Source organism: Triturus cristatus, chromosome 6 (genome assembly GCF_964204655.1).
Source record: "Triturus cristatus chromosome 6, aTriCri1.1, whole genome shotgun sequence".
Classification (NCBI taxonomy): domain Eukaryota; kingdom Metazoa; phylum Chordata; class Amphibia; order Caudata; family Salamandridae; genus Triturus; species Triturus cristatus.
Genome location: NC_140589.1, coordinates 549,093,546 through 549,237,724, shown reverse-complemented (window position 1 = coordinate 549,237,724; position 144,179 = coordinate 549,093,546). Strand labels below are relative to the sequence as shown.

General features: G+C 44.2%; 1 protein-coding gene across 1 annotated transcript; it reads right to left on the bottom strand.

Annotated features, from left to right (window-relative positions):
• Positions 1-28,708: 28,708 nt before the first annotated feature.
• On the bottom strand, positions 28,709-93,758 carry LOC146817387 (uncharacterized). The gene is made up of 4 exons (XM_085609631.1): positions 93,404-93,758; positions 71,695-72,117; positions 59,532-59,630; positions 28,709-29,267 (listed from the first exon to the last, which is right to left on the bottom strand). Exons 1-4 carry the CDS (start codon positions 93,756-93,758, stop codon positions 29,158-29,160), a joined length of 987 nt encoding a protein of 328 aa, XP_085465757.1. The 3' UTR covers positions 28,709-29,157.
• Positions 93,759-144,179: the final 50,421 nt, after the last annotated feature.

Below are 144,179 nucleotides of genomic sequence, written 5' to 3'. Positions count from 1 at the left end.
CACTACACCGCCTCACACTTAAACAAGAGGTGTATAGGATCAAAGCAAGGGAACATATGATGGCTAAGCACCTTAACACGCAGCACAGACTGTATGAACTGGGCAATAGGGCCGTTAAGACATTGGCCTGGCTAGAACGGAGAGAGCAAGGAGAGAGATGGGTGCCAAGCTTGACTATGTCAGATGGTAGGACTATAGCACATCCCAAGGATATAGCGGAGGCTTTCGCGGATCATCTAGAGCAGATATATTCCACTAAATACACTGCAGAGGATTCCCGCCAACTCCTTTCTGATAGCAGCATACCAACTCTCTCTGAGACGGATAAAGTGGTCCTAGAGGGTGACTTGACGGACAAAGAGATCCAAAAGGCCATAAGCCAAATCCATTCTGGGAAGGCGATGGGGCCCAACGGGACCCCCATCGAATTCTTAAAAGTGACTGTCTCTCAAGTAGCCCCGCATCTGCGGGCCATGTACAATGAAAGCTGTGAGCGGGGGACACTGCCCAGTGACCAACGTATAGCATCCATAGTTGTGGTTCATAAACCATGGAAGCTCATTGATAATTGCGGCTCATACAGGCCGATTTCATTAATTAACGTAGAAGCTAAGATCCTATCGAAAGTTCTCGCCACCAGGCTGATCGCAGTTATTTCATCCTTGGTTCACCCGGACAAATATGGCTTTATGCCATGGAGGAATACGGCACTCAACATCTGCCGTCTCAACAATGTGCTTGCACGTACGGAATACATGGAAGAAGACGCAGTAGTGCTGTCTCTATATGCCTCCATGGCGGTTGACTCTATAGAGTGGCCGTATCTATTTGAAGTTCTGGCAAAGATGGGATTCGGTCCAAAATTCTTGGGGTGGGTGAAAGTACTGTACACCGATATGCCGGGTCAAGTGAGAGTCAATAACTACCCATCACAGGCATTCACAGTGCGGAGGGGAACTCGTCAGGGCTGTCCTCTGTCCCCATTGATATTTTCCCTTATGTTAGAACCGTTGGCCGCCTGGATACATCGGGATGTTATGGTGAGGGGCTTGAAATGGGCGGTAGGGTCAGAAAGATCGAATATCCCTGTATGTGGGCGATATTTTACTATTCCTTGCCTCCCAATATAAGTCCATATACGGCGTCCTGAACATCTTTACGAACTTTGGGAAATACTCTAGATATGAAATAAACTGGAGTAATTCGGTGTTGTTTGTCCTTCGGGCCCGGTTCCTCATCTCCCATTAAACTGCACGGTTGAGGTGGCAGTGGAGGGCTTCAGATATCTGGGAATATATGCAGCATCCGACCCAACCCTTTTTTATGACCGCAACTTAGCCCCCCAATGGCACGGCTAAGAGCAGACGTTAAACATTGGAGGTCCCTACCTCTATCCCTAGTAGGTTGCGCCGCCCTATTTAAGATGCTGGCTCTTCCCCGCTTCTTATACATTCTCCAGAACTGCCCACACCAAGTCCCAGACACGTACTTCTCATCGGTGGAAAGCGAAGTCCGCACACTGCTCTAGAATGGCAAGGCCCCCCGCATTGCTAAAAAAAATTGGCGAAAGGGTGGTATGATGGGGAATAGTCCTCCCAGATCTTAGACTCTACTACTGGGCCACGCAATTGGTGCTGGTGAACCATTGGATTTACCGCTCCCCTAATGATCCCCCCTATTTATTAGATAGAAATCAGACGGGGCGATCTGGTTACTTAGGAGCACTATACTCGAAAGTCAGAAAAGGCCGATATTTTAGGCCCTTCTCTCACACTGTAGTGATCTGGCACCAGGTGAATTCACATTTGGGTTGGTCCAATGTCCTCACAAAAGCGACACCGCTGTGGTATGCCCAGAGGTTGGGTTCTCTCTGCTATCAACCCGGCTTCAACAAGTGGGATAATATTGGGATTTCAGTAGTCAGAGATCTGATTAAAAAAGGGTTGACCCTTAGATTTTAAGAGCTCCGGGTACAATATCCGATGGCACAAGGGGAACTGTTTAGATACTTGCAAATTCGACACACCCTCACCACAGCCTTTCCAGACCTCACGGAGATACCAGAGTCGTCACCACTAGAAGATCGACTGCTCGATGGGCCGTTACACTCAAAAGCCATATCATTGACCTACAAAAAATTATGTAACAACCTACCCGATACATTCCACAAAGTCAGGAAACAGTGGCAGGGAGATTTGGGACCACTTGATGCTGAGGACTGGCAGACAGCCCTAATGTCCCCCAAAGATGCGGCTATCACCCTTCGCTTCCGACTGATACAATTTAGGATCCTCCATAGGTCATGCATAACAGGAATGACATTGGTTAAAATAGGTGCCAGATCCGACGCACTTTGAATCAAGGGATGCAACCAAACAGCTACCTTTTATCATATGATATGGGAGTGCCCAGAGCTCTCGCGACTATGGGAGGGGGCCACGACTCGTATCCAGACTGCATTGGGGAAAGCAATAACTCTCACACCAGGGCTGGGCCTACTCAATATCTGGATGGCCACGGACCTCACAGACGTAGAACAGCAGCTGGCCACACTGGGCTATACCCTTGTCAAATGAGAAATAGCCTGGGGATAGGGGGCAGCGAACTTACCGTCTAGCCAGACATGGGAAAAAGAACTTGACAAATGTATGATTGCCGAAAGGAAGTATTTACAACACGTGAATGCCCTAAGAAGTGGGATAAGAAGTGGGGCAAGGGGAATGTTTACCGTGGGACTATCTGTATCTCCCCATCGGTGGAACTCAAACTGAGACAAAGTGGTGATCGAGATGTAGTCATTATGTAAATGCTACTTTTCTCCCCCTCGATACTGTAATGACGTAATGTGTGATTGTCGGTAACACTGATTGGTATTGTATGCATAACTACTGATGAACCTAATTAAAAGAAATAAAAAAAAAAAAAGAACTTCCGGCCCATCTCCCTGCTCCTGTTCCCGGAGAAAGTCATCAAGAAGATTGTCCACAGGCAACTGACCCACTTCCTCGAGGAGAACAGCACCCAGGACTCGTCCCAATCCAGATTCCGCAGCAACCTCAGCACCGAAACCACACTCATTGCCACCACCGACGACGTCAGGACCCTGCTAGGCAAAGGCAAAACCGTGGCCCTCATCCTCCTAGACCTCTCGGCCACCTTCGACACCATCTGCCACCACACCCTACGCACATGCCTCCACGACGCAGGGATCCGCAAAAAAGCCCTGAACTGGATCACCTCCTTCTTCACCGGCAGAACCCAGAGAGTCCGCCTCCCCCATTCCGATCCGAAGCCACCAAGATCACCTGTGGCGTACCCCAAGGATCATCCCTCAGCCTGACCCTTTTTAATTTATACATGGCACCGCTCACAAACATCGTCCGATCACACGACGTCAACATCGTCTCATATGCTGACGACACCCAGCTGATCCTCTCCCTCACCAAGCACCCTGCCACCGCCAAAACCAACCTCCATGAAGGAATGAAGGCCGTTGCCGAATGGATGAAGAACAGTCGCCTGAAAATGAACTCAGACAAGACAGAGGTCCTCATCCTCGGCTCCACCCATCTGCCTGGGACGACTCCTGGTGGCTGGTCACGCTGGGAGCTGCACCGACAGCCACTGACCATGCACGCAACCTGGGGTTCATCCTGGACTCATCACTATAAATGACCCAGCAATTCAACACCGTCTCTTCCTCCTGCTTCAACACTCTCTGCATGCTTCGCAATATCTACAGATGGATCCCCACTGGAACCAGAAGGACGGTCACCCAGGCCCTTGTCAGAAGCATGCTGGACTACGGCAATGCCCTCTAAATGGGAACCACGGCCAAACTCCAGAAAAGACTTCAACTCATACAGAACGCCTCCGCACACCTCATCCTCAACATCCCCCGCCACAGCCACATCACTGCCCACCTGAGAGACCTGCACTGGCTCCCCGTCAACAAGAGGATCACCTTCAAGATCCTCACTCACGCTCACAAAGCACTCCACAACGCTGGACCAGCATACCTCAACAAACAACTGACCTTTTACACCCCGAGCCACCAGCTTGGCTCTGCCGACCTCATCCTCGCCACCGTTCCAGGCATCCACTGAACTACCACCAGTGGCAGATCATTCTCCCACCGCGCCGCCAAGAAATGGAACACCCTCCCCATCCACCTGCGACAAACCCAGGACCTGCTGACCTCCAAAAAGACCTCTGGCTGTTCGACCAGTAGCAGCACTCCCCCCTCCCTTGCGCCTTGAGACCCTCACGGGTGAGTAGTGCGCTCTACAAATTCATTGATTGATTGAAAAAATTGGACAATTTCGAGTTTCCTAGAATCCATGGCAAACTGCAGAGATCGGAGAGAGCACAGGAACTGTCAAATACAAGAAGATTTTTCAACCTCGGGAGCCCCATCAAAGCAGAATAAAACCAATCTACAATCTGCCAAACCTATCTTTCAAGCATTAGAGAGAGCCTTAAATAAAGAAACCACCAATTGATGGGAAGCAGCTAGCCTTAAGAAATACCTGGAGGCAGATAGAATACCAAGGTGTCTTTGAATCCTGTTAGAATCCGGGTTCTCTGGTTGGCACAGGTAGGTACTTGTGACAAGCAGGGAACCTTTCCTCTAGTTAGCGTAAGGGGGTACACTCCTAAAATAACCCCTGCTCACTCTCTAGGTAGCTTGGCGCGAGCAGACAAGGCTTATCTCAGAGCGTTATAGGTTAAGCATTTGTGAACACATACAGTAACCAAGTGACAACACTACAAATGGACACCACACAGGTTTTATATTAAAAATAAGGATTCTTTATATAGACCATTAAACGACAAAAATACACAATACTGTTACTTTAGATGGTAGAATTTTGCTTAGTTCTCTTAAGTTCTTAAATGCGACACTTTAAGTCAATGTACCTTTTAAATGCGAAACGCAGGGCAACGAAAGTGTTGCAACGATGTTGATGCGATGAAGTTTTTGGTGCAAAGAAATAAAGACGTGAAAATCTTCCAGATGCGGCACGCTTCTCTGATGTTGCGAGAAGACTCGACTCGATGCGTCAGGTGCAGCGGTGACACCCTTTACGCGATGCGACGACAGCAGCCTTGGCAGCGACACTCTTCTCCGACGTTTGCGAGACGCTTCTGCTCGATGCGATGCTGCAGCGGCGACACCCCTTTACGCGATGCGACGACAACAGCTTCGACGGCTGCACGCTTCTCCGTGGATGCGAGGCGCGTTTCTTGATGCGGTGCAATGCGACAACTACGATGGCTGCGATGGCGACACGCTTCTTCCTCGATGCGAGACTCTTCTCTTGATGCGGTGCAATGCATCAGCTACGATGGCTGCGATGGCGACGCGCTTCTCCGGCGTTGCGAGACACTTCTTGGATGATGCGAGACGCTTCCACTCGATGCGATGCTGCAGCAGCGACACACTTTACGTGATGCGAGGACAACAGCTCAGACGGCGGCACGCTTCTCCTCCTTGAGTCACGCTTCCAGCTCCTTGCGACACGCAGTCCCTCAGAAGGCCCAACAACAGCAGCAGGCACTTCCAAAGAACTTTGGGGAGCTGGGGGGTAAAGTCTGTTGTTTGTGAGACTTCAGCCGGAGGCAAGCTCTATTCCAAGCCCTTGGAGATCTTTTTAAGCACAGGTTGAAATAAAGTCTTTGTAGTCTTTCTCCTCTCCTTCAGCAGCAAGGCAACCACTGCAGGCCAATCCCCCTGGTCAGGGACAGTACTCCTCCTTACAGCTTTCCCAGTTCCTTCTCCTCAGGCAGAGGTTCTTCTTGTCAAGCAGGATCTAATTTCTTGGGAGCAGGGTCCCAATACTTATACCCCTAATTCCTTTGTTCCTCTGGGGTAGAGGGGCCTTTGCCCAGTCCAAACCAGTTCCTGAGCACTTTGTTGACATGACTCTGACTTTCTGTTCAGGGTGCAGGGCAGAGAAATCAGCCGCTCCACAGGAGGTGGAGCCAGCATTGTGGTGGCAGAGCACAGCCCTATTCAGAGTCCAGGTGCACTCCTCCCACCCATCTGGATGTCAATCTCTCTATTCACCACCAGGCTACCTAGCCCTGCCCCTCTGGGCTTCCCCAGCCCTGTCACTCACACAAACCAGACAGACAGATACACATCATAGCAGAGGCGGGCTGCAATGGTTAGGCAAGCAAATACCAACTTTCTAAAAGTGGTATTTGAAAACACAGAATATTAAAATAAACTTTACTAAAAGATGTAGTTTATTATTCTGAGTTCAGGCATACTAAACTCTATTTTCTACCATGTTCCCTGGGTCTGTTAGGATCATAGGATGTAACAATTCTAACAGCCCATTCTGGCCTATTGGAACAGGTAGCCTTGCAATAGTGAAAAACGAAATTGGCTGTAATTTACCATTAGGACATGCCACACACATCAGGGCTTGTCCTACCTTATGCTTACAATGCTCCCTGCCCTTGGGCCTACCATAGGGGTGACTAATATGAAGTTAAGGGAAGGTTTAGGGACTGGGAAGTGGGTGCACTTGCCCAGTCAGCATGACAGTACCAGACTGCACGCAGGTTCTGCAATGGGAGACCTTAGACACATTTTACTAGGCCGCTTCTGTGGGTGGCACAACCAGTGCTGCAAGCCCACCAGCAGCATTTGCATTTACAAGCCCTGGGCACTCCTGGTGCACTTTACTGGGGTCTGACAGTAAACCAAATAAGCCCATCATGGAATCCAACCAACATATACATTTTAAATAGGGAGCACTTGCACTGTGGCACTGGTTAGCAGTGGCACAGTGCTCTGAGCAGCTAACACCAGCAAAACACATGAGGCGCAGTGACAAAAAGTGGAAGGGAGACTCACGCCAAGGTGCCAGGTCTAACAAATCCTAGTATTTCCCCTGGTGGAAACGACAAAACCTGGACAAATCTCAAAATGGGAGGAGAACTTGAGAGTCATCCAACAATATGATTTGACAGTTAATAGATATTTCTAGAAGAATAACACATTGAATATAAAACCGAAGTGGATGATTTGATGAAGAAAATTGAAGATTCAAATTGGGGGGAACATAACCGCAAAAAACGATGAGATTCTAAACAGTTATTGATGAGTATAAAGAAGACCTAATACAACCAAAAAAATTGAAAATTCCGAAAGGACCAGTTGGACTACCAACTAGGGAGAGCATACACATGTGCAAAACGATATGACAAAGGAATAACAACATCGCCAGTACGACAGCAACAGGATTCAATTACAAGCTCAGAAGCAGAATCTCCTCGTAATGAAATAACAGCTTCAACAATCAGGGTTGGTGTAAATTTTTTAGAAGAAGTCTTAAGACACCGCTTGTGTTTCAGAAATTAACCCATACAAGATACCAGAGTGTCAACAGAAAACATGCCACATACCTCAACATCAACCCCAAAAGGAGGAGTAATAACATGGGCAAGGGGGAGACAAGAAACCAACCCGAAAGACCAAACAACCTAATGATTAACATCTCTGGACAAGAACACTTACCATCACAGGTAATGGTTATAAATCGGGGACTGTCCTTTTGTCCTACAGCCTTTAGGGACCTAACAAATACAACAATAGATCTTTTTAAATTCACCTGTAAATTCAAATTAACGTTGTTCTTTTACAATAAGTCACCTGCCCTCAAAGATACAAGATTCCCCATTACTAGCCCACTGACAGTACAGGATTTGGACATCATCCATCTGATTACAAAATTGGCAGATGACCAAGAAGATCAATCTCCATCCCCACTCACTGTGGCTGAAGAGTTTGGAATTGATGTCACTTACACTGTGGAGGATAACATTAACTCTAAATCAACTTTCTGCCCCCATCTACTGAAGGAAATGACCCGCTTGGGATGACCCCGGTCACTGATGACCACCTCTCACTTCCATACCAAATGAAGAGTCGGTCAGACAGTGGAGAATATGAACCAATAACTGTTTATTCGTATACACTCAGAGTGGAGCCTCATCTGTACAGTCTATGAGAGTGCTACAGAGGGAACAAAAGAACAGTGGACATAGAGATACAGGATTTACATTTTTTGCTGGGCAAGCAACGCCCACAGTGGAATATTCTACGCAGATGCAGTTGGACAGAGAAATACAGAAAAGGTTTTCGGTTCTCATATCTTACGCAACCTAATACAATACAAGGTTGTTTCACCCTGGGCCCGCCAACAGACAAGTGGAAGAGGGCCTCTATGTAGTGAGAAAGGTATGCGTTAACATGAACAGTCTATTTATTACCGAAACAAAAGCTAACATTTCATAAACGAAACTTAGCAAAGACCATTTCTCAGAAATAGACAAGATCAGTTTGAACAGCCTAAAATGGCGCCTGCAAAGAAAATGGCGTAGCGAATGCCAACTAAGATGCGACATTACAAAAGCATTTGCCGGCCTAATTCTAACAAACCCTCCTTTTAGCATGAGCCAAAGACATTTGCTAAGAAGTAAAAAGAAATGAAAATCATATACTGTAGCAACATCAACATGTCAGAAACATTAAAAGCAAAAATGGAAATGGGATATAATTATGGGCAGTCTTCACAATCATCAATAGAAAGGGGTACAGCAAGGAGGGAGGAATCCTCAAATATTCCTTCAGCAATGTGCATTAAATCATCAATATCATTCTGCAACATCATAGCGACATTTGTAACATGAGCTGATATTTTCTGTTTAGGCATAAAAACAGAAGAGCAATAGGAACAACAAAAAGAAAGACACTGAATAAAGATGCAGCAAAACACCAACACCGCAACACCACTATAAGATAAATCAGTTCCTTAAAACTCCAACCCCAACTACCAAACAGGGACCAACCCCAATTTCCATGGCCTTGACATTCTCCATAATGTCCAGAATGTGTTGTGTTATGTTTTTCTTCAAAATTTCTATCCCCATAACACATGGATTTCCAATTAAAGCACGAACACCACCAGACATGGCTAATAGAAAATCTTCTTCAAATCTAGTCTGCTCCGAATACACTCGCATACTTTCCAAATGGGTAGTAATTTCTCTCAGAGCTGCCACTGTGGTATTGGACTGAATTTTCAATTTACATCCAAAGTATTCTCTGGATTTTACTTCCCTGGCCATAGCCGTACCACCCAACCTAAATATAGAAGACAGGATATGCCCAAATGTGATACCATTGCTATAACTATTCACCTCTAAATCTGTAACTCCTTCGCAAAACTCTTTTGTCAATGTTCTTTACACTCACCTCTTTTTCGGTTCTGCATGTGTACATGGGACACCTAGAGGCAATACCACTCCAAGTGCCACATCGTCATTCCAATTATAAACATTGGAATAAGTTTCCTTGGACAAAAAAAACCAGGATGTGCATATATCGGCCCCTCATAATTCATTGCTGAATACCTGGAATTCATTGAAAGCATATCTGGATAAGATGTATGCTACAGGGAAAATGTTGGCTTGTACAATATTGTTCCTGAACAATTTATATACAAAGAAGTTTCCATAGAATTCACTATGGGACAAAAAGCAGCATACTATCCAGCTTTTTGAAGCACTGTTATCTCTTTATAATGCCAACTCACAAGTGTTATATTCTGTTCTTCCATTTCAAAATTATCACAATACGTGTTGTCATCACACCCGGGATAACCCTTGCCCTGTGGTTTTCTGAGATATAAACATGGCCCGGGATAACCAAGTCCAAACATACCCGTGACTTCTACGAAATCTGACGGCCGAGTGTTCGTGTAATTAACAAGTGACAAGGGATATGCTGTCCAGAGGACAACAAGCAGTCCCATTCTCAAAAAATCTCTTATATGCTGCCACAAACACATTATTCATTGTAGCCCTCTTGTCTCTCCCCAGGGACATGAGGCCAGGTCAAAAACCCACTGAAACATTATTATGACCAGACAGGGCCACCACGGGGACCATATGCCAGGAAACAGAACTCTTTGTCACACCTGTATCCACCAAAAAAACCTTATTTGAACCTTGCAAATCTGTTTTGACATAAGGACCCCGCTGATCTATAGGTATCTAAACTGGTCCCTCACCTTGTCCTACGCTGTCCTAGTTATAGGACATACCTGTCACATCATCAAAATCATAAACATCAATATAATACTGTCCATCTCTTGGGTCATCAAAATAATAAGTGTGGGTGCATCATATACATCCTCCAAAAACCACAACACCCCCACACTGTTATCACCATCAGTACTAGAGCAAAAACACATACGATTTTACTTTGAGTGTACCAAATTACACAACGTTGACTTGGAATTATAGACTGCTCCTTCTCGTAGACTGGTCTACCAAAAGGATGCATGATTAAATAAAACAAAGAACACACAAAGTGATAAAGAACGTAAAGCTCCCAGTGTTCATCAGAGCCTCACTGCTACAGGCTCCTATCGTCTATCAATCGGTTGGTGCTCTTGAGCACCGGTGGTGGAGCTTGCTCTGTCCTAAGCTCATCCTGCTCTATCCCACATCAACAGAAATGAAGTCCTCTCAAAGTATACCATCTTCCCTAACTAATGTTCGGACAAAAAGCAGTCAAATGCCAAATATTAGAACCTCTCGTCTGTACTGCTAAGCATTACTGGCCTACCTTGTTCAGTTCATCCCTAATCTTTTTTCTCTTTTGACTCGGTGGTCCTCGTCCAAGGACATAGATTATACCTGACAGCCCCAGGCACCATATGATCTGAGAACAGAGGCTCTGGGATAGCTCGCATTTCAGGTGGAACAGCCTCTTTCAGAACATCATAATTTTCCTCATCTGTTCTGCTCCATATCAGTTGGGCTTCGCTAAAAAGAACAAACCTTGCCACTTGCTCACATTTGACATCCCCAATCTTTCCTTGATCCACTAGTCATAAGGTAGCGGCAAAGGTACCTTCTTGCACCCAGTTCTTTCTACCTGCAACCTTCACACCAGTTGATCCTGCTCAGGACCTTTCCATCTTGGTTCCAGACTTTTCTTCCTCCGAAAAGTTTTGAGCAATACAAAATCTCCAGGCTGTATGTCGTGACCAGGACCCTCAGGTTCCGAAGTTAGGGAGTTGTGAACCGGTTGGTAAATAGAACCCAGACTTTCTGTTAACTGGCCAAGATAATCAGGCAACAATTTCTGAAAAGCGTTTTGGGCGGGAAACACCCCAGACATTCACTGGGGGACCAAAAACTACCTCAAACAGGGACAAACCAGTCCTAGAGTGTGCTGAGGTTCTGGTTGACAAAAGAGCTAATTGAAGAGCATCCGGCCATTGCAACCCTGTTGTCTCTTGAATTTTTGCCAATTTCAATTTGAGCATACCATTGTACTTTTCATCAAGGCCCACTGACTGTGGGTGATTGGCAGCATGAAATTTCTGCTTAATAATAATAATAACCTTGAATTTGTAAAGCGTACAGCTACCTCTGAAGTGGTTTCTTGGCGCTGGGGGCGCTCAGGAAGATTAAGCGAGCTATTGCACAGACTCACATGGTGCTGCGCTGTCCTGCCACCGGCGATTGAACCGTGAACCCCGTGGTCTGGAGTCAGGCACCCTGGCCGCTGCGCCACACCTCTTCCACAATGTGCAAGCCTTCACAAATTAATGTAATCATTTTCACATTAAAATGAGACCTATTGTCACTCCAGATAATTCAAGGCATTCCAAATCAAGGAAACTACTCTTTAAGGAGCACATTCGCAGCTGTAATGGCCATTTTGTCTTTAGCGAGCTAAGCCTTCACCCATTTACTGAATGTACATATAACTACTATAACCTACTTGAGATTATTGCATCTCTCCAATTCAATAAAATCCTTTTGGAGAACCTCAAACAGAAAAGTAGATGGTGCAAAATTACCAGGTGTTATAGGGGTACCTTTCCCTGGATTATGCTTGATGCAAATCATGCAATGTTTCACCAAATGTGCAGCTGTTTTAGAAATGTTATCATTGTGCCAGACTGGAGCTAACAATTTACAAATGCCTTTTGCTCTTATATGAGCTGGACCATGCTCCATAGTAACCACAGGAAGTACATATGCATCAGGTAACATCCATTTCTGCTACCCGGATTTATCAATCCAGCATCCTTCCTCCTTTAACTGTGCTGTACTGTCCTGCCACCTCGCTAATTCCTCTATCGTGGCTTCACTCTTTATCTCCTTTACACTCTCAACTTTATCCTCAAACAAAACCATCTCGGGAACCCATCTAGCTGGACCTGCAACAAACATTCTCCTTATTTTACTTCAGGCTGTATCCTTAGCTACCTGATCTGCAAATGCATTCCCTCTACCCACATCATCAGTGATCTTTTTGTTGGTGCTGCACTTGATTATTGCCAATTTCTTAGGAAGTGTTAGTGCGGATAACAATCGCAATATGAGGTGTCCATGCTGTATTCTAGTGCCATGAGAGGTAAGGAACACTCTCTCTACCCACAATCGACCGAAATTATGGGCCATCTCTAATTCATATTGGCTACCTGTATAGACATTAACAAATAACCTTTCACTCATTTCGCAAGCTCAGATGAGAGCAACAAGTTCAGTGGCTTGAGCCGACTGATAGAGGACTTGTGATGTCTCTACCACTCTATGCAATGTAGTAATAGCATAGGCTGCAGTGGTTGTGCCATCTAGTAATTTGAAACAAGAGCCATCAACGTATAGTTCTCCTTGAGGGTCGGATAGCGGAACATCAGTCAAGTCTCCCCTTCCCTTTGTCTTCTCTTCTGTTCTGAAAATACAGTCATGTTTATCAATTGCATCATCCTCAGAAGGGAGGGGTAGTAACGTGGATGGGGACATAGTGGCACATCTTTTGATTGTGATATGTTTAGCAAACAATGTCAATTTATTACCAGTAAGACATGCACTGGTGAGGTGCTGTGTCTTTGTCTTATTCAAAAGTGTCTCCATAGCATGGGGCACCATAACTGTGAGGTCTGTATCAAGTACGAGTCCAGCCGACTGTCTGATTGAAGTGGTCACAGCCGTGTCCATTCTCAGACAACTCAGAAGAGCCCTAGCCACAGGGTCAGCACAACAGAAAAATAAGCACAAGGTCTCTGTCTATCCGCAAATTTCTGGGTCAGGACAGAAATTGCACAGCCAGCCATCTCGTGCACATATAGCACAAACGGTTTCCTGTAGTTAGGTGTGCAAGCACTGGAGCGGAGCAAAGCACAGTTTTTAATTGCTCAAAAGATTGCTGACATTCTGACAGCCAAGGCAAAGGTTCATGCCCTGTTTAACCCCTTCCATGCTCATGACGGAACGGTTCCGTCATGAGCCACGGTTGAGCTGTGCTCATGACGGAACCGTTCCGTCATGAGCCCGCCCGCGCTCGAACCCTTCAGCACCGCGGCGGAATTCGCCCAGCGCTGAAGGGGTTAAATTGGTAATGCAAGCAAAGGTTTGATTAGTAAAGAATAGTTTGGGATCCACTGGCGACAGTAGGAAGTAATACCTATGAAAGCACGTACATCTTTTGGAGTTCGTGGAATGGGCATTTTAATAATAGTACTAATGCCCTCAGGAGTCAACCTCCTACCCTCCTTCCACAGTAGGTGACCTAAATAGGTTACCTACTGTCGACAATACTGAAACTTCGAAAGAGAGACCTTATGGCCATGATGTGCCAAATGCAACAGCAATTTCACTGTACTATCCTTACAACCTCGTTCCATATCAGAAGCAATCAGCAGATCATCAACATACTGCACCAATACATTAGCTTGGGAAAGCGAGAGTGAGTCCAACTGACTCTTTAATGCCTGACTATAAATACTAGGCCTCTCAGTATAGCCCTGAGGAGCGTGACAGAATCGGAAACTCCTGCCGGCCAGCGTAAATCCAAACAAATATCTCCTATCTGGATGTATAGGAATACTAAAGAAAGCCTTCTTGAAGTCAATAACAGAGAAGAACTTAGCAGTAGATGGAATCATTGTCATAAGTGTAGTAATATCAGGAACCATTGGAAATTGCAGAACCACTATTTTATTGACCTCTCGCAGATCAATCACAAAACAATAAATGTCATCAGTAGCATCAGAAGAACCAGAGGGTACCCTTTTATGAACCGGAAGATTAGGACTATTACAAATGTTACCAGATGTTTCCTCAACCGCCCCTTTACGTATCAAATCCTGCATAATCTGGAGAAGAGCCCATTCTCCCGCCTGTGGTATTTTATACTGAGGACACACACTGTCTAGTACTCACATCTGGACCCATAGTAAATTAAACACCATCAGGAGAACAATAGATAGTAGCATGTAATTTTTCAATAAATCCAAACCCATCAGATTCTCACCACAATTTGAAGTTAATAAAAATGGGGACTCCACAGTTAAAGGACCGACAGTAAGTGCAAGGGGTCGTGAAATGGGGCTTACAACCGGTGCTCCTGAAAAACCCACTGAAACATTATTATGGCCAGACAGGGCCGCCCCGGGGACCAGATGTCAGGAAACAGAACTCTTTGTCACACCTGTGTCCACCAAAAAAAACGTATTTGAACCTTGCAAATCTGCTTTGACATAAGGAAACCGCTGAACTATTGGTTTCTAAACTGGTCCCTCACCCTGTCCTATGCTGTCCTAGCTATAGGACATACCTGTCACATCATCAAAATCATAAACATCAATATAATACTGTCCGTCTCTTGGGTCGACAAAATAATTGTTATCAGAACGGGACACAGGAGCCGCAGTATTCTGGGATCTATCAGTCCCACGCCCCCTACCACCAGAACCTCGTCCTCTAGGGGACAAAACCCTCTGCAAAAGTACAGGACACTGGCTACGCCAATGTCCTTCTTCCTTACAATAGGCGCACAGATTCTGTCCTAAAGTTGTAGTTGAAGGCTGTCTAGTACGTGGGTGTTGTCGTAAAGGACCTCCATGTCCTCTGGTATTACCCTGATATGCCTGCTGCAACAACATCTTTGTCTTTAAATCCTTATGCTTTTTATATTTTTTATCTTTTTCCTCCTTATGTCGGTGCTTATAATTTTGAGCCATATTTAAAATAACAGAGGGAGCTGTAGACCAAGTGTTTTCAGACACCTGAAAACGAGACATTATTTCAGGAAGGAGGTTAGTGACAAACTTGTCAACAAACAAACAAACTCCCCCTTCCGTGGACATATCCTGCCCACTGTAATCCAAAAACGTATCTTCAAACCTAGTAAAGAAATCGGACACACTCTCATCCATCTTCTTTCGACAGGCAGTCCATCTATCTCAGCTTACCTTCTCAGGTGGAATAAATGTATGCATGTATGTAATAATACGACCAGGCAAAGCAAGTATCTCAGCACGTGGTTTATCTCCTGGCTTTCTATCTCGATCCCAAACCCAAATCACATCCCAAGTTCTGCCCGGCTCGGCAACATGATCCTGAGTATGTACCTGCCGCCAAATATCAACCAAAACAAGGAGACAAAAGAACATCTCAATGTCAGCAAGAGTCATTACAGTAGAAGAGGCAACCTCTGTCAATTCTTTGTAATAGGCAGTAGGGTTTTTTCGAGGATCGGGCAAAGTAGTCTTAAGGGCTAAAACCTCACTCCTTTTCCATGGAGTAAAAAGCCATTGCTCCTGAAAGCAGGCAGCCACGGCCGGCCTAGTGACCATTCCGTGCTGATCCGTCAATGCAAGTATTTCCCGATTATAAATTGGGTGGGCTTCATGCATTGAGAACTGAGTTATTTGAGTGGGACTCTTTTCATATAACCTGCTTCTATTGGAAAGTATAGTAAAGATATAATCAAACACTTGTTCCGGTGCTAGGTCAGTAACATAAACGCGATCTCTAATATCAAGTAATATTTGAAGAACTTCCGTTTCAATATGCGTCTGCCAAAGATCAATCAACATGGCAGACATGTGCTTAAGGGCAAGTTGCTGTATAAAAGGTTCAAAATCGCGTACGACCTGCCAGATATCCTCCAGACTATAAATTGCACTACAAGCCCATCGCATTGTCTTACTCGCTATTACCTTTTCTCATCCTCCCCGACTTCATATCACACTAACGGACCTGTCTGTTCCCTGAATCTCGTCAAATCCCTGTCTTCCAAACCACACACAGGTATGTTAGTACTCAAAGAAAATGGAGAATAAATAATCAAAACAGGAGTAGTAGGTTGGGCTTTGGTCAGAGACTGTACCGGAGAAGAAGGAATAGAGGACATAGGAACCGGAACAGTAGTTGTAGCAGATGTCATTGTCATCGAAGATGCTGAAGAAGAAGAAAGAGTTGGGGGCACAGTAACCAGAAAGGTGGTTGTAACAGCCATAGAGACAGGGACACTTTAGGCAGGTGGCAGTAACCGAGAGGGAACCACAGGATATATCCTTTGCGGAGCATAAGGGGGCAGAGATCGGGTATCTAACAGAGCCTCCACAAAAGTATCCCCATCCACCTTGGCCACGTAAGACTTATCAATATGCAATCGAAATCTCCTATCTTCACATTCTACTTCTGTCTCCTGTTTTTTTTGTTATATGCTACAGCTTTCTGTGTAAGGAATTTGCATCCTACATTTCCATGCATCTCTCTCCATCTTTAACCGCCTTTGTCTGGCCTCCGTCTGCCTAGTCCGAAGAGAGTCAAACAGAGACTGTCTACTACATCTCTTAAATAACTATTCCTGAAGAAATCCAATCTTCTGTTCGTCAAAAGAGACTGTCAAAGGCCACTGCAACTCAGCATTGTCCCTCGTATATTTGTGCCATAATGTACTAAACATAGCAGGCCAAGACCATATTTCACATACATATCAAAGTTAGGGCTGCCTTCAGGAGGCGCAGGCTGGGATTCTTCCAACGGAGCATCTGCAGAGCAACAACGACAACACAAACTCAAAATTTTACTAAACCCAGGCATTCCAAAAGAAAAATGTAATCATTGTTTACCTGGCTAAGTATTTGCAAACACTTTTCACAAAACAGTCCTGAGACTGAAACAAACTCAAGCAACAATGGTATCATATCCTCATAAAACCTAAAAAGAATCACCTGATGTCCGGCTCGCAGATAGACCAGTTCTCCATTGCCGACTCTTCAGACCAAACAGTCAATTCAAGGGTTTTGCTGTTCAGGACTCCAGTCGGGATGACCACTGGGCAATGCACCCTCCGGTGGGACAAAGGCAGCAGCTGCGAGAAACAGAGATCTTCTTGCAGGGATCCCTGAGCCGTTAGTCTGACCTGATGATTTCCTCGTCCTCCCCTCCGTCCGTGGAAAGGGATGGTTCAATGACCTGAAGGAGTCCCTGTTCGGGCGCCAACTGAAGGAAATGACCCACTGTGGGCCACCCTGGTCCCTGATGGCCAAATCTCAGCCTTCCGTACCAAATGAAGGGTCAGTCAGACAGTGGAGAATATGGACAAATAACTGTTTATTTATATACACTCAGATTGGAGCCCCATCTGTACGGTCCATGAGAGTGATACAGAGGGAAATAAAGAACAGCAACATAGAGATACATTATGTACATTTCATAGCTGGGCAAGCAACGTCCACAGTGGAATTTTCCAGGCAGATGCAGCTGGACTGTAAAATAGAAAAAAAACGGTTTCGGTTCTCAAAATAAAACCTAACATTTGAGAAAAAAACGTACCACAGACCATTTCTCAGAAATAGACGAGATCAGTTTCGAACAGCCTAAAATGGCGCCTGCATAGAAAATGGCATAGCGAATGCTAACTAAGATGCGACATTACAAAAGCATTAGCGGCCTAATTCTAACACTTCCAACAGGAAACACAATTGATCTCTTTCATACAACAGTCAGTATAGATTTGGCACTGGAATACAAAAATATCAGAAGAAGAGATATTCGCTACCAAGAAATCTGGAATCCCATGAAACTAAAACCCTGAAATACTTTAGTAACTATCCAGAAATAGTGATCAAGGAGGCAGACAAAGGAGGTAATGTGTCGTACTACATACCCATGATTCTATTGCAGAAGCACACACACAGCTCAGGGACACAACATGTTACATAGAACTTGATATTAATCCAAAAAACAAGATACTTCCAGATGTAAAGAACAAATTGGACATATGCTACAGACGTAATTTACTTACTTTGGAAGAACGAAATGACCAGTACAAAGAACATCCAATAATGGCAACTCTCTACCTCTTACCTAAGATATATAAAAATTATACCAACCCACCTGGGAGACCAATCATAGCAGGTATCAATTCCATATGCTCCGAAATTGGCGAATACCTGGACTATCAACTCCAACCGTTTATGAAAGACCTGCCCTCATATATACGGGACACAAAGTCTCAGTTACTCAAATTGGATAACATCCTGTGGGATTTTAATTGTATAATTACCACCATTGATGTTGCAAGTCTTTAAACCTGCACATTTTTGGGAATCAATCAAGATGATCCTGAGATGCTACAATTTTGCCATACCAGCAATGTATTCTCTTTTAACATGAAGTACTACCTACAACTCCAGGGGAGTGCTATGGGAGCCAAATTCCCCCCCCCCCCCCCCCCCCCCCCATGTGCATGTTTTTTCATTGGAAAAGTAAAACAATACTGGCTTTGGGATGAGAATTCCTATAAAAAATCAACTTGAATAGATGGAACATCAAAACAACCTCAAACATATCAAAAACTGAAATTGACTTATGTACATCACTATATATGTACAAGATAGAAAACTGCAGACATAGGCTTTTCGCAAACCAACATCGGCCAATTCTATACTTAGAGCAGACAGTTGTGACCCGCCTAAAACATCCCAACATTTTTCAAAGGTGGAATTCAAACGCATGCGTAGGAACTGGATTGACACTAACATCTATAAAGACAAAGCTAAAGACTTGGCGGAGAGATTGGCTCAACGTGGCTATCCCATACCACAACTAGAACAAACAGTGAAGGAATGTGGAAAATTATCACGTGTGGAAGTTCTCAAACCAAAAGACCAAACAAAGGCCATACTGATTTCTATAATAGCAACTACCACTTTCGGAAGATCTTACAGAAACACTGGTACCTCCTAACTAACAGTGTATCCCTGACTGATCAAATTAAAAATATTTCTCCAAATGGGTTTTAGGAGAGCCAAAAACCTCAAGCAGATCTTGTGCAAGTCAGAATTCTTGGACAAACGACAAGGACTGAAAACAAACTTTCTGACCAAACCAAGTGGATTTTACATCTGCCACAATTGTAATGCGTGCAAACTTGGGGTAAACAAGCAACTTGAGTTTTCCCTGACTCAGAGAAAACATTTAAAATCAGAGATTGGATCAGTTGTAACTCAATATACTGGTGATTCACGTAATACTTTGTCCTTGCAACACATTTTATGTGGGAAATACAATAAGACCCATTAATACCAGGATTATGGAACATTACAGAAACATACATAAACTTGAAATCCGACCACCACTGACGGAACATTTCCAAGAGTACCATCCACACACGAAGAATTTCATATTCTTTGGGATGGAACGTGTTAAGCCAAAACCAAGAGGAGGAAACTGGGAATTGCGTATGAGACAGAGAGAGTGAATATATCATACGCAAGAACATCATTATTAATGGTCTGAACAATGATGCGGAAATGCATTATTGGCTCTACTGACTTCATTTAATCAAAACCTACACATGTGAATTTTTAATGTGTACTTATACTAGGAACCCATAAACTAATACCACACATTTCCTCCCAGCATATCACAATGGGTATGGGCTTTCCTGGGTATATATGCATACATTCCTTGATTATCGCTTTAGGACATGCCAGCCGACAAGGTTGACTATCATCAAAACTTGAACAAGTGAGAAATTCTTTTGATTCATACACAACAGGTAACATGAATCTAAGAACATAATTGTCTGTCGCATAGTGTCTATAGTCTACCCCTCGATCATGTCCACTGAATGAAGCTATACATTATTTTACGCTAGAACTGTGCAACTTGCCTCTTGGGTGATCTTTCACTGATATCGTATGTATTTATGTACATCTTTTTTTCTAATCATTTGTTCATGAGTTAGCCTCTTCTGCGACTTTTCCTGTACACTTCGTATACCATCATTCAACCATATCTCATATCATCTGTTCACTAATTTGCCCCCTTGCACCTCTTTATTCCTTCTTTATGGAGTAATGTACATTTAAGCTTCTCACCAGTTGCTCATGTCTTATATATATCGACTGATTCACACCCTAACCCTGGATGAACCTTTGACATATGCTAAATTAGTAAATCTGTGTAGTTCGCTAATTGTCTCTGAATAATATTATGATACGGCCCCTTAAGCAGGGCCTCCAATTCCCTTGCTTTGTCCACCTTATTATCTTCCAGACATAATACAGCCTCTACTATTAATCTCCATTTATACTTTGATTTTATTTGAAAAATGACCACCTATTTTGAATTTGCACCCCATTCGAGGAAAAGTAACTCTTTTATTCCCTTCCTGAAACTGATAACACTCAGGCACGGTTACGCCATTTGACGTCCCAGGTCATTTAACCGGCTCATGATATGCGCGGTCTGACCTTCATTCACTAGGACCGCAGAGACATTGTCGGAGAGAATATTTCCACATAAGTGCTTTTTCCTTCTGATCACTAACATGCCGGATGCCTTAATACTTATGCCGGCTACTTTGGAGATATGGCACCTACTTTGTTACTAACAGCACAAACCCCTTGAGCAAATTATTATTAATTAATTATTATTATATAGGGATAACTGGGGCAGTACAATAATAGTGCGAACACCTACACACCCTTTTCCCCCACTAAATTTATTTTTGCTTCAAATCAAGTGGAGGGTAGCTTACCAGGTCCATGCTAATATGGCGTCTATATGGAGACTGCCTCATTTTAACATTTCACCTAGTGCACAGAACTTCTCGATACTTCATATCTGATTTCTTCTAATTATATTTACGTTGTTTGTTTTATTAGTGCCACATGACCTTTAACAAAGACTTCTTCATGAGTGTTGTGTTTTAAACTTGTCTGGTCTGCATGACTAAGAGAGACCCCACAAGGAGTTACATTGTCCATTTTTCTTTTGATGATTTGATAAATGAATTGTTTTCTCTCTCCGCATAGCAAACATGAGGCCTACATTATATGGAAATTGTGTGAACTTGTAATACATTTGTATTTAAATAAGAATGAGGGAAATTAACGCATTTAATGTGGGAAAATGTGATTAGTGCAATGTCTCATGCACCTTACATCAATAATGTTCAGAACGCATTGAGAGATGTTTTGGAATTTTTTGGTTCGTGTTTCTATACACTAAATTTCAAATTTCATCTTTTTCGTTTTTTCTTTCTTTTTCTCCCTTTCATTTTCTTAACCACCTTGTCTTGTTTAATCTTTTATCACATATGGCATTTGACTCTTTATTTTCTTTCTTCTTGCTTCAATACTTCATTCTTGTTAAATGTTTTAACAATGGCATGCCTGATTATCTTATCACTCATCAATCACGCACGTAAAACCTTGGATATGTCACATCTTGTTTATCACTTGGGCTTCACTGTGTTTCTCTGCCTTGAAAAAGCCCTTGGTCAATTGGCCCTGTGGGCGAAACACCTGTCAGCTGCTTTTGCTTTTTGCATTGACACATTGGATCTACTTCAAATAAATGAATAATAAACCCAAAGAATGTGTGTTGGACTACATCACTATAGGATACTTCAATTACAAGCACAACTTTCTTCCTCTAAAACCCCACTAAGCTGTCTAAATTAGTGGCTCTTGTGTGCAGCCACTTGAAGGGGAAGTGCCAATCATCGACTGGGCCCTGACCCTGTATGTTGCCAGATTTCCAGACAGTATCCACCCATTTACCTATAACTTGATTAATGAGTGAGATAGGGTGAAAGTTTGAAATTATGGTACATTTCTTATCTGGTTTGGGAAGCGCAATAATTGTGGCATCTTTAAATGTACTCTAAATAGAAGCATTGAAAGCAAAATCTTTAAACAAGAATAGGAGGACAGCACCTAATTGAGTTCCAGCAGGACCAGGTGCTCTTTTGGGCTTTAAGGATTTAATGGCAGGGTAAAGTTTTTCAATATTTAAGGGGGATTGAAGAATATTTCTATCTGGAAGGGGTAGTGTTGGTGAATTACAATGAGAAAGGAACTGGATAATTGTATCATCAGCAGCAACATTGGATTTACTGACTAGGTTTGAATAACAATCTTGAAATTCGTGAGCTATTTCAGTGGTGGATAAAAGTAGGCGACCACTTGAGGAATGAATAGCAGGACTCTGTATCTTATCTCTTTTAATATATAGGTAGTTTGCAAAAATGCGACATGCTTTATTAGCATTTCATTGGAAATTAACTTTCTGCTTACACATATAAAGATTTGCTCATTTACCAAGCAGTGTATTGCATTCACATCGAAGGGATTGCAGTTTTACCCTAAATTGTATATCATTCGCAGATATGAACTGTTGTTCCGCTATAGTAATTTGTTTCTCTAGTAATGATAAGTTGGAATTAAATAATTCGTTCTCATTCACCATTATAGAAATGGAAACTCCTCTTACTTTAGCTTTAAAAGCTTCCCCATGATTTATTATGGCTGTATCTTCAATTTTGTTTTTTCGCAAAAAATAATCTGTAATAGCAGCTGCCAATTTGAGTTGATTTTGACCAGAAAATAAAGTGTCAGTATATATTGTCCACCTATATGTATTTTGAGGAATGGCAGCCAAGGGTAACAAAAGAAAATTAGAGCATTATCTGATACAGTGATGAGTTCTATTTTAGAACTGGAAATTATATGAATTAAATGTCTGAGGATAATAGATAGTTATTATGTGAATAAGTAAAATGAGTATTGTAAAGTCTTTGTCATTTGGGTGTGGGAATCGCCACTGATCTAATAATTAAGTAGTAGACAGAAAGGTTTTAAACAATGCATGTTTTTGAAGGATGAAAGTTAGTTTTGGAAATTTTATCTAAAAGTCGATCTAAAAGTCAATCAGAAATTATATTAAAGTCACCTCCCATAATAATAAGTACAGGTCCTATAGCTAGGATTTCTGGTGTAATTGGTTGCCAAAAATGGGGACCCCTTGAGTGGGAGCATAAATATTGACTAAATGGAGAGACGATTAATCAATTTGAACATGAGCATAAATGTAGCATCAATCTAATTCAGCTTTATGATTTAAAAAGGCAAATTGTAATTTGTGAAAGAAAAGGAAAGTAACACAATTTTTGCGATCAGAAGCTGGTGAGGGTAATACAATTCCTACCCATGATTTAGCAATACATGCTAAGATATTATCATCCATATGAGCTTCTTGTAGAAAACAGATGTCAGCTTTGCATTTGTATAAATAATCTAGACCTTTACTCCGTTTGACATGATGTTGTAAACCACTAACCGTAAGTGAGACAATTTTCAACTCACTACTACCACCCATAGCAAAATTAAAAAGGACAGAAAAGCACAATAAAAAGTGGTATATATATATATATATATATATATATAACTCCAAAGACAGCGCTCCTGCTGATTGCTGGGACCCTAGGGAGCTGGCGCACACGCCGGCGGAGCACGCCGGAAATTAAATTTTCCAAATGTCAGATATCGTGCGCTCTCAGGAACCAAGTAGAACGACACAGATAGCGGAGAAACGGGTGTTTATTCACAACGCGTTTCGACTTACAAGCCTTGATCACGTGAATAACAGTGCTATGGTGGCAACGAACTTAAAAGAGTGTAGAGCTGTGAAAACAAACAAAGGACCAAATACATGGTAACAGTATCCCACTGTGGCGGCCATCTTAGAGTGGTCAAATGACAGCATAAGCATGGAAAAAATCGCTCACATGTTGCCCCACTGCTGCATTGAGAACAAATAAGCAACAAAACAAGTAGACACAATTAATGACTTCCAAACTACATAGTGTTCTGGAACCTGGCAAGTGCCTGCGGTGTATTGTTCAGACCACCCCATGTGACTCCAAGTGGAGAGAAAATACAAAGGTAAAAGAAGTGACCTGTGTATTCGGGATGTCAAAACGAGCTAAGCAGTGGACAATACAAAGCGACAGAGGGAGAATAGTATGTGTTCCCCAAGTGGGGCTAACCGTGATGACCAAGAGATGGACCAAAGTCTTTCACACGCCCATGTGTCCAGAACTGGTGATGACCTCGGTGACATGGAGGGGAGAGAGGGTAGGCTGCCCGTGCAGAGTGAGTGTCAGTGTTGGGGCCCCTTCCTCTCCTCCTGAAAATAAAATAAAATGAGAAAATATTGTTAAAAACAGATGCAAATGAGTCTGCATCGTACACAATTCTAGTGCAAGTTCTAAAATAGGAAGAAGGGAAGAAAGTGCACACTAGTTGCAACGACAAGACATAATACAACCATATGTACATCAAGCATAAACATATTGGCAATTAATCCAAATACATCATTCTCTAAGGTGTATGGCCAATTCTTCGTCTTGATTGAGACCACCAGGGTCCTTGCTTTGAAAGTCAACAATGTATTTGGATTCCCTCTGTCTCAACCTCAGTACCCTGTCTCCTCCCCTGGGATTGCTGGGGATTTGTTCCAGAATAAAGTATCTGAGTAGTGTGGAATCAGAGAAATGATGGTCCCTGTAGTGCCGTGCGACAGGATATTTTTCGTCAATGTGTGTTATGGCCCTACTATGTTCCAGTACCCGTTTTTTGGCCTGGAGGGTAGTGCTCCCTATGTACCACTTGTTGCAAGGACATACAATCACATAAATGGCGAATGTGGTGCTGCATGTAAGGAATTGTTCTATCTCTTTATACACTCCATTGTATGTGGTCGTTTTGAGGAATGTACTTTGTTTGCATGCCTTGCAATGTCCACAGGGAAAAAATCCCTGCAGCCCATGCGTGTGTCTGTCAGGGTACAAGGTTACATCGCTGCGTACCAACATGTCCCTGATGTTCTTCCCCTTCCTATATGTGATACTGGGTCTCTTGGGAATATTGTTGCCAATGATGTTGTCAGTGGTGAGAACATACCAATGTTTGGTCAGGATATGCTTGATGTTGTCTGAATTGGTGTTGTATGTCATGATGATGCGCGTGGTATCGTCATCATCCTTGGATGTCGGAGTCTGTTCGTTTGTCAATGTAGAAGTTCTAGAAATCCCGCTGGCCCTGTCTCTGGCTCTGTTGAGTACCCAATTGGGATAGCCTCTATCCCTGAAACGTTCAAACATCGCCTCACTCACTTGCAAATAGGCTTCTTCAGAGTTACAGTTTCTTTTGGCCCTCATGAGCTCGCCAAAAGGGATACTCCATTTTAGTGTCTCAGGGTGACTGCTCAATGCATGCAAGATGCTATTGCCAGCCGTGGCCTTTCTAAAGAGAGTGGTGCGTAGTTGGTTATCCAAGATGTCAATTCTGACATCAAGATATTCTGCCCCTGTACTGCTGACATGTCCTGTGAGAACAATATTGCTAGAGTTTTGATTCAGGCAATTGATAAAAGCCAGTGCTTCGTCCTCGTCACCATCCCAGACAATAAAGAGGTCGTCAATATAGCGCAACCATCTAATGACATGCGCGAAATGATGGGCAAGTTCTTGCTTTGCCCGTATGGTCTCCTCCCAGTAACCCATAAATAAGTTGGCAAAGCTGGGGGCAAAGCAAGATCCCATCGCGGTACCTGTTGTCTGCCTGTAGAGTGTGCCATCAAATAGAAAAATGTTGTTGGAGAGACAGAATTCTATCATCCCCAACAGCATCCTGCTATGTTCCCTGAGTCTGAGAGGTCTTCCGTTGAGGAAATGTTCACAGGCCCTCAAACCTTGTCTGTGATCAATGATCGTGTAGAGGGATTGTACATCAAGTGTGATGAGAAAGAATTTCTCATCCCACTGGATGTCTTGGATCTTGGTAAGGAAATCTTTCGTGTCCCTCACATAGCTGGGAAGTGCCATGACAAACTCCCTAAGGAAATGGTCCACGTATTTGGAGACATGTTCCGTGACACTCCCTCTAGATGATACGATGGGGCGTCCCGGGGGATCTGTGGGGTTTTTGTGTAGCTTGGGCAAAAGGTATAGTACTGGGAGCACAGGATGATCGTTTTTGAGGTATCTGTACTCCTCCCATTCTAAGATCCCTTTATCTTTCCATACAAGAAGTTTGTCCCATAGATCGATGATGCTGAGATTGTATATCTCCATGGAAACAGATGTGTAACTGTGGGAATCATCTAGCTGTCTAAGAGCTTCCGCTACATACTTGTCCCGACTGAGAATGACAACATTGCCGCCCTTATCAGCAGGGCGTACTACCACATTGGAGTCATTGGCAAGCTCAAAAAGAGCCTGCCTCTGATCAAAGGAAAGGTTATTACATTTAATGTTGTTTTTCTTTTTGTTAGTTCTGTATGTACATAGGGCTTTGGCAACACAGTCATGGAAAGTATCAATGTTGTCATGTGGAAGGGAAGGGAGAAACGTGGATTTGGGTTTGAAACCTGATAATGCACTGTCATCCATGACGACCCCACATTCAATGAGGGTCTGTGTATTGGTGGTCGAAACAGAATTAACATCACCATTGGTCACATTGTGGATGTTCACATCAGTGGCACTCGTAGCTTCTCGTTCTAGTTCTATGAGGTTGATCAGGGCATCCATGTCTCCAGTGGAGATCTCATTCTGGCGTCTTGGGATGAATGATTTAGTACCAACAGTGTTGCCCAATCTTTTAAGTGCATGCCATTTTTTCAACTTTAATTTGCGGGTGAATTTAAACAAATCAATCCTGGTTTCAGTGAAGTTAAATGATCTGGAAGGGCAGAAGGACAGACCCAGACAGAGAGTTCTTTTCTCCAAATCACTCATGACCCTGTTGGACAGATTAATGACAGTTTTATTTACCATAGTCATATCCATTATCGCATCCTTCTGGAGCGGGTTCTGTAGCTTCCCATGCCGCCCCTTCCTCTGCCTCTCCTCCCATCGTTGGTGGATTCTCTTTCTTCTGTTCCTTCGTTTCCTCGTCCCCTTCCACGTCCTCGTCCCCTCCATCCTGGTGTTGTCTTCGCCGGAGCCTCCTTTGTCGTCCGTCTGCTCCGGCGCAGGTGACGATACTCTTCTAAAAAATTCACTTGCCGTGTTGTTGTCTCCAGGCTGTTGGTTTCTTCCGTGGAAATGTCAGATTCAATGTCACTAGCTGTGGATGTTGATGGTGTTGGTTCCGTGTCTCTGTCTTCCCTCATGGATGGTGGTTTGTCTTTATGCTCGTACAGATGGTCATACTTGCGGCTGAAAGTGAGTATTCTGCCAGACTCGTAATCATTATAGTCCCTATTCATCTTTCTCTCCTTCCGTGCTTTGATCTCCTCTTCATGCTTTTTCAGCCGTTCTTTCATGCTCTGTAGAGATTTCTCTATGGTCTCTTTATCTATGACGGTTTTCAATTCTTCAGTAATTTCCTGTATTTGTTTCAGAATTGTCTCTCTATCAATCCAAGCGTATTTAACTAAAATCTCAAGCATACGCCTGGAGCTTGTGGCAGAGTTCTCGGACCATTCCTTAAGCATGGCTGGATTGGGTGCTTCATAAGTCGGTGTTGTGAAAATTCTTAGACCCCTGGGCACCATTTCCTGGTCAATATAGTTCTGGAGTGAAATGGCCTCCCACCATTTCGAAATTTCCGATCTTTTGAGTTTCTCAAGTTTACTCATTTTGTCATCTGTAGATACCATCATTGTTGTTCCTGGTTTGTTGACTGTCAGGCTTTTGGGTTTCTTAGCAAATATCGCCAGGGCAGCCGCCCTGCGTTCTTCCTCTTCTTCCATGTGCACTACACCCGAGTGCAATATCCGCTAAATGCGTAGGTACTGTTCCCCTTGTGCTATACAAGTTGCTCCTGCCAGTCCAAGTTTTGACTGATGTGAAGGGTGCCTGGGAAAGCTCCACCTGGATGGAGACAATGCTGCAATGACCCCCTGATTGCTGTAAATGATACTAATGCCACATGGTGTAAAGGTCCTTTTAACGAAGGTTGCCGTGCCAAAATACGGAAGTCTGTACCATGGACGGGGTCTGTGGAGTAAGTACCGCGCTATCGTAGATACTCTGATAGTCGCGTGTGGCTACATATGCATATTGCAGTCAAGTGGTGCTAGGAAGTTGTCCAGGTACCCTGCGTAGAGAGAGTGTGTCTCACCGCCACGAACCCAGAGGACACACGCCTTGGTGGCAGCTACGTGTAATTGTGAGAGATTGAAGCGCGACCCCCCCGCCGCTTCCCCGGGAGAGGAGAGACGAGCGCCACCAGGGACCCCCACCCTCGCCCCCCAAGGGGCGGACAGACAGGGTCAAGCACTTACCCTCAGTACTACGAGCTCCTCGAGGTGTCGGGTTGCCGGGAATCACGGTGTCTCTGTACGTATGAAGGACGGCCGGTCCGGTGCAATCTTCAATAGTAAAACTCCAAAGACAGCGCTCCTGCTGATTGCTGGGACCCTAGGGAGCTGGCGCACACGCCGGCGGAGCACGCCGGAAATTAAATTTTCCAAATGTCAGATATCGTGCGCTCTCAGGAACCAAGTAGAACGACACAGATAGCGGAGAAACGGGTGTTTATTCACAACGCGTTTCGACTTACAAGCCTTGATCACGTGAATAACAGTGCTATGGTGGCAACGAACTTAAAAGAGTGTAGAGCTGTGAAAACAAACAAAGGACCAAATACATGGTAACAGTATCCCACTGTGGCGGCCATCTTAGAGTGGTCAAATGACAGCATAAGCATGGAAAAAATCGCTCACATGTTGCCCCACTGCTGCATTGAGAACAAATAAGCAACAAAACAAGTAGACACAATTAATGACTTCCAAACTACATAGTGTTCTGGAACCTGGCAAGTGCCTGCGGTGTATTGTTCAGACCACCCCATGTGACTCCAAGTGGAGAGAAAATACAAAGGTAAAAGAAGTGACCTGTGTATTCGGGATGTCAAAACGAGCTAAGCAGTGGACAATACAAAGCGACAGAGGGAGAATAGTATGTGTTCCCCAAGTGGGGCTAACCGTGATGACCAAGAGATGGACCAAAGTCTTTCACACGCCCATGTGTCCAGAACTGGTGATGACCTCGGTGACATGGAGGGGAGAGAGGGTAGGCTGCCCGTGCAGAGTGAGTGTCAGTGTTGGGGCCCCTTCCTCTCCTCCTGAAAATAAAATAAAATGAGAAAATATTGTTAAAAACAGATGCAAATGAGTCTGCATCGTACACAATTCTAGTGCAAGTTCTAAAATAGGAAGAAGGGAAGAAAGTGCACACTAGTTGCAACGACAAGACATAATACAACCATATGTACATCAAGCATAAACATATTGGCAATTAATCCAAATACATCATTCTCTAAGGTGTATGGCCAATTCTTCGTCTTGATTGAGACCACCAGGGTCCTTGCTTTGAAAGTCAACAATGTATTTGGATTCCCTCTGTCTCAACCTCAGTACCCTGTCTCCTCCCCTGGGATTGCTGGGGATTTGTTCCAGAATAAAGTATCTGAGTAGTGTGGAATCAGAGAAATGATGGTCCCTGTAGTGCCGTGCGACACATATATATATATATGTGTGATACATGGGATGCCAATGATTAAGGGTCTAAAAGACTTGAAACGCGTCTGGCAGCAAGATTTGATGCCATTTTTTCTTCACCTTGTTTGCAGCCTTCGTGATTAAAATATTGGAATAACAACTACCTGTGGTGGCTCTTCCATTTAGGGTAACCTGTTGCGATTGGATATATATATATATATATATATATATATATATATATTCACTGAAAAAACCATAGGTTTCACACATGTTATAATTAGCTGGACATTTCACTCGTAAAAAACCAATGAAATTCCCCCGTTATAGTTAGTACAGGCAACTATAACTCACGCGACCGCAATCCTCTGCTGATGATGTCAAATATTACATCACTGATGACATATGTGTCTTTATGAAAAATAAATATTTGTAATATATGTATAGCTAAAGATACAGTATTAGCATCAACAGAGGATTGCGGTCGCGTGAGTTATAGTTGCCTGCACTAACTATAACGGGGGAATTTCATTGGTTTTTTACGAGTGAAATGTCCAGCTAACTATAACATGTGTGAAACCTATGGTTTTTTCAGTGAATTTGCAAGGTTTTTTAAATGCTAATTCCTAACTATAACGTGTGTGAAACCTATGGTTTTTTCAGTGAATTTGTACGGTTTTTTAAATGCAAATTTTTTTTTGAGATTTTTGGTAAACCTATGTATAAAATAATATATGTACTATATCCTGCATTATGGAATGGTTAATATTTTTTTTATGCATTTTTTACCGTGCGCGTACGGTAAGCTGACGCTACGCGCTTTGTACGTCATAAGTACGGTGCGCTTACGTGATACGATGCGCGTACGGTAAGCTGACGCTACGCGCTCCGTACGTCATAAGTACAGTACGCTTACGTGATACGTACGTGACGTACGCGTACACGCATGTGCGTTGCGCGGAAGCAACGTCGCGGTTACACAGGGGCGTGTAATGCGCATGCGCGAGTGCGTCTTACGTACGTGCTCCGTAAGCGCTTCGTAAGCGTCATGTTTGCGCATGCGTACTTGTTTACGAGCACGTACCGTAAGCTTACGGAGCGCGCACGGTAGGTCATGTGATCCACAAAAAACACTTTTCATTGGTTGAAACTACTTTCAGTTCCAGAAACTTCCCACACCACACCCATTCCCCTCATTACTGCTTGAGATCCCCTAGGAGAAGGAGCTGAATTGACATTGAGATACAATGGCAGAGCAGCAGACCTCTTCTGACAGTGAGCCTAGCAGCACCATCATCAGAGAGAGAAGGAGGAAACAAAAGGATTCTTTTGTGTGGGAGTATTTTACTTTTCCAGAGGGGCAGAAAAAGGTCAATGCTCCATTGGTCACTTGCACACTTTGTGACCGTGTTTTATCTAGAGGAGATCCAAGGAAGAAGTATTCCTTTGGAAATCATTCTATGATGAGAAAACATTAGGGATAAACATCCCAGGACCTTTGCTCGACATACTGAAGAAAACTCTTCAGTAAGTCACCGGAGCCCAACCTCAGAAGCTCAGCCGAGTACATCATCGGCAGCTCAGTGATGTCATTTGAGATGTCATCAGTGATGTCATGAGTGATGTCACTGACCATGTCATGATTGATGTAATATGTGACGTCATCAGCAGTGCATTGCGGGCGCGCGAGTTATAGTTAGCTGAACTAACTATAACGGGGGAATTTCAATGGTTTTGTACAAGTGAAAAGTCTAGCTAACTATAACACCCCTGAAACCTATGGTTTTTTCAGTGAATTTCTGTTGTTTTTTAAATGCTAATTCCTAACTATAACGTGCCTGAAACCTATGGTTTTTTCTGTGAACATATATATATATATATATATATATATATATATTCAATGAAAAAACCATAGGTTTCACACATGTTATAGTTAGCTGGACATTTTACTCAAAAACCAATGAAATTCCCCCGTTATAGTTAGTGCAGGCAACTATAACTCACGCGACCGCAGTCCTCTGCTGATGCTAATACTGTATTTAGACACTTATTTGCCCATGTCTTCTTCCATTAAATTTTAGCTATACATATATTACAAATATTTTTTTTTCATAAAGACACATATGTCATCAGCAGAGGATTGCGGTCGCGTGAGTTATAGTTGCCTGCACTAACTATAACGGGGGAATTTCATTGGTTTTTTATGAGTAAAATGTCCAGCTAACTATAACATGTGTGAAACCTATGGTTTTTTCATTGAATTTGCAAGGTTTTTTAAATGCTAATTCCTAACTATAACGTGTGTGAAACCTATGGTTTTTTCAGTGAATTTGTACGTTTTTTTAAATGCTAAGTTACTTTACGCCGTTCGTGGCGTGCGCGCCCACTTAACGCAGTTCGTTCCGTGCGCGCACGGTGCGCTTCGCTCACCGTGCGCCCACTTTACGCAGTTAGTGCCGTGCACGCACGGTGGGCATGCGGTGCGCTACGCGCACCGCGTGCCCACGTTACGCTAGAGGGGCCTTGTTCGCACGATGCGCTTCACGCACCGTCCGCACACGGAGGACATATTATGCGCTTCGTTGTGAAATGTTCAATATTAAATGTTCGTCTCCATATATATGCCAAGCACATATGGTGCCCAGCGGGCACCATTTGCACACGGGGTGGGGGAAAATGTGGATAATTTTTTTTTAATAATTAATTTTTACCGTACGCGTACGGTAAGCGTAATCGCCGTTTTTTCGAAAAAATTTAAAATTGAATTTTTTGCCTTTGGGGTTCTTTTGGGACACCTTAATCAAGGCTAGGTGGTTAGGAGCTGTCTAACCAGCCCCTTTAAATGTTTTCCACCTTTGTTTTTCCTCCCCCCCTCAGAGTGCGAGAGAGAAAGTGGTGGCCGCCGCTTCCTGGTTTCGACCGATTCGAATGTTTACTAAGATCTAACAGCCAATCAGAATCGCGCACGCGCACTGCACCGTACGCGTACGGTAAGCTTACCGTAAGCGCACGGTAAGCGCACCGTAAGCTGCCACAGATATATATATTGATTTAAATGCTATTTTCTCAGGAACTACTGAACAGATTTACACCAGACCTACAAAAGGCACTTCCTTGACCTGTAGACTACCTCTCTGCCAAATTTCAAGTAACTCTGTTCAGCCGTTCGGGCTGTAGCTGTGTCTAAAGGTCCTATGGAAAAATGCATGGGAAAAACGCGTTTTGGGACCCCCCTTTTTTCTCAGCCCCCGCTTGACGAATCCCCCCGAGACTTTCAGGGTAGGAGCGGAGCGTAGCGCCCCATTAGTTTTGAAAATTTCGCGAGGATTCGTCGACCAGCGCCAAAGTTATTCCAAATAGAATGTTGCGGTTTTCCTATGGAAACAGGGTCCTAACTATAACTACCTACTGGCGACCGCCAGTAGGTAATATACATATATATATATATATATCTATATATATCAAAGAAAAGTGGGCTGTCTTAGCACTACCTCTCGGCGAACCAAAAACAACACGAGTCCCAAATTTTCAGGCACAAATGTTTTATTCTTCGAGCTGCAAAATCTGACGCGTTTCAGGCGGGTGCCCTTGCTCACACATATATATAGCTGGCAATATCCTCGTGCGGACGTGCACAGATAGGACCACGGACACAGAATATGCTGTTGCCAATAACCAGTGCTTTATTTGAAGGAAAGGTGCAGTCTCAGATGCGTTTCGGACACGGACAGTGTCCTTGATCACTTGGCGACATATTGGAAACCGGGAAATTTAAACGACATAGCACTTCCGGTTCACGTGATCAGCAGAAACTAAACATGAAAGAAATACTTCACATTGTGTTCCGTATTTAGAGGAAACCTCACTGTAAATACAGAGACATGACTCCAATTTAAAATGCGAAAAATGAACGCACATTGCTATTGAAAAGTGTATACTAGACATAATGCAATTTAAAGATCTTAAAAATAAAATCCAGACATTTCCGTTTAGTATCTAACGCACAAATGCAAATATGCCAGATCATTCTATTTTTTTACATGCATCCTTCGCTATGGCATCTACATGAAATGTACAAATACACTAATGTAAACTTCTACAAATCGGAAATTCATTCCTTATGCCGGAGCAACTACATATGACATTTTTATAATGTGCAAATATGCCAATGTAAACTGATACAGGAGGTAATGATGAAAATATAATCTATGTTTGACATGTGCAAATACGCTACAGAACATAACAGATATAAATACAATATAGCTAAAACAACTGGTTCTTAAATAATTTAAAAAGCTTATTGCTAGCATATTAAAATATATGTATAGTTGTAACATTAGCAGTAGTATATCATTATATCACCTGTGTACAGAATAAGATGACTGAAATGTCCTGTCAAATGTGCAAATACGCAATATTAAAATTGATGAGCCAAATAGAAAACATTAAAAATTTCATGCCTACACGCTATCGCTAAAGTACTATTGGTGTGAGGGGTGCAAAATGAATAGTATGTGCAAAACAGTGCTTAAAGATAAAAAAAACAAATCCCACAATGGATTAAGCAGCAAATGTTATTATGAGCTGGAATCTACTGCGATTAATGTAATATCCAATGTTCTAATACAAATAATATAAATAGTTATTCATAATAATGTAGTTCCAGTTTTGCCATGGGTGACCCAAATCATAAATAGATCAAAACAATCTATCTTGGGTTGAAGAAGACAATGCGAGGCACTGTTAATATACGAACTCAGAATATTTAAACTCATAAGGCCTGTCAAGATAAAAAGCAAACAAAAACATCTTGAGGGGAGACTAAGATAATCTAACAGATACTGGTACATGTAACATAGTAGTCACAGACCCTCTTCATAGGAAATTGTGTAAATCTTCCCCTGTGTTCAGTCCAGTCGGGAACTTGGTGTCTAACTCTATAACATATTTAGATTCTAGTTGGCGCAGCTGTTTTACTCGATTCCCACCTCTCTTGTTGAAGGGTACTGCATCTATTACAAAATATTGTAAATATTTTAAGTTGTTCTCATGCACAGCTTTAAAATGTCTTGCAACTGGATATGCTGGATCAGAATTTACAATCGCACGGAGGTGCTGCAATATACGCATATATACCTGAAGTTTTGTGCTTCCAACATAGCATAGATCACAACTACATCTAAGTACATATACAGCATGGTCGGTCCTACATGTGTAGTGTTCTCTTAGTGTATACTCAAAATCTGAAAAGGATGTTTTGTATGTAGAGGTATTGATACCAAATGTACAGGCTCTACATGAACTACACCTTACAAAACCTTTCTTCGGGGTGACCCAATTCCTAGACTTAGTGTTCTCTGGACTATTTTTGACTAGATCGTTTCGCATAGAGTAGGCTTTTCGAAATGTCACAGTTGGACTGGGAGGGAGCACCTTTTTAAGGGTCAGATCTGTCATGACTATTGGCCATTCTTTTTTAATTATAGCTGTAATTGCTTTGGTCTGTTTGCTATATGTGGTCACTAGTCTGAGCTCATCTCCCTCACCATGTGTTTTTCTGTCCATATCACTGTTGGCATTAGTGGTCTCTCTATTTGGATCTTGTAGAGTTGTCCTGTCATTCATATTTGCTTATATTAGCTATATCCAGCCTCTTAGGGACATATCCTCTTGCCTCTAACCGTTTCTTTGCTAATTCCCGATGATAATCTCGGGCTTCCTCTGTACTGCAGGCTCTAGGAGTCCGCAAATATTCTCCATACGGAATACTAGCTATTGTATGAGGAGGATGGAAACTCTTAGCATGTAATACCGAGTTTCCGGATGTGGGCTTTCTATAGAGGCTAGTTTCTATTACACCTTGTTTGGCTTGGACAGTAATGTCTAGGAAATTGGCGCTGGTTTTGTCGATATGGGCAGTAAACTGCAGATTCAAATCGTTAATATTGATGGAATCGACAAAGTTCTGGGCCTGATCTTTAGTTCCCCTCCAGATGACAAAAATGTCGTCGCTATATCTCCACCATTTTATAATGTACTTGGACCATTCTTCGGCGTGCCGGACCTTGAGGACATGCTCCTCCCAGCAGCCCACATGCAAGCAAGCGTAGCTCGGGGAGAAGCATGGCCCCATGGCCACACCGTGCAATTGTTGGAATACAGTGTTATTAAACATAAATACATTGTTGAATAAACACCACTTGGTCATGCACAACAGCATTTGATTGCGACAATAAATTTGAATCGGTCCTTTGCCCAAAGAGCATCCCACTGCCTTGAGTACATCCTCATGGGCTATACTCGTGTATAAAGCAGTGATGTCCACAGTCAAAGAACGATGCTCATCTGACCACTCTTTCTTGCTAAGTTGGAATAAAAAATCCGTAGTGTCTTTTATGAAAGTTGGCAACTGTATCACGAAGTATTGAAGGTAAAAATTGATATACTTAGATGTATTTTCAAAAGTACTTTTAATAGATGAAACAACTGGTCTGCCTGTGACAGGCAGTGTCCCTTTATGTACTTTAGGTATAAAGTATATATTGGGCATCACAGGGAAATCATTGTTTAGAAAGGAAAGTTAGTCTTTGGAAATTAATCCTTCCCTTTTCCATTTGCTAAGATCATCTTTATAGTTCTTCTGAATTTTTTACACTCATCAAAGTGCTTTTGCAATAGCAGGCAGCGTCATCCAGATGATTATATGCTTCTTTGATATAGTCTTTTTTGTCCCATATAACTACGTTACCACCCTTATCAGATTTGTTGACCACTATTGCATCGTTGTTTTTCAATTTTTTCATAAGCTCAAAATATTGCTTGGTGTTGTATGTAGGGATAGTTCGTTGTTTTTGCGTGTTCTTAAATAGCTTTTTGAGTTCTTCTATCACTCGCTCATGGTAGATATCAATAGCGTCTCGTGGCATATTAGGGACAAAAGTGGATGTCGGTTTAAAGGGACTGCCTGGTTTTGCAATGTCCACCCCTTCTGTATTGGCTACTTCCTGTGTACTTATCTCTACAGATGGCTGGTCACGTAGTTGGTATAACACATACATTTAAGATATGTCTTTAGCCTGCAATGTTGTCATTTGTGTTACGTCAAGATTTTCCTCTTTTCTATTTGTTATTTTCAAATTTTTCTTGATAGTAAAATACTTCCTCAATTTGATTTTCCTGATGAATTTATACACATCCACGCGAGTGTTGCAATAACCAAAATTACTTTCGGGACAGAATGAGAGTCCTAATGTAAGGAGTTGTTTTTCCGCCTGATCAAGATCTATATTGGCGAGGTTGATAATAGTGTTGTCTTCCATTATTAAGCTTTTTCCCAGCGTTGGTTGTGCTTTTTGCGCCCTCTTATGCCTCAGGCATTTCCTTCTTTGGCGCCTTTGGGCATTTCTCCTTTGCTTGTTGATATATATATAACAATTAGAAAAGATGGAAAAGAATCGAACAAACAAGTAGCTCAAGAACAAGAACTGATTCGCTAACAAGACAACCACCCATTGATAACATTAAAGTGCAGAACATACAATATGAAGTATTGAAACTATGAAGCCATAATCCAGTATTGTGAAAAAGAAAATATTATTAGTTATACAACAACAAATATCAGGTAACAATTGTAGAAGACTGAGATTCCATTGCCACCAGGCATGAATATCAGATATGCAACTAGATGGGATGGAGGTGTGAAGGACTTGGAAATGTCATTTTTTCATATTTGCATCACTGCAGGATCAAACAGGTCATATTTATATTCAGCTTCTCTTAATCTAGGGCGTAGGTCAGAGAATTACTTGCACATGAGAACAGCTTCTTTTGCAAAGTCTTGATGGATATACACTTTATGTCCTTCAAGCATTAGCATTGGGATTTCTCTGACAACCTTCTGAATAAAAACAAGATGATGGTGTAGCAGTACTTTGAAAATCATTTGGCTTGGCTTGAATTTAGTCGGTATGTGATATGAGGGAACATGATGGGCCTCATCGATTTCAAACTTTTCAGAGAATTCTTTTTTCAAATGTGAAGGTATGAGATTCTCCAAAAAAGATCAACAGTTTTGTCCCTTAATATTTTCTGGCAGATTGAAAATATGCAGATTGTATTGACAATTTCTGTTTTCTAGGTAAAAAAAATGTTGCCTTTATATCTGAAGCAAAAGGCAGAGACAGAACCTTTAAGAAACAACAGCAGGCTAAATTAGACCGCCCTCTTTCAGGAAATCTCCCTCAGGTAGACTCTGGGAATGCAGGCTTCTGACTGGAACATTGAAACAGTGGAAGCAGCGTCACCAAGGCCAGATAAATGAGTGAAACCCATAAGGTAGTGCCATGGTTCCGGTGGGGTCCCTGCCCACTGATTGTCTGCTTTGTGTGTGTGCTCCTTCAACCATGCGGAAATTATGATTCCTCACTTTCGAGATACAGGCGGTTAGCGGTCCAGTTCTCTGCTACCGGAAACCGCCGGCTCAGCGCTTTAGATTAACGCCTTTGCCCTCTTCAGATGCCCGAATCTGCGTCGGACGCCACTTCCAGGTATCCCGAGGATGCGCTGGGGCACTGCCTCGTTTCCCTTATGACATTGCTACTGTTTCACTGCTAGCGTGCACTGCCTTGTCAACGCCTTGGTTCCCCCTCCAGTGCTGGCGCGCTGGGCTGTGCATTGACAGTGTTCTTGACCCTGGATTGTTCGCACGTTTTTTGGGGATTTGATTATTTAGTATAGAAACGCGCAGGAGCGCCTGGTCTGTTTCCTGCTGCACCTCGCTGGAGCACTTTTGTCTGTTTCCCTTTGCACCGCGCAGGAGTGCTTGTTATTTTGTACTGTACCGTTCTTGAGCACTTTATTTTTGTTTGTCTGTAAACGCGCAGGAGCGCTTTATTTTGGTCTATGCTTGACCGTGCAGGAGCGCTTTATTTTCATTTATGCTTGACCGCGCAGGAGTGCTACTTCAGGCCCTGTTTATACAGATGACCTCTATATATATATGGTGTTTCTAATTGCAAGGTAATTACTGTTTTTGCATGTGTGTAAGGAATGAACAAGAGGAGGGTTTGTCTGTGCCAGTTTTAACAAGGTCTCCCCTTGTCTTCCCTACCAGCCGGATTCACGGTCATTCCCCGAACAGAGGGAGGTCCTCTACTGGTCTTCTGGACACCATCCCCGTCATCTCTAGCTTCCTTCCCCGATCACATCTCCATCCTGGTTTGTGTACACGTCTCAGCTGGGGTAAGGTGGGTACGGGGGCGATAGCTCATGTCGTCTCTGCGAGATTACTTCGCAAGGAGCAGATAAGACATGCGGGGTACCCGACAGAATCCAAAGCCCAAGTGACTCATCACGCCCGGACGACATGAGCGATCCCTAGATCACCCTGCAGGACATAGCGGCTATGCTTACCAGCATACAGGCAGAAAACCTCAGCTTACGCCATGACATGATTGCCTTACAAAGCCAGGTGGCTGCTGGGGTAATGGGTCTTTGGGGTCCTTCTCCCACTTCTAGGGTTAGGCAGGAGGGGTTACTACAGCCTCCCTTGTTCACCTTAGGGGCACCTCCTCTGCTTCCAATCAGGATAATCCCATACAAGTAATAACTCCCCACCTCGTACAACTAGCTCCATCCAAACGCTTTTATGGCGATAGCACCAAATACAGTGTCTTTCTTCGTCAATGCCATCTACACTTCATGGCCAGAGCAACCGCTTTTCCGGACGACGCATCCAAGGTCGCCTTCATACTCTCTTACATGGGTGGCAATGCCTCCCAGTGGTCCATTTCATTGGTGGAAAACAACGACCCCATGTTGTACAATCTGCCAGTGTTCAAGGAAATGATGCACCGAATGTTCGCCCGTCACACCTTTGTTCAAGTCGCAGATAACGAACTGCTACGTCTGAAGCAAGGCAACACATACTTGCTCCATTACATCACAACATTCAGTGGGCTTGTCATTGAGGCCCATTAGCCGGAGACCAAGAAGGTGTCGTATTCTACAGGGGTTTACGTGACAAACTGATCTAATTTCACAGATGCCTGAACCTCTGGAAGAAATAGGACCATTAATCGATCTGGTGGTCAAAGTGATCCACAGGATACAGGAGCTAAAGACCGAGATAACCAAGGGAGGCGATAACTGATTCTTGACCTTCAAGGACAAAACGAAGGACGAACCAACTCCATCCAGTGATATACCTGAACCGATGCAAATTGGCGGCATCCGTGGACCTCTCACCAACAAGGAAAGAGAGAAAAGAAGGAAACAGAATCAGTGTTTGTAATGTGGCAAAAATTGACACTTCGCCAGGGAATGCCCAGTAAAGCCTACCCGAGCGAGAGGGAGGAGGCCTTTCACATTTCCCATATCCAAAGGAGACAAGTCGGGAAAAAAAAAACCCAGTAGGTAGAGGAGTCCGACTACTGGGTTCTTCGTCCAGCAAGACGGCGATCCCTGCCTTTTTCGGTGGCAGCCATCATCTGGGTGTTGATGTAGCCCTACAAGCAAGGACAGGCCAGGTATGGCAGGTGACCGCCCTTCTCGATTAAGGAGCCACCGGCAATTTCATCGACACCCAGTATATGAAGGACCTGGGTATGGCCACTGTACTTAAGGCTAAACCAGAAACAGTAAAGGTAGTGGACAGAACGGACCTTACCTCCGGCCTCATCCATTTCCAAACAGAGGACATGGTTATGTCATTCCAAAACACAAACATGGAAACCATCGCTTTTGTTGTTATCGATGTTCGAGTGATATTGGGTCTTCCGTGGCTAGTGAGCCGCAATCCACGGATTGATTGGGCATCCAGGATTATAACCTTGGATTCGGCTCATTGTAGTCCTTCCTGTTATACGCAGACCAACTCTTTTGGTGTCCGAGCTGTACAGGTCCACGCTCTACCCTTGAGACGAATGGGGATGATAACACAGGAAAACGTACCAGAGGCATACCTAGACCTAGCTGCAGTGTTTGACAAAAAAGGAGCCAATACCCTTCCTCCTCACTGCTCGTTTGACTGCAGAATAGACCTGATTCCTGGCTCCATGCTTCCTTGTAGTCGGATATATTCCCTCACGGAAAAAGAAATCAAACATCTCCGCTCCTACCTGGATGAGTACTTACGTAATGGGTTCATACGCCATTCCAGGTCTCCGGTGCCCTCTCCTCTTTTCTTTGTGGTCAAGGATTGGGATTTTAGGACTTGTATCGACTTTAGGGCTATGAATTCCATCACCGTAAAGAACAGGTATCCCCTGCCTTTGATATCCAGCCTGTTGGACCAGGTGAAAACGCCTCCATATATACCAAGTTAGACCTGCGGGGGGCTTATCATCTTGTCAGAGTCTGGAAGGGTGACGAATGGAAGACCGCATTCCGGACAAGGTTCGGCCTCTTCGAATACCAGGTCATGCCTTATGGACTCTGTAACGCCCCCCGGCACTCCAATACTTCATCGACGAGGTGTTAAGAGACTGCATCAACATCTTCTGTATAGTGTATATCGATGATATATTGATATATTCACAGACCACTACAGAACACATCCAACACGTACGCACCATCCTCCGGCAACTAGGACAACATGGTTTTTACATCAAACTGGAGAAAAGCGTCTTCCACACCACAGCTGTCGAGTTCCTGGGGCATATCATCACTCCTGCTGGAATCCAAATGCAGAACAAGAAGGTGGAAGCTATCTTGCAATGGCCATCTCCGACCACCATGAAGCACGTACAGAGGGTTTTGGGATTTGCCAATTACTACCCCCACTTCATTACAGGCTTCTCCAGGTTCGTTACTTTCATCACTCGATTACTGCGCAAGGGTGTCCTATACTGTTGGGATTCTGAAGCTGAACAAGCCTTTCAGGAACTGAAAAGGAGGTTCACCATGGCTCCCATTCTGATACACCCGACTCAGAACAGCCATTTATTGTGGAAGCCGATGCCTCGCAAGACGCTCTGGGGGGTGTGTTGTCACAGAGAGATGCTGTAACGGGTCTCTTACACCCCGTGGCATTCTCTTCCAGAAAACTACAACTAGCCGAACCTAACTACACCATCTCAGACGAGAACTCCTGGCCATCAGGACAGCATTCGAAGAAATGGTGCCATTACCTAAAAGACGCCAAACATTCCGTGACTATCTATACGGACCACAGAAACCTACAATTCCTATGCTCAGCCCGTGCCCTTACATCCAGAAAGCTGGGATGGAGTCTGTTTTTCAACGAATACGACTTTCATATCACATAACGACCCAGTAGTGAGAACGCCAAGGCCAACGCGCTATCCTGTCTTGAGGAAACCGACGTAACCGTGTCTACCGCTGAGCCAGTGTCTATCATTCCTGAACACTGTTTCCAAGGTGGGATTCTTTCTTCTGATTTCCTTTCCCAACTACAGGATGCCATAAATCAGGCTGATCCAGCTTCCTTGGTGGGGAACCATGAAGGTGTAACTGCATAGAACGGATTCTTGTATAAAGAAGACAGATATTACCTTCCATTGGTGGCCTGCCAGCAAAAAGCCCTGTACATGTGTCATGATCACATCCTGTCCAATCATCCGGGATATCACAAAACTGTGGATCTGTTGCAGAGATGTTTCTGGTGGCCTACCTTGGAAGTAGACACAGGGGCCTATATAGCTTGTTGTGTGGTTTGTGCCCAAGGAAAGAACATGTCAGGATCCTCAGTGGGGCTGTTACATCCCATTCATGTTCCTCCTCACCCCTGGCACACCATCTCCATGGATTTCGTTGTGGAACTGCCGGCCACCGAATCAGGTTATACCACTGTCCTTACCATCATAGACCACCTCACGAAGTTGGCTCATTTTGTACCCCTGAAAAAGTTGCCTTCGGCAGCCGAGCAGGCAGTGATATTCCTGCAAAACATGGTTCGACTGCACGACATACCGTCTGTGGTGATAACAGACTGGGGTTCGCATTTCGTGTCCAGGTTCTGGAGTGAAGTGTGCACTGCCATGGACATGGACGTATGCTTATCATCTGCATATCACTCCCAGACCGACGGTCAGGTGGAAAGGACAAACCACACCATGGAGCAATACCGCCGCTGCTTGCTGTTGGCGGTGGAAAAGAAATGGGCGGAAGTTCTGTGGATGGTGGAATACGCATACAACAACAACAAACATTCTGCCATTGGTATGTCTCCCTTTTATTGCCTCCAAGGAAGGCATCCACGTACAATACCATGGGAAGAACTACAGTCCCCTACCCACGGTTCAGGTATATCATGCCAGGCTTTGCAACCTCTGGCAACAGGCCCGATTCGAGTTGGCCAATGCCAAAGAAACCTATAAACAGTACGCAGACGACCAGCGGAAGATGGAACCTGCATACAAGAAAGGGGCAGGGTATGGCTCTCTATTCGTAACCTCAACGTGCAAGGCCCCAAGAAGCTTTTGCCCCGCTTTGTGGGACCTTACGTCATTGAAAGAGTTATCAACCGTGTGTCCATGAAACTCTCATTACCCCCTCAGATGAAGATACACCCTGTCTTCCATGTGTCCCTTCTACGTGCCGTTCACCCTGATTGCACTGTCTCTTCTCCTCCTACAGATCTTAGGGATGATCACATTGAGTATGAGGTCAGGGCTATTCTTGGTTCCGGTTGTACGAGGGGGAGGATCTTTTCAATTCAATTCAATTCCATGTCTTTATTCGGATACAAGAATATATCCATAAAAGTGCAGATAAGCAACAACGTGTACATTAAAATGTATCCAACAGCAAAGGGGACATAAAGAAATTCCATTTAAAACAGATGCGCATAAAAGTGATGCTAATACAAAGGGAATATTCATCAAAATACATGTTTGCCAGGGTTAAGAAATAATGGTTAAAAGCAAGATAAAATAGACATACTTCAGGGAGGACACATTGAGTTGCGAGTGCGCACTGCCGCTTTAAAAAAAGAGCCAACCCGAAAGATTAGCTCTTCATCTTCCAAAGCAATAACCTTTCTATATGCTGCCTTGTTGTCGAGCACAGATATAGCCTTAAAATACGGTATCAAAAACCTTTTGATGTGTATTAAATAGTAGCTACAAAAGAATAAAAAGTGCAGCATAGACTGTTTGTGTTGACTGTTACAGGGGCATGGCAAATGATCGAGGTTGGAGTTATACCCTGCAGGAAAACAAAGCATGAATTTCATTGTATCAACCCTCAACCGAAACAATAGACCCCTTTCCCAACGGCCGATAGGCTTTAGAAGATAGCTAGTTGGAGCATAGGAAATGTTCACAATACGCATATATCTAGCGACGGACATTTTCTGAATCTCTTTATTGCATCTGAGATTTCTATGTAATGCATATAAGGCCATTTGGAGGGTTTTCTTACTTACAATACCAAGCTCTGATTCACACTTGTTAAACTTTTGTGAACAGCAGCTAGCCAAGGTATTTCCATCCCTCTATCACATTTTAAGCAACCTGATATAATCACCCTAGTAAGATGTGCCGCTGGGTTCTTCCAGACTCTGAGCCAAAATAGTGCATGGCGAGCCTTAATATAGTCTTCAATGTGTGGCACATTTAATTACCTGTGGCAAGCATACTGTGAGGAGGAAATAGGAGCACCCAGGATTTTGCGACAGAATCTGTTCTCTTCACCCTGGATACTACCACAGTTAGTGAAACCCCAAACTTCTGCGCCATAAGTGGCGGTTGGAATACATTGAAGTTTAAAGCTCTTAACGGTGGCAGATACAACCTCCGTGTTCCTAGGTTTTGGCAAACCAAGTATTGTGTTAGTAGAGTTGGAGAACTTTCTCCTACAGTAAGCTACATGATCGGCCCACAGTCCATTGCTGGCAAATACCAGCCCTAGGTAAGGGAAAGTGCGAGTGCTTCGTAAACTGTCAGAATCTAAAACAATCGATGTGTTAAAATACTTCTTCGACCCACACGGCATTAAAAAAGATTTTTTTTAATTGGGATATAGATCCAAGCTAGCTATAAATTCAACAAAACCCCGCACCAAGATGCGGAGATCTTTTGGGGTACGACCCATTAACACCGCATCATCGGCGTATAACAAGGCAGGGAGTTTGTTGCCATTAATACAGGGAACATCATGGTTGAGTGTCGCCAATGACTTATTCAGGTCATTAATATAAAGAATGAAGAGGAGAGGGGCCAGGACACAACCCTGCCTGACCCCTCTACCGACTTCAATATCTTTGGATACCTCGCCACCCCTACCGATGCTCACCCGGGCGTGTAGGTCTTTATGTAAATAAGCTAAAAAATATACAAGGGACTCATCCAGGCCGTAGTTTAAAAGAATAGTCCAAAGCTGTGACCTGTTGACAAAGTCGAAGGCCGAGGTAAGATCCATAAAAGCTAGGTATATAGGTGTTTTTTGGCTACATTATATTTACCAATAATCAAGTTGAGGTTGAGGCACTGCTGACAAGGATGTAAAATCTGATCTTCCTCGGCCCACGACCTAATCTTATTATACAGGACTCTCCCCAAATTTTTCAACGTATTTTCGATCAGGGAGATCGGCCTGTGGCAGCTTGGGGTGGAACGGTCATCCTTTCAAAAAATCGACACCATAATGCTGGTGGACCATGTATTAGGTGTAGTGAAATTAGTTACATTATTAAAAACATTCAGCAATAAGGGCACCCAAAAGTCTGGTTGACTTTTAATAGGATCAATGGGCAGACCATCAGGGCCTGGTGCTTTACAATCCAGGCTCTGATCAATAGCCTCCTCTACTTCTGATAGGTTAATCAGGACCTCTTTGGTCATAGCATGCTGTTAGAAATGGGATTTCTGGTTGGCTAAGGCGTGCGCCAAAGCCAGGCAGAAACCACCACTCTAGTCAGGGCAAGGGAGTTACACGCCAAAGATAACCCCTGCTCACCCCCTTGGTAGCTTGGCACGAGCAGTCAGGCTTATCCCGGTGGCACTGTGTAAAGCATTTGCGCACGCACACAGCAACAACATCCCAGGCACACCACAAAAGGAATTCCACACAAGGTTATATAAAAAATAGCCTTTGTATTCTCATAACACATTAGAATAGTAATCACACAATATACACTGTGCCAACTGGCACTGGGCAATATTTACAAGGGATTATGTACACATGACAGGGCCACATGGACCACTGTCAGAACCATCACAAATCAAACTTAGTAAAACAGATCATAAACGTACAACCAGTAACCACTGGTAATCACTGTACTTAGCATAGGCCTGTAACATACACTACATTATGCACAGCATCACATCTGGCGCAAATTATATTCTGCGCCAACCTCACCAGCATAAAAACATTATGCAATCCTCTCACAAGTCTAAACACATTAGACCCTGACCTCCTAAGTGCAACTCACATTAGGGGCATAAATCACACAGAGAGACATAATCTCACTAGCATAAACCATGAAATGCAAAATGACCTTATAATCATAAAAGACCACATTTAGAGGTATAACACAGGGTGCGTAAATCATACTAAATGAATAACATTTCCTAGCACCCCACTCACATTAGGGCCTGGTGCCCTACAATCCTCACAACCCCCCTGGCCAACTGGCCATCTCAAAAAGGGGCTCAAATACCCTGTGTCCACAGAGTCAGGGCACGCTGACAATGCAGCGAAAGTCAAGGGTGCGCCAATGCGCAAGCCTAAACGTTGCAGCTGCCCACTACTTGCTGGGCAGCTGTGCATAGCAAATGTAGGCCTGGGCTCTCACTTGGGCCCTAGGGTCCCCACTGGGACTACGTAGGGGAAGGAATGCAGCAAAACAGTGTAGCTACCTGCTCTGGTGCGGCGCAGCTGAGGATCAACAAAATAAAGTAAAGGGCCTTGGCACATCTGTGCCTCTTCAGCCTCTCTGGGCCCTTCTAAATTATCTGTCCCCATCGTTGCAGTTGCCCACTGTCTAGCGGGGCAACTGTGCCCATCGCGGCAAAGGAGGGCTTTTAAATAACTTTGGCCCCATGTTGGAGCACACGGGCTCTCAAAATAAACATGTCCGCCTCGTTGGAGCCCCATGGGCTCGAAAACACACATGCCCAGCGTTGGAGCGGCCCGCAATGGCGGGTCTGCTCAGACGCCCATAAGCATCGGTCCTGTGCCTCAATCGGTACCGATCCACCATGGACAACGGAGGAGCCCCACTCACCCGATCTGCTGGGGACTCCTCCTCTAGTGCTCCTCTTCCTTTGGCGTCAGCAGGATGTCGGGTGGAGGAACCCACGAGGCTCCCCCCTCACTCCAGCTTCACCCGGTCTCCTGTGGCTGCCTGCGGGACTCCCTCTTCACTACGGAAGTCCTGCCTGGGGTCGCGGCATCACGGTATTTCACCCGGGCCCCCTCCTGGGACCCGGGGCTAGTCCTCAGTACTCGGGGAGGCGGGGTAGGCTCCCGTCTGCCCCCTTGGCACACCGGGGCTCCCATAGACTCACGGGAGCCCCGCATCGACACGGGCACAACTTCCTGTCCTGCCGCCGTCCCCGCCCAGAAGCAGGCAAACTTTGCCTGGCTCCCGGGTCAGCTGCCATTACTCACTCGGGCTGCGGCGGTGATTTTCTAGGTAACCGTGGGGTGGGCACCCGCAATAAAAACAAAGGGATAAGCGGGGTGGGCACCCGCAACTCAAATAATCATGGCATCCAATGCGGGGGGGCTCCCGTAATTTAAATATGCAAAAGCGGGGTGGGCACCCGCGTTTCTGAATAATCCATAAGCGGGGTGGGCTCCCGCCTCAGCCGCATCACAGGGGAATCCCTCACGCTGGGATTCCCTCTATCTCCATGTGCAGCACCGCGCTGCAACAGCCCACACTCTCCTCTCCCTTCAAAATCAAGCGCTCACAAAACGCTAGAAGCAGGCAAAGGTCCTGCAGCACAAATAATCAATCCTTAGAGATGAAAAGGGCAATGCAGGGCACAAGGAGGCAAGCCCTCATAGTAGTACCCCCCTGGGCCCCAGCAGCAGCACGCCCTGGCAGGAACAGAACTGAACACTGAGCAATTTTATGCGGACACAGCCCCTATATTTATACAACATTTTCCCTTTGTGACACAGCACAAGGCTGGGGGAAAAACCAGATGCAACTGGTTCAGGGGAGCTTAGGAGCACTTTGTTGTGCTCAGCTCCTCTCTCCTTTGTCAGGTGGGGCTAGGTGCTCAGAAGCACCACAGGGGGCGGAGCCGGCATTGTGGAGGGAAGGCACAGCCCTATTCAGGTCCCAGGTGCAACTCCTCCCTCCCATCTACATGCAGATCTCTCAATTCACCACCGGGCAGACTCACCCTGGCTCCTGGAATTCCCCAGCCCTCTCAGCTCCTGTCAATCACAAGCCAGACATGCACTCCACATCAGGCAGGCAGACACACAGTCCACAGAAATGCCAGCTTCTAGAAGTGGCACTTCTCCACCAGTCACCATAAATATGCGCACACCATTGCGCAGCGTTTATTCTCACGAGTTTGCACATACCAAACTCGACCCTGCACTCCTCTCATGCCAGGAACTGCCAGGGACATGCATATCCCCCATGCATTCCTATGGGAGGGCAGGCCCATCTCCCCACACATACACAAAGAGCACATGCACTTTACACTGGACCCCAGTGCTAAAGTGCTCAGAGGCCTAAAATCACCAACACCCGGTTACAGAAAAAGGCTAGGAGAACGAAAAAAAATTCGGAGTGAACCTGCCAAAAGGGCCAAGTCCAACACATGCTCATTAGTGGCTATAGTTGGAGCTGAATAATTTTTTGTAAAATGCGCTTCCCATGCCTCACTAGATATATTACAACTAATTGTGGTCATGGGGTGTCCCGAGGACCTCATGACTTTGACGACTAACCAAAAGTCCTTCCCATTTTTTAACATGACTGCCCGGGTGAGATTATCCCAGTGCTCCCTGATTTTTTCCTCCTTTCTAATTGAAATGGCTGCTTTATAGCGTTGTCTGAGTGATTTAATAAGAGAGCTGTCTCTGGGTTTCTTAAGAAGCGCCCTTCGAAGAGCTCTATTCGCTGCGGAACAATCAGCGTTAAACCAGCCAAGGCTGGAATGAGTTTCCTTGATGGGCCAGGACAGCAAGGTTTTGATGCCCGCACATAGCTGCGTAAAAGCAGCAACTAAAGCAAAATTATGTTCCTTAAAAGACAAACAGATATCGATTAATTCTGGATATATTCTTGCCATCCTACCAAATAAAACTCTATTGTCTATATCACGCCAAATCAATCTGAGATTATCGGTGGAAGGGGACAAGTCCCTAGCACCAAACTCTTTGTCATGGATCGGCCTGGGGGCGAGACTCAGGGTTAGGTTGATGGGGTTGTGCACATCTCTCTAGTGGAGGTGTAATAAAAATGAAATCGATGGTGGACGCCGAGAACCTGCCTCTATAAGTAGGTTCTATGTGTTTGCCCCTTGTGGGGAATGCAGCAAGCTCCATCACATCTAAAAAGTTATTGGTACTTATAAGATTTAGTAGTTGAGTCCCCCTATTGCATAGTGGTGCCTTGTTGGTGGGGTGAATAGCAGAATTAATACCGCTCGGTAGCTTGACATTAAAATCACCACCTAGACAAATTCCTACGGGACTGGCAACACATTTGGACTTCTGTAAGTTAGATATAAATTTAAACAAATGAATAAAATTCATGTTTGGGACACTCTTGAAATCATTATTATAGAAATTAATTAAACAGATCGAGGTCCCTCATTTATAGATTGTTGCCTGAAATGTATCGTTATTAGAAGCATGAGCCCTTGCACAACCGCCCGCCATGACATTGATCCAAGTTGAGAGGCCTCCTGCCGGCCGACCGGAATTTGGGATTGGGGCTGTAATATTAAAGCATTCGAATCCCTCCAGGAATAGCTCCTGTGTGGCCCAAGTTTCCTGGAACATTAAAATGTCCTGTTTCTGGACTAGCTCCAACCAATCAGGTAGGTCCATTTTGGATGCTAGGCCCGCCACGTTTCAACTTAATATTTTTAATGTAGGGTCTACGTCAGGTACGATTGGGGTGACAAGTTCACTGTGTGGGGACACAATTGGTAAGGAGACTGGCTCAGGTAATGCTGATGATGTCAGTGGGGAAGAGAGTCAGTCCTGGCTGTCCAGGCCCAATAATGGCAGAAATCTGTTGTGTAGTGAGAGTTGGGGGGTAGTAGGTGGAACATCGGGAAATGTAGCCCCCAGAAAGGGTTTATAAAAATAGTCCAGGGGTAAGGCCCATATACTGGTGGTAATGTTTGGACCGGCCTCCTGTTCCATTATTATTGATTTGGCCTCTGACGGATTACGAAAGTTGGTGAGTATGCAGTCTCCCTTGATGCTCTTTGGAGACTGCCCCACCCATCCAACTCTACGTACCATAATGATATTGTTGATGAATGATGCCCTGAACCCTTTATGTTTAGATAACCAGTCTACACTTTTGTAACAATGTTGATCCCACGATTCAACTTGATTTGTCCTAAGGGGGGGTACACCCGCCAATACCACTAGGTGGGGGCAGGCTGCCGGAGGCAGATTTAGCACCTCCCTACTGCTAATGGAACTTAACAAGCGTGTGGTATCAATGCCGCCCTCTCGTGACCCACCACCTACTGAGAAAGTGTTAATCTGCGCCACAGTAGGTATACTAGCAGGAGTAATAAGTCGGGGCATATTATTTACAGATAGACTTTCTACGCTGCCATTGTTGGAGGTACTATGTTCTGCGCCATTGCCCTCAAGCGCAAAACACTCCTTAATTTTATTATACACACCACATGAATTAAACGAAGGGGTTGGTTTGGACAAACAGGACAAAGTATTAGGTTTAGAGTTAAGCACATTATTAGATGGTACAAATGAGTCTGTCCTTCCTGGTATGATAGGCACTGTGGGACTATCCTGGGTAATTACATTTGTTCCAGATGGCTTGTGTTGAAGCAAAGGCATTTGTTGCCTCAAAGTGGCAAAATGACTGTCGAGTACGTTTTTTACACGTTCAAAGACAGTGTCCGCGATAAGGCTGATAATGGCTTCACCATGACTGTAGCTCTCAAAGGGGGGCAGCGCGGTTTCGGTCGGGGTACTGATGGAGCGGCAGGATTCGATAGTTGAGGTGTGCACATGAGCGACAACAGTCTTAGGGTTTGGGGAAGCACGTATCCATGAACTTAGGGCAGTACAGGACGTGCTGGGGCCGGTGGGTGGCTTCCTCTTAACGCTTGTAATTTTGGCGGGCTTTCTTTTGCGTTTCACCCCAATAGTTGCCTCAGGGGCCGTAGGAATGTCCAGAGGGGTTGCAACTGGCAAGGGAGTATCAGTTATAGTACCATCAGGGGAAACTGCACAATTAGAGTTAAAGCCATTAGAAGCGCTGGCATTTAAATTAATGCCCAACAAGTTGGAGGAATGAGGGAGTGCTCAAATACCGAGGGAAAGGCGCGGTCAGTTTGATCTCGTTGGATACAATGCTGACAGCCCTTTCCAACATGCTGTCGATACTTGTGGTGACAGGCCTTGATGGTAGCTGCTCCCCTCGCTTTTCCATGATTATGTTGGGGTAATGAAACAAAGTAGGCACTCTCACCTCAGTAGGTTCTGCGAGACTCCGATGAAAGAGGGGTGGGCCAGCCCGGTCTCCTCTGGTTTTTGACGGGTGGAGATGGCCCGCATTTGGCCAGGGCTTTGCCCGTGCTCGGCCCGGGCACGCCCGCGCGCTCGTCCCGTGCTGTGGGAGCCCGTGCAGGCTGAGTGTTGTGGTCCTCCCTGGACCGTTGACAGCAAGGAGCAGAAGTAGAATGCAAAGCGGGACCCGCGCTGCGGGAGCCCGCGTCTGTTTTTAAGTGCCTCCTGGCGCTGACGATGTTGGCAGGGTGCGAAGCAAAGCACCGTGAGGGGAGGTGCAGGCTGGGTGTTGCGGTGCTCCCTGGACCGGTGACAGCCAGGAGCAGATGCAGAATGCAAAGCGGGACCCGCGCTGCGGGAGCCCTCGTCTGTTTTTAAGCGCCTCCTGGTGCTGACACTGTTGGCAGGGCGCGAAGCAGAGCACGTGAGGGGAGGTGCAGGCTGGGTGTTGCAGTCCTCCCTGGACCGGTGACTGCAAGGAGCAGACGCAGAATGCAAAGCGGCACCCAAGCTGCGGGAGCCCGTGTCTGTTTTTAAGCGCCTCCTGGAAGCAGAATGCAAAGTGGGACCCTTTACCTAGTGAACTGGAAAGGGTACGGTCTGGAGGAGCGGTCCTGTGAGCCCCAGTCTCACGTACGTCACGCCCCCCGACTGGTTCGTGCCTTCCATGTCTGTCACCCACTTAGTCCTCGCCCTGCCACCCCTGTTTGAGACTGCATCATTGGGTGGGGGTTCTGTTTTGGGAGGGGGTTATGTCATGGTTCCGGTGGGGTCACTGCCCCCCGATTGTCTGCTCTCTGCGTCTGTGCTCCTTCAACCATACGGAAATTAGTATTCCTCACTTCCGAGATACAGGCAGTTAGCGGTCCTGTTCTCTGCTACTGGAAACTGCTGCTACGTCATTCAACGCTTCCGGGGTAAACCGCCTAACCGCAGCCGTTCCCGCTGGCTCAGCGCTTCGGATTAACACATTTGCCCTCCTCAGATGCCTGAATCTGCATCGGACGCCACTTCCTAGTATACCGAGGCCGTGCTGGAGCGCTGCCTCGTTTCCCTTACGTCATTGCTACTGTTTCCCTGCTAGCGCGCACTGCCTTGTCAAAGCCTTGGTTCCCCATCCAGTGCTGGCGCGCTGGGCTGTGCATTGACAGTGTTATTGACCCTGGATTGTTCGCACGTTCTTTTGGCATCTGGTTATTTAGTATAGAAATGCGCAGGAGCGCCTGGTCTGTTTCCTGCTGCACCGCGCTGGAGCGCTTTTGTCTGTTTCCCTTTGCACCGCGCAGGAGCGCTTGTTATTTTGTACTGTGCAATGCTGAAGCGCTTTATTTTCATTTGTCTGTAAACGCGCAGGAGCGCTTGTTACTTTGTACTGTACCGCACTGGAGCGCTTTTTTTTTGCTTATGCTTGACCGTGCAGGAGCGCTACTTCAGGCCCTGTTTAAACAGTTGACCTCTATATATATGGTGTTTCTAATTGCAAGGTAATTAATGTTTCCGCATGTGTGTAAGGAATGAACAAGAAGAGGGTTTGTCTGTGCCCGTTGTAACAAGGTTTCCCCTTGTCTTCCCTACCAGCCAAATTCATGGTCATGCCCCGAACAGATGGAGGTCCTCTACTGGTCTTCTGGACACCAGCCCAGTCATCTTTAGCTTCCTTCCCCGATCCCATCTCCATCCTGGTTTGTGTACACGTCTCAACTGGCGTAGGGTGGGTACGTGGGCGATAGCACATGTCGTCTCTGCGAGATTACTTCGCAAGCAGCAGGTAAGACTTGCGGGGTCCCTGACAGATAGGCATTAGGGCATGTGAAATCTCCGTTCTTATGCAGTTACAGGCATAAAACTGCAATTTGTCTGCAAAATATCGGCAAAAAATTGCAGGCTATGACAGGGCTTACAACGCATCCGCCATCTTGGAACGCATGCGCTCCCGCAGTCCATTCTTTCCGGTTTTGTCATATGTGGCAGGGCTTTCATTGTAGTACATACATGTTACATACAAGCAAGACTGCATTGCATGACAACATGAAGAGGCTAATTCCTTATAGTGCATGTGTGGGACCTAGAAAGCTAACTGACTGTTTGAAAGAAATGCTAACAAATGTGCCCTTGATTGTTATATTTTAGTCAGTGCTGCATTTTGACATTAATCACATTAAAAGAACAGTGAGCAGAAAACGGTCTTCTTTCTGAAAGCTGCAGAACATCCTGTAATGATTACAGTCACAAGGCCATTCTGTAGATTTTACAAATCTAACGTGTAAGGAAGCAGACATAGGTACATTTGTTTGTCTTTCATGCACTTCTGCAAAAGGGACATTGTCAGTGTTCTATTTTAATGTGAGGGTACCATTCTAAAAATCTGTCTGCTCTGCCCACTACAGATGATATGAGTAACACTGTTTAGCTGCACCACTGAAACTATTGATGCACACATGCCATTTGCAAACAATTGCTCTTTTCCATTACCCATGTACTTAGTTACATAATTCTCTGACAACCAATGGGAAAGGGAACTCCATTTGCTTACAAGTTTGCTATCATGACCACATCATCCTTCTTAGTCTAGGGGTCTTATTATGAGCTTGGTGGTCTGATGAACAGCGAAATATATGGCGGTGACAAGTTGGGCAGTCGGATCGCCATGGGACAGCTGCAATCGCCAGGGATCTGTGATCCCTGTGTTGTGTGTCGATTTAGATACCGTATATAGATTTATGTCCTTATATAGGCACAATTTGCATTGCCCATATTTAGGCTTAGAAATTCTACCCTTATTTAGACATTATCCATGCTAACCGAATACAGGCATGGCCACCTACATCCGTTCATCTATGTCACAACGAGTTCTTGGAAAACCAGACTCTTAAGCCTTTAGGACTTCCCCTTGCTTGAATATTGATTTCTCCAAAAACTCATTTATTATGCATGAACATCTATTCCTTATGGGTTCATTCATGATGTTCTTCTGCCCGACTTTTACGTCAATACTGGCATTCCTAAACACCTTCAAGGTATAAATATACCTTCACTTACTATGGCAAACCACGGTTCGGCTGCCTACTTGCACGCCACGGCAAGTTTGGAAGGAAGTCAAGTCCCCGCCTGACGCACTGACCAGACGCTGTCATCCTCCTTGCACAGAATCCAGCTCCAGTGTTTCTGACTCCCCTTGCGGGGTGTTAGAGATCGAGACTCGGAAAGAGATTCCAATCTCACTCATTCTAAGGTATGGAGCGGACTAGAACCTAGAGAGACTTTTGGAAAATCTTGGCAACTATAGCTAAAACTAGACTATTGACAAACAGCACCTACTTCTTACCTCGTACTACACTTAGGTTAGGTACACTGGGGTAGAACTAGCTAGAAGCATCAGATGAGTATTAACATTTTAGCCTGTGTTATTTATGTATGTTTTTTATTAATATCTGTCATAGCTACAAACCATGCTATTGCAGTATTGTTTTATCTTACTGCTAACGCTGTACATATTATACTTCGCATTCTGTCTTACGATTGTAGCAGTTCATATCTCTTGCACGAGAAATAAGACTGTTCATTAAACCGTTTTTATTGAAACGTCCGTCTATCTATTTCTGTGTAACTGTAGAAACGAAGCATGCACGATTGACTGAGTGAAACTGTTATCTATTGTTTCCACGATTCTGAGATTGTTCTGATTCTAAGGGAAACAAAGTTGTCATGTTTATGCGGTTGTCAGAAACTAATCCCTTCTTGTTTATTCGAGAAGTTTTCCAGTGACCTCTGAGTTAGCTGGCACACAGTAATTACGTTTAATGTACTCGATAGAGACATACTGACCTCAGTCCTATGTCAAAACTATAGTGTATATTATTCCAATGCGCAGAGCCTATGAGGGATATAGGAACTACACTACACCTGGTTTTCTTGCAGTGGTCTGAGGCCCCTAATGTGCTGGTGGTGATGCTGCAGCACTGCCAAGCACATTAGGAGTTTCCTCCCCGCCACAGTTTATGCAGCCCCCCAGGGAATGCATGCGGGGGGCACATGGTGTGCCCCCCTGTATACATGCAACCCCAGTTCCTGTAAGGCATAGACTTGACAGCGCATGCCCTGCAGTAAAATACAATGGTGTTCCCATTGGGGTGCCTGGCTAAGGCTCACATATGAGCCTTAGCACTGCACTGCGCGGGACAGCTGCAGCAGGACCGCCCGGCCTGGATTCCATTCAGAATCCAGCAGGCAGTCTCAAAATGGCATGAGCGGTATGGCAGTGGGTGCTGGTGTGGCTGCCCGCTGCCACACCGCCTAAGTCATAATAAGGCCCTAGGACCGGATTAACTAATAAATACAGCTTACTGTCTGCAGAGACGTGGCATTCAGGTGGAGGAGGTGTAACATATACCAAGGATAATCTATAGCCTGGAAGAGGGAAAACTTTCCCGGAGCTACTCTGGTCAGGACCTGGATGAGCTTTGAAAGCTGAAGCAGACTAAGATTTGAAACCTGGTCAGAAACGAGGTAATTGTATAAATAAAACAATCAATGAAAAGGGGGAACGAAAACAGGAAACTATGATGCAGAGTAACAATAGGCTAACTATGACCAACAATAGTTTGGATGACCTGCGGGAAATAATGTTTCATTGAAATCTACATCTACAAACGAAATGAGATGGTTACAGGGGAGAATCTCGTCCCTTAGCAGGGAATAAAATGCTGAGTGGCAGCAGGAGAGATGGGCTGCATATAACAAATGTATCTGTAACTAAAAATGGATGAAAAATAAGTCACAGGTTTTAGGATACACACAACAGCCCTCCTGAAACCATACTGATGAAGTGATTCTTCATACATGAGATACTAGGCAGAAGAAATAACTAGCCAGTGCTTAATTTGAGCCGATGAATGCCAGCGGGTGCCACCAGAATTCATTTTTGGGGACAAAGTGGAAAGACAGAGAAAGAGAAGATAGAAAATCCGTCACAAAGGGAAAAAGCAGGAACTTGCACGAGTGAGATAAAGGGGCGGGGAGTGTCTGGTAGTGGATTAAAGTGGCATGAGGTGGATTTATGACAAAAAAGCCTTGGTATTCAGTGCACCACCATTTAATTGCACCAGTCACAGGCTTCTGAGGGGAGCTTTAGATACCAGCATTCAGAAAGATTTTAGGAAAGAGAGTGCTAAGTAGACCAGAACGCATCAAATTGGTAGGGTTAAAACCAGGTCAAGTCAAAGGCAGAGCAAGATTTGCAGTTTATAATGGAAGGATTTTAGTAATAGGTCACAGTGGAAGACAGAGCAGGTCTGAAATAACGAAAAAAGTAGTAGACAGAATGACTTTGAATGCACTTGTAGAATATACTTTATTTATAGTGAGATTTAGTACAAATATGTTACTAAAATGTTTTTTGATTTCATATTAAATTAAGGCCGTCCTATAACACAAACTTGTGGTAAGTCAGTAGCAAAAAAAGCATCATGGGGACATATTTCTGCTGACCACCTAATTGGTTTTAAGATTGGTATGCAATTTGAGTGTCCAGGAGGCTGTCCTAATTAATCTTTATTAATCATTAGTTCAAGGAAATCAGGCCAAATGTGCCTTAGGTGATGTTCAATCATGCTTGCACTGTGTCTTAATAAAATAATTACTAGCTGTGCCACAAAGAGGTCAATGCATCGGGGAATTTACAAGAACAGAAACCACTAAGAGTACCTGGGACAAAATTGCTCTACTGCATTCTTTTCACAAATGGAATTGCTCTCTCGGGCCGCGCATTGCAAATGGAGATAAGTTTTCTTTCTCTGCATTTTCATTTTTCTTTCTCAGCATCTTGTATTTCAGATAAAGGAAAGAGGAATGGCAAAGAAAGAACAGACTATCTATTTAGAAAATGCCATTTTTCAAAGGCACAGAACAAATCTTATATGTGTCAACATGCATAGGGAAGGAGCTCGACTGCATTCTGACACGGGGGAGTTGAAGGACTTCAGTAGACGGTGATTTATCATTGATTTGTGCCACTACAAGGCCTAGAGGAACTGTACTCATTGTAAATGAGATGCTGCAGTAGTGCACAAGCCTTGGAAAGCCATTTGTCTTGACGAAAACAATTAATGGGCGCGTGTCTCATTTGTGTCTACATCTACAAACGTGCTGGGTTCAGGGGAGCATCTCGTCCCTCAGCAGGGACTACAATGCTGAGTGACGGCAGGAGAGATGGGCCGCGTGTAGCATTTGAACCGCCGAGTCTAATGGCTGTGTATTTCATTCGCCGGGAGCCTCTTTTCACTGAAGCTTTTTCAGCTATGATTTAGCTACTGAACTACAAAGTATGTGAGTAAAAGTAGATACAAAGAGGTAAGAAGATGCGAGATCAAAAACACAGATCCTTTCGACTCAGGCTCCGTGACACCTAATGTGTTAAGTCTGTCTGCTGGGACTCAATATCCTCTCTCTTTCCCATCAAGTTCTATCTAGTGAAAATGAACCTACCCCGAATTGACCCCGTAATTGCAAGCTATTTCCCATATGATCACTTAAAGCATCAAAGGTGGGCTGAGGGCCAGGCAGCTGCTTCAGCGTGCCTACATAGCATAATCAGAAGCAATTAGAAGCGGACATGTTTCCGCCTTCATCTGCGACCACAGACGAGGGGAAATCACTGAGGTGCACAGACCCAACTTACCAAGAGGTTCCCGGTCAAGGAAAGGGTGGACCTAAATTAAATGAATGCCCTGCAGAGAATCCACCTGGTAAACTGAGACCCTACTTATTCAGAACTAAAAAGAACTGTGAGGCAGAAACCTGAAGCAGTCCTCCCTAGAGAAATCCACATGCTAGCAAATTCAATGACAGAGAATGATCTGGAACATCTTTTCTGCAACAAGGAGTCTCGACTGGAAGAGAATCATATCCAAATCATCAGCTTCTTTCCATAATACCTGCTCCTGGGGCTGCACCACATTCTCAATAGGAGAAATATACAAAAGCTATTAAAAGCAGTACCAGGTCTAGAAGAGGCAACTTCACAAGATGTACTTGCAGACAGGTTCCTGGGAAAAAGAGGGGGTGAAATGTGTGAAGCAACACCGAGGTGAGTAATGGAAAAAATGCTAGCCCATTAGTTCATCTCAAGGCTCGAACTAAAAAAAACAACTTCCAATAATCCCAGTACCACCAAACAAGGGGAAATTACAAGTCTCTAACACAAGTATAATAGCTTACAAAGCTTTATCAAGCACAAACTCAAAGGCTATACTTAAGGAACAAATGGCAAAACTCAAAGTATAAGCTCACACAGCAAATGGAAAGAAGGAGGTAAAACAACAACAATAAAGTCTCCGAACATAAAAAATGGTTTTACATCCGACTTAGGGCCTGATTACGAGTTTGGTGGTGCAGAAGCGGACCACCATGCTGGCAGCCTGCTCCTGCACTGCAAAACTGGTGGTTGGGCAGCCCACCATATTATGAGTGTTTCCCATGTCTCTTGGAGTCTTTTTGGCAGTCGCATGGTGGTGCCTCTGAAAATGGGCACCACAATGGGAATGCCAAAAATAAGTCTGCACAGCATGGACTGTAAAGTCCATGCCACACAGTAACTTGAATCCATGCACACAGGGGGGCACATGTTGTGGCCCCCTGCATGCACTACATGGACCGAGGCAACAGGGGATGCTGTAGGGCACCCTTTATTTCCTCTCTGCCACGGTTTTCATGGAGGATGAGCCGCCATGAAAATCGTTGCAGAGAGAAAACTCGTAATATTCTTGGCTGGACTGATGCTGTCCCCCCAAGCATATTGATGCATCAAGACCTCGCCAACCACCCGCCCTGGGGTTGGAATGGAATCGAGAGAGGCCCACAACAAACGTACAGCATCATTAAGGGTCGGAATCTCTGCTGACCACTATGCTGGGGCGAAGGCCTTGCAGCTGAGGCCCACAGTGATCACTCTCAAGCTCAACTACTGGAAGTACTCGAAGATGCTCTTGTAATAGATTTTTAGTACAACTGCAGACTCTATATGCAGGAAAAATTGTCTATGCTCACGAACAAGTAACAACCACAGAGAATGTGTAAGTGCACTCACATGGTGGCATCCATTATGTAGTTTGCACTAAGAATTTCTGTTGCTTGAAAATGGCCTTCTTTGTATTTTTGTATTTAGATCATGTGGAACGAGCTATATGTATAAGCATTCAGCAGAATCAATATATCAGTGGAATTGTATTCCTTATGCTCACCTCTGGAAGAGTTTGTGTACCCATCAATAGTCGATGCAGTAGTAAAACTAAAATGCAAGTCCAAATGCTCATGGCTGAGCAGTGAGACACCATGCTTAACTAAAAAAAAAACCAATAAAGAATGGTGTTAAAGATTTGTTTAGGAGCTCAACACCATTGCTGCCTCATGCTGAGCTTAATGCATACCAATACTAGCTAGTTTTGATTCCACATAATGCCTCTTTCTTCTTCCACCACACACTTCTTATTTGGTAAAGGTTTTCCTGTCTTTCTCTTCCACCTTTTTACCTTTTCTGTCTTTCTTTCTCTTACACTGTGGTCAAAGTCTACTTAAAATAGGTCCTGGACTCCAAAAATGATTGCCAGTGACCACTACCTGCATAAATCAAGCATTAACAAGAAACGAAAATTAGGTAAAAATGTTCACTACACCAATTTAGGAATAATTAGACTGCAGTTTTTTTCTGAGTCCTTTTATGCTGATTGTCAAAATAATCATTCAAAATTTTACATAACAAATTTTGGAAATATGGAGTTCAAAACAAACAAGCAAATTAAAACAATTCCTCTGTCCTGCTATTTAACACAGGCCAGCCTCCAATCCGACCCAGCTTCCTGGGCAAATGGCCATATAACAAAGACCCAGAACTAGTGATCAATTCCAGGAGCTAAAACATTCAGATCACTTGAGAACGATTCTGGTATCTAGGGCTGAGATGATGCCACTTTTGTTTATTGTGCTGATTCTCGATTCTATGAGAGAGTTGGAAAGAGTGAGTAATAGCATTTCTCAACAAAGTCTTAAAATTCCGATAGCTGCCGATTAGCTATAACAGGAAGCAAAACCCATTTCAATGTTACAGAATATTTAATGTCATTTTCTACAGAGCATACATTTACTGAAAAACAAAATGTCTCACTATTTTTGGATGGCAAACTTGAAAGTGTAGCTAAAAAATTGACTTTGTTGAACAGACTTTTTAAAAAACCATGTGCTGTCTTTTAAAAATGTTGCATTTTGAGTGCATGAGGACCTTGATACTTAATCACAAAGATAATTAACAGTTTGCCAGATGCAAACGCAAACAATGTTCGACTAAAGATGTTCTACAATTAAGGATTACAAATACAAGTAGGAAACACAAATAAAACAAGGAATTGCAATGCAATAGGTCTTGTATTGATAAAAGTTTAAGCTTTTGCCGTTACATTATCATTTGCAATTGCAATAGCTCAAACTTTCAGTAATGAGAGACCAATTGCATTGCAAATGCTTTTTGAACTACACTACTGTATAGATCACCAGCAAGATACCTACTTGACTAATATGGGCTCCGAAGGACATCATGTCCATTAACCATGTACTCTTCACAAACCTATGCATATCATTCCAATTAGACTCCTTCCAATTGTTGTATTGGTTGCAAATGAAACACTGGTAGATTAAGACATTCAGTAATAGTTTTCCACTCGGATGAAATCTACTCTGCACCCTTACCAAGAGCATTTAGGAAGCTACAAAAAACACATTTCAGGTTTCTATGAGAGGCAAATTAAGGAAATGCTCTCCAACACCACAGCTGTAGAGCTTAGAAATAAATGGCAGTTATACATTCAGCAACAACAAAACAAGCGTTCCCTGAGAGAAAAAGCATATATGCAAAACAAGGCTTCTGCTTCGCCTACTATTCCGTTAATGCTATTTTTTCAAGAACGATCACTATATCGTGTGGGGATACTAAAATAGAGACTTTTGTAATTATAACACAGTACAGCATGCAGTTTCAAAAGAACATATTATTCAATACAATCGCAGTTAAAAACGAATTTTTATTAAAAACATTTTGTATAGTTAATCACGTACTACATGTGATTTTCCTCCCATGAAGGTTACAATCTAACATTAAAAATGAAAACAGACAGTCGACGCAGCGTTTCGGTGTTCAATTCTATGGTTTCACCTTCTTCAGGACCAAGAATTTTCGTAAAATCTATACATAAAAATACATATAAAAACAATCAAATAACCTTACATGTACTGTGTATACTAAAGCCTAATACATTTGCTTCTACCCCGAATTTATTTGTACTATTCATTATTCATTATTCATATGATTGAAAAATTATCATCACACAATTTTAAAACCGAAATATTGCTATATTAAACGCATCCTTTACACTACATTGATGCAACCACACTACAATTTTTATATATGGACAAAACAGATTTTCTCATACCTTAATTTTATAAGGGATTAAGTTTTCTTAGTTACATAATCCTGTTGGGCACCTTTTCATCGACTTTATGGTCTTGATATAGGTCATTTCTAAACAATAAGAAAAAAAGGGGTCTGCGACATCGAAAGCATCACAACAAAGAGAAACCACTCTAAGAAATGAAATTAGTTTCCATTCGGCTCTTATAATTGGTGAGCTTATATCTATAGTGAATTGTGTCTGAGTCCTATTTCTTTGTAATAATTTGTATCTTCATATACATATATGTTTTCTATTGAACTCCATAGATAAAAGAGTTTGGACTGATATCATCTTTACTTTTAAACCATAAAAACGGTGGCGTCAACGGATTTCGAAAAAAACAACTATTTATCTATAGGTAAAACGACCTGCATAAAAACGAGCTCATTAAGCATTAATAATAAACTCTGTTGACAAGTCATACAGACCCCTTTTTTTCTTATTGTTTAGAAATGACCTATATCAAGACCATAAAGTCGATGATAAGGTGCCCAACAGGATTATGTAACTAAGAAAACTTAATCCCTTATAAAATTAAGGTATGAGAAAATCTGTTTTGTCCATATATAAAAATTGTAGTGTGGTTGCATCAATGTAGTGTAAAGGATGCGTTTAATATAGCAATATTTCGGTTTTAAAATTGTGTGATGATAATTTTTCAATCATATGAATAATGAATAGTACAAATAAATTCGGGGTAGAAGCAAATGTATTAGGCTTTAGTATACACAGTACATGTAAGGTTATTTGATTGTTTTTATATGTATTTTTATGTATAGATTTTACGAAAATTCTTGGTCCTGAAGAAGGTGAAACCATAGAATTGAACACCGAAACGCTGCGTCGACTGTCTGTTTTCATTTTTAATGTTAGATTGTAACCTTCATGGGAGGAAAATCACATGTAGTACGTGATTAACTATACAAAATGTTTTTAATAAAAATTCGTTTTTAACTGCGATTGTATTGAATAATATGTTCTTTTGAAACTGCATGCTGTACTGTGTTATAATTACAAAAGTCTCTATTTTAGTAACCCCACACGATATAGTGATCGTTCTTGAAAAAATAGCATTAACGGAATAGTAGGCGAAGCAGAAGCCTTGTTTTGCATATATGCTTTTTCTCTCAGGGAACGCTTGTTTTGTTGTGGCATTTTACGTACCTCGTCCCTAAAAAACTTTAAGGGGTACCTCCCTTTCTTGGTTGGATCTTAAGTTATACATTCAGAACACTTGCAATAAGCTGAGTTGTCTGAACTCTTAGCTGCTCATGACAAAATCCTACATTAAGCCAATTCAAATTTAAATGTTTAAAATCATTCATGATCGGCATTGGTCGCCTCACCGGCTACACAGAGCCAAGTCCCGACCTAATTCAAACTGTTGGAGATTCCGCCACAGACCAGGAACTGTGGCACATATTCTATGGCCTTGCCCAGCCTTGCAGGTGTACTGGTCTGTCTGGCTCAAACTGAAAAAGGCCAGTGAAATAGCTATGGCACCATTGTTGAAATAAGCTCTACCTCATGGCAGCCAAGATATAGTTTGTTGGATTTGGCTCTTGCAGTGGCTACTATCTGCATTATGAGACACTAGAAATCAAATGTACCCCAGAGGATTGGTAATAGGCAGAGGCAATGATGCCAGGGGCATATCATGAGCAAGTGATTTATAGGCTAAATGACCAATTGAAACTATTTGAACACATCTTGAGTTCATATATTTATGGTTTTTATGATAATATTTAGGGAGGAACTTCAGGTCAGTTTGTAGCATGATCTCATGTCACTGTTCTTTTTCTTAAATAACAAACATAATATATAGGTATGTAACATCCAGGATGAAGGAACAAGGAAGGCACAAGGTGAAGGAAGCCTGGAGTATATTTATTTTCAGTTTTTACTCCAAACCTCGTACATACATAGGGGCAGATTTACAAGCCCCTTGCGCCTCTTTCACGCCTCCGTTGCGTCACTTTTGTGACGCAGCGGCAGCGCAAAGCCAGCGTCATGGTGTGGGGTACTTACAACATGGCGCATCTGGGAGATGCGTCATGTTGTAAAGCCCTGCGCCACATGTAGGCGTTCCGGCGCAGGGGGGGCGTTCCGGCGCAGGAATGCCTCCGAAAAGTGGCTAACTCAGCCACTTTTAAGGCCATGCTGCATCAAAACCCTGCGCCTGCTTGAAGCAGGCGTAAGGATTGACGCAGCATTTTAAAGATAGGGCACCCCCAAGCCTTGCTGGAGCTGCGTCGCGCTTGCGACAAAACTCCAGCAATGCGCCACCTTTACGGCAGCAGATGCGTCACGCATCTGTCCATTTTTGCCCCATGGTGCGCCGCATTGTAAATGCGGTGCAACCATGGTGGCGGAGTTGTGACGCACAATAACTGGCGCATCCCTGATGATATGCAGGGATGCGCCAGTTATTGTAAATCTGCCCCATAATGCCCAACGTTCGTTTCTAACTGTAAAACCCCTGAACGCCCAACCATGAACACTCTGAGCATGAGTCCCTTGAGCAATGGGCAGTGGCGGATGGTGAACTCTGAAAGTTATGAGGCGTAAATTTCCTCCTAAAACTGGAAAAAGAGCACTAGTGGAACAAGCAAACCTAAAGACCTTGAAGAACGTTTGGGGGGTGGGCGCGGTATCGCCCTATGAATTTTGAAAACAAAGTGGGGGGTAATGGAGCATTTATAACACAATCTACATATAATTAGATAGAAACCCAGAAGTTCTGAAGGGGCAGCTTTGTGTTGCGCCAAGCAAACTTTACCTTTATTGCTGGATCTTGAAGCTCCCCATGAAAACATGACAAAATGGATGCAAAACTGTGGACCTTGTAATGTAATTTTCATTAAACATTGGTTACAGCAATGCGGCTTCCAGGCAGTAAAGAAAATCCAGGTAAGCAAAGTCACCTCGGCCTATCGATTTTCAAAAGCATCTTTCTTCACTTCATCATCCCATCCAGTCCCTTTAAAAGAGGTTCTCGGTCATATGTTCTGGTTAAGGTTCTACATGGAAGGGATAATGTGAACAAGTCACAAGTTACACAAATCTCACAATCACACAGTGCAGATACGAAAGCTTGACAATCTTACAGGCTAACACAGCCGTTAGCGCTCATTTGCAATGAAATCCCGTGATTGCAAAGCAGACAGATGACTTTATTTTTTTTGCATCTTTAATATAGCGCGAACTCGACCCGAAGGTATTGGAGCGCTTTACATGAGCACCGTATTTACATTACATATTCAGGCACAGGGAGATTAAGGGGCATATTATCAAGAAAGGGCGTTAATGGGCTTGATAATATGCCCTTGAGAATTCCCATAGAAGCCCATGTCCTGGTGTCAACATGAGCTTCTGTTGGAATTCTCTGGTGCATATTATCAAGCCCATTATCGCCGCTTTAGCGGCAGTTTTCTGCCGCTAAAGCGGCGATAATGTTAACGCCCTGCTTGATAATATGCCCCCAAGTGGTTTGCCCAGAATTACAGGATGTGGCTCGAGCCCTGGTTTCCAGCACCAAAGTCTAGCCGACGGACCACATCCTCCCCCCACATTAATCGTACGTGCTCTCTGGTCAGACAGTACTGTTGATAACATTACACAACGTTTACCAATAAAGACAGTAAAATGCCTCCACCCAAAAATGTCACTCACGCGTAGCCCTCAAAGGTGAGCTTACTTACCAGAGATCAAACAAATACATACAAGTGCACATTCAGTCACACCTATGCAGTGGCAAACCGAGATTCACACCCATCTGACTTTGAGCAGCAAAATGAAAATTATACGGCTAATAAACAAAATACCTTGGGTCATAGACTGAACAGAGGTCGGCTTACTTTACCCACTGGTAGGCAGTCATCTCATAAAAAGTAAAACGTTGAGTACCGTCTGGTGGGATTCCAAGCTATGTACTGCACATATTTGTCTGGAGCAAATACTCTATTCCACTGAGCTACCTCATTCTTACCTGGTCCACAGATTAATTGCACTAATTCCTTCTTTCTTTTACTTTGCACCCTCCAGAACTGTTATAAGTTAAAATACCACCCACAAACTGAAGCAGCTACCCATCAAATCGACTATAATTCAGAAAGAATCTGCAATCCGCCAGAGCTCATTCACACAGAGATGCGGATCTGAGGTCTGGAATGCAACTGTTAAGAAAGGTCATCGTACATTCACACCAAGAGCTATGTGCGCCGCACTTTGCGCTCTCACCCTTCAACATTTTGCCGAGAGGCGCACGTTATGAAGAGTAGTGAATGTACACAGATTGAAACACTGCCATGAGTCTGAAAATGCCATCGTTAATTCCAAGAAAGTCTAGTTGCAGCACAGTCTGCATAGTCTTCTCAAATGCAGGGGAAGACCTTGCAGGCAATTGGGCCGTATAGACGCGGGTCGCAATAAAATGAGGACGTTTTGGGCTTGTACAAGGCAGCGCTTAGAGAGGGGCAACCTCTTCTCAGAGCACTTTAACTAAGTTTGAAACAAACTAGAAATAGACACGTCTGAGTACAGACTTCCTTTAATAAAACTGCTGTTTTGTTCATGATGTCTTGAGGACTGGCTGGAAAGGCGCTGTTTAATAACGGAATATTGCTCAGAGGACACTGAGGTAGCTCCGGCTGCCACCTTTCCAAGAGAAAACAAGCATTGGCATAGCCAATAGGTCTCGCCTTTGGTACATTATAAGGGGCAGATTTATGTTTCCTGGCGCATCCCTGCAAATCAGCAGGGATGCGCCAGGAAAGAAGCGTCACGCAAGTTTACCCTTGTGCCACCACAGATGCGCTGCATTTACAATGCAGCGCATCGTGGCGCAAGGATAAACAGATGCGTGACGCATCTGATGGCGTAAGGGCGGCGCATTGCTGGAGTCGTGTCGCAAGCACAACGCAACTCCAGCAATGTTTAGGGGCTGCCCATACCTAACACGCTGCGTCATGCCTTACGCCTGCTTCAAGCAGGCGCAAGGTTTTGACGCAGCAGCGTCGGAAAAGTGACTGAGTGAAATCACTTTTCCCAGGCTTTTTCCGATGGAACGCCCACCCTGCATACATTAAACCTGACGCAGGTTTAATGTGGCGAAGGGCTTTACACCGTGACGCATCTCCATAGATGCGTCACGATGTAAATGGGGCGCAACGTGGCGCAGGGGTTACGCCGCCGCTGCGTCACAAAAGTGACGCAACGGCGGCGTAAAAGTGGCGCAAGTCTAACATAAATCTGCCCCTAAGTGTTTAGCCATGCAACAGTTGATGTTGCACCAAGGATATTGTGCTGCATAATTAAATACAATCAATCAATCAATCAGTGACACTTATAAAGCGCGCTACATACCCGTAGGGTCTCAAGGCGCTGGGGGGGGGGGGGGGGGTGCCGCTACTGCTCGAACAGCCAGGTCTTCAGCTTCTTCCTGAAGGAGAGGTGGTCTTGGGTCAGGCGCAGGTCGGGAGGGAGGGAGTTCCAGGTCTTGGCGGCCAGGTAGGAGAAGGACCTTCCTCCTGTAGTCGCTCTTCGGATGCGGGGGACGGCGGCGAGGGCGTGGTTGGCTGATCGGAGGTGGCGTTTGGGAGCGTAGAAGTTGACTCGGCTGTTGAGGTAGCTCGGGCCTTGGTCGTGTAGGGCTTTGTGTGCGTGGGTGAGGAGGCGGAAGGTGATTCTTTTGTTGACGGGGAGCCAGTGAAGGTCTCTCAGATGTCCGGAGATGTGGCTGGTTCGTGGGATGTCGAGGATGAGTCTGGCTGAGGCGTTCTGGATCCGCTGGAGTCTCTTCTGGAGCTTGGCGGTGGAACCGGCGTAGAGGGCGTTGCCGTAGTCCAGTCGGCTGGTGACGAGGGCCTGGGTGACGGTCTTCCTGGTCTCGGTGGGGATGCACCAGAAGATCTTCCGTAGCATGCGTAGGATGTTGAAGCACGCCGAGGAGACGTTGTTGGCTTGCCTGGTCATGGAGAGGGAGGAGTCCAGGATGAAGCCCAGGTTTCGTGCATGGTCTGTCGGTTTGGGTGCGGTGCCCAGGGCGGGAGGCCACCAGGAGTCGTCCCAGGCGGAGGGTGAGGAGCCCAGGATGAGGACCTCCGTCTTGTCCGAGTTCAGTTTCAGGCGGCTGGTCGTCATCCACTCGGCTACCTCTTTCATCCCTTCGTGCAGGTTGGCTCTGGCGGCGGCGGGGTCGTTGGTCAGGGAGAGGATCAGCTGGGTGTCGTCGGCGTAGGAGATTATGCTGAGGTTGTGTTTGCGTACGATGGCCGCGAGGGGGCTCATGTAGACGTTGAAGAGGGTGGGGCTCAGAGATGATCCTTGGGGGACGCCGCAGATGACTTCGGAGGCCTCTGACTTGTACGGTGGTAGGCGGACTCTCTGTGTTCTTCCGTCGAGGAAGGAGATGATCCATTCCAGCGCCTTGTCCTGGATTCCGATGTTGCTGAGGCGCCGTACTAGGGTGCGGTGGCAGACCGTGTCGAATGCCGCGGAGAGGTCTAGGAGGATGAGGGCCGCTGTTTCTCCATTGTCCATCAGGGCTCGGATGTCATCGGTGGCGGCGATGAGGGCGGTCTCGGTGCTGTGGTTGGCTCGGAAGCCGGACTGTGAGGGGTCGAGGGATCCGTTCGTCTCGAGGAAGGCGGCCATCTGCTTGTTGACGGTCTTCTCGATGACTTTGGCTGGAAACGGGAGGAGCGAGATGGGGCGGTAGTTCTTGAGTTCGGTGGGGTCCGCTGTGGGTTTCTTGAGTAGAGCGCTGAGTTCGGCGTGCTTCCAGCTCTCAGGGAAGGTGGCGGTGTCGAAGGATGTGTTGATGATGTCTCGCAGGTGGGGTGCGATGACCGCGTCGGCCTTGTTGAAGACGTGGTGAGGGCAGGGGTCGGTCGGTGATCCGGAGTGGATGGAGTTCATCGTGCGGATGGTGTCTTCGGTGCTGATCGGGGTCCAGGCGTGGAGGGTGGTGGTGGGGGGTGGTTGTTCGGTCATGGTGTGCGTTGGTTGGTTGTTGAAGCTGTTGTGTATGTCCGCGATCTTGTTGTGGAAGTATGAAGCGAGGGAGTTGCAGAGGTCTTGCGATGGGGTGATGTCGTTGTTACCTGCGCTGGGGTTAGAGAGCTCTTTCACGATGTTGAAGAGTTCCTTGCAGTTGTGTGCGTTGTTGTCCAACCGGTCCTTGAATGCTGTTTTCTTGGCGGCGCGGATCAGCTGGTGCTGTTTCCGGGTGGCAAGTTTGAAGGAGGTCCAGTTGTCCGGTGTCGGTTCCCTTCTCCAGACTTTCTCGAGGGCTCGGCAGTTCTTCTTGGAGCTCTTGAGTTCATCGGTGAACCATGGGGCCTTCTTGCTGCCGGGTCTGCTAGGCGGGGTCCTCAGTGGGGCGAGTTCGTCCGCGCAGTTGCTGATCCATTTCGTGAGGTTGTCGGCGGCCTGGCTGGGGTTCGCTGAGCTGGCAGGAGGGTGCTGGCTCAGGGAGGTGGCGAGCTGGTATGCTGTGATCTTGTTCCAGCTTCTGCGGGCGGCCTGTTGCTGGTGGTGGTGGGTCGTCGTTCTCTTGAAGGTGAAGTGGACGCAGCTGTGGTCCGTCCATTGAAGCTCAGTGGCGTGGCTGAAGTCGATGTCTGTGCTGGAAGAGAAGACTGCGTCGAGTGTGTGTCCGGCGAGGTGGGTGGGGGTGGACACCAGTTGCTTGAGTCCCAGGTTGGCGAGGTTGTCGAGCAGGGTGCTGGTGTTGCGGTCGTTGTTGTTCTCTAGATGGAAGTTGAGGTCTCCCAGGAGGATGTAGTCAGCGGAGGGGAGGGCATGCGGGCTGACGAAGTCGGCGATGTCCTCGCTGAATTGTGTGCGTGGTCCAGGGGGTCGGTAGATCAGGGTGCCTCTGAGGGTGGTGTTCGGGTTGGTGTGGATCTGGAAATGCAGGTGTTCGGCGCTGGTCAGGGTGTTGTCGGTGCTGGTCGTGAGACGGATGGTGCTCCTGTGGACGATGGCGATGCCTCCTCCCATCTGGTTGGCGTTTCGGTCCCTCCGGACGATCTTATAAGGTCCCAAATGCGAGACCTATTGGCTATGCCAATGCTTGTTTTCAAGGTCAGTGGCTTCTTGTCGTAAACACACCTTTTCTTCCTTACTGGTTCCTCCGATCCTTCCTCCTACTAGTAAATTGCGTAGGATGGATAATGGTGTGAAATCACTTTCAAGAGCATACCGGTCCAACTGCACAACAGAGTGAGCAGTGCACCACTGCACTGCTGACGACCTTCCAGCTTTCGTTCCGCCACGTCTACCCGCCGACTCTCCAAGTCAAGAGGGGGGCCTGTTGAGGTGGGAGCGTTTGCTCTCTTTCCTGCTGTAATCACAATTATTGAGTCTGCTACAGTGTTTCCCTTTATATAAGGGGGAGGGGCGTCTCTAGCACAGTACCTGTATTATTTCTCTACTCTGGGTGTGATTGCTCTGTAGTTTGCAGGTTCTTTGAACGACTCCCGACCCTGGTTCAAGACTCTGGCCAACATGGGCAGGAGCTGATTTCTCTAATGATCAGGTAATATTGTGTCTAGTAGTAAACATGATTCAACTGATCTTTAAGCTGTATACCCAAGGGTGCCTGCTGGCCTCTTCATCAGTGGTGATGGTCCGGACAGGTTTGAATCGGTCCCTTCCTCTGGCGAATCTGCATATAGGTCTTGTCATGCCTCTGCAATCTCTCCTACCTGGGAGGGATCCTTCACAACAAGTCCTTCCGTTTCCTCATACTAGAAGAATTCTTCCTTGACCAACTCCTGTGGTTTGGGTTTAAGTGGTCCTCTTGTTCTGTGCCTTTTTCTTGTGGAATCTTTAAATTGATTTAAGAGAGTTGTCAAACTGTTGCTTCCATCTCATCAAGGCCTCCATTTTATTGCGTTTTTCTCACGACATTGAGAGCGTTTTGGGCGACATGGACTGTTTCTGTTCTTTTCTTCAGCATCAGTGTTGAAGTCTCCTTGGCAGGAGGTTCCTTGTGCCTTCAATGTTCTCGATCACCTTTCGACATCGAAGCGGATTCTGAGTGTCAGACTCCGATGGTATTGTTTTATTTGTACCTGTTGGACTCTTTCAACTTCGCCTTGCCAACAGGTATTGAAGGTTTCAGCGTCAAAACTGTCCTAGTGTCCTTCAACTTTGATGCTTTCAGCGCAGTATCTGGGAACCGTTGGGGAGTTACCTGATGTTTCTTTTTTTTGTACCTCTTGACACCCTCTAGGGTGCTCTCTCGCTGTGTGCCTCGATGAATTCTTAAATGTCAGGACCTTCTCCTTGGGATATGGTGGTGTCTTATGTGTTTCTTTGTCACCACACAATCTGAAGTCCTGGAGGGACTTCTGCTCAGGAGAGAGAGCAGCACAGAGGAGAAAACATGCCCACACTACAGCCATTACTGTCCCTGAGGTCACATCAGGGACACACCTTTCCTAAAAGATGCAATAACCACTGTAATCCCTGGTGGAAATTCTATTTCACCGGTTTCAAATGGTTTAAACTAGATCGAGCTGTTGCAAATTGGTTAATTTATGGAGAAAAATACAGTTGGAACTCGAAAATGGTTCCTTATGCGAGATTCGTTTTTGCTCCAATAGCCTCCACTTGTCTCAGCTGGTATATTTGTATTAGCAGAAAAATTGTAATTATGTTTTTTACTGGTCAGTTAAAGTCCAAAGTAAAGAATAAAGTAGCTCCTGTCAAAGAACCCATCAAAAAGACATTTGTAAGTGGTCAACTGGGATTTCCATTACAGAAGGGTGATGTTGGTCTTTATTCTACTCAAGGTACTCCTGAGACCAAAGCAATGTGCTGTAAGATGGATATCAGTGGTGTTCAGCAATGACACATATTAGCACAGGCAGCCACACCACGACACGGCACATACCTTCAGACGGCCAGAAGATGTTTACATGCTTAGAAGTTTCCTCCTTGCTATTGGTCCAGCTAGCGTCTCCCTCTCTACTCCATGCAGCGACAACACAGTAATAACTCCCCTGATCAGAATCCATGGTCCACCGTATCCGTAATGTGCAGCTGAAGACATCATGCTTGAAGAAAACAAAGTCCCCGTTCTGGGCGCGGTCACGGTACTTGTTCTCCACCCGCAGCACGGCGTCCTGGTCCATGGTGGCCACCAGCTCTGAGGCCGCAACGGCATCACTGCGCTGCCCGGGCGCGTAATACCAGGCTACGGAGAAGCGCACACTGCTGGACGAATCGGCAGAAGATACTATACAGACCAGTTCTGTGGGGTCTTCTGGGTGCCTGGGAATGGTGGGGGCTTCCAATGACACCTCGTACTTAGGAGCTAGAGATACCGGGAACAAAAAAAAGGAGAGTACGGTGAGGCTCACAAAAGACAAAAAAATGCAACACAATGGAAGAACAAGAGAGCATTGGCAGGCAACTGCGTGTAACAAAACACCAACCAAGACAAAGAAAGGGGTTGAAGTCACTGTGAATAAAGGAGACAAAAGAGAAAGACAGCACTAAAAAATAGGTGGACAGAAGGCAAAGAGGTGCAGGAAAGAGCTAAAAAGTAGGAACAAAAGAAGCCTAGTAAATAGGTGAGAAGGGAAATAAAGGGAAAAAATTAATATTTCAAATTAAGAAATTAACAAATAAAGAAAGGAGGTAAGACAGGAGTGATTTCTTAAGTTAAAAGAAAATTCTGAAAAGTGAAAGTGAATATGAAGTTGTGAAATTAAGGAGAACAAAAGGGGCCTGCAACGAAAAGGTACTGTGTTTTTTAAAGAAAGGAAGCAAAAGCAACGCATGTTTATAGAAAGAATGGAAAATATGAAGGGGAAGGCAAGTGAAGAGGGAAAACCTGAAACAAGTAAATGGGAAACATGGTAAAATAATATGACCGAATGCAATTATAAAGTAGGAGGGACTGTAAGAGGAGTAGAAGTAGAAGAAGTGGACTAAATAGGAAGAAAGCAAGGCAAAAGCAGAAGAAAAAAAACAGTGGAAAAAAGTTGAGAGACAGCGATAAGAATAGAGTAAAAATATATAACTAAGGGAGGTAGTTAATTGAGTAAGAAGAAAACAAGAATTGGCACCCCCAAAAGGCCTGGGAAGGATGTTGTGAATATGTTGTTTTCATTTTTACTTTCAACCATATGGAACAAAAAAAGAAGCATTTGCAAAGACAATAGATCTTGATTTTGGAAACTATTGGCTTTGCTAATAGTATTTAGTGATGCTGTACACACCATGGGTACTCCCAAACAGTTTTAGAAAAGCCAAAAGGTATCGGTCTACCGTGCGGCTGAGGGATGCACTGATGCCAGCAGAGGTGGACCGGTGGATGTAAGGTACCTTCAGTAGAGTGACAGACGTACATGGAATGGACCATGAGTTGTGGAGTTATGTTGAGGGTTTCATTCCATACTGCCCTCGAAATTACACCTCTAGCCTCTAGAAGAGATACAGATTTGACAATACTGTGGTATGCCGTATCGGAGTTCCTGTCCTCTACCGCACCCTGGGATAAGCCTTCTCTGCTTGCCATCGTTACCTTTAGCAAGTCAAGCATGCACAGGAAGTAACTTGGTTAATGAATTTGGATGAAACAGAGTCTAAGGCCTCACAGTGTTCTTGTTCCTTTAGTCTCTCATCTGTGAACCCTAGGAATGCTTAGAAGACGCTCAGTTAAGGTAGCGAGTGCTATAAAAAACCCTGCTTTGTCGAGGCTTTCCTTATAAGTGTTGCTGATAAAACGAGCATATTGGGGGTTCTTCTAATAGTTATTTGTAGTGTCCACACACACACTTCCTTCATTACCTTTGATGATATCACTGTGTAGTTGTATATTCTTGAGGAGTCCCCTGAAAGTGTGTCTGCACTGTTTTCAGTGGATTCTAATAAAATCTGCTATTCTGTTTTGTTGAGATGTGAATTACAAAACAAATACAGAAATCTGTACATACACTATATTGATGGTGGCTAGTCATTTTCAGCACTTGTGGGTGAACATTCAATACTGAAGTGTTAAGTGCATTCCAGATATTGGAGCAAATGCTATTTCAATTACCGTACTCGCATTCCTTCAAGACCTGCGTAGAAACAGGATAGTTGAAAAGATGTGCACCAGGAGGGCTCATGCATCAACTGACATTTCACTATTGGATGCACAAGTGGTGTTCGAACAATTTTCAGAGTGGGGCTGCTGCCATTAATATTACATCACTGATGTATAAGGGATTGTGAAAAATCCATGTGTCACAAAAAACAAGTGCAACAAACATTCAGCAGCAAAGTGGTAGGAATGAAGTATGCCACAATAAACAAGTGCAGCAAACATTCAGCAGCAGAGTGGTGGGGATGAAGTATGTCACAATAAACAAGTGCAGCAAACATTCAGCAGCAGAGTGGTGGGGATGAAGTATGTCACGATAAACAAGTGCAGCAAACATTCAGCAGCAGAGTGGCGGGGATGAAGTATGTCACGATAAACAAGTGCAGCAAACATTCAGCAGCAGAGTGGCGGGGATGAAGTATGTCACAATAAACAAGTGCAGCAAACATTCAGCAGCAGAGTGGCGGGGATGGAGTATGTCACGATAAATAAGTGCAGCAAACATTCAGCAGCAGAGTGGCGGGGATGAAGTATGTCACGATAAACAAGTGCAGCAAACATTCAGCAGCAGAGTGGCGGGGATGAAGTATGTCACGATAAACAAGTGCACCAAACATTCAGCAGCAGAGTGGCGGGGATGAAGAATATCACGATAAACAAGTGCAGCAAACATTCAGCAGCAGAGTGGCGGGGATGAAGTATGTCACGATAAACAAGTGCAGCAAGCATTCAGCAGCAGAGTGGCGGGGATGAAGTATGTCACAATAAACAAATGCAGCAAACATTCAGCAGCAGAGTGGCGGGGATGAAGTATGTCACAATAAACAAGTGCAGCAAACATTCAGCAGCAGAGTGGCGGGGATGAAGTATGTCACAATAAACAAGTGCAGCAAACATTCAGCAGCAGAGTTGCGGGGATGAAGTATGTCACAATAAACAAGTGCAGCAAACATTCAGCAGCAGAGTGGCGGGGATGAAGTATGTCACAATAAACAAGTGCAGCAAACATTCAGCAGCAGAGTGGCGGGGATGAAGTATGTCACGATAAACAAGTGCAGAAAACATTCAGCAGCAGAGTGGCGGGGATGAAGTATGTCACGATAAACAAGTGCAGCAAACATTCAGCAGCAGAGTGGCGGGGATGAAGTATGTCGCAGGAGGTACATTTTGAAGCACACTGTCACAATCGCATTACTAAAGCCTGGTGTGCTAGTGCACTGCCATTTGCCAACACATTCTTCATGAAAATGCCTTCTACATTTGCAAAGATATACAGTACTACTGATTAAACTATACAGCGCGCACACGATAATATGTGGAAATTGGCATCGCCAAGTGTAGTGATTTGGGTTGCTAGAATTAAAACCTTTGTTTCTACCACAAATTCGAATGACTAAAATTTGCTTTATTTGAACTTTTTTAATCGCGAATATATTCTAAATTATTTGTATGGTTCATTTACAGGCATTTAAATTTTGCAGTGTGCTAGAAAACATCCTACAGCTTTTCCCTTTTCACTCCCAGTACCCAGCAAAATCGTCACAAAAATCCTTTAACTTTGTGGTCAGAAAAAAGGTAAAAACCAAGATCCCTTTAGAAAGAATAAGCAGCAATTTCTCAGAAGAGGGAGCCCGATATTAGACCTGTCTTTTAAAACACAACAAATGTGACACAATAAAAACAAAATGTAAATGCCTCTCTAGTGCTTATCAATTCTGAACTCCATTATTATTTTGGGGGTGATTCAACTCCCAAAATAAACAAGCCGGAACATTGTTTTTCACAAGCATGCATGATTGGTGGACTGCTAGTGCCAGAGATAAGTAGAATCGGTGATGCAGAAAGATAGGAAACAAGATACCTTTTCAAAGACATACAGCACATGTACTGCTTTCTGAACTAGCACACAGGAGAGACAGCTGAAAATGCACTCTCATGGAGTGCCTCGTGAAAAAGAAAAAGTATATGCAAGGCCAATAGCTTGCACCTATGTGAGAGCATTTGGCTTAGCCAATGTCTCGTAGCCCTGTTATACAGCTGCATGGCTGTGCAACAGGGCTAAAAGTAAAGTTATAATAAAAGCAATATGAAACTGGCAGTGCTGGCTGCGTCTTAGTGCTTCTTTTACCTTTGGGGGTGGAAAACAGACAACAGGTGCCACCATCGTCAGACAGCATAGACTCAGCATAGTATCCTACGCCAACACCCAGCTCATCCTCTCCCTCACCAAGGACCCCATCACCACCAAACTCAACATCCAGGAAGGAATGAAGGATGTTGCATCCTGTATAAGCAGCAGCTGCCTCAAGCTCAACTCGAAGAAGACAGAGATCCTAGTCCTCGGACCTACCCCTTCTGCGTGGGACAACACCTGGTGGTCGGCAGCCCTCCCACCCCCACTGACCACACCCAAAACCTCAGCATCATACTCGACTCCTCCCTCTCCATGACCCGACAGGTCAACGCCGTCACCTCCACCTGCTTCAACACTCTCCGCATCCTCCGAAAGACCTTCAAATGGATCCCCCCCCCCCCGAATCGAGGAAAACCATCACCCATGGACTCTTAACCATCAGACTGGACTACGGAAATGCCCTTTACGCCGGGATCAACAATTCTTTACTCCACAAACTCCAGACCATACAGAACACCACAGCCAGACTCGTCCTCTGTATCCCTCAACACAAACATCACCCAACACCTGCGGAACCTCCACTGGCTCCCTGTTGAGAGGAGAGTAACGTTCAAGATACTCACCCACGCCTACAAATGACTCCACAACACCAGACCCCAATATCTCAACAATAGGATCTCCTACCATGGTCCCAAGAGAAACCTCCGATCCGCCTAGCTCGCCCTTGCCGAACCCCTGGGCATCCGCAGAGCACAAACGGGAGGAAGAACCTTCTCATACATCGCAGCCAAGACCTGGAATAAGCTCTTAATCAGCATTAGACGCACACCCACCCTGAATATCTTCAGGAAGACCCTCAAGACCTGGCTCTTCGACTGACCGGAGCTGCGTAACCTCCCCCCTCCCCCCCCCCCCCAGTGCCTTGAGACCCTTACGGGTGAGTAGAGCACTCAACAAACCCCTGATTGATTGAAGGAACAGGATGGTAAAAAAAAGTGATCTGACGCATTCAGCGCTGACCACATCATAGTCATTTATTTCTTTTGTTATAGCGGGTGGTGGGGAAGGCAACAGGAAGATGCAGGTGGAAAGGATGAAGCAACATGGACACCGGGGGCAGGAGGGGTGGCGGTTAAAAGGAAAGAAACAACAGCAGCACAGGGGTGGGAGGGGAAGAAGCAACACTGAGCAAGGGGGTGGGAGGGAATTATGCAACATGGGGCACAGGGTGGGAGGGAACAAACTAACATGGAGGACAGGGTGGGAGGGAAAGAAGAAACATGAAGCATAGGGTAGGAGGGGAAGAAGCAACAAAACCAAAGAGGGTGGGAGGGAGGAGAAGAAGCAACATGGAAACAGGGGGTGGGAGTGAAAGAAGCAACACAAGAGCACTGGGTTTAAGGGGTGTAAAGGAAAGAAGCAACATGGAGCACGGGTGGGAGGTAAAGAAGCAACACAGAGCACAGGGGTGGGAGGAAAAGAAGCAACACGGATCTTGGGGTGGGAGAGAAAGAAGCAATATGGAGAACAGAGGGTGGGAGGGAAAGAAGTAACACGGAGCTTGGGGTGGGAGAAAAAGAAGCAACACGGAGCACGGGGTGGGAGGTAAAGATGCAACACGGAGCACGGTGTGGGAGGTAAAGACACAACGCAGGGGTGGAGGTAAAGAAGCAACAGGAGCACAGGGGTGGGAGGAAAAGAAGCAACACGGAGCATGGGGTGGGAGGAAAAGAAGCAACACGGAGCACGGGGTGGGAGGTAAAGACGCAACACGGAGCACGGGGTGGGAGGTAAAGATGCAACACAGGGGTGGGAGGTAAAGAAGCAACAGGAGCACAGGGGTGGGAGGAAAAGAAGCAACACGGAGCATGGGGTGGAAGGGAAAGAAGCAACATGGAGCACCAGGTGAGCATGAAAGAAGCAAAATGGAGCATGGGGTGTAAGGGGTGAGAGTGAAAGAAGCAACACGGAGCACGGGGTGGGAGGGAAAGAAGCAAACGAGAGCTTGGGGTGGGAGGGAAAGAAGCAAAACGGAGCACGGGGTGGGAGGGAAAGACGCAACATAGGGGTGGGGGTTAAGAAGCAACAGGAGCACGGGGGTTGGAGGAAAAGAAGCAACATGGAGCACGGGGTGGGAGGGAAAGAAGAAACATGGAGCAGAGGGGTGGGAGGGAAAGATGAAACATGGAGCACAGGGGTGGGAGGGAAAGAAGAAACATGGAGCACAGGGGTGGGAGGGGAAGAAACAATACAGAGCACAAGGGTGGGAGGAAAAGATGAAACATGGAGCACAAGGGAGGGAAAGAAGCAACACAGAGCATGGGGTGTAAGGGGTGAGAGTGAAAGAAGCAACATGGAGCACAAGGATGGGAGAGAAGAAGCAACGCGGATAACGGGTTGAAGGTCAGTCAAATATAGAAAATAGTAGCTAAATCACAACGCGAACAGTGTGTGGGCAGCTGAAGGACTCTAAGCTAAATCAACCAATAGTTGGTCCATGCTCTACAGAAAAGAAGAGGAAGTGAAGTTGGCATGCTCTGGTCAATTAGGAGGCAGCAAAGAAGAGCAAAAATGAAGCCAACAAATGGAAAGCAATGGACAAGCTCCAAGGCGTCAAAAAAAGAGTTCTGAGAAAGCAAGTACTCGTTGAAGAATACACGGAGCCAGTCAGAGAAGTGATGAACATGCTATGCTGCACAGGAGGGACAAAGACATGCTGGACGGCCTAAGACAAATAAAGCCAGTGAACAGAAAGCAAGGCAATGTGAGTTACAAAACAAAGCCAATGGTAAGCAATGGCTGGAATGCATTTCTAGGTAAGCTTTCAGCACGTCCCCAAGACGTCTTTGCAATAGGACAGATGTGCTGTCTGGTGGGCTTCAAACTAAGAAGGAAAAGAAAAAGAAATCATGCAAACTCTTAAAAGTGACTCCCCTATGCTCGCAATAAAAAAGATTACATTTTAAAAATAGCCCCCGCATAGACCAGCGCAGGGGATTCCTAGCAGCCAGCTGCACTTGGAACTGGTATTTCATGAGCCTGGCAAAACAGCTAAAGCTGTGTCTAGGCGGTCCTAAAAAGTAGACAAACATGTTAACACTGAAGGAAGGGGTGGACAAAGGGAGAAAAAAAAGTATGTGCAGGAAGAAAACCAGGGAGAAACGAAGAAAGGAATATAAGACTAAAATAAACGTGAACAACATGGGGAAAATTGCAAAGAAAAAATAAAGGAAGGGGCAAATAAAGAAAACGTGGCAGAAGGAACATCAAGGAAGGATATAAGAACATTATAAACGAAAGAAGAAAGTAAATAAAGAAAATATATATTCAAGCATTGGCATAGCCAATAGGTCTCGCCTTTGGGACCTTATAAGTGTTTAGCCATGCAACAGTTGCATAACTAAATACTTATAAGGTCCCAAAAGCGAGACCTATTGGCTATGCCAAGCGGCCGTGCGGCCGCAAAAGTGAAAGTGATCGCGGTAAAGCGCGGCGCGTGTGCCCGCGCACCTGCGCTGTAGCTCTAGGCTGGCCTGGTAGCACTTTTTGGAGCCCTCTCAATAAGTCTCGCCAGACCAGCGCATGCGCTGGGTCAGGCGAGACCTAAACACCGGCCAATTGCTGCTGTTGTAAGAGTCTGCAAAGGCTGGAAACCTGTCATAGGGAAGTCAGGTGTCATGGCTCGCAAAACTCGAGGGTGGGGGGGAGAAGAGGGGATGCGGGGGGGGGTCGAGCGAGGTGCATTTAACTTAAAAGAAAAAAAAACCTACCAGACCGGGTCCCGCGCCGTCTCTGCTCCTGGGCCGGGTCCCACATTCCGCGTTTTCCTGAAGTTCAGGAACAGGAACAGGCATGCTCTCACCCCTCCTGTAAGCCAATCACAACGCTGCAATACTTAATTTACCTGTGAATTCTCTTCATCCAATAACCTACTGCCCACTTCACTGGGTACATCCATTAAATCATGTTCCATGCCACTTCTACTTTCCCCAGACATTTTTCCACTTTCATCAAAAGTGCACTTAGACAACCTCTTCATATTCCAACATTTGCCATCCTGCATGATAACACCTCTCTTTTTAGTTTAAATCACTTAGATGGGTTCAGAGAATTTGCTCAAACCTTTACTCTTCCTTCTGCCTCACCTAATTCTCACAAAATCGCCTTCAGAGATGTTACAAGGAGCAACTCTATGCATGTCATATTGTCTCTTTGACACACACTGCTTGTCATTGACCTTCTTTCTGATTGCATGCATGCCATGTTTATTGATAACCTTGTGCTCAGAGTATTTGAGTTTGAACCACCAAGAACAAATAAGTGAAGTGGGTTGTCTACCTCTACAAAGCATGAAAGGAGATACACTTGTGACTGCATGGGCGTGATTCTATACGCCCACAACCTTTCACAACAGAAACTATTAATGGCATATTTCCCACCACAGCCAAATGTATGCTTTCTTTTAAATAATGATTAAATCATTCAACCAAACCATTACATTATGGATCATATAGGGCTGTGCGTACATGCTTTATCTTGTGGGTATGGAGAAACTGAGTCTTGAGTAGTGTGAATTTTATTTTTTCAATTAGTTAAAATTGCTACAAGAGAGACTGGGCGGGAATCTTTCCACCCCATTGCTTTCTTCAATCATGGTTAATACATAATGATTTCATTTGGCAAATCTGTTATTTATATCTAAAACATGGTCATTTCTACTGAGTCATCTCACTAAAAACAAATTGCACACCGTTGTCAGTGACCAGTTTCTCAGGAAAGCCTTCTCTACTAAATACCTCCATGATAAATTCAATCACGCTACTGGTGCTTATGTTTTCCACAAACTTTAACTCTAGCCACTTGGAATGATCATCTATAAGGACTATGGCGAACCTCATTCCACTTGGTAAGCTCATTAGTGGTCCCACAAGGTCTAATCCCACTTTCTGGCATGCATGTTTCGGCCATGGAATAGCTTGCATAGGAGGAACCTGTGTCTTGACATTTTTGTCTGCAACCTTACACACTTCACATTGTCTCACAAAATGATCAGCATCCATATCCATCCCTGGCCTCCAGAAATGTTTCCGCATTTGATTTTTTAATGCGGTCATACCTAAATGCCCTTGGTGGCTCCATTCGGGAAGAGGGTTCCATAAATTCACAGGTGGAATGCATTTGTCATTATTGAACAGAAATTCCATATTTAAAGACAACTTAGGAGCCTCCTGGGCAAAGGAATGAAAGGGACCAACAAAGCTTTTAATACTAAGCCACCATTTAATCACACATTTTTTGACCAGATTGTGTTCTATATTTATGGAATAATTGAAAATCCACATGTTTTCATTGTCAATTTCAGCATTACCTTACATATATCATCCACACTGGCCACAACATCAAAATCCTCTTCCACATTCATTTCCTCTTTTCCATCACATCGGGGTAACCGGGAAAGAAAATCTGCCGCTTGGTTTAATCGGCCATGCACATAACTAATACCAAAATTGTATTCCTGTAACTTGGAGGACAACTTGGCAATGTGGGCAGTGGCATTTCTCCCACATACGGGAGACAGAATAGTTATAAGGGGCTTTGGTCTGACACAATGGCAAAACGATTACGCCGCAGAGAGCGGCATATTTACAAGAACTTAACACCACCATAGCCTCAATGTGTTGATGTTACGGTGGCTTTTTTTATCGCAGTATTTACAAGTTGCCGCTAACTGCAGTTAGCTGCACTTTTCCAGCGCAAACGTTAATTTTAAAGATCGCAACTGCGGTTAGCGGGACTTAACAAAAATTAGATGCAAGGTGGGCGTTCCTGTGAAGAAACTGCCGATAACCCCACTTTGCGATATTTACAACAAAATTCCCGTCCGGGGATAACCCCCCAAAACTGCTGCTAAGTCCAGTTAGCAGCAGGTTTTTAAGACCAGAAAATAGCTGGTCTAAAAAATGATGCAAACACACCTGTACGTAAGGGAGACAATGCCAGAACATCATTAGCATTCTCAAGGACGCCATGGAGGTACTACTCTTGCACCTTGGAGCTCCAAGAAGACCACCACCTCCACCAGCCTCACCAGCACCACCACAGAGGCAGCACCGCAGAAGAGATCAAGTCTACTGCCAACGGATCACCCAGATACACCTCCGGCCAGAAGATGTGATAGCCCACTACAGTCTAAAAAGGACCTCCATCCTACGCCTACTCACTGAGATAGCACCAAGGCTGCAGGCTCCATCCCAGCGCAGCACCAACATCCCTCCCCAGACCAAGCTACTTGCCGTGCTGCAGATGTTGGCCTCAGGAACATTTCGGTCTTCCACTGCCAGAGTGGGAGGAATGTTCCAGGCATCCTTCTCAAGGATACTCCCCACTGCCTTGAATGCCATCATCAGCCTGACTTTGCAGCACCTGCACTTCCCCGACACTGCGCAAGATCAACTTGCCAACAAGCAAGGCTTCTATGCCATTGCTGGTTTCCCGCATGTGTTGGGAGTAATCGACTGCACCCATGTGAAACCTCTGCCTCCTGCCTACACTGCACATATATACAGGAACAGGAAGCACACACACTCAATAAACGTGAAGGCAATTGTGGACCACCTGGGCCTGTTCATCAATGTTGTCATCAAGTTTCAAGGGAGTGTGGTTGACTCCTGCATCTTCATCCAATCGGTCATCAACCAACGCTTCGAGAATGGCACATATGGAAATGGACTACTCGTTATTAAGTACAAAACAAACACACCACACACCTCAAGTCACCAATCATGTAGCTCAACCATGTAGCAAACTGAATCTGACATACATTGTTACAGGGCCAACTACTAAACACAAACACAAAATGGCAAAGAAACACATATTTATGAAAGTTGGCCCAACAAGGGAGTAGTCCAGAAATACTCTCACAAACCACTAAGTCACTCTCAGAATATAGATCTTGCTGAACTCATCAGACAAAAATTAAAAGTAATCAATGCAGCATGTGCTACAATACATTTGCTTGTGCAGTGCTGCAGTCATCCTTAAACAAAGACATGTGCCATATGCACAGCAAGATGACAGATCACCCTGCTATCCCCTTCGCTGGTGCATAATTACCTGACATGCATAAACACAGGCACCCATGCACCAGTCTGCAAGTGTGCCTGCCTCATGGGGAGAAAAAGTATTTCTGCATGAAGGGACACCTAACTGCACACAATCACAAGTGTTGATTTAGCATTAGTTTGGGTCATGTCAGAATGTAGCATGCATAGAAAGAGCATCCAAACAAGAGAAATGTAAATCTCACCACATTTTGCACATCCCTACGCCTCCCCTGGTGAAGTGCATCAATCAGATGCATTCGATGCTGGAAAATTAATAACAGATGCACAAATGTAGCCAAAGAAATGTGTTCTGAGTGGGAACACACACAGCAACATCCATGGGCATGACCCCAACACGCATAAAAGCACATTCAAAGCTAACATATGCACAAGGACAACAATAGACATGTCCGTTTTCTTGACATGTCCCAGTAAGTCAAGTGCACCAGGTAGCTGTGATACTGCGACTCAAACAGTGACCCACCTGGTGGGCAAGGGGGATGTCAATAACCCAGAATTAGTACTACATTTAGCCTCCAAGTATTTCTGGTGCCAGCTACCCTCAGCACAATATTTCACAATGATGTATCTTGCTGATGCACAAACATAGTAATGTCCCAAAAGTCAAGGGGGCAACTTCACAAGCACCGGCATACTGGTTGCGCAATGGGCCTGTAAATACCCAAAGGTGTTCTGAAGTACCCAGACATCCTGACAGTCACAACATGAAGGTAATACACAGCACCTGGCCAATCACATCATGGTGATGTGTAGGCTGTAAGGTACATGCAATTCAATTTCAGTGATGCATGTCAATTGTATGTACCACAACATGACACATTAGAAAGTACAAAGCTGCACAATTGACACACAATAAAAAATCCCTCTCTGCAAACACAGGGGGCTCAAATACTAATGGACACTTCTTTCAATTTTCTGTTTCAGGGAATAAAGGATATGCACTGTCACCATGGCTGATGACCCCCATCAAAGTGACCCACACACAGGCTCAGAGAGACTACGATGTTGCACTGGGAGGCACAAGAGCCATTGTAGAATGGACCTTTGGAGTCTTCAAATCAAGATTCCTGTGCCTTGATATTTCAGGTGGGCGACTCCTGTACAGGCTTGAACTTGTCTGTAAAATCATACTTACTTGTTCCATTTTGTACAACCTCTGTGTACGGGAAACACACCATTGTCAGAGAGGAGGAGGAGCAGAACAATTTGGAGGATGGCCAGGATGAAGACACTGATGTAAGATACACCACAGCTTCTGCTGCAGGAACAGCCAGGAGGGATGCCATCATCCACATTTGTTTTACCTAGTCACCATTAACAGATGTCTGGTCACAAGGATTTCTTCAAACACAAGTACATTGAATCTAATTATTAAAAATTATATTTCACTACAACAATGTCTTGTATGCTTGGTTTGTGACTTCAGAAGGTGATCAATCATGAAAAGTCACAGTAACAAAACAACAGTGTAACACATATCACTCACCTAGCTGGGGATATGACACAAATTAAAGGAAGAGTGTGAACGTGACAATGTATTGGGCATATGAACTAACTACTATGTATGGTTCCTCAGTGAGAATCAGAAACGGTGTGTTGTGTCTACAAAGGAGCACGATAAGGTCTGTTTTTACACAAGAGCGTAGTACAATATACAATGTGTGCCTGATGCATCATTGTAGCTGGTGCTACATAGTTCTAAATCATCTTAAAATAAGAAACACAACATATCTGTGAATTCTGTGCCATATGAAAAAGGTAAATTACAATAGTCATAAAGATACATGACAAATGTGGACTAGATCCACTTGAGGTTGTGGAGGATGAAAATCTAGAGAATAGTACAGCTAGAATAACGGATGTATCAACACTGTGCAGGGAATGCTCTGAACACCAAGAATACCCCTTCATTTAACATTAGCAAGTGACACTACCTCCCTAACTGACCCATGTGTCACTATGATATCAGATAAGCACATTTCTTGCATCATTGACACTGTTCATGAATCATCCGTCAACACTGCACTGGTCTAACAATGCAATAGTCACATAAGCACAAAGAATGACACATAGACCAGCCATGGGACAACTGGCAAGGCATCAGCAATCAACAACGTGTATTTAGGCCTATGGAGATGGCAATGCAATGGTGTGAGAGGCTGGCCTGGTATATGTTGTCCACTAATATAAGTGGGCACCTTGCACCAGTCCAGACAACTCTTATGGTGATTTAAGTGGTATTAGATAACCTTAGAAAGCTCTCTAAGTAGTAGCTGTAGAGAACAGCCGTCAGGCTTAGTACAGGAGTGTAAACCAGCTTGTTTCACCAGAATGCAAACTCATAGTATAGATTAAGTGAAAAGAACCACACCAAGGGCCTTATGTAGGTGGACTGGCATTTACCACTTCATAAATACCGAATCATACCGATTCGGTATTTATGAAGTGGTAAATGCAATGTAGGTAATGAGTCGGTAAATATTACCGAATCGGAAAAATTCGGTAATTACCGAATCGGTATTTACCGATTCGGTAATGAGGCATACCTTCCCATTGATGGGAAGGTATGCCTCATTACCGAATCGGTAAATACCGATTCGGTAATGGGGGAGCACATGCAAGGGTGGCAGGGTGTCACATTGACACCCTGTTGCACCCCTGATTCGGCCATGTGTGCACATGTGGCACACATACATGCCCTAAGGGCATGTATGTCTGCCACATTGCACACTTAAACGTGCACAAAAATGCTTTTTTTCACCTATTCGTCATTTACCACCAACCTTTAGTTGGTGGTAAATAACGAATCCCCACACCCACCACACACTCCCCCTACATCTCATTTCATGATTCGGTATTTACCGAATCGGTAATATTACCGATTCGGTAATATTACCGTTTCGGTAAATACCGAATCATGAAATACTCCCCCTACATCTCAAAAGCCAAAATACCGGTCGGTAACGGTATAATTACCGAAAATCGGCCGTTACCGACCGGTATTTGGCTTCCTACATGAGGCCCCAAGTATTTATAAAAATATGTATTTATTATTTAATACTCTCTAGAATGTTCAAGTATCTCTAACACGGAGATAAACACAATGTACACAATACTTTCACAAAGAAACACAGTAAATAGCACGAAATACACGGTGGCCCCAGGGCGGGATCAAACCACTTAGTAAGAAAGTAGTATAAGAACCGCGACTTGAGTCAGGACAATGTCGAGAGGAGGTAGAATCACTGGGGACCCACAGAACCACCTAAGGTAAGTAGATAGGGAACGCACAGAGAGCATGTGCTGTGTGGGTATACGACTGCCTGCTCCATGCAACTTTATTTGCAAGCCAAGGTTGGATTTTGATTAATGATTGAGGACCCTTCCCAGTGGACCCTGAAGAAACCCTGTGGAAGACAAAAGGTTGGAGAGCCAAACCACCCATGGATACCCTATTACCCATGTTACCTACACGAGAGCAGCAAGGAGCATATGTGTGAAGTGGTATCCGAAACCGCCGTCAAACCCAATGGAGAACTTCAGGAAAGTACCACTGCTGGAAGAGAAGAAAGTGTCCGTGGGAATCCAAACATGGATTCTGGAAGAGGAATACCTAAAAGCAAAAGGGACAGAGTCTATGTCACTATGGAGTGACCAGGAGACTTGGAAGACGAATGTCCTCCGATATCGGGTGCTTCAAGAAAAATGACAGTGACCTTGACTCTGCAGCTGCGAGGACCAGGCGACACTGAGGAAGACCAGGACCCGGATAGGAGCTGTACTGAGAGGTCGGTGGCCGGCGGTAGCACAAACAAGCCTTGGCAAAAGAAACCCACGCAGGAAGTCAAGAAGGTGCACGGTGGGGACCAGCAAGGTCCAGGAGATTCACCAAAAGCAGGGGAGCCAGGGCCAGTCCCAAGCAATCAGAGAAAGCTCAAGGAAAACAAAGGTGGCCCTCAAATGGACCAAATGGCCGGAAGTACAGGAGTCGCAAGAGGACCTCGAGCAGCTCATCAAAAAGAGCAGGCTGCGGTGCCCACGAGGGGACGAGGCTGAAGATCTTGGTGAAAGAAGTTGACGGAGATTGGGGCTACTTGGAGCCCAAGGCACTTGTCACAAAGATGCCAACCAGCGTATGCACTTGAAAAAGTATTGCGTGCACAGGGGCTCAGTTAATGCATCCCCCACAAGGGATTCTGGCCTAAAACTCAGTGAAAGGACAGCTCTGGCCTTAGGAGACATAGATAACCACCACCCGTTTTGTTGAACCCTTCCCAGTCCAAAGGAGCTTGGGATCAGCAGAACAGGCAGCACTGTTGAGGTGCCTGCAAACTCAGGGAAGTGACTCCTTCACTTCAAGGGAGATTCCTTCAACTGTCTTCGATGCTCCACAGGTCCTGCACGGACCCTGTATGGTGCACAGGCACAGACGATGCAGCAGACTGAAAGGGAGACAAAGTCAAGCCCAAAAAAAGTCCAGAGTGCCTAAACAGTAGAAGGGCAGTGATTTCAGTTCTAAATCTTATCCCACAACGAATCTAGGAACCTACACCCAAGTAAGCCCTTACGTACACTAAGGAAAGGGTTGAGAAGATTCAGGGTACCCTCCTAGGGGAGGGTCTGGACAGGGGGAGGTTACTCCATGTCATTTGTCCAGTTTCGCACCAGAGCAGGAGCCAATGGCTCCCACAACTGGTTTGAACTGGATTATGCACAGGGACACCAAATATGTCCCTCATGCAGACTTTCAGGCGCTGGCATTGGCACCCACACGGTCCCAATACACCAAATACTGTCTAGGAGGTGGTTACACCTCCCTGTGACAAGATGCCTATTGTTCTGCCTTCCCTTGCTTGGGCTTGGCTCAGCAGCAGAAAGGCAGAAATGTGCCTCTGGTTGGCAGCAACCATTTTGTGCTGTCTGGGAGTAGAAGATTGGCACCGGGAACACTGATAACCTTACGGAGGGCTCGTCCAGTGCTTGGAATCATACCTCCCACACCATTTACGGTGTGGGGGTATGATTTCAACATGATACCAAACATGATAGGATTTGTTGCAGCCGTTGTTTAGATGGTCATTGTGGAATTACTCTATGCCCCTCTTTATAGTATATGGCTGCTTCACTGACAACCCAGGAGAATGGACTCCGTAGGCTGCAGGGGTGTCCTACTCATGCAGGGGCACTCTCTCACTTAGAACCAAGCACCCTGCCTTCAGGATTCCAAAGGCCTACTATAGGGGTGACTTATAGGTTTTAAGTGCAGTGACCCTTGGATACAGTAAACCTATATCTTTAGTAAGTGGTGCATGCACCATCTTACACAGGCTGCAATGGCAGGCCTGTAGTACCATTTTGAATGGTCTCTCATGGGTGGCATAATACATGCTGCAACCAATGGGAAACCTCTGGGGTACCCATGCACTGGGTACATGGGTACCATATACTAGGGACTGACAAGGGTACTTCAGTATCCAATCTGGGATGTGCCTAAGTACTGAACAAACCAATCAAGTGAGAAATGAGATAGACTGGGGTCCTTATTAGCAGGATCCCAGTCAGACAAGTCAAAAACAGAATCACATCAAGCAAATAGTTGGGGTAATCATAAGAAGTAGATCCTACTTTCTTACACAACCCCCCCACCAAACATAAGGAGATGAGACTAACATTGCCCGGTTGAGTCTTAATTTTATAAGTGGAAATATCTAGAAAGTCCATCTGCATTGGCATGGTTACTCCCAGGTCTATGTTGCACTGTATAGTCCATCCCCTGTAGGGAAATGGACCACATCAAAAGTTTGGGGTTTTCACCTTTCATCTGTTTAAGCCATGAGAAGGGCTTATTTTCTGTCTGAACAATGAAGTGAGTGCCAAACAAGTATGGCCTCAGCTTCGTCAGGGCCCAGACCATAGCAAACGCCTCCCTCTCAATGGCTGACCAATGTTTCTCGATGGGGGTCAACCTTCTGCTGATAAAAGCTACTGGTTAATCATGGCCCTCTGCATTAAGTTGTGACAACACAGTCCCTACCCCCAACTCCGATGTATCTGTTTGGACAATGAATTGCTTAGAGTAGTCAGGACTCTGCAGAATGGGAGCAGTGCACATGGCCTGATTGAGATCATCAAATGCCTTCTGACAGCTTACTGTCCACTGAACTTTCTTGGGCATTTTTGTAAAGGTTAGATCATTCAAAGGCGTCACTATGAACCCATACCCTTTGACAAATCTTCTGTAGAAAGCTTTGACCCGAGTCTGGGTAGTTGGAGCAACCTATTCCATGATGGTCTGTATTTTGCTCTGTAGGGGTTGAACCTGGCTTCCACCCACAATGTGGCCTAGGTACACAACCTTACTCTGCCCTATCTGGCACTGAGTGGCCTTGATAGTGAGACCTGCTTTCTGCAGAGCCTCTAAAACATTCTTCAGGTGGCCCAGGTAATTCTCCCAGGTGGAGCTAAAGACAGCTATTCCATCAAGATATGCTGCAATATAAGCTTCAAGGCCCGTGAGAACTTTGTTCACCAAGCTTTGGAATGTTGCAGGTGCATTTTTCAAGATAAAGGGCATCACAATAAATTGATAATAAGTTGAAAATGCTGTTTTTGGTTTGGCATCCTCAGCCAGTCTGATTTGCCAACAGCCAGCCGTAAGGTCAAATGTGCTTCAGAACGTGGCTGAGGCCAAAGTGTCAATACGTTCATCTGCCTTTCGAATTGGATGAGCATCAGTCCTAGTGACTGCATGAGTCCCCTGTAGTCAACACAAAACCTCATTTTGCTCTTTCCACCCTTGTGTGAGGTTTTGGTACCAAGAGCATTAGACTATCCCAAGTGCTATCTGAGGGCTCAGTTACTCCCAATTCAAGCATCTTTTGGACCTCAGTCCTGATGCAATATCTGACATGGTCAGGCTGCCTGTAAATCTTATTTTACCAGGAAAGCTCTCACCTGTGTCCGCTTCATGGGAACACTAGGTGGTTTGACTGGGTTTTAAAGAAAACATGTATCTGTATTGATTGAGGACCTTCCTGCAATCAATCTGCTGATGATCAGTGAGGCAGCCTGTGAAGGCTACTCTATCAACTGATCCATCATCAGGGTTTTGTGAGATGAAATCAGGGAAAGTGTCACTCTCTTCCTCCTGTCCCTCATCATTTCACCATGAGCAAGCCCATTTCAGCCTTGTCCACAAAATGTATCAGCTTGTTCACATGGAACACCCTATCGGGCCTCCTTGGAGTGCCAAGGTCCACCAGATATGTGACCTCACCCTTTTGTTTAAGCATGGTGTGGGGTCCACTCCATTTGTCCTGGAGAGCTGCTGAGGCCACTTGCTCGAACACCCACACCTTCTGGCCTGGCTGGTAGACAGTTAAGACAGCCTTTTGGTCATGCCATGCTTTTTGGAGTTCTTGGCTTGCCTCAAGGTTTTTACTTGCCTTCTTCATGTATTCAGCCATCCTGGAGCAGAGATCAAGTACGTAGTCCACTATGTCTTGTTTGGGAGGTTTGAGAGGTAACTCCCATCCCTTTTTCACCAGACACAAGGGACCCCTAACTGGATGCCCAAACAGAAGTTGAAAAGGGCTGTAGCCAACCCCCTTCCGAGGGACCTCTCTGTAGGCAAAGAGAGGGCAGGGCAGAAGGAAATTCCATTTTCCCCTAAGCATTTCTGGGAGGCCCATGATCATGCCCTTGATGGTTTTGTTGAATTCTTTCGACTAACCCATTGCATTGATGATGTAGGGTGTGGTGAATTTGTAATTCACACCACATTCCTTACACATTGCATAATATAAATAGACATGAAGTTTGTACCTCTATCGGTTCTACCATCGGTTTAGGTACATCAATACACAAAAACATCCGTAAATAATAAAACATTCTTAAACAAGGAAAAGGAAGAGAAAAGACAGCAACAAAAAAGCAAATCTTGAAAGGTAACAAAAAAATGCGCAATACAGTACCATTATATCTAAGTTACAGAATATACCCATGGTGTCAAAAGAAAAAGGTTCAAGACATAAACAATAAAGAAGGTTACTCCAAAATATTTTAATCCCTGGCTTAAACTTGGGGTGTATTCATTTTGATTTTCCAATCTATTACTGGAGCCCAAATAAGTTTTTCTAATTTCCTAGCCTACCACCCTTTCTTCTCATACAGATCCTTCTCCAAATTGAACATAGCTAAGAGTCATGTTATCCATTGTTGAAATTTAGGGGGTTAGGGTCCACCCATGCAGATGACACACAGATTCTGGCCACAGCCATAGCAAGAAATACAAATTCCCGTTCCCGGTGAGTTACCAGAGGACCATTTCTGGCCACACCTAAAACCATCAACTCGGCAGACAGTTTTGTTTGAATCCTCAGATTCCGCCCCATAAAATCCTCTATAGCTCTCTGAAGAGGTTCCAAAGCAGGGCAAGAGGCAAACACGGGAACAACATCTGCCTCAGCACTTTGGCATCGGAGACAGAGAATACCCTCAGTCCCACCCCATTGAGCAATCTTAGCTGGGGTGTAGTAAAGCGAAATTCTTTTTTAAAATGTTGTGCTTGGAGGCTCGCTACTCTTAGTATGGTGTAGCGAAGCTTAGGCTTCAATGTTCAGCATCCGCTGCCATTTCTAAGTCATCGCCCTGTAGTTGTCTCAGCTCTCCCTAAATCTGGGCGATAGTACACCCATCAGGGTTTTGGACCCCTTCCATAACTGGATCTCTAGAGAAAGCTCTTGCTCCCACCTTCTTCCTTAAGATAGAAGACCGAATCTGGAGGAATTTAAAAAACTCCCTGCGATCTATGTTAAAAAGGGATTGGGCTTTCTTCAAATGAGATTATACCATCTGAGACAAAAAGGTCTTCCATTGTCTTCACCCCTAAAACATCCCACCACTGCATAATTCCATCATGAAAGATCCCAGGTAGAGACGGATTCACAAGTAGAGTAGTGTAGTAGTTCATTCTTCCTAACCCCAGCTTTTTCCTGACACCCGTACAAACCACTGCTGCTGCCCCAAGGGTATAGAATGTTACTTTTTTGTAATAACTGGTATCACTAAACCTCAAAAGCCAGTTAGGGGCTTCTCTTTCTAAGAGTAGTTCATATACATCCGGAGGAGCATCATCCCTCAACTGGTCAATGACCTTACCCCCCAATAACCCTCAGATATATTGTATCACTGTGGCCCAATAGTATGTTTTTAAATCAGGTACCACCCACCCCCTCTCTCTCTAGATAGGTATATATACCTAAGTGCTCTTCTCGTCTTCCCTTGAGCACAAATATCAAAGTCACTCTTGGATTTTTGAATCACGTGGAAAAGGTTCTTTTTGACTAGTTTTCTTAATTCTGATGCTATAATAACCCCAAGACAGGTGGCGGTTACATTCACTCTTGAATGCGAGATAGAGAGCCTGTCATTAACTACGATTTGCGTCTTTCCACAGTTAAGTCGATAACTAGAGACCACCCCAAAGCATTCCGCCTCATGGTCTATTTCTGTTAAAGCCACAGATGGATTTGCAGTGGTTATTGCCAGGTCATCTGCATATCCCAAAACCTTAGTTACAAATCCGTTCAGTCGTATGGGGAGGATACCCTTATATGCCGCAATTTTCCTAATCAAAGGATCAATATAAAAAACAAATAGGAGGGGAGAACAAGGACACCCCTGCCTCGTCCCTCGTGTCATCACAATTGAGTCGCTTTTCCCCCCTATCAACCGAAGTCGAATCTTAGGATTCCGGTATAGTGTCTGTATGGCTTTGATACACCCCTTTCCTACCCCTGAGCTCTCAAGTACAGCCCAAAGATAGCCCCACGAGACCATATATCAAACACTTTCTCTGCGTCCGGCAGGATAAGCGCCATTGGATCTCGCATGACAGACGTACCATCAAACAGAGTACAGACTCTGCAAATATGTTCGGCCGTGCCTCTACCTGGGATAAACCCATGCTGAAGGGGCGAGATCACCTTCCCAATCATGGTGCTAAAGCGATTCGCTAGGTTTTTTTAATAAAGTTTTGCGTCGCTGTTCATTAGGCTAATGGGTCTGTAAGAACCAGGTTCGTCAGGGGGCTTTCCTTTCTTTAAAAAAATAATCATACTAGCTTCTGCCCATGACTCTGGAGGTATTTCCCCACTCTGTGCCTGGCGCATTACAAAGCTTAAATCTGCTCCCAAAGTTGAAAAAAATACCTTATAAAATTCGTGGAAATTGTTGGGGCCTACGGCCTTGCCTGATGGCAATTCCTTTAAGGCTTCCTGAATTTCTTCGTCTGAGAACCTATCTTCCAAAGCCCTTGAATCTTCCGCTGAAAATGTCTCGACAGTGAGTGAAGCTAAATATTCTTTTATATTCTTGGGTTCCCTGTGCGCATTTTCCCTATATAGGTTTTCATAATAGCTATGAAAAACCATACTTATTTCACTGGATATAGTGACTACTTCCCCCTCTGAGTTTTTAATTTCTAAGATGTCTCCCATGGTGACTTTCAGTCTAGTCCTTACAGTAAACATGTGCCCAATTTGCTCGCTAAATTCATAGCAAGATTGCCTCCAGGCCAAGAATTTTCCTGCAGCTCTTGCTGCCATGTTTCACCTGCTGCAGCCTTTGCTACTGCTAATTTCTGGAGGGTCTTGTCTGTATTTGAGCCAGTGCATTAGCCCTAACCAGTTCTTCTTCCAAGTCTATAATTGTTCTATGCATGGTCTTAATCTCTTTTTTTTCTTTTTTATACAGGTTCAGCGAGTACCTCAGGGTTTCCCCCGATAAAAGCCTTGAGAGCATCCCATATCACCCCATATCCAGCACTTCCCCAATAGATCTCTAGGAATTCCTCAAGCCATTTGTTCATATGTTGAACATAGCTCGGGTCCTGTAGCACAGCGCGTTCAAAAGTCCAACTGCTTGCTGATACCCCTCCAGTACAACTTTGAACCTCCAGGACCAAGGGATTATAGTCGGAAATCACCAGAGGGAATTTCTTAATGGTACAAGTGGGGAGGAGAGAAGATGAAACCAAGAAGTAATCTAGCCGCGCTACAGCTCTATGCGGTGCAGAACAGTATGTGCTACCCCCCTCCTGTGGTTACAATTGCGCCCAAGCATCTATGTGTGAGTCCATTATCCTCCATCATCTGAATTAGGGCCCTGTGGCCTTTTTTTTTCTGGCCAGTATATTTACTTGGATTCCCTTTCCACAATCTTTCTATGCCATTTATATTAGGATCTCCACATACAATGATCAGTAAAGGCCACTTAGCCAGTTCCGAGTTGAGAAAATCGAATATTTCGAGGTCATCCCCCTTTGACCCATAGATAGAACATAGCATAAATTTAAATTGCTGTTCTTGGCATTCAAGAATGGCCCATCAACCATACCCATCGGTTAAACTAGATTTAAACACAATCCCCCTCTTCCGAGCCAATATTGCTAGCCCCATGTCCTAGTCCCCTGTGTGGTGTGTGCTATCAATTGAAATCCCAACTGTTCTAGGAGAAACTTTTGCAACCCCTCAATATGCTTCTCCGGCATGTAAACTATATCAGCATGTAATGTCTTAAGCTGTTCCTTCGCTATCCTACATTTTTCAGCATCATTCAACCCACATATATTAATCATTGCTATACGCATAATGTATGTGTGTTACCACCCTGTCCCCCATTTTCCTACTTTTCCTTTTTCTGTCACTTGCTTTCCCACACTACCTTTCTCACATGATGGTGTCTTTTCATTCCCCCTGCCTCCCCAACCCCCATCCCGATAAGCCTCCGCTTATCCCTGCTCTGCCCTCCCTGTCCTGAGGGACCCCCCACCCTCCCCCCCACCTACAATGTGGAACAAGCAGACCTAAGGTCTATGTGATGGAGCCTGAGAGCCAGCCCCCCTTGTTGCCTGCCTACTCAATGTTTTTCTGTTTTTTTCTCCCCCTTTTTAATTCTCCCAAAAATGTGCTTTTACCCCCACTCTCTTTTTTTTTGCGGTATTACCCTACTGCAATCAACCCATCAGTAACACGTACATCCTAGTTTTTCTTTCCACAGAGTGACCCCCCAGAGTACTGGGCTATTCCACGGTTGTGCCCTCTGCCTTACTTCAATCTAACTACCCCCACAAGCATCATTTAAAGCTTTTAGCTTTTCAATATAGTATTTAGCTTGAATCTCTGAGGTAAAGACTCCTGTACTGTTCTTGTGGATAATTTTTAATCATGCTGGGTTCATCAAATACGCTTGTGCTCCCAAGACTTGACAGGGCTGTATCTCTTAATCTCCATCGTCGTTCCACAGTAACGTGGCAAAAATCAGTTTTTGCAAAGAAGGACTGGATCTCATAAGTCCATCTGGCATTCAGGCGGGCCTTAGCATATACTTTCTCTCGGAGCAGAAAGTTCCCAAAATGAATTAGTATTGCCCTTGGCATTGCAGTTCCTTCTCTACCAAGTTGTAAAGGTTTTTTTTAAGGGTCATCGAGAACCTGTATCACGGTTTCTCAATTCCAGTGCTGGAGTTCTGGAAAGGCTCCCCTCATCATTCTCAATATATACAGGCCAGTAATCATCCCGTTCTATTCCTTCCTCAATACCAAGTATCCAGAGGTTATTGCGCCTTTGCCTATTCTCAAAATCTTCCATTTTCCATGGAAGATACGTTAATTGCGTTGCATATGTTTCTGACTGTGCCTGAGTTATAACCAAGCCTTCTTCAAGTGTACTTGTTCTCTCTTCAACGTGCGTCAGTTTTGAATTTATATTGGTGCATGCTTTAGCCATTTTCCTCACTGCGTCCTGAAGTTTCTTTGTTGCCGGTCTATTTTTCTTTCCATCCATTCAAGTTTCTTCCTGTAGTTGCTTTATAGATTCGTACATCATTTTCAAAGTGTCCTCCTCCAGCCCCGAGAGATCTGGATAAACAATCCTAGTATCCGAATAGTCCCATTTTAGGCTAGGGTCTGCATTGATTCTGGTGTTGTCTTCCGCTTCCCTTTCCAATATATGAGAATCTCTTTGTTTCTTCAGGAACCTCTTTTTCCTGACAATTGTTTTTTTCTGCATAATACTGAGACTAGAGCTGGAGAGCTGCACGTTGCTACTATCTTTCAACTCAGAGGAGCTAACTTCGGAACCATCGGTCACAGAATAAAATGTGTCCCCATCGATCCAAAGTATCCTCCTTAAAACCAGTTGCCTCCTCGACTAACAAGCTAGTGTCCAGTTGGTCTACGGTGTCCGCTGGCCCTTTCTGTGCCAGGGAGGAGTAGTCTACACTAGCAGGATTATCCCCTCAAGTTGGGATTGTCTGCCCAGATTCAGAAGACAAAGGAAGTCTATGATTGTTGGCATCCTCAGGGCTTTCCATAGCAATCTCGCCACAGCGCACTTCTGTCAAGATTGTCTCTTTGTCAACTGAATATTTGCTACAAGTTGCACCCCCCATGTGTGAAGATCTCAACTGCCCCCCAGCATTGTCTGTATCAGCTTATTTAATCAATTTTTCCTTGTGGTTGGACAGAGTGTCATTAATATCGGCTTGGGGGTCATGGTGAAAAATCTGTGATGCTGTGTTGTCCCACTTGCCCTTGAAGTGCAAGATGTGGCTGTGAATGTGGATGCAACTGTGGTTGTACATATGCCATGGGATCGATTGGACAGCCTTTCTTTTCCTTAACCCCCGCATTACTTTAATTTAGTTCATGTTGTATTTCAGCCACCTGACTCTCACCTTTCTTTGGGCCGTCCTGGGTCAGTTTCCCCTTCGCTGATATCCTGGTGTTCGAATTCGCAGAGCCAGCCGAAGTGGCTCCCTTGATACGATGTGCCATGATGCTAGCATTTGGCTCTGCACTCGCCTGTGCTTCGGGAGCCTTCAAGAATGTCACCCGGCTGGGATTAGGAGGCATCCTGGCTTCCTCTGCTCCATTGGTGCTTTTTTGCTCAGTAAGCCCCCGACCTCTACGGGCGCTCCTGTCTCTCCACCCCCTCCTCTCCACCAGCCCTCAGCAGCTATCGCTCGGAGCGTTCTCCGTGTCTCCTGGACGGCAGCCAAAACCAGCATCAGAAGTGTCTCAAGGGGCAGAAGGGAGTCAAAGTCGTTCGCCTCCAACCGGTGAGTCATGGAGGGGATTTATTATGATTATCTGGGGCGGTAAAGGTCCTGTGTGGCTTAAAGCACTCTCAGCAACAAGGGGCGACCAGCGCGGCCATGTCAGTCAGGCACCATCTTGTCTCAGCCCGGAGCTGTAGTGGTCCTAAAGGGAATGGCTTCTGGGTACCTAGTGGAATGATCCACCATCACTGGTATGTAACTGTGCCCAGATGCTGTAGGAGGGTTCATGTGACCATTGATATCAATGCCAACCCTCTCAAAGGGAGCCCCCACCACTGGAGTTGGGATCAGGGGGGCCTTTGTAGTGCCACCTGCCTTACCACTGGCTTGGCAAGTGGCACAGGAGTGACAAAACTTTTTTATGTCCTCAGACGTGAGGCCAGTGAAAGTGAGGTACAAGCCTGTCCCAAGACTTACTTTGGCCTAAGTTTCCTGCCTGGGGAATGTCATGTGCTTGGGTTAGTAGAAAGCCCCTGAACATCAGAGGTATAACCAACCTCCTGGTGGCACCAGACTTGGGGTCTCGACCCTCTGAGTAAAGGAGTCCATCATCCCAGTAGATCCTGCGGGATCCACCGATACTCCCAGCAGCCTCAGCAGCAGCTTGCTGTCTGAGGGATTCAAGAGATTTGCAGGTTTGCTGCTCCTAAGTTTTAGTGGCTATTACCATACATCTGCATGACCCCATATTCCTATCTGAGTCTTTATTAGAATGTGGCTGTTTAAAACCTCTTCACAAGGTGCCTCATCACACAGCACATTACATTGAAATGGCCATCAACATTCTTGCTTCCGCTAAAGCCACCTCCTCTAGCAAAAAATCTAAAAAGGTGAAAAATGCCACACCATCACCTATTTAGTCATCACATACCCCTATTTTGGACACTATCCTTGATGAGGCAAGGGGCTTTCAACCCTTTCATGTGACCTACTAATGAGAAACTCCAACAAATTGAGGGTCGCTGGATGTCATGGTGGATAAAAGGGTCATAATAGAGCAACAAGATAAGGTAACTAAAATTCCTTTACCTAAACAAGAGGACCTGAAGCTCAAACTCCACACAGAGGATCTAGAGAACAGAAATCATTGCCTACAATCTCTGCCTGTACAGTCTTCTAGAGGCTGTTGACAGTCCTGATCTGCTTGTCTTCATGGAGACATTTCTCCCAGAGCTACTTGGTCTCCCCACTACACCTCCTTTAAACCTGCAACATGCTCATCGTTTAGTTTGTTTAAATCCTCACTCGTCTGAACCTAGAGGAATCATTTTGCTTTTTCTTGAATTTCTGAAACGTCTGTGGTTTCTGAAGGCTGTCAAGGATAAATGTTGTCTTGTTTGGTCTTGCCCTGATATATTCATCTTTCAAGATCTCTCCAATGTGACCAATGACAGATGTAAAGAGTCCTTTGCTCTGAGACCTCAAATGCAGAAATTAAACATATGATAAGGCATTCTTCATCCCTCCTTATGCAATATTACCCATGAGGGTGTCACAAGATCCTTTAATGAACCTGTTGAATTGAAAACATTTCTTCAGAAAATTACCTCTCATATTATGACACTACTGTTCAAGAATCGCAACAGCCTTGCATGCGCTTTTATCCCAATCTTCTGTATAATGGCTTGTTAAAAATGTATGCTACATGCTCTTTGCTGTTGTTCTTGTTATGATGTTCACACATCTCACACTGCTTACCAGTAATTTTCCTCTCAGATCTGGATTTTTATCCGTGATCTACCATTTTCTCTACTTTCTTATGTATTTCCTATCTTATACTTCCCCTTTCTATATCTATCCATACTCTATGAGTGTTTCTATGGCAATTCATTTTTTTATCACCCTACTCTCATCCCATGATATTTTCATTAAATGGTGTCATTTTGTCTCCTTTCCCTTTTTTGCAACTTGCCACCCATATTCCTGTATCCCTATCCTCTTATGTCTACTATGTATAATGTTAGTCTTGGGCACCCGGTTAAAAGAAAAAAGGCACATTCTCATATATCAAAGTTTAGCTCTCAAATTGCTTTTTTAACCAGAAACTCATTGTAATGATGTTGAATCAGTTACTTAATGGTGGCTGCTGTGCCGCAAAAAGAACAGGTTTTTTGATATTCTTGGTCAGTGTCACTGCTCTCCCCTGCACAGCTTCACTGTAAAGGGTCTGCCCGAGCTCCTTGCCTGGTAGGTGTTCGAGGCCCAACTGCCTTGCTCTTTGTTCTCTGTTCTCTTTTGCCTTGTTTCTCTTTTGACTCTTTTCTCTTTTCCTTTTCCTTTACCTCTTTTCTCTTTTCCTTTGTCCCTTTCCTCTTTTCTTTTGCCTCTTTCTATTTTTGCCTCTGCTTCAGACCCTCTTTGCATGCTTCTCCCGCGGTCCTTCCTCCCCAGTGTGTCGCTCCTGCCTCCCAGCTAATCGCCCTCCCCCTGACCCCTACTTAATGGCGGCCACTGCACGGCAAGAAGAGCAAGACCTCTGGCCTACCTGGCAAGGGTCTGCCCTTGAGCCCGAGCTCCTTGCCAGGTAGGTGTTCGTGGGCCTCCTCCATTCTCAGGCTCCTGCCTGCACCTCATCCCAGGCAGTCTGATGGAACAGCACCCTGCTCTTCTGCTGTTCCGCTCTCTATGTGTCCTCTGTTCTCTTTTGCCTCTTTTCTTGTTTCCTTTGCCTGTTTTCTCATTTCCTTTGCTTCTTTTCTCTTTTCCTTTGACTCTTTTCTTTTGCCTCTTTCTCTTTTCGCATCAGCTCCATGACCTCTTCCTACGCTCCTCACTGCTCCCACGGCCCACCCCCCACCATGCCGCTCCCGCTTCCCAGCTGACCACACTCCCCCAACCCCTACTTAACCTTCCTGGTCAGTGTCACTGCTCTCCCCGTGCAGCTCCACTGTTAAGGGTCTACCCTTGAGCCGGAGATCCTTGCCAGGTACGTGTTCGAGGCCCTCCTCCACCCGCAGGCTTCTGCCTGCGCCTCATCCCTGGTGCTCTAGTGGAAGATCACCCATCTCTTCCGCTCTGTTCTCTTTTGCCTCGTTTCTCTTTTGCCTCTTTTCTCTTTTTCTTTGCCTCTTTTCCTTTGCCTCTTTTCTCTTTCCTCTTTTCCTTTTCCTCTTTCCTATATTATTTTACCTCTTTCTCTTTTTGCCTCTGCTTTGTGCCCTCAGCCCCTGCCCGTGTGTTGTTCCTGCCTCCTCCCAGCTAATCATCCTCCCCCAACCCCTACATAATGGCAGCCGCTGGGCAACCACACAGCTGGCGTGACATTGGTGTGCCAAAGGCAAGTCCACCTCTGCCCATCCATGACTTGACCACGACCAGAGTCAGGAACCCTGGTCCCCCCACCCTCACTCCGTTACGATCCCAGCACCCTCCATGATCTCAACCCTGGAAACAGCAACAACTGCCATCTCTTGATGCCAAGCAACACCAAAAGCTTGTTTTCCTCCCGACACTTCCAGATCCAGACCAAACCCAGAATGACGCTCTGCGGAACCCTAGTCTACAGATCACCTGGCTCTGCGCTCTGTTCACTAACTTCATCGCTTACTTCCTAGCACCCCACGCCCTCGCCTCCACAGACTACATACTACTCGGAGACCTAAACTTCCACCTGGACACACACTCGACCCCGTCTTTGCAGGAGGAAACAGCATCATCTTCAGCCACACCACGAAACTGCTCTGGACTGACCACCACTACAGCCATTTTTCCTTTAGAAAACCCACCGCACACAAGCACGTGCACCGCTTCCCATGCAGAATCTGGAACAAAGTCTAAGAGGAACACCTCACCTCCACCCTCATCTGCACTCCATCCCCAACTATGACAGAAGCCAACACCATGGCAAGCAACCTCCACAAATGGATCGCCAACTGCGCCAACACACTCGCCCCCTCCAGAAGACAACAAAATGACACAACAACAAAAAAACTGATTCACCATGGCACTCCAAAAATCCAAACACTCCTGCCAACAACTGGAGAAGACGTGGAGAAACAGCAACACTCCAGAAACATGCACAGCCTACAAAACAGCCACCACGGCACAACACCAACTCATCAAATCCACAAAGAACTCCCTCCAAGACAGAATACTCTCCAATGCCCAGAACTCCAAGGAACTCTTCTCCATCATATAGGAATTTTTCAAACCTAACAGCGAAACAACAGACATCCCTCTCTGCAACAGACTCAGTGCCTTCTTTCACCTCAAGATCAAGATGATCTATGACAACTTGGAAGACCACGACCTCTGGACCGCCTCAACCCCCAGCGATGGCAACCAACAGACCCTACTTACTTAGATCCTACTCCGACAGAAGACACCCTAAAGACCATGAAGAACATCCAATCCGGAGCACCTTCTGACCCCTGCCCGCCACACATCTTCCACAGGGCCACCACAGCCATCGCACCTGAGCAACGTCGAACCATCAACTGCTCCCTCTAGACTGCCATATTCCCTGACAACTGGAATCATACCAAAGTCAACCCCCTTCTTAAGAAACCCTCAGCAGACCCAATGGACCTCAAGAATTTCAGGCCCATCTTGCTGCTTCATTTCGCAGCCAAGGTCATCGAAAAGGGTGTCAATACTCACTTAGCATACTTCATCGAAGCCAACACAATCCTAGACACCTCCAAACCCAGATTCTACAGCAACCACAGCACCAAAACTGCCCTCCTTGCCACCACAGCTACATTTGCGCCCTTCTTGACCGAGGACAAATGGCATTCCTCATCATCCTGGACCTATCAGCAACCTTCAACATCATCTCCCACTGCACATTAGCCACCAGACTCCAAGAATTCGGAATCCAAGGAAAGGCCCTAGACTGGATATGCTCATTCCTCACGGGCAGAACACAGAGAATAAGACTCCCACCCTTCCTCTCAGAACCGACAGAGACCAGATGTGGAGTGCGCCAAGGATCCTCCCTCAGCCCCACCCTCTTCAATGTCCACATGGCCCTCCCTTGCAACAATAATCAGAAACCATGGGCTCAACATCGTCTCCTACGCCGATGACACCCAACTCTTACTCATCCTCACCAAGGAACACATCACCAGGCACAACTTCCAAGAAGGGATGAAAGCCGTCGCTACCTGGATGAAGAACAGCTGCCTGAAACTCAACTCAGAGAAAACAGAAGTCCTCATCTTCGGCCCCACCCCCTCCTCATGAGATGACACTTGGAGGCCCCCCGCCCTCAGAAAACCACCCACCCGACAGACCATGCACGTAACCTCAGCATCATACTGGACTCATACCTCACTACGAATCACCAGATCAACTCCATCTCCTCCACATGCTTCAACACTCTCCGAATACTGCATAAAATATTCAAATGTATCCTCCCCCCTGACTCCAGGAAAACAGTCACTCATACCCTCATCACCAGCATACAGGACTACGGCAACGCCCTCAACCCGAAATCAATCAAAATCTCCTCTACAAACTCCAGAACGCTGCAGCCAGACTAATCCTCATTATCCCACGGCACAAGCACATCAAACAACACCACCGCGACCTCCACTGGTTCCACATCGAAAGAAGAATAACTTTCAAGCTGCTCACACACGCCTACAAGGCCCTCCACAACATCAGACCTCAATACCTCAATTACCGCCTCAACTTCCACGCCCCCAATAGAAACCTCTGCTCAGCCGACCTCTCACTAGCCACTGTCCCACGCTTCCACAGGAACAGAGCAGAGGGGAAGGTCCTTCTCATACCTCGCAGCCAAGACCTGGAATGATCTCCCGCTTCACAGTTCACTAATTCTGGAAAGACCTCATGACCTGACTCTTCGAATGGCCTCTTGATTGATTGATTGAATCAGTTCAATTGAAAAGGTATCGGGTCGGTCAGGTTTTTTTTCTATCCAGATAAAGGCGTAAATGTTTTGTTGCCAACATTTGACAAAAAACTTTTAAACTACAGGTTATATCTACGGATTGTGATACAGAGGGTCGATGGGTGCTAATTAATGCTCTTATCTGCGAGAAACATATCTCTCTTTTTAATGTCTGTGGCCCAGTTAAATTTGACCCTGATTTTAGGCATAATATTAAGGTAAAATGTGCAAATATTTCTAATTACAATATTATTGTAGCAGGTGACTTTAACCAATGGTTGATTTCCTTTACGGATCGAAACCTAATTGTGAATATACCCCAGAAAAATACCAGAAAGCATTCCAGTTGGCCATATAATCGCATCCATTATTTGATGTTTGGAAATCATTTAACCCTGACAAATTTGATTTTTGTTTTTTTCATACTATGCCCAGATTTGATTATATTTTAGTCACTAAGGGCCTCATGTAGGTAAATAAATTTTACCGTTTCTTAAATACCGAGCCGTACCGAATCGGTAAATTAGAATCGGAAAGTTATATGTAGGTAAAAATTCGGTAACAGTTACCGATTCGGTAACATTCGGTAATCACGAATCGGAATTCACCGAATCGGTAAATACCGAGGTGGTATTTACCGATTCGGTAAATACCGAGGTGGTATTTACCGAATCGGTAAATACCGAGGTGGTATTTACCGAATCGGAAAATACCGAGGATACTACCACCTTCCCTTTACTAAGAAGCTAATATTATTATTATGCTAATAGAAGGTCTCTTAGGCTTGAATAGGGGACCCCATACCTCAAAGATCAGCTTAGTGAAATCACATCACAGGAGCATCAGGAGTCTTCTCGCAGGAAGGCTCGTCTTCGGTCTGAATAATAAACATGATGTCTGTGATATTAAAAGCACCAACTTTCAGGTATTTGCAGCTGCGCGTGTGTCATGGCTAAATAGTGGGTCGATCAACCTAGAGTGGAAAACATGCATTGTGTAATATTCCAGACTGTTTGTCACACCATGTACAGACCAAGGTCGCTGCGCAGAGCTTGGGATGGTAACAACAGATTGCTCTCGTGTGAAGCAAGTCTCGAGTCAGCAGTTTATTTAAGAAATAACATGTAAACGCAGTGTCGTGTGCAAAGACAAAAAGATGGCTGTCTAACATGTAACGTGGTTATGCGAACTTAACAATGAATGTACGTATTCAGGGAGAACTCACTACACGCCCCCTTGATCGAAGCACTATTTAATAGGCAAGAAAAGAGAGAACGCAGAGTTCAGTTTCGTCAGAGCAGAACAAGGCGTAACCAATGCTGCGCCAAAGTCCGAAACTACAAAAAATAGCAGCATAGAATTCTAAAAAAAAATGCAAGTAGATTAAAAAACTCAAAACGACCATCAGGAAGAGAAAAAAGAGAAATAAAAGAAATAAATGTTGCGCCAGGGTGCTGTCCAGTAGCACAGGCGCAATGGACGACAGTCCAGTTAATCCATGAATGTATAGGCAGCATATGTGGCCACTGCTTCCAACAAAAAATCGTTTGCAGGGCCACTGAAAGTCTCAGCCATCCAATTAAGTAAAGAAAAGGAACATACGTGTTCTCCAACCATCGGAGCCTCTAGCACAATCAGAGGGCACCCGGAATGTTCCTCCAAATAGCTCATAGCCAAGAAGTCGTAGGCGACCGCCGAGATGTCCCAATTACCCAGGATACCATGCGCCGCACCACAGGCCATAATCCGGACACCAGAACAGGCCAACTCGTGAGACACTAAGGGCCTCATCAGTCGATCGAAATCCGGCACCGGAGACACCATGTTGGTCAAGCACAAATCCAGAGGCCATTCAAAGGGACAATCCAGGCAGTGAAATACAGGTTGTACGCAGGTGAAGTAGGAATACCTGAAGGATAATCCATAAGCCAGGCTCACAGTCGCCAATGGCAAAGTACCATAAAAGTCAAGCATCCTATCACGAAGAAGATGCAGACGGGACAGGTGCTCGTGTGGCACAGAAGGAGCAGCCATTCCGGAGTATAAAAAGGAAAAGCAGCACACCTGCCACTAGCGCCAGAAGCAGCGGGACACCTCCAAAGATGCTCGAGAAAAGTGAATGAAAAAATGCCGGAATCACACCAAAAATAGTTTGGAAAGAGGTCACGAGACCCGAGCCCACAAGTATAAAAAAATGAGCCAGGCCGGTCGTGGACGAGGCATTGAAAATAGTTTGGATCAAAGAGCCGAAATGCAGGGGGAGGTCAGTATTCAGAAGCGCCTGTACCTCAGTGCGCGTATTAGCAACGTGAAGGACAAATGTTTCACGAGAGGAAGTCAATGGCACCTCTTTTTGGGACAATAGCGCTCTTATTCTGCTCAACTTGTTGAACTCTGCTTTCAAGGTCGGAATCGAAGGCCAGATGGAAACATCCAGCCGCCCATGCGGGGGTGGAAAGAGAACATTATTGCAGCAGACAACCCTCTGCGATACAGTTACTATATATGGGATTCCCACTAACATCCCGCAGCAAGCTTCATTATTCAAAATTAAATAACTACCGTTTGCAAGCAGCGTGAAAGAAGGTGTAATCACAGGCACTGGGATACCTCGTAGGACGCACGCCAAATTCGGGGCTTGTACATTGCATGCGCCGTGTAATTGAATGTGCCTACATACCAAGGAATGGTCTGGTGTAGTGGTACATTCCTCGCCTTTCAAATAAACCTCAGTTCCGTCCCTAGTACATCTATACGTAAAGGGGAGGGACCAAACCTCATGCATGAAAGCGGTGCCCAGCGGTTCATACCTACCCAAAGCATAATGTTTCATACAAGACGTAAACTTAAAAAGCGCGAAAGGGAGAGTTATCAATCCGTGTACTAACCACGTAGCTGAATTGATCTCCGCTACAGAGAAAGGCAACGGTTCTAACTTTTCAATCTGTAACAATGAATATGTAGCATCCTTCATGGACATAAATCGCTGCTTGTCAGTAAGGTTGTAGGGAAGGAATAACGATGTAGTGGTCAGATAGTCCCAAGGGACCCTCCCTGCCTTTAACGTCTGCAACGTCCATGCAAACTGCATAACAGAACGCAACTGGTTTTGACCATGATATAACACAGACATATCATCATGCACAATATCAACAACCGAAGAAACAATATTGTCTAATGTATAAATCCTAGAAGAGAGAGTGCTAATGCTATTATCTATAACGGCTAAAACCTTCTCCATGTTTGCTTGATCAATAGCTCTCAATCTGGAAGCCGCCTCAATCTGCGACAACTTCCAGACTTCGTTGTAAATAGCATACGCCCACCTTTTGGTTCTGCCACCCACAGGACCCTTAACAAAATCATTCACATCGGTATGCACATTGATGGAGTGGGTGGACTTCCTGTTCCTGTAGATGTGCTCTGTGTCAGCTGGTGGACAGATTGGGATGTGTGTACCATCAATACAGCCGATGACATGGGGGAACTGTGCCATGTGATAAAAGTCTGTTTTTGTTTTCTGCAGTGCAGCCTGTGTGTTGGGGAAGCTGATGTAGTGGTGCATTCTCTGCATCATGGCATCCAGGAACTTCCTGAAGAAACGTGACAGGCAACTCTGGGATACACCACCCACCGCAGCTATCACCACCTGAAAACTGCCGGATGCCAGCAGATGTAGGCTGCAGAGCACCTGCACATGTGGGGGTATGGCGTGCGCCCTTCTTATTGGCTGGTCCAGGAGTGGGTGAAGGTCCCTGATTAAGTCCATGATGGTTTCGGGGTGTAGCCTGTACCTCTCATGTATCTCTGCATCAGTCAGCTGGAATAGTGTGATGCGCTGTCTGTAGATGCGTTCCTCCCGTCGCCAAACCCTCAGTCCTGCTGCCTGTAGACGTAGGCGCCTTGCAATGACATACATAGCGGCCATGTTGTCCACGCTGTTGCATTTTGGGATTGCTTATATGCACTGTTGATGGTTACCACCTGCTTTCAATCCGTGTTAATTACCGACTCTTATTTACCGATTTTCTTGGATTTCTTAATTACCGAGTGCTCCTACATGTCATTTTGATTTTTACCACTTCATATTTACCACTTCATATTTACCGATTCGTTAAGTATGTATTCGGTAAATCTGATTCGGTATTTTAGAATTCGGTAAATTTGATTCGGTATTTACCGCCTCATATTTACCGAAAAGTCGTTTTTGGACTCCTACATCTCACTTGTCTGAATACCGGTCGGTAACGGCATATTTACCGAAAATCGGCCGTTACCGACCGGTATTTGGCTACCTACATGAGGCCCTAAATCCTTGCTCCTTACTGTACAAACCTATGTCATTGGTTCTCTTTTTATATCTGATAATGCCTCAGTACTGTCCTCTTTTGATTTTTCACATATTGACTCCAAAACTGGCAGGTGGAGGTTTAATAACTCCCTACTATCTAGCAAATAATTTATAACAAAAGCCACTACATTTATACAAGAATTCTTCCAATTCAACAACACTACTGACACATCCATTGTTAATAATTGGGACGCTTTTAAAGTGCCTTTCGAGCTTTCACCATAGATTACTCTGCCAAGAAGAAAAAAAGTTTAAATGCCAAATATCTTCACCTTCTCCAACACATTAAGACACTTGATTATTAATATTTTACTTTCAAGTCCTCTTTGATGTTACATGATTTGATTAAAGCTAAAACTGACCATAACAAATTTGATACTGTTGATGCCTGTAACATTTTACTTAAGATTAAGTCTAAATTCCTTGAGTCCAAAATAAAGATGGAAACATAATTGCTAACTATTTGAAAATTAAAAAAGAGCATAAAACCCAGGGGCGGCTGGTGTATAGGGGCAAAAGGGGCGTCGCCCCCCCTGCCATCCAGAGCCTAAGGGGAGACGTAAGAAATTAATTTTAAAAACCAAGCAGCCGAAAAGAAATTTGCACTTCCTGGCTGCTCTATTACTTTTAATGGGGCAGCTGTGATAAACTGCAGACGTCCTGCTGCACATGTGCCTGCCAGGGCGAGGTCATCTTTTGACCTGCAGGCACAAGCTACAGCAGTGACATCATCGTGCCGGTGCCCAGTTAGAATGCCATGGATAAGGCTGCTTATCGGGCGTTTACTAAATGGCCCTGGGAGGAGTTGGAAGAACTCTATTCATTTCAATGGCAGGGGGTGGGGCAGGCTGAGAGGGAGAAGGAATAGTGGGTGGCAACAATTACCAGTCATCACGAGAGGGGCCGGGCTGAAGGAGGGGTGCAGCTCATTCCTTTCCTCACGTGTAGTCGAGTGTGCTTTCACTTTTGAAAAGCGTTATGCAGCTGAAGCTAAGCCATGTCTTGTTGTGTTTGTTACAACGTAGGCTCAAAAGAATACAGGCTGGTAGGTGCCTATTTTTACTTTAAGCTGTTAATATACTTCACTTTTTGTGGATTTTTTATGTGCGCGCAGTTAAGCAGCCATGCGGTGTTCACACAGGAGAGTTTGTAGTTAAACACAACTCAACGGTATTGGCGCGCATTAAAGGAGCGCCCGGGATACATTATTATTATTATTATTAGGGAAGTTTATAAAGCGCTTGGTTACGCAGGAAGCGTGTCCCCACGCTACAATTGCAAACTCAGAGCAGAAGTAAGGAGAGGTTCAGTTATCTTGAGAAAAGGTGAGTTTTACATTACTAAAGGTCAGATTTTTTAAGCCTTAGTGATTTGCCCAGAATCACAGGATATACTTGGGCCGAGCACTGAGACTCACACAGCACTTTGTGTGTTTTTTACCTAGAACCCCTGGCTCGCGAGAGCAGCTTTGCTCGTACAGGATGTTTTGTTTGTGCTTAACATGTTCCTTTATTTTAAGGATTCGAGCAATTGAGCTCCGGGGTTTTCTTTCTTGTAGGCGCAAAAATCGCTCCAATGGAACATTTACAAATCAAACACAAAAAGAGCTTTGAAATGTGAGTACAGTATTTGATTGAATGTAATTTTCGGTTGCCAGGACCTCGATATGTATGTGTGCACGTGAATGAAAGGGTCAGACACCAACAGAAATTTAAATGAGCACCTCCGCCCGTGCAGGATGTTTTGTTTGTCCTGAACATGTTAGTTTATTTTGACAATATGAGTCATTGCGCTCCGGGGTCTCCTTTGCTGCAATCAATTATCAAATACAAAAGAGCTTTGGAAAATGAGGCAACAAATAGTACTATATACATGGTGTATTCAGTACACAATGTTATTGTATCACCATTTGATCTGCATATCATTTTCAACACCCGTTCATACTTTTGAAAAATGTTTAAAAATTGCGAGTACAATAGTTGTACGCTTTTTTGGTTGTCAGTATGCACATGTGCCTGTGAACAGCGGTGCCTCAAATGGCAATGGTGACTAAAGGGACAACAGCATATTCCCTTTCACATCTCCAAACTCTTCTACCAGGACGTCAGTGGCAGAAACTGAGCCACACACATTCCTGAAACGCACATGATTTACTCCACATGTTTCCGAAAGGCTAGAGGGACCACTTGCAATCAGAGACCTGTGTGCAAACACCAGGCCCAATTCAAGTTTCGGCAGAGTCACTGAGCCAGTCATAGCTTTTCATCCTTCAGTTGTCGATAAAGAATACTGTTGAATTTGGTAATAATAATGACATATTATCAGTGTTTGAACACAGTGAACTCACCAGGCTGTAATACCTTATATTGAATCTACTAAAAATTATTTTCTCAGATGGTAGAATGAGCCATACACTCTTTGGTCTTGACTGCATTATACGTTTGCATTGTACAATAACATTTAGATAGTGCTTCCCACAACAGGCCAGACGTTGAAGCGCTTGCCCACGTGATGTGTATGATACTCCATGTATAGAGTGTGTGGTGCTTGGAAAGTGTATTTGGAACACCACTGTGTCTAGTAAGGTTACAACAGTGAAATAGACTTTTTTTTTTAAAACACAAGCTTTGTGACAAGCCAGATGAACGTTGTATTATTAGACACGTTTTTGTGAAATGCATGTGAAATATATCATTCAGTGATGTTGCCTTGCCAATTTAAATGCAGATACAGCAGCAATAGTCAATTCCTACACTTATGGCAGCGCTATAAGAATTCACTTTCCAGGCCAAATGGCATTCAGAGTGACACTTTGCGGATCAGCTTTTGTTCGGCAGCGCCATGCGAAAGATGCAAATTTTTTATAATTTGTGTAGCTCGATGCATCTTTGAATGTCCCTGTTCATCAAACCACTGCCATTTAAAGGACGGCATTTAGGATCGCGATCTGTTCGCACGTAACAGGGACCAACACAAACATTTATAAGCAGCACCGCTCGTACAGGATGTTTTGTTTGTGCTGAACAGCTTAATTTGGAAAAGTGACATATAACACCCCTAACTGATACCAATTGCAGCACCAGGTCACACAGCCGTCTCTCTCCATAGGAAGCTTGATAAAACTGTACAAATGCTTGCAGACTCCCATGTAAATAATTCTCGTTTTACTTTTCACAGTGGACTCAGGCTGTCCTGTTCTCGATTTCCTTTGCCAGCAAAACAGTTCCCAGCCCATCTGACTCCTCCTGAGCCCTCAACCCTGCTGTGTGATATCTTTATGGCCTGACAAATGGATTTCATGCAGCCTACATAAACAGGTTTGCTGAAAGTAGGCACTTTCAAATGCAAGCCATTTGTCTGGAAATAAACAAAAAACACAGGGCCTGGTGGTAACAGATTCCATGGGTTGGTACAGACATGTTGCCTTAGGTTGTACTCCTTTCTAGTCTAATCTAATCTTTGAGAATGGAGCTCCCGGGAGATCGCACTTGCCTTTGGTGCACTGTGCTCTTGTGAACAGGCCACTGCACTGAGCTAGCACTGAGCAGGTATGTTAAGAATGGTTATACTGAATAAGCAGCTACCTACGTCATTATCATATGAAATCTATTCTTTGATGTCATAACTACACTTTCACGATGGATTAATTAACCGTCTTGATTTCTCAAATTTGCTTGAAAATGCACCATTTGCCCACTCTTTTTAAAAACAATTGCCTGGGGGAGATCCCCCACCAGGCCTCTCTAAAGTCAGTCGGGCATGGTCTCTTCACTTGCTCTCCACATGGCATTCCTGACGAACTTTTACGCTCACCACTTTCGGATGTCACCAGCCGCCACTGATAAAACCATTAGCCCTATTATTAATGAATGTGATAATTCCACATCAATCTCTAATTCTACAGGCTTTCAATACTTTTATAAAGCATTATACACAGATGAGACCCCACTTCTCCACGTAATGTACTGTACTTTTGAGAGGGTCTTTTCAAGCCTCTTTCCCTTGCTCATTCATTTGATGAACTAGAAGTGCACATTACAGTTCAGGAGATTTTGGAAGCTACAAATTCACTGAAGAAAGCTAAGGCATCTGGTCCAGTTGGATTTTCTATTGAACTGATTTCCTCCCTTTCCTCATTGTTTGCCCCCAAACTATTATACCTTTTTAATTCCTTCATTTATGATACCAAGGCTAGTGGCTCCTTTCTGGAAGTCTTGATATTTATATAATCCCAAAACCTGACAGAGATCCAGGGCTTGTAAGAAATGATAGACGCATATCTCTGATTAAAAATGATTGCAAGATGTTTGTCAAGATTTTAGCAACCTGCCTGAAAACTGACTGTTCTTGTTAACCCTGATGAATCTGGTTTAATAAGGGCAGACTCACTGAGGACAATGCCAGAATGCTTTCTAATATTCTACGTTTGGCTGGGAAAATCAACACCACCAACGGCGGGTTTATCTTTAGATGTTAAAAAAGCATCATTTAGTAATTTCTATTTAACCCCTAATTGTTTGATTTTGGTCCAAAATGTATTGAATTCATAACATTGTTATATTCTGATTCCTGTGCTAGTGTTTTTGTTAATGCTTGTTTCTCTCCTTACTTTATTTTACATAGAACTACTAAGCACGGATGTCCACTCTCCCTTTTGCTATTTGTCCTATTCTTAGAACCATTCCTTGAATTCATACAATGTAATAATCTTATCTCTGGCTTCAAACAGGACTCCCAGGGTTTAAACTTTCTATCTATGCAGATGATGTTCTAATCTATATGTCTAATCTTTTGACCTCCCTTGATCCCTTTTTAAAAGAGATGTCATTATACTCTAGCATTCTAGGTATAAACTTATTTTTTCTGCAAACGGAAACTCTGCCATTGAGCTCTTCTTGTTATCAATATATGTTTGCCAAGACTAGCTTTAAGTGGTGCCCTCAAAATTTTTATGTCTGGGTGTTTGGTTTTCCCTACCATATTGAACACAATTTGACACAACTTCACCACACTAAAATCACAACTAAAAACATTACTACCAACCTGGTCTCCTTTACATTTATCATGGTGGGGGAGACTTGACACTGTTAAAGTGATGATTGTACCACATCCTTTATACCAAATCTATGTTACCTTTTAAGATCTCTAGCTATCAATTTAAGAAAATTGACTCAGTTTGTACAAAATTTCTTTGGAACAATGAAACTTCACGTATTGCCCTATCTGAAACGCCCAAAATGTGAAGGTGGTGTACAATTTCCAGACTTTAAACTTTACCATTCCTCTTTTTTGATTTAACAATTTTATGCCATGATTAGTAACTTTCAAGTTCATACTATTCCACAATGGACTTCTTTTGAAATGTATTTATTAAATGACTTTTTATTTATAGATATTACTCATAAGTCTAACTGTACTTTCATATCCAAAAACCCCAGTTTTAAATACAATACTTACTTCACACAATATTTTCCGCTAACCTTTATTTTCAACAACTTTCTTTTTTACTCCTCACTTTGGTATAATAATTTTCTTAAGGTCCACAGTAGATCCTTTTGTTTCAAGCATTGTAAGGAAGTAGATAATATGTATGTTCATCAACTTGTGAAACATAAATCTATAGTGTATTTTGAATACATACAACAACATTACCAATAACCTGACTCCTTTCTAAGGAATATGGGATGATTCCCTCCTCTCTGCATTGTTTTTTGTTCACAAGTCCATTCACTCCTACTTTACATATGCCTCTACTATTGGATACAGTTATAGATCATCCTATTTCAAAGCAGCTGACATATGTAAAACCCTACTATCTACTATTAATATCAGAGCCAAATGTTCTCTTGAAATGTTGTGAGAAGAGGATTTATCTATCTCGTTTTTGGCACAATTCTGGGACAAATTTTGCTTAAAGAATAAAAACCTCTAAAACTGTTTGTATCATACAATCCCTTTAAAAAATGTATTAAAATAGCGTTGTTTTAACTCCATAATGTCTTTAAATTGTATTCATCTGCTTCTCCTGTATGCTGGTCATGTTCTAAACCTAATGGTTCTTTATCTCATATTTTATACAATTGTTCTCATGTTACATCTTTTTGGAAGTCTATTTGGTCTGAATGTTCACAGTTTTTTCAATATAGTATAGTGCTTAGCTTGCAAAATGTTTTTTAGGTTCTTTATCTACTAATTTTGATAATTTATCTCCTAAACCTCTATTACATAACCTTTTTATTGCTCTTGCTTTCAAAGTTATACTTTCTTGTTGGAAACACTTTTCTAAACTAACTGTTACAAAATGGTGGGATTTTATATGCGATGAGCATAAAATAAATACTGTATCTTCATTACATCAGAAGAATACATCTAATCTTTATTGATTACCCTTTACTATTTTACTTTCCTCGCACTTCTCACTATAATAATTTCATTTTCTTTTCACCTGTCCTTCTTCCCGATTCTTTTTTCTCTTTTCTTTTTCACTAATTGTTTCTTCCTTTCTTTTTTCTCTCTTTTAATACATAAAATGACAAAGTATGTGTTAATTTCATGTTTTATATCATAATTGCAATTATTGTCATGTATACAACTCATTACAATTGTTACTTATTTTGTTATTGCTCTTTGTATCTTTGATAGCAAATTATTTAACAAAACAAATACTTATGCACGTTCAGAAAACATCAGCTTGCCAAATAATCACAGACAGTCTCCGCCTTTGCCGATTCATCTTTCAGTCACTATCCTGTAGAAGGTGGTGCCTAGTTGTTTCTCTGGAATGGTACATCTGCAATTCAGGCCCTCTTTCTTCCTGCTTTATAATTACCTTTGTTCCCTACTTTGGTACTGTACTTCTCTCTCCCTAACACATGGCATCTCTCATTCTTCCTGTCTTTTCCCCTCTATCCTTCCTTTCTATTCCTTCTCTAGAGTTTTGTGGACCCATCTTTCTTTCTAGGTCTATCAAGACCTAATGAAAAAGGTTCTACTTGGGGACTATGGCACCTTGTTCTGCTAATGACCACATCTGGTATCCAGATTCAAGGGTGCATTAGAAAATGTAAAACTTTGAGACATGATTGATAGCCTACTTCTTTAAATGTTTACCACATGTGATATTACAGTAGCAGTGTTGATTACATTTTGTGTATGGTAAATCAGGTTACTTGTTCCCATTGTCGACAAAAAAAGGGAAAAGAAATAAATAAAAAGAAGAATGGTCAGAGTTTTTGGCTCTGGGAAATCTTCCTTATTTGGAAGTGTCGCCCTCACACACCAAAATAGTTGTCATGCTTCATCAAAGGGCTTTACTCTGCGTGGGGCCAGCGCTGCAATGCCCCATGGGCCTGGCGAGAGGGCACTTGGGCAGAGACCATTTTACATTATCCGTGATGGTGTATGCATGTGTGAAAGTCAAATCAAATTTTATTCAAGAATTCCCATGTAAGGTTAAAAACTGTGTTAGGATAGTGGGCACTGGGCAAGGAAGTGCCACTATCTGGAGTGTGTAATATAATGAACGATCAAAGTTTCATAAATCAGGTCGACATGTTTCACGGTGTTTCTTCAGGACCAAGAGAGAGTGTACTCCCCTAGTGCAGGGAGGGTGTCTTAGGTATAGTCTTATATTAACCCTGGTTATGACACATACGATCATTAGTATCTGTAATAAGCACAACCCAAAAGGTTCCCATAAACCAACCTGAAAAAAAGAGTGCAAAGAGGGAGATAGAAAATGTAAAAAAACAATTTATACTGTTTAAACTGTTGTAGTCAACACAGTTAATGAGGAACTGGTCTATGCACATGTGCAGATCATGCAGTGCCATGCTGTGTTGTCAGAGCTCAGCATTTGCTCTGCTATCAGTGAGTGCCTCATGTGCCAAACTCACTTGTGATATCACCGTATACATGTGTCTCATATGATGCACATAAATATAATTAAGATTAGACACACAGACATACCACACATACTATTTACAGTAAAAAGACCTTATTGCTGATGTAAGCGTATCCTCCATGAAATGTTGATGTTTCTTACCCCCTATAATGGGCCAAAGTATGCCTTAGGTCAAGGCGGAGGACCATGTGTTTTTTGCAGTTTCTGGAAACAACTTCATACCTAAAGGACACTACTGATGTACTTAACCTGCTCCAAAATCTGGAATACCAGCAGGAAATCGACTTACTAGTAACCTTAGATGTGGAAGCACTCAATATTATTATATCTAAAGATGCAACAATTGACATGATGGAGACCTGCTTATTGGATGAATCAAACTGGAAGTCAACAACCCCAGTAAATGTCACAGTAGGATGCGCCACCATAGTCCTGAAAGAAAATTTCTTTCAATTCAAAGATCGACTATATCATTAAATACAGGGTACTTCCATGGGCAGCACATTTGCGCTGAGTCTAGCTTGCCTAAATATGGCAGATTTTGAGAACACACACATCACTGGTGAAACGAATCCTTATCGCACTAACATCAGGATGTGGAGGCGATTTGTCGACAATATACTGATTCTATGGCATGGTGATGTGGAGACATGTGAGACCTTTTGTACCTGGATCAACAGTCTCAATCCATGCTTACATTCCACAAGCACTATATCAGATCAAGCTGTACCTTTCCTCGGTTTACTTTTCTCCCGGAGTGAGGATGGACTAAACACCAGCAATAAAAAAAAAAAACACAGACCGGAACAGTATCCTACATTCAGCAGCCATCATCCCAAGGCACTGAGGGACAACATAACTTTTGGCTGATTCCTACACCTGAGAAAGAATTGTGACACCCTGCCTGAATTTGACATCCAAGCAAAAGTAGTCTGCACTAATCTAACCACCAGTGATTATCCAAAGAGAATAATCACACAGGCTTGCAAGAGGGCAAGGAATAACCATAGCAACACCATACTGGTACCACGACATAAAGAAAGAGATGATCTACTTACCTGTGTGACTACCTTCACTCCATCATCCAACAGAATCCAAAAGATCATCAGGAGACACTGGTCTATCCCAAAAAATGAGACTCTTAACATTCCAGACCCGAGGTTTGCATTCAAAGGAACACAAAACATAAGAGATCTCCTGGTCCATATACGTCCCTAAAAAAACCTGAAAATCAATCAACCCAATCCCTAGGGACTACTGTAGGGAAGTAGGATCTGATTTTATGGTTACCCCCACTTTTTGCCTGGTGCTAAGCTGTTACTGACTAGTCTGACTGGGATCCTGCTAATCAGGACCCCAGTCTGTCAGCTTTCCACCTCAAATTGTAATTATAAGTACTTAGGTACATGCTCTCCACAGCTACCACTTAGAGAGCTTCTAAGGTCATCTAAGACCTCTTAAATCACCATAAGGGTTGTCTGGACTGGTGCAAGGTGCCCACTTACATTAGTAGAGATTATAAACCAGGCCAGCTTCTCTCAACTACCACCAATAAAAGGTCACTATCCATGTAGACGTTGTGCAGTATGCAAATTCATGAAAGTGAATAAAGAAATCAACCTAGGAGAAAACTGACCATGGGTTCAAAATGGCCATACTAATTGCAACACAAAAAATTGTATGTAACTAATAACTTGTACTTGCAACCTACGATATGTAGGCATGATGACTAGACCCATAAGAACTAGAATCACGGAACACCACAGCAACATCCGCTGCAAAGGCATCTCTACTAAGATGTCGACACACTTTGTTATCACCAAACGACATTGAATGGACAATATTGGAAGCCAGTGACCATTTGGATCAACGGTCCCTTTTCACAAAAGAACATTGTTGGGTGTTCTGCCTTAGGAATCATACACGGGGACTGAATGATGATATTCCCTGGCATTATTGCATTAGATGAGCCTACAACTGATACTTCAAAAACATGAATCTCCCCAAAAAGAATGTCAAGGCACCCACATCTGATTGGGCATAAACTTAAGATCACTAGCGTAACTTCATGGCAAACCCAAGAAGCATGTCCATACATGAGATGTGTATACCATAAACACTCTCATCCACACCAAAATGTTACACACCAGTGCTCCACAATAATATTCAATTGCTACGGTCTAATGAGGATAGGGAAAGACCTTTTACACGATCACTACTGAGCCACTGTCCATTACTTGTAGAGAGATACACTAGCAACCACGAAGAACATACCAATTACATCTTTAACACATTATGTTTACTCTTTGTTGTATAGACACGAGGGCTTCTTTATGGCCTAACCCTAGCTACCAATCTAAAAATACTTTGTATTCTTATCTTTTCATGAAAACCTTAAAAATCCAACCGTCTAAGTTAGCATCTGCCCAGCATTTACCCTCGACCATATTGGGGACACTCCAATACGGCTGCCATTATACTTCCCCAGGAGTTTACAAACCACTCCGGAACCGTTCACTAACATTGAACCCACTTCCGGGTAATGATTTGTATCCGACACGCTACTTTGAGAATGCCACATCACATTTAAAAGCCGGGCCTGTGATGAGCACCTGACTTAAAGGATGGCAAGTAGAGGGGTCGGTCATGGGCGATTCGCCGCACACAAGACCATCAGTACGGCAGCTCCATCTGACACCTGTTGGCACATGAGTGCTCTGTAGTTAAATAACACATTGAGAATTACTGCTCTAAGTTTTGTTTTCCAGAAAATGCAATAAACATGCGGTCCTCTGCCTTGACCTAAGACACACTTAGGGCCATTATAGGGAGTAAGAAACATCAACATTTCATGGAGGATACGCTTACATTAGCATTAATGTCTTTTTACCGTAAATAGTATGTGTGGTATGTCTATGTGTGTCTAATCTTAATTATATTTATGTGCATCATATGAGACACATGTATACGGTGATATCACAAGTGAGTTTAGCACATGAGGCACTCACTGATAGCAGAGCAAATGCTGAGCTCTGACAACACAACATGGCACTGCATGAAGTGAACATATGCAGAGACCGGTTCCTCATTAACTGTATTGTCTACAATGTTTTAAACAGTATAAATTGTTTTTTACATTTTCTATCTGACTCTTTACACTATTTTTTCCAGGTTGGTTTACGGATACCTTTTAGGTTGATCATATTACAGATACTAATGACTGTATGTGTCATAACCAGGGTTAACATAGGACTACACCTAAGACAACCTCTCTACACAAGTGGAGTACACTCACTCTTGGTCCTGAAGAAACACCGGGGATCCAGTCTGGACCAATAGTGCGTGAAACATGTCGACCTGATTTATGAAAGTTCAATAGTTCATTACAATACTCACTCCAGATAGTGGCCCTTCCTAGCCCAGTGCCCACTATCCTAACTACGTTTTTAACCTTACCTAGAGAATCTTGAATAAAATTTTATTTGACTTTCCAAAGGTAATTTTAGATCACTCTTATGATGGCCAGTCCTTTAGCTCCTCACATCCTCATACACCATCATGGCTAATGGAAAAAGATCTCCCCCAAAGAGCCCTCTTGAGGGGCACGTGGGGCATTGCAGCGCCGGCCCCATAAGGAGCAACGCCCTATGATGAAGCGCAATACCTATATTGGTGTGTGAGGGCAACACTTCCAAATAAAGAAGATTCCCCAGAGCCATAAACTCCGACCATTCTTATTTTCATTTCTTCTTTTCCCCTTTTTTCTTTTTGTTCACAATAGGAACAAGTACCCTGATTGGCCATATACATTATTTAGGAGCATGGGTACTGGACCTTTATCTAGCTCCTAGTCCCTCCCTTGATGTAATTGATGATTACGTTTTGTGTTCATTGAGCAGCTCACTTTGGAGTTGGTCTAAAGGCTATACTTTTTTACTTTTTGTTCCTGACTCATACATGTTTAATGATCTACAGGTTTGTTTCAGGCGCTGTTAAAAATCCTTTCAATTCATCATCTGAAATACCTCTATGACTTAAACATAGGGCCACATTTATGACCCAGTTTGCTTCACTTTTGCAACATGCAAAGTAGGGGGAGTGACGCAAACCTTAAGGCGGATTTTTGAAGCCACTCAAAGCCACTTTGCTTGGCACTAAAAATAGGGAGTATCGCAACGCAGCGCAAATCCCTATTTTGCATTATTCTGCCAAGGGAAGGCATTCAATGGATGTTGCATGGGTGTTCCCATGAAACTCCCATGATTTTTGATGCATTCCAAACTTTTCATGGTCTTGTAATCCCAGAAACTTGCCTAAAAGATACACTACCCCAGAAGACTCATAACGAGGAGAAAAATATTTATTTCACCTTGTTACTTCCTCTTGCTATGTGTGCTGCAGAATAGTGTGCTGCATTCTGCAGCACACATAGAAGAGGAAAAAGCCTCGTACTGCACAAAAACAATCCTGCCTACAACACAGGGACCCATGCACCATGGTGCAGGTGTGATTGCTTTGGCGCTAGGCTGTCAAAATGGCGCCAGTGAAAGGGAAAAGGAAAGGAATGCGCCACATATGATAAAAACTGCACATTCCTGCCCTGCATCACAAAAGTTATAAATATGCCCCTAAGTGAGCCCTAGATGGTGAGCGGACTGGGGACCCTCTCGCACTCTTACTCATTCACCTTGGGTCTAGGACGACTTTCGCAGATGACAGTGACACCAAGTGATTCTGAATCAGGAGCACATTGCTTGCTGCAGTCCTTCCCAGCAGTACTCCCACCCTAAGGCCAGCACTGTGAATATGGGAAAGCATGCTTAAACCCATTGGTTACTGCTGAATCCTGGAACTTTCATGAATGGGAATCTGATTCATATCTATTTAGGACTAAAGCTAATCTAGCTGCAATCGAGTTGTCTTCTGGTCATGTAGAGTAGAGGGTTTATGTAGAGGGAAATATTGTAGTCACGGTGCGACGTAATATCGGCCTGGACAATAGTATTCTGGCAGTCAGCCAGTTCCAGGCTCCAGAGGGAGGAATCTTTCAGGAACCTCGCTGGTGAAGAGACATAATCATGCATTTAACTCTCTTGCAGGACTTACGTGCTCAATGAAGGTCAGCTCCTTGCCGTTTCCAAGTAAAGGAAGCAATTGGAGCTTAAGATCTAGATGCCATGTTTCGTTTCCTGACATTTAAGCAATATGTTTTAAATATTTATTAGGAAAACATGTATTTCCTTTTCTGTGTAGTTACAACGCAATATCCTTCAAAATGTCTGGACAGCAAAACAATGAAAAGAAGATTGCAAATGTATTTAAAGCCCAAACATTTATGAGCCAGAATTTGTAGCATAAATGTGTCTGTATGAAGATGGAACGAGATTAAGTTCAACAAAACCCTAACCTACGCATAGTGTTTTGTTTTCCTGATGAAAGTGCTCTGTGTGTAAATTGTGAATTGCCTGATGATCATTCGCCCCTTCTCTAAAAACACGCAGAAAACAAAGCTATCGTTGTTTTGGGAAGGAGATGCGCTCTATAGAATTATATTTACAGGGAACAATAATACACATGATACAGTAAATACCATATGCTTTTCTCCCAATTCAATTTCAGCAGGTTGGACCTTCTGAAATTCAATGATGGTTGAGTTTTTTAACCCATTAAATAATTATGGGCTGTGTTAACTACACTCAAGCTCTTAATTCCGCTCCATGCGTAAACAGGGGTTTAGACAAGGGTCAGAATTAAATGTCCAACTTGTAATCAGTCCTTTAGACATAACTAGTGTTATAAATTACATATCTCCATGACCTCACTTTCATCCACAGTTGTACTGGAATGTACACTCTAGGAACAAGCTACCATTAGTTTATGCAACTAAAAACAAGCCACTTTCCTCTCTCAGACTCTAAGACAACCACCTTTCACTCAATCTGCAGACCTGATCCCAGCAAAATCTTCACGTACAAAATCATAGACTTCATCACCACATTATTCATCATATAATCCAACAATGTTTTTATCTTGGATTTAAACTCCCAGGCAATTCTTACCTCACGACATATGTTCTTCGAAACCCCTGAACACCACACAAACCATGAAAAGTCACACATTCTAAAGTCAACATTCTTTATCTTGTCTTCATAATCATTTTTAGTACCAGCCTTGGTGTATGTACATGTAGTGTGCATCACTCAATTGCTTCAGAGCTAGCGTTGCACTACATAAATACAAATACTTACATACATCCAAATGGCACTAGATCCCATGCTGCCAAACAGATCATCATCCTAACACCAACCACCCTTCACTACCAATCAAAACCCACCAACCCATAATTCTTCTCTTTAATAGACTTGCACTTGAAGAGCTCGTCAGCTTGGCAATCACAACGTATTCCAAAGTCAACATTCACTCCCTTCTGCACTTAGTCAACCTCATCCTGAAATCCAGTATCAACAACCATTCCTCTCCACCTAAGATATGCTTTATAACACCATAACTTGCTGAATCATGGTGTTCCTAAGAAATCACTGACAGCAAATGAGCTTTGAGGAAGAGAAGAAACACACAAGGCCCAAATCTGAGACAGATTTGGGCTTTGTGTGTTTCTTTTTTTGGGGCAGATTTACTAACCTTTCACGCAAAGCAGCAAGGTGACTTGCTGCACTGCGTTGCGTGAAAGGAAGAGAGCGGAAATGCGTCATATCTATTGAGATATTGTGCACTTACATTCTCTTTTTGTGCTGGCACACATCAGCAGCCTAGGGAAAAAAATATTTTACTCCTCGCTATTCCATCCCCTTGGTAGTGTAGCGATTTCAAGCGATCCTAGGTTTATAAACCTTTTAAATCTCGGATTGTGTGAAATACATGGTTAAATGCACCAGAACACCCTTGCTCCACCCATGGAATTCCTCCCTGACCGAAATGTAACACAGTGCAGCACAAGCCTCTTCATTGTATGTTGCATTTCTTTGCAAAGCCACACACAGTGGTGCAAATTGTCATTTGAATGGCTTTGTAAATATCTAGTAGCATTTGGCGTCATGGCTGTGCTACAAAAGTGGGGCAACCATATGCAAAATGGTGGAAATCTGACCCTTCATCTCCATTCATTCACTAAGTCATTCATTATGCTGCATATTTAAAGCCATGAAGCCCATCATCAAAACTATAAAGCATTACCTATGGCTGATACTAGACCTTATAGGACAGCACACAGCTGGAAATTGCGAAGCCATAAACAGTCTTGCTGTCAACCTTACCGCCCTCAAATCGTTCACATATATGAATCTGCGAGGGAGACACTCACACACCTCCATGTAATTTGTGTGTCCCAGTCTCATGGCATCTTTACAGAAGCAACAAACTGGAAAAAATTCCCTGCCACTGACAAAAGCAAATTCACCACTGAAGGCCAACCCATCACAAACTCAAATCTCCTTTTCCACCAAAACATAATTGTGTAAGCAGTCACTATCTAAGCAAAAGTTAACGTAAATTCAAGTCAGGAAGAAAGGAGGGAAAAATGAAGAAGGTATGAAAATAAGAAAATAAGAAACAAACAAAGAAATACATTTTGGCCCTTTGTTAGCACCGTAGACAACTCTAGTACTTATCATCTTGTAAATAACATAAGCCCAGAAAAGTGGAACAAACTCATAAATACCCTTTATGTTGATGGGTTCAGTGGGAAGCCAGCGAGCCGCTCTGCAAATTTTTTTAGTATCAGAAGTTAGAAATGAGGTTTCCCATGACTGTTTTCATATCCGAAGTTGATATGAGCTCTCACTGGATGTGCTCTCCATGTAATATTATGTGCAACAGTGTGGCAGTTTCCAAATCCTGCAGAGGTTCATTTTATTCACTTCACAAGACAACATGGAAGATCTGATTAATTATAGCCTACCCGCTCTGTACTCGATCTTCCAGAGGCATAACACAGGGCCTCACAGCCCCCGCAGTGCGCCCCCCCCCCCCCTCAGCACAGCACTCTGGCAATAAATGAAGCTCAAGAAAGAGCCCGGAGGGGGGCCCCTCCACGTGCCTTGCAGGGAGGCCCACTCAAGTTTCGCTACACCAGTGCGATTTTCGATAGACCCAATTTGGAAAATCTTGAGAGGGTGAACAAGCATAACCTTCTGAAGCTATATCGAACAGAATTTTCACAGCACCATAGTACTGCAGATAAAACCCTATCCGTTTTCATGCTTGTCTACTATTCTGTTCACTTTACCAATAAAAGATTACATGTCTGCTTCATCGAAGATAGAGCAGCTTTGAAGGAGTAGCCAACAGGAACATCTTAAGGATGTTGGGGGCCTTGGGCCAAACATAGTATGAGGGCCCCTGATAGGATGTATGATGTTACAACGCACACTTTTACAACGCATGCACTTACAACGCATTTTTTACAACGCATAATCCATTACAACGCATGACATTACAACGCATGACACTACAACGCATTTTTAAAAACTACCTTTACAACGCATTTCCATTAAAACGCATAATACCTTTACAACGCATACCATTACAACGCATAATATTAAATTGCATTTAAGGTAAGTATTAGATAGTATAGGGGTAAAAGTTACTTTTCTAACTCCAGGGGGTGCAACAGTAGGGTAAGTGTTGGATAGTATAGGGGTAAAAATTACTATTCTAACTCCAGGGGGTGCAACAGTAGGGTAAGTGTTGGATAGTATAGGGGTAAAAATTACTATTCTAACTCCAGGGGGTGCAACAGTGGGGTAAGTGTTGGATAGTATAGGGGTAAAAATTACTATTCTAACTCCAGGGGGTGCAACAGTAGGGTAAGTGTTGGATAGTATAGGGGTAAAAATTACTATTCTAACTCCAGGGGGTGCAACAGTAGGGTAAGTTTTGGATAGTGTAGTGTAATATTATGCGTTGTAATGGTATGCGTTGTAATGGTAGTATGCGTTGTAATGGAATGCGTTGTAAAGGTAGTTTTTAAAAATGCGTTGTAGTGTCATGCGTTGTAATGTCATGCGTTGTAATGGATTATGCGTTGTAAAAAATGCGTTGTAAAGGTAGTGCGTTGTAAAAGTTGCGTTGTAAAGGTTGTTCCCCCCCTGATAGGAGCAGCTTTGAATTTATGATCACATTTCAGATTTTTCATGCCCTCTTTGACCAGGTCATTGGCACTTCACAGGCCGACTGGTCAAACAACTAAGGGGCCGATTATGATGGGGTTGGATTCCTTTTCGACCTCCTCATCATGATGAAGGCAGGTGGGAAGGAATCTGAACGGTAATTCCGACTGGCTTCTGATGGGCTTGAAGCACCCAACAGACAGTCAGAATGCGTCCAGAAGTCCCAAGGGCAGCTCTTTCTGCCCTAGGGATCATGATGTCAAGTTTTGCAGCCTTTCCGTGCATGTCTTCCTGACACAGAAAGGCTGCCGGAACTCGACTTTGGGGCCCCCAGCAGGATCCCCTTGGGTACATGGCCTCCGGTTGGAGGCTGATGAGGGACCCATGGTGCCCCCCTGTTGATCTCTGCAACCTGTGGCAGGCACCTCGAGGTGCCTGCCACAGGGTGCAGGTATGAACTGCACCTCCCATTTTTCAATGGGAGAATGAATTCCGGCCGGTTAATAGTTGGAATGCATGCTCCAATTAAAAAATGTTGGAATGTGACCGAACACTGTTCGGTAGCATCCTAATTAGTCAGATGTCGGCCGGTCCCGTGACAGAGACGATGTCGAGCGGAGTTTCCTCCGTCCGACATCGTAATAGGGCCCTAAATGTGTTTCCCTCTAATATTCAGGGAGAGTGATGTGTGTTTTCAATATTGTAATATAGCAGCAGCTCACTAATATTATTGCAAATAATCTGTGCAACCTGATGCATTGCTCATATGTGTGGTCCTGTTTTGATCTAAAAGGCATTTTTTTAATGGATTTTGCATGAAAAAAACAGAACAACATTTCCCTATAAAATGTCTGTAATAGACTCCCACACAATACCCGTAATAAAAAATAAATTAAAAGAAAATGGTATCTATGTTTAATAATCATTTAAGGTCACCAGGGCAGGACTGTGTGGTTAACGGAGCCTTCAGGGGGCCCTGAAAGGCTGGGGCCCTGGGCCAGAGCCCACTTTGCACATGCCTTAAAGCAACTCTGGTAGAAAAGAAGTTGCTCTAGAACAAACTGCTAAGAGGCTTAAAACCAGGAGTGCGTTTTAGCACTTCTCATTTAAGCCTGTATATGTAAGTCTTTCTGAGGGCCTTTCCACCAAAGCTATTAAATGAGCATATTCAGATATTGCTGCATACTGATGATACAGCGTTGCTTGATTGTCCTGCATTGGGCTGCAGGCCTGCAAACGCCCTTGATGTTTACAATAGAGTTAATACCCTGGTTCGTTAGCAGCAAATCTAAAAGCCACTAAAAGCCGTGAAGACTTGGATAAAGCATATGGTGGCCTTTCAATATGCTGCAAACCTCATAACCATCATGGTGTTCATACCTTACATATTGTCGGCATTCTTATCATTATTAGACACAAAAGGGTTCAGCACTATTCAAAAAATTATAACAATTCAACATCAAGCGTTCAAGAACCAGTTGTCGGATTAAGCCTCAGCAAGGCCTACCAGTGCAGGGGGTTCGCCCTTCTCTGCACAGAGTCCTCAGACCAATAGGAAGAAGTTGGCACAGAAACTGGAATAGAAAATACAAAGTTTAATAAACCTCATGAGGTGGATCTACATTCACAGAGCACCCTTCGGTAATGCATGAAGTAGCACACCGAACAGAAGGAGCATGGTCCTTTTATACCCACACAGGGGCTCAAAAGAAGGCAGTACAAGTACAGAAGAAGGTTTTATGTACATATAAGGTCATATAGAAATGCACAGTCAACAAGTAGGAGGAGTTAACAGTTTGCCAATGCTAGTAAACACATCCTGACAGTTACATACTACTAACAGCTGCAAGGACAGCTGCAAACTCAACTGGGCATGTGCGAAGGTGGAAGATGCTAAATATAGTTCGTTTCTAGGCAGATTACAAGAGCAGTCAACACTGAGGGAGGAAAGAGCACATGGTGAGCACGTGGCAGCACATGGCAAACAAAATGGCTGCCAGAAATACAAAATGGATTCAACAAAATGGACAAGATAGCCTCTAAATACAAGATGGCTTCCGCTAATGCTAACCCAATCGCTGCCAATTTACAACACAGTGAGCACACAAAAGGATGTCCAGATCACCTATGTGAGTTTCTTAAAAGACTTTTCTCTTTATTTCATATTTTCATAAGAACGGAAGATCATAGCCGACGCTTTCGTCTCTAAAAGAGACTTCTTCTGGGCTATTGAAAAAACATACAAGTGCAATTTTAAAAAGGTGTTTTCATACATACAGTGAAACACAAGCAATACATTTAAAAGAAAACACTCCTATTTATATTACATTCTGTGAAGATAACACCATAGTAATATTAAACAATGTATCTCATCTTTTTTTAATTAGAAAAAGGCCTATACATAGTGAACTGCATTAAGGACAGTTTATTTGAAAAAGGAGCTACAGTACAGTTTACACCACGGTAAAAAAATCACAAGTTAATCCAAAAGATATCATTGTAGATTCATGAACAATAGTGATTGATATCATACCTTCACAAAGTAACAAAGAGGGTATTCACATTGACGTTGGTGTAATTTAACCAAGTAACTGAGAATCCAATATTCGGAATACTTCTTAAATAGTAGACATTGTCTAAAATAATAGAGTTATAGCTGATGAGACAATGTCTATTACACAGTCACATGATCTTTCATTTATACAATTTCCATATTTTTTTCATTTTTCATTTGACGATCAAGAGGAGAAATTCAATTTCCTTTTAGAATGAGTTGCATACAAGGATAAAAATAAGAAATTCAAACAAACGAGAGCAGAGACTAAAAAAGCCATTATAGACTGCTATGAAGCATTGAACAGTCAACCAGTAGTTATATCTTGCTACCTACAACAAAACCTACTGGTCTCAATGAGCAAGATGTAGAGTACATTATTAACAATATATTCAACGGTAAAAAGCATACTTTATAGGTGCTCATACATATTCACTTAGTCCGAGAATTAGTGATATAATCTAACAGAAAATATTTAGTGAAAAGGTTATTTGTATCAACAGCATAGAGGCTAATTATTCGAATGAACGCCAACACAGAATAAAGTTTGACGTTCATATACAGCCAACTTATTGAGTTATAGGAAACATGGCTAATACTTGGACATAAAACAAGTTGTGCAGGGTGGTCTAGAGATACCCTATGTATGCTTTGTAATGTCCCCAAATGTTATCTTTAGTCTAACACTGGTTGGTTCTATAGGAGCCACTATCCAAGCATTTTAATGTGGCCAAAGTCAAATATTGCTACCTAGTCCTGTTGATATATAGACTGTCACCACGACATTGGAAAACAAACATGTCTTTGATCGAATGTCATGCAGTAGAATGCAATAACAGCAGCCATCTTAACCGCCCCACAAATGACGGGGCATTCCATACATTGGAGCCCACTTATTAATAAAGAGGCTGATATATGATTCAGATATCTTAAATAGATGTATGACACGATGTTATAACCCAAAAGTGACTGAAAAATTACTTACCAGCAGCCAGCTTATTCTATTGTTAAAAGTATGGCTGGTATTTTAGCATAAAACAAGTTAATAGAGTAGTCTAGAAATACCCTGTATACACATATTGGTATCCCCAAATATTATCTCTAGACTGACACTAATTTGTGCTATAAATGCAAACATGTTTTAAATCGAATAACGCACAGTAGATCACAATAGCAGCGGCCATCTTGACCACCCCATCCCTTGCTGTATGTGGAGCGATGGAACGCTATTACTGAAAGCATGAGTTGACTAATACATGCTTCGACTCATGACCCTATCGGTACGGGTCAGTTAGCGGGTTTTAGCTATTATTTTATGAATAAAGAACATTTAGGGCCTCATGTAGGTAGCCAAATACCGGTCGGTAACGGCCGATTTTCGGTAAATATGCCGTTACCGACCGGTATTCAGACAAGTGAGATGTAGGAGTCCAAAAACGACTATTCGGTAAATATGAGGCGGTAAATACCGAATCATATTTACCGAATTCTAAAATACCGAATCAGATTTACCGAATACATACTTAACGAATCGGTAAATATGAAGTGGTAAATATGAAGTGGTAAAAATTAAAATGACATGTAGGAGCACTCGGTAATTAAGAAATCAAAGAAAATCGGTAAATAAGAGTCGGTAATTAACACGGATTGAAAGCAGGTGGTAACCATCAACAGTGCATATAAGCAATCCCAAAATGCAACAGCGTGGACAACATGGCCGCTATGTATGTCATTGCAAGGCGCCTACGTCTACAGGCAGCAGGACTGAGGGTTTGGCGACGGGAGGAACGCATCTACAGACAGAAAGTTGTCTGCTGCAATAATGTTCTTTTTCCACCCCCGCATGGGCGGCTGGATGTTTCCATCTGGCCGTCGATTCCAACCTTGAAAGCAGAGTTCAACAAGTTGTGCAGAATAAGAGCGCTATTGTCCCAAAAAGAGGTGCCTTTGACTTCCTCTCGTGAAACATTTGTCCTTCACGTTGCTAATTCGCGCACTGAGGTACAGGCGCTTCTGAATACTGACCTCCCCCTGCATTTCGGCTCTTTGATCCATACTATTTTCAATGCCTCGTCCACGACCGGCCTGGCTCATTTTTTTAAACTTGTGGGCTCGGGTCTCGTGACCTCTTTCCAAACTATTTTTTGTGTGATTCCGGCATTTCTTCATTCACTTTTCTCGAGCATCTTTGGAGGTGTCCCGCTGCTTCTGGCGCTAGTGGCAGGTGTGCTGCTTTTCCTTTTTGTACTCCGGAATGGCTGCTCCTTCTGTGCCACACGAGCACCTGTCCCGTCTGCATCTTCTTCGTGATAGGATGCTTGACTTTTATGGTACTTTGCCATTGGCGACTTTGAGCCTGGCTTATGGATTATCCTTCAGGTATTCCTACTTCACCTGCGTACAACCTGTATTTCACTGCCTGGATTGTCCCTTTGAATGGCCTCTGGATTTGTGCTTGACCAACATGGTGTCTCCGGTGCCGGATTTCGATCGACTGATGAGGCCCTTAGTGTCTCACGAGTTGGCCTGTTCTGGTGTCCGGATTATGGCCTGTGGTGCGGCGCATGGTATCCTGGGTAATTGGGACATCTCAGCGGCCGCCAACGACTTCTTGGCTATGAGCTATTTGGAGGAACATTCCGGGTGCCCTCTGATTGTGCTAGAGGCTCCGATGGTTGGAGAACACGTATGTTCCTTTTCTTTACTTAATTGGATGGCTGAGACTTTCAGTGGCCCTGCAAACGATTTTTTGTTGGAAGCAGTGGCCACATATGCTGCCTATACATTCATGGATTAACTGGACTGTCGTCCATTGCGCCTGTGCTACTGGACAGCACCCTGGCGCAACATTTATTTCTTTTATTTCTCATTTTTCTCTTCCTGATGGTCGGTTTGAGGTTTATTATATACTTGCATTTTTTTTAAGAATTCTATGCTGCTATTTTTTGTAGTTTCGGACTTTGGCGCAGCATTGGTTACGCCTTGTTCTGCTCTGACGAAACTGAACTCTGCGTTCTCTCTTTTCTTGCCTATTGAATGGTGCTTCGATCAAGGGGGCGTGTAGTGAGTTCTCCCTGAATACGTACATACATTGTTAAGTTAGCATAACCACGTTAAATGTTAGAAAGCCATCTTTTGGTCGTTGCACACGACACTGCGTTTACATGTTATTTCTTAAATAAACTGCTGACTCGAGACTTGCTTCACACGAGAGCAATCTGTTGTTACCATCCCAAGCTCTGCGCAGCGACCTTGGTCTGTACATGGTGTGACGAACAGTCTGGAATATTACACAATGCATGTTTTCCACTCTAGGTTGATCGACCCACTGTTTAGCCATAACACACGCGCAGCTGCAAATACCTGAAAGTTGGTGCTTTTAATATCACAGACATCATGTTCATGATTCAGACCGAAGACGAGCCTTCCTGCGAGAAGACTCCTGATGCTCCTGTGATGTGATTTCACTAAGCTGATCTTTGAGGTATGGGGTCCCCTATTCAAGCCTAGGAGACCTTCTATTAGCATGATAATAATATTAGCTTCTTAGTAAAGGGAAGGTGGTAGTATCCTCGGTATTTTCCGATTCGGTAAATACCACCTCGGTATTTTCCGATTCGGTAAATACCACCTCGGTATTTACCGATTCGGTGAATTCCGATTCGTGATTACCGAATGTTACCGAATCGGTAACTGTTACCGAATTTTTACCTACATATAACTTACCGATTCTAATTTACCGATTCGGTACGGCTCGGTATTTAAGAAACGGTAAAATTTATTTACCTACATGAGGCCCTCAGTGCATTAAAACCCAATTGTTAGTAAAAGGCTAACACACCAGTTAGATGTCTAAAGACTTTGTTGATTGCTACCTCACCACAACAGATGCTGCACATTTCTGAGCGGGGCTTTAAAAATGCCCGTTTCCGAATGCTCTGTTTCCAATCCGAAAACTTGGAGAGCATGAGCTACGGGCTACCAAGCCACTTCTGGTGAGTCATTTTGGGTCATGATACAGTGTCCCACCTCCCTTTAGACATCTAACTGATGTTTTAGCTTTTTACTAAAGAGTGGGTTTTAATGCACTAAATGTTCTTTATTCATAAAATAATTCTTATCATTATTGTTTACACGCCTGTTTGGTGGATCTCTTGAAAATGTGTGCACCCATTACTTAATTTGTCCATCCTGCTACAAAGGCGTCCATCTGTGACATTTGGTGGCTCCCACAGGCACATGATTGGCGTCTCGAGCATATGTTTGTATACATGGGCATGTGAGGCACATTCTGTCCTTGTGAGCCAAAAGAATATCTGAGTACTGGATGGAAATGGCAGTCTGGTATTTGAGGAGTCAATTCGTGGATTTCATAAAAATAAAGGCTGGTGCTTTTCGTTATGATGACTGCATTTATTTAGCCAAAATTAAAAACTTGATTTGGAAATAAGTATTTTTTTTCCGCTTTTATCTTTATAATCATGAATCAGCAAATGCTGCCATAAAAGTTTATATAAACACAATGCTCATAAAAACTTTAAAAAACCTTAAAATCAGTAGAATCCGTGGAAACCATAAAAAAAGCCATTAATAGCAGTACATAAGTAGCAGTATATACATTAAATATTACTTGTCTTGGAGTTACACTGCCTCCAACTAAAAACGTGTACTTCTAAATTCAAATAAAGAATTAGTACCTCCTTTAAAAGGCTGATGGAGCTAAAATACTCAGTTAGGGTTTAATGTACGTAGTGATAAGTTCCCGGAACTAAATTTAATGTACAGGTTTTTGCCAAGGGGGGTTCATTGGAGTTCATGTAGTCTTCCATAAGGAAGATATCTTTAAATTTCCGGAACACTAGGGTCAGAGCTCCCATACTCCTGCTTATTATATACAGCCTTAGACACACCGTTCAGAGCAACCGGATTAGTGCGCAAGTGTTCATATCCCAGTTTTATCAGATATGGCTTAATGTGCCCAATCCAGGGAATCCTGGATACTCCAGGCTACCTAAGTGGCTCCTCCAATCTCACCCGATACTGGACTAAGTCCACAGAGGCCCAAAGTAGTCTCCAATACAGCAAAGGTCTAAGGGATGCTTTATGGGCGATGGACCTGTGACCCAGATCCAAGCATAGTGGCAGGAGTGGGGTACTAGTTGAGAGATTCACCAAAGATAGGAAGAATTGGTTCTCACCCACCTCCAATTCTTGTGTCCACACAATTCTACCCCACATAAAGACCCACCTAGTGATTATAGGTTGTATATGTGGAAGACTGGACATACTGGTCGAAAGCTAGAACACTCAAAACCCTTCAAGATACTCACTGCATAATCTTTGAGCTTCAGCTTGCTCTTATGGATCTGTGCACACCAACCAAAGTTCTCCATCAGGGTGAGACCTAATTATTCAAAGGTGTGAACACTCTCAAGGAGAGCATTGTTCAGAGATGAATTTGGCCGGGCGTGTGGCTAGGATTAAGGACCAAATACTAGGTCTTTTGGAGGCTGTTCTCAAGCCCTCTCTGCTCACAGAAGACACCGAACTGATCCAAATGATTTTGAATACCCATAAGGGATTTGGCTACGCTCGGGGCATCATGGTTCACTTTTCTAGATGAGCTACCAAATCGGAAATGTATAATATAAACAAGATTGGGGCAAGGCGACAGACCTGTCTAACCCCCCCTTGTAACTGGTATAGATGTTGTCAGCTCCCCATGCTTACACAAGGCCTTCCTTGACACAAGATCGAAGGCAGTGTGGAGGTCAACAAAACTACATAGAGCCAACCTCCTCCCAGAGTGACACACTTTCAATATATGAGTAGTGGTCAAAATACTTGGACGATGGTACTGGTCCCTGACCTGAACCCTGCTTGGAGAGGGGTTATGAGACCTGCCCCTCAACCCACTGCCATAATCAATCCAACAATATATATAAAAGAGCTTTCAAGAGCTATTAATAAGTTTAATTGACTGGTAATCAGATGGCGGCACCAAGAACCTTCCATGTAAATTGGTGCAATCTTGGCTCCTGCCCAAGGAGAGGGACTGGGCAACCCTTTCAAAATACAATTGAAATACATAGCAAAGTAAGGGACCCAAATTGCCATATCTGCCTTGAACAGGTCCCAAGGCACTTTGTCTAGCCCAGGCGTCTTTCCTGGAGTGACACAGTCTAAGTCTTTGGTAACCTCCATCACGGCAACAGGAGGAAATTCACATGCAATCAGTTCCAGTAGGGCCTCCTTGTGTAAATTGTTCTCTGCATAGGCACTCTCTACTGTCCTGACAGTGAGGCCCTTGGTAGTACCATAGTGAATCCTTGCCTCAACACTGCCCACCCCCTCCCTCAGCATACAACCCCGGTGATTGACCCTAGCTGCTGCCGAGATGTTAGAACTCAACAGGTGACCAAATCCGGAGTCCTATCAGCCAATGTGTACCAAAACAACCAATGATCTTTTGCTTTTACTACATTCAACAGGACATCCCATTTCTCCATCTTGTACTCATGCTTGGCCCTAGCCAGTGTAGCTTTGTAAGATGCCTTTGATTCCTTGATCAAATCCCTCGGTCCAATCTTAATGGCGTCTGAGACAGATCTATGGGCAAACCTGTAGGCTTTGGAGTACCATGGAGCCATTTTGGCCTTTCTAAGTAGCGACCTAGATTCCACCATAAAATGATTTTTAAATGTATGAAACACGGTGGTGTGGATATTATCAAGGTCATCCCATATGGCAGCTGTCAAGGAATTCCCCCCATCTATAGGGCTGCTTCCACAGCAGTGGCAAGAGCCTCATAAATCTGCTTCTTAATGGTCCCCATTGAGGCAATAACACTCCAGCTCAGCTTTAGTCGATTACTTGAGAGGACAAGCCTCCTATTGAATGGTTAACACTGGAGGAGGCATTGAGTCCCAATGGACTGAGAGTGAGAACCAGAGCATTGTGGTCACTATATTTCTGCTGCAGCACTTCTACATCATGAACATGGGGCCATAGCTTGATATCCAGTAATGTAATAATCTTTTCAGCTCAAGCACCCCTGCCAATTAGGCATGTCCCTCCCCTCCTTGTCTGATAGGGTTCTCCCATTGCCAAGAAAAAAATCGTTCAGCTTTAAGACAGCAGCTGACCCCTTCCTGATTGGTGGTAGAGAGAGGGCAGGTATTACCCATTGTTCATCCTCTTGTCCTTAATGGGATGGAACCTAATGTTGAGATGGGTAAATAAGATGGCAATGAATGTCATTATATCTTCACACTAGGCCTGGGCAGTAAATTCCGTTCCGCTCGCGGAATTTGCGGAATTCGCGGAATTTCGCGTTCCGCGGAGAACGCGAAATTGCTCAAAAGTCTGCTTTCCGCAATTTCGCGAAATTTTTGCTTGTTCGCGTTCTCAAAATGCGTGTTCGCAAGATATTTCTCCCCGAGCACGCAAACAGCAATTGTGAACAGGAAAAAAGCATCGCGAACAAGCAATTCCGCGTGTTCGCGGAATTTCTGCGTGTTCGCGGAGATTTTTTACCGTTTCGCGGAGATTTGCGTAACGCAATTACGCAAATTCCGCCCACCCCTACTTCACACCCAACAATGGCAATATCAGTATATGCATTATGTGAACATATGCCACCGCTTGTACTCACACATGCCAGTCAATGTAATGTCAATGTATACCATAGCTTGTGCCTGCAAACCTGTGCCTACATCAGCAGCAATGACACCAATATATTTTGTGATCCATGCTCATATAATAATATTATTGGTGCGAATAAGAACAATGTTAATGTGCATTCAGACAAGAGCAAACATAATCTTGTTAATTCCAGTACAAACTATATCAATGTACAAAATAACAGTTGCATGTGTAATGATGATAATGTCAATAAAAAGGATACCAGTGGCTGCCATATTACTTTTAAGAGTCCCAATATACTCACATCATTGCTGTTGGATTCACTCAAGGTGACCTCTCCATCAACCCTGAGTCATAGATTGGTGGTCAGGCAGACTCTGCGACCCATGCTCATTCCTATCGAGTAACAGGTCACAGGTGGGGTCCCCCATAAACCAAAGACAAGCACACACTCAGGGAAACCCCGATCGGTTCCACAGCTAGATACATGGAACCACACAAAAGTCCAAGATAATTGGCCCCAATAAAACCTGTTTGGCCAAAGGCTTGTGTTCCCCAAAATACCACAAATCTATATACCAAATGTAGATAGGCACACTCAACCAACCAGGACACGACTGGCACACCACATGTAGTGATCACACGCATGAGGAGCAACCAAGTGGCCCACACTAGCTCTCCCCGAGGTCGAGAGCCATCTGTGTCCTTACCAGATGCCTGCGATTGATGATTAACAACTGAGATGCTTCTTTGGAATGTAGAAAAGTATTTTATTGTTCCTCATAAACTATATCAATGGAAGGCCAAAACGTTGTACAACAAGAGATTTTGAGCAGATGCATTCTGTCCAGGCTCTCCCGGCAGCAGCCTTTAATTAAACCATCTTGTTCCTGTTTTGGCAAGTGCCTCTTGTCTTTTCATTTATTGAAGGTAAATTCATATCCGATAACTCTAGCCTTCAATTGGTTCAAAAGAACAATTAAAATCCCCCATCACTACTCTAAATGCATAGGGTGCAAGAGATGCCAAATAAGCACTAAATAGATAAATAACTGCTAAATTAGCCTTGTGGATTTCATTCCTACAGTAGACATTGTAGAACCACAAGGAGACCCCCATGCAAAACTTCAAATTAACACGCAAGACATCAGGGTAACCCAGGTCAATCATAACAGATGAACATGCAAGAGTAGTATCAATCCATGTCGCGGGGTCCCCTCATGGACGGCCTCTCCAACATGAAAAGACAGGCTGGTCAAAACAAACAAGCCCAGATTGAGATAATGAAATAGTTTCCTAAGTCTCCTGAAAGGAGCAAATTTCGAATTGGTCCACGAAAATAACCTAATCAGGACAGCCAAGCTTATTCCTCAAACTTGCAATGTTCCAGGATGAATGTTTGCTGCTTTCCACTGGGGCAGTGTTGAAAGTGTTATCCTGCAGTGCACTAGCATTGTTATGTACCAGAGATTCGGGACCTTTAGATATGGAGGGGTCAATCGTTCATCCAGCTGCGGGGAGACTGCAAGCATCATTTATACCCAGTGGAACGACTATGACAATTTGTACTCCCATATCCGTATCCTCAGTATTGCACATTGCCATGCCTGTTGCCTGGGCTGACAGGAGTAAATCATTGGCGTACAGCTCTGACGTGAATCCATTATGGATTCTTACTGAAAAAGTGTCTGCAGTATTTGCTCGCTGTTGCTCGGTCCTTCCTCTGCTGGGCAAAAAGGGTCCGTAAGAAAAGTCTAAAGGGACAATACTAATGGCTGAATTTGCAGACCTATGCATATGACCAGATCTAATGAGCCACAATGCCTAAAAGGATACCTACAGATTACAACCACACAGTCCCCTTCAGTGGTTTTAGATGAGTGGCCTATCCATTCGATCTTCCACACCGACAAAATGTCATCATATTAATGCATAGAAAAATCAGCATTATGGACAAGCCAGTGGCAGAGTTTGTCCTTAAGTTCTGAATAGTTTTCTTCTCTGCCACATAGGGACAAGCGTCGGGTGGTAGAATCGGCTGCAGTTTATGTTCCTGCGAGGGTGGCCTGCCCAAACCTTTTGTCCCTGGAGGATTCCTCCTCCTCAAACCCGTTGCATCAGCTGTGCTGCTGCTCTCTGTGGACGGAACTCTATCCCCGTTGGCCATACATGGGGGGGGGGGAGCAATATCACAGGTACAGGACTCTGCTAACAATGTATGACTCTGCTCGGTACAAACAGACATTACGGTACGACTTGTCCCCACTCTAGTGTGCACCCGATTGAATAATGGGGCCATCGGTGAAGGGACTAGTAAGGTCTCTATTTTGGATGTTAAGTCCCTGTTTTACAATTCTAGTGCACTAATCCTGTGATTGCAGCTTTCACCATCCGCTCGATTTCAACGATAACTACATTCCAGCCCATGTTTGTGGCCACACTTTTACTGACTAAATTAGTTGTCGGTGTCAGATCTGCCACTGTTGTAGGCTGGTCTAATTGCCTGTGGGATCGAGTGTAAGGACGGGTATAGGAACGGGCATAGGAACGGGCAGAAAATGTTTGCTTTTTAGGCTACTCAACACTAGCCCCTTGCTTTAAACTCCTTTTTCCCTGGGCACCACTTCACTGGAGCTATTAGATACATTCTGGGCTATGTCCATGGAGGACGCCCTACCAGGGCCAGTTATGGACACTCCTCCAACAGGATTTGAGCTTGGTAAATTGGGCGTGCGTGCGCTAGTCTCTTTGGTGAGCTTATTCAGCAGTGAGGGTCCCCTCAGAAAAGATCCGTTCCGTCCAACTTCCATATCCAAAGACAAACGGCTCTCTACTAGATCTCTATCTCCCTTGTGACATCATTCACAGCTCGTGCCAGAAAAGCATCCAAAGTGGTGTTAGTCCTAGGTGGGTCATGAAAACTGTCTTTCTCTCTATCCAGTTTGTGCTTGCTCATGTTCATTTTGGTGTTTGGTAAAGGATGGGGGGATGATAACTATGGGCCAAGCTCACCCATAGGTCAGAATCTAGAAAAGGCTAAACGAAATGGCCCAAACCAACCTCTTCTGGGTGCTGCAGGAGACTGTGGGGGTGCCTTAGGAGTTCAGTGTGCAGGAGGGCCTCTTGGTGCCTTCTGTCATGCCTCCTGCCGTGGCTGGTGGCAGCTGAGACATGGAGTTCCCCTCGACTATATTGTGGTCCTGCAGGTATTGAGAGGGATCAGGGAGTGCTTCAAGCTCCACCCCCTGGTCACAGGTTCACAATGGCAGTGATGGCAGCTGGGGCGTGGAGTCCCCGAACAATAATGTGATTCTGCAGGTTACCCTGTATGTCACACAACAGTCTGTTGGCAGCCTGTTGGTAAGTAATTGAGGCGATACATGTGGTACAGATATGTGAAGATAATCAACTGCAAACAAAGCAACCAACAGCAGTGATGGTGGTTCACTTACTGGCGCTAGGCATGGGCAGTGTGGGCAACTGCCCAGGGCCTGGCACTCAGCCTACCAGCATGGGGCCCGCACCGATCCTGTGTCCTGTTGTTTCCCTGCTGATCCAACTAAGAGAAAGGTGTCTCCTTTCAATTAGGGTCCATGGGAGGGGTCTGCCTCTCAGGGATGGTGTCTGGAGGCCTAGGGGAGGGAGATGCTTCCTCCTGCCAAAATTGCAAGGAGACTATTCAGAGACACTGCCGGACGCCCATTGTCCAGCATTTTACCGCCCCCACAGTTTTAACTTTTAGCCCACAAGCAATTCTCACCCCTATCAGGCTGAAGGTGTGAGATTTGCTTGTGGCCTGAAAGTTAAAACGGTGGGGGCGCTAAAATTCTGGACAATGGGCCTCCAGCAGTGTCCACGAATGGTCTCTTTGCAAGGGGTCAATTATGTAAATTAGAAGGGCCTCGCACTTTCCCTTTTGGCCCAGGGCCCAGCAAATCCTAGAACCTGCTCTTCCTCCTCCCCATGCTAGAGCCGCCACCTCAACCCACACGGCTGAGGTCGCATTGCCAGTTTGGGAGTTAATGTGGGGATTATTGCATTGCAATACAAAATGTGTGGCAAGACACTGCCACCCGCTGACCCCACCATCCTACCACCCTACCGTACACTCATATCCACTCGTCTCCACAAGTGAACCGGGGACAGTGACGGCAGACAGACAGAGTGACAGCAGCAGTGCCACCCGCTAAGCTAGCCACCTTATAAACAGTGGTCCACAAAATCCCTGGCAGGAGTCGCATGTCGCAGGCAAAGAAAGGCAGCATGTGGAAAACATGGTCTTGAGGGGTTTGAAGGGTTATAAATGCTGAAAAGCTGGCTCGACCACCGGAACCTGATGTCTGTGACTCTGTGCAGCACTCCCAGTGTGACATGTGTGTGGATAGGCATGAGCACGACATCAGGGGGAGGAGACAGGACAAACTTATTTTTCTCAGAACATGACAAGCTGTTGTTTGTGGGGATAATAATTACATGTCCATCATATATTTAGCGCTGATGATTGAGTGATAATTCAAGTTGAGGTGTGCATTTAACTCACTGTATTTTCTTAGTGCCAAAGAAGAATTGCAGCTGTGGCTGTTATTTTGTGACTATATCAGGGCACATTATCACGTATGCTGATGAAGCTGATTAATTGTAATAATTATCCATCAGTGCTTCTTTGTGAGACGAGAGCCTGCAAGATGATGCATTAACAATATGTCTCATATCGAAACATGTAGGGGCCTATTCACAAAGCACATTATCCAGTGCGTTTATTAGTACTATAATAGAATTACTAATGTACTTCAAAATGCTATTCACAAACATATTTGGGGCAGTCTACACCACTACCTTGCCTGTCTATTATGTGGGCAGCTCTCGTTCTGAATAAGGACCAATGGGGCATATTAGCAAGGAACAGGGAAAATTAACGCTAAGCGCGCTTAGCGTTAATTTTTTTAACGCCCGCTATCGCTGGATAATATCGCCTGGTTATCGCGTTATTATCAACGCTAACCGCCTAGGCGATAAAAAATCCAGCGATAGCGGCATTGTGGGAGGTTATCGCTGGTAATGCAGCGATAAAACTACAAGGATTGGGATATCCTTGTTGATAGCCCATGGTGGATTTAGCCATGTAATCCACCTCCCATTGGATTACATGGCTAAATCTGAAAATTAGCAGACGTAAAAAAGCAGCGTTAACCGTGGTTAGCGCTGCTTTTTTTGTCTCTAATAGGGTTAGCGTGAAGCTTGATAATAGGAGAAATGTCGCTTAGCGACATTTCTCCTATTATTTTGCTCTGGAACGCCCACTTTGCATCTCATTAGAGATGCAAAGGGAAGCGTTGTGAAAAAGGGTGCTAACATGCGATTTTGCATGTTAGCACCCTGTTGTTGATAGGGCGATCTATTTATCTCCACTTCTTTGGCTTTTAAAGTAAAAAAAGTGGAGATAAAGCCCTTGTTAATATGCCCCAATATATTTTAGTAACAAATGTGGCAGGGACAGAAGGGTGTGGATGGAAAATTGGGAATGTTTCAAATTATTGCGATCGGCTTTAGAAAGGAGTAAGGAGAGGTTAAGAGAGAGTCAATGAGGGGGTTTGGGAGAGATATGCACCCACTCACAAAAGAGTAAGCCCAGTGCATTCAGAAACTGCACCACTATAATAACTACAGCAAAAAAGACCCAAAACAGTTTCACAATTACTCCATCTCAGAGGTGGAGCTAGTCCAACACCACACATGGTCAACCACTTGTACGGCAAAACCCTCCTTTAGAGAATAAAAATAGGGACTCCATAGGAAATGTTAAAATTAACTAATTTCTTCTACCTTTTTAAAATATAAATACATTGACTTTGATGTTAAAAAAGTAAATCTAAATTATAAATATTATTCTATTTTTTAAATGTTTTTATTCTTTTTAAATTTAAAGTAAATGTAAGGTTAATGTTTTAGAAATATTAAATTAATTGTAATCAATTCTATTCATAACTTGTAATACATAATAAATAAATATAAATATTTCACTTTAGTTGATTTTTTTCGATAAATCTTTTAAAAAATAATTCTATATTATGTACTTAAATGACTAAAGAATTTAATTCAAAGTAAAATTTAATTTGTCCTGCTTTGAAAAAAATATATATTAATTTACATCAACATTTGACATAAAAAATTCAATGTGTTTAACTATAATAAAATAGCCCTATATTTTACCATAGAAGGTCTCCTCACCGGCCACTGAGATCCCCGCTAAGTGTGCGGAACATCAAATGTAGTTCTAAAGGCACTACTAGTATAGTAACTTTATGATCGCATGTAATGTTTCTACTGATTACAGTCTCTGTTTCAGGGGGTGGGGACATGCAAGTCTACACAGTCTACAGTTTGAGTAACTTTACACTTGTAAATGGTGAATAGCCAAAAGTAGTAATGCTACTCACAATTGTAACTGTAAATGTACACGTGTAGATTTATTCATGTGTACGTTTCCCTTTGTGAATAGGCCCCATCATCTTTTTCTAACCAGAGCAGTAGCTACAGCTTCTGTGATCGCTGTGATGTCTGTCTAATATGTGAGGTAGCACTTCTCTATACTTGTTCTGTGTACATTTTCTTGTTTCCATCCCACCACCTTCCAGTGGATTCTCAATGATAATATGGGACTACAATTCTACTTAGAAATTTAAAATGGACACCAGATATAAATGAAGGAAATAGAAAATGGTATCATTTCTATCTTACAATGGTATGATGCCATGTAAAATGGCATATCATATTCTTTGAATTGCTAGTTGAATCTCTGACCTATGGATTTAGAGTCATCTTTGGGACATGGGACTAATAAATTATGCATTTTCCTATTTTTTGCCACCATGTTTGATCTTACAGGGCACCCTAAAAACCTCTCCGGAAGATGAGACTAATCTGGAACACTATGAAAGTATTCGAATATTCAGGGCCTGATTATGACTTAGGCAGCCTTACCATTAGCCCACCGTGGAGGCTGTCCAGAAGTCGCCTCCAGGCCAGCGACATCCTGACCGCTGTATTACGAGTCTCCTGCGGGGCGGGCGGTGTGTGGATGGTGGACTCATGGTGGCGTCATGCTTCGGCTTTGCAAATGAGCCAGAAGGCAATGCCAGCCATACTGTGGTGCCTCTATCCAGTCGGGTGCACTGTTTCCTTGCATTCTGTTGTGCAAGTGAAACATTGCAGGCACCTGACCTGAAGGCATTGGAGGGCACTACATGAGCACCAGCTACAATACACATGGGCACATTCACCCTCGAGCCATTAATTCAGCTCATTACCTGTCTTTCTGCCCACTCTCGCACAGCGGTGTCCCTGCCAGGAACACATTGGCAGAGAGGCAGTCATGATTTGGCTGGTAGTGAGCTACAAGAGACCGCCTCCATGGGCCGCCTCTGCCTCTGTAGTAGCAGAAATGTAGACGGTGGCTGCAGTTCTGAGGCAGTGTTCCTGCTCACTTCCTGATCGGGCAGTTGACAGCCAAGGAAGCAGGCAGGAGGACTGACGAAAAGCGACGGCGGTTCCCATCCCACTGTCATCATAATCAGGCCCTCAATGAGGACCCCTTCAGAAATACCTCTAAAACCTATGAATTCTCTAGCCAATTAATTTGAAAATTTTACTATTACATGCTTTTCATGCTATATGTTTTTGCTAGGAAGGAGTGGCTTCTCCTACCTCTCTGGGGACAGCCAGCTTCAGTAAGTAGGTCTTGATAATTTAGAATATTTCATGATTGTCCACACAGATCTTCCTGGAAAACTTGCAGCTTTTTGTCTAACAGCCATATGTACTATTTTACTTGTCGCGCTACTGTACTGGACCTATATTGAGGAAATATGAATTTTTATGATCAATTGTGTCCCCTATCTTAGACCCCAACGGCTCCATGTACGTGCTACAAGTACATGTATGTTCCCTCCACTTCCAGCTATGAAGACGCAAATACATTTGCGTCCAACGTTAACATGTCCTCTTTCAGATCCACCATGAATGGGTCGAATATTCCGTTCCTAAGTATGCCTTGCCACCGTCTTTATATGGTGCACCTTTCATGTTTTTCAGCTCTGGCGAGTTAGGCCCTGAATTCTGCCATCGAGCCTTTTCCTGCCTTCTGCCTCTGAATGCTCCAGCCTGGACCTGCATCTGTATCCATGACCTTTGTCTTACTCCCTGCGCGGCTAACGGTGCCTGGCTCGGCCTGTTGCCTGCCAAGACTGTATTTTGCCTTCAAGTTATCTGCTCCGCTCCTCGAAAAATACATTCCTGTCTAGTAGTTTAGGTAAACATCCTTCCAGCTGCAGAGCAAAGGGCCCGGCCTCACTGTCTCCGTGCAAGTAATTCATAGCTCCTGTTACCATGGTAGGCCCATGGCCCCTCGCATCCCATGTAGACACGTAGACGCTTATACACGCACTAGCAGTCAGTATAGAATAGCCTCTGCCCGAGAGACCTTTCCTTCCAGATAATACAGTTCCTTAAACACAAGATATTAGATACGATTTGGGATTAGGTTGTTCTGACATCCCAGACTTCTGTCTCCTCATGTAGGGCTAAATGTCAAATCCCCTTCACCCTCCAGTTACACGTCAATCACACGTCATGCTGCTGCGCGCGCATCTCTGCCATGTATTTCTGCTGACATTGCAGGATTCTCTTATGGATCCACCCACCTGTGACATCCTCATAATGACGTTTCTAGTACATGCCCTTATGCACGCCTATTGTAACGCCTTTTTCATTACGTATGTGTATTCTTATCTCTCCTCTCAGCTGTTACGCCTTCTGCATCTGCCTTTACTGTAATGCATTGACTATATATATGATAACCTGTCAATAAAGTATGGTCTATCCCTTCCCGAACCTTCGTGGTGACGGAATCCGATTGCCTGGTTCGAACCAATTCCTTTTTAAGGAATAAAACCCCTTTTAAAACCTCAAATATCACGGATTCTGCCTCTTATTTATTCTGAGTTATTCTTATTGAACTTTACCGCATAAATTAAGTATAGGTAATTTAAATTTACCACAAAAGTGGCGCCCGAACAGGGACTCCTCCCCCACCCCACGCGCCGGAGGTGCGTTGCAGGCCCGGTCCCCTGCCACAGCCGGACGGACAACTACGCGTACCCGCAGGATTTCCTGTACCTCCCTCAGGCCAACGGAGGTGACTGAGGCTGCGATCAACACCCAGACGAGGCGGTGAGGAGTGCGGAGGATCCCGACCAGAGCCTAGCTGAGAGAGCAAGATCCGAGGTATACAGAGGCCCACCAGGTTCCGAAGTTCCGAAGTACCTACGTCACGAGTCGAGTCGAGTCCAGTCCGGTCCAGTCCAGTCCAGAGTTTCCGAGGCCTTCCATTCTGTGCTTCCCGGTGAGTACCATTGCTGGGGACGCATCTAGACGTGCGCATTAATTTGTGCCGGTCAAGACGGGTTTGGGTA

Excerpts from the sequence above, each read along its gene's own strand:
- LOC146817387 (XM_085609631.1), bottom strand. The coding sequence starts at position 93,758 with ATGGCAGCAAGAGCTGCAGGAAAATTCTTGGCCTGGAGGCAATCTTGC. Across the intron at positions 72,118-93,403 it reads CTTAAAGGAATTGCCATCAG|CTCCTAAGTACGAGGTGTCA; the intron begins GCAAGGCCGTAG and ends CGGTATCTCTAG. Across the intron at positions 29,268-59,531 it reads GTACACAAACTCTTCCAGAG|GAGGAGAGGAAGGGGCCCCA; the intron begins GTGAGCATAAGG and ends TTTTATTTTCAG.